Here is a 140,140-nt window from a genome sequence, read left to right on the forward strand (position 1 = left end):
GGAGATCGAGACCATCCTGGCTAATCCGGTGAAACCCCGTCTCTACTAAAAAATACAAAAAACTAGCCGGGCGAGGTGGCGGGCGCCTGTAGTCCCAGCTACTCCGGAGGCTGAGGCAGGAGAATGGCGTGAACCCGGGAGGCGGAGCTTGCAGTGAGCTGAAATCCGGCCACTGCACTCCAGCCTGGGTGACAGAGCGAGACTCCGTCTCAAAAAAAAAAAAAAAAAAAAAAGAAGCTGTTAAAATAAAATCCTTAGGCCAGACTCGGTGGCTCATGCCTGTAATTCCAGTAACTTGGGAGGCCAAGGTGGTTGGATCATTTGTGGTCCAGAGTTCAAGACCAGCACAGCCAACATGGTGAAACTCTGTCTCTACTAAAAATACAAGAAAAAGAAAAAAAAATGGCCAGGCGCAGTGACTCACACCTGAAATCCCAGCACTTTGAGAGGCCAAGGCAGGTGGATCACCTGAGGTCGGGAGTTTGAGACCAGTTTGGCCAACATGGAGAAGCCCTGTCTCTACTAAGAAATACAAAATTAGCTGGGCATGGTGGTGCATGCCTGTAACCCCAACTACTCGGAGGGCTGAGGCAGGAGAATCACTTGAACCCAGGAGGCAGGAGTTGCGGTCAGCCGAGATTGCGCCATTCACTCCAGCCTGGGCAAAAAGACTGAAATTCTGTCGCCAAAAAAAAAAAAAAAAAGAGGGGGCGTGGTGGCATACGCTTGTAGTCCCAGCTACTTGGGAGGCTGATATAGAAGAATCAGTTGAACCTGGGGGCAGATGTTGCAGTGAGCTGAGATCGCGCCACTGCACTCCAGCCTGGGTGACAGAGTGAGACCCTGTCTCAAAAAAAAAAAAAAAAAAAAAGTTAAATGTAACAGAATTTAGTTTGAGTTAAGAATTGGGGGCACCCAGAACTGGACATGTTCAGAGTGACTCCAGGGCTGCCGTGTGGTCAGGCAAGATTTGTGGACGAGAGAAGGAAAGTGGAAGGAAAGTGGCACACAGGAAACAGAAGTGAGGCACAGAACCAGCCAGTAGGCCAGGCGCGGTGGCTCATGCCTGGAATCCCAACACTATGGGAGGCTGAGCCTGGACAACACAGTGAGACCCCCACCTCTTAGAAAAAAAAAAAAAGAGAGGCTGGGCGCGGTGGCTCAAGCCTGTAATCCCAGCACTTTGGGAGGCCGAGACGGGCGGATCACAAGGTCAGGAGATCGAGACCATCCTGACTAACATGGTGAAACCCCGTCTCTACTAAAAATACAAAAAACTAGCCGGGCGAGGTGGCGGGCGCCTGTAGTCCCAGCTACTCGGGAGGCTGAGGCAGGAGAATGGCGTAAACCCGGGAGGCGGAGCTTGCAGTGAGCTGAGATCCGGCCACTGCACTCCAGCCTGGGCGACAGAGCGAGACTCCGTCTCAAAAAAAAAAAAAAAAAAAAAAAAAGAAAAAAAAAAAGAGCCAAATTGGTTACAGCTACAACTGGCATCTGCCTTATTGAAATACGGTTTGAACAGCTGAGGGCTGAGGGCTGAACAGCTGAGGGCTGAGGGCTGAGGCTTGGTAATCAGGGCAAGAGTAGGTTGTAGTCTGCACACTCATCAGGTAGGTAACGGTTCACTGTGTGTGGAGAAACCTTTAGTTAGAACTAAAAATATGTAGCTGGGCATGGTGGCTCATGCCTGTAATCCCAGGACTTTGCAAGGCTGAGGCAGGCGGATCAGGAGGTCAAGAGTTCAAGACCAGCCTGACCAACATAGTGAAACCACATCTCTATTAAAAATACAAACATTAGGCCGGGCGCGGTGGCTCAAGCCTGTAATCCCAGCACTTTGGGAGGCTGAGACGGGCGGATCACGAGGTCAGGAGATCGAGACCATCCTGGGTAACACAGTGAAACCCCGTCTCTACTAAAAATACAAAAACTTAGCCGGGCGAGGTGGCAGGCGCCTGTAGTCCCAGCTACTCGGGAGGCTGAGGCAGGAGAATGGCGTGAACCCGGGAGGCGGAGCTTGCAGTGAGCTGAGATCCGGCCACTGCACTCCAGCCTGGGTGACAGAGCGAGACTCCGTCTCAAAAAAAAAAAAAAAAAAAAAAAAAATACAAACATTAGCTGGGTGTGGTGGCAGGCGCCTGTAATCCCAGCTACTTGGGAGGCTGGGGCAGGAGCATCACTTGAACCTGGGAGGCGGAGGTTGCAGTCAGCCGAGATCACACCACTGCATTTCAGCCTGGGTGACAGGGCGAGACTCCATCTCAAAAAAAAAAAAAAAAAAGAAAGAAAGAGAATTTAAAATATGTAAGAACGCAGCTGGCTGGACGTGGTGGCTAATGCCTGTAATGCCAGCACTTTCGGAGGCTGAGGCAGGTGGATTATCAGCCTGACCAACATGGAGAAATCCCATCTCTACTAAAAATACAAAATTAGACTGGGCGCCATGGCTCAAAAAAATTAGCCAGGTGTGGTGGCACATGCCTGTAATCCCAGCTGCTCTGGAGGCTGAGGCAGGAGAATCGCTTGAACCTGGGAGGTGGAGGTTGCAGTGAGCCGAGATTGCACCATTGCACTCCAGCCTGGGCAACAAGAGCAAAACTCAGTCTCAAAAAAAAAAAAAAAAAAAAAAAAAGAATGCAGCATTAGGTTAAACCTAATTTAACAAAGCAAATAAAGAAAAAACAAAGAAGCAGCCGGGAATGGTGGATCATGTCTATAAACCCAGCACTTTGGGAGGCCAAGGCAGGTGGATCACCTGAGGTCAGGAGTTCGAGACCAGCCTGGCCAATATGGTGAAACCCCATCTCTACTAAAAATACAAAAAAATTAGCCAGGTGTGGTGATACATGCTTGTAATCCCAGCTACTCAGGAGGCTGAGGCAGGAGAACTGCTTGAACCCGGAGGCAGATGTTGCGGTGAGCTGAGAATACACCACTGCACTCCAGCCTGGGCAACAGAGTGAGACTCCCTCTCAAAAAAAAAAACACACACACAAAAAAACAGAGAAGCTAATAAATGAAAATACCCTTAGTGTCCTCAGAGGCAACACAACAGCTGCCCCTAGAAAGGGGGTGCAGTCCACTCTCTTTTTTTTAAGATGGAGTCTCACTCAGTCATGCAGGCTGGAGTGAAGTAGCATGATCTTGGCTCACTGCAACCTCTGCCTCCCAGTTCAAGTGATTCTCCTGCCTCAGCATCCCAAGTAGCTGGAACTACAGACATGTGTCACCACACCCAGCTAATTTTTCTGTATTTTTAATAGAGACAGGTTTTGCCATGTTGGTCAGGCAGGTCTTGAACTCCCGACCTCAAATGATCCGCCTGCCTCAGCCTCCCAAAGTTTGAGATTACAAGTATGAGCCACCGCACCTGCCTCTGCCCACTTCTTAGAGGAGAGCCCCCTGTTTTGTGGAGGAGTTCACAGAGCTGTCCTGGTTCCCAGAGAAGCTGAAGCAATGCCGGTGCTTTCTATGTCTGCCTCCCCCTCCTGCCTCCTGGCGGAGGCTCCCAGGAAAGTGAGGCCAGGGATTTATGCTGGGCCTACCTGGGTGCAGCTCCCTCCATTCACCTACCATCCTGGGTTGGGGTAACTGCTCCCCCGGTCCTGCATTTTGTGGGCTCCCAGCTGCTGCTAACCCCAGGCACCCGGCAGATCCCTTGGCCCTGGCTTGGAGACAGTGCCTTGCTAAAGTGCCCTCCGAGGGACCGGTCTGCAGGTACATTCAGTATCCCATTGGCCCCTCAACCCACAGTAATGGGGAGGGGGCAGGAGGCAGCCCCACCCCTGCCCAGCATTGACACTTGTCACAGAGATGACTAATGCCAGGTGGATGGGGACAGGGCGAGTGGAAGTCTCCTAGGAGAGAAGGCAGAGGCGAGGTTCCCTTGGCCAGGCAGGCCATCTGCGCCATGGGCCCTTGGCATGACGTACATCCTGGGGAACACAGAGGCCCGAGGTCTCCAAAGTTTAAAAATCAATCTTGCCAGGCATGATGGCTCACGCCTGTAATCCCAGCACTTTTGGGAGGCCCAGGCAGGTGGATCACCTGAGGTCAGGTGTTCGAGACCAGCCTGACCAACATGGAGAACCCCTATCTCTACTAAAAATGCAAAACTTACCCAGGTGTGGTGGCACAAGCCTGTAATCCCAGCTACTCAGGAGGCTGAGGCAGGAAAATCGCTTGAACTTGGGAGGTGGAGATTGCAATGAGCCGAGATCGCGCCACTGCACTCCAGCCTGGGCAACAAGAGCGAAACTCTGTCTCAAAAAAAAAAAAATATATATATATATATATCTCAACCTTATACCCAAAGGATTATACATAAATCATTTTACTATAAAGACACATGAACACATATGTTTATTGCAACACTAGTCACAATAGCAAAGACTTGGAACCAACCCAAATGCCCATCAATGATAGACTGGATAAAGAAAATGTGGCAATGGGCCGGGCGCGGTGGCTCAAGCCTGTAATCCCAGCACTTTGGGAGGCCGAGACGGGCGGATCACGAGGTCAGGAGATCGAGACCATCCTGGCTAACACGGTGAAACCCCGTCTCTACTAAAAAATACAAAAAACTAGCCGGGCGAGGTGGCGGGCGCCTGTAGTCCCAGCTACTCGGGAGGCTGAGGCAGGAGAATGGCGTAAACCCGGGAGGTGGGGCTTGCGGTGAGCTGAGATCCGGCCACTGTACTCCAGCCTGGGTGACAGAGCCAGACTCCGTCTCAAGAAAAAAAAAAAAAAAAAAAAAAGAAAATGTGGCATACATACACCGTAGAATACTATGCAGCCATAAAAAACAATGAGTTCATGTCCTTTGCAGGGACATGGATGAAGCTGGAAACCATCATTCTCAGCAAACTAACACAGGAACAGAAAACCAAACACCGCATGTTCTCACTCATAAGTGGGAGCTGAACAACGAGAACATATGGGCACAGGCAGGGGAACATCATACACTGGGTCCTATCAGGGTTGGGGGGCAAGAAGAGGGATAGCATTAGGAGAAATATCTAATTTTTGGTGGGTGCAGCGGACCACCATGGCACGTGTATACCTATGTAACAAACCTGCACGTTCTGCACATGTAGCCCAGAACTTAAAGTATAATAATAATAATAATAATAATAATAATGATAATAAATCAAACTCCTGAACCATGTGCGGTGGCTCATGCCTGTAACGAGAGCACTTTGGGAGGCTGAGGTGGGCAGATTGTGTGAGTCCAGGAGTTCAAGACCAGCCTGGGCAACATAGCGAAACCCTGTCTCTAGAAAAAATAAAAAATAGGCTGGGTGCGGTGGCTCAAGCCTGTTATCCCAGCACTTTGGGAGGCCGAGACGGGTGGATCACGAGGTCAGGAGATTGAGACCATCCTGGCTAACATGGTGAAACCCTGTCTCTACTAAAAATACAAAAAAAAAAAAAAAAAACTAGCCGGGCGAGGTGGTGGGCGCCTGTAGTCCCAGCTGCTCGGGAGGCTGAGGCAGAAGAATGGTGTAAACCCGGGAGGCGGAGCTTGCAGTGAGCTGAGATCCGGCCGCCGCACTCCAGGCTGGGCGACAGAGCAAGACTCCGTCTCAAAAAATAAATAAATAAAAATAAAAATAAAAAAATAGAAAAATAAAAAAAATTAGCCGGGCGTAATGGCGCATGCCTGTGGTCCCAGCTACTCTGGAGGCTGATGTGGGCAGATCATTTGAGCCCAGGAGGCAGAGGTTGCAGTGAGTCATGATCTTGCCACTGCACCGCAGCCCGGGCAACAGAATGAGACCTTGTCTTAAAAAAAAAAAAAAAAGAAAAAATCACCTTTGTGATGGGACATCATGGCAAGCATTGGAGAGAAGCCAGGCGGTTCCCTATTTCCTGACCTGGCCTGAAGATAACCTGAAGATAACGGGGTTTCACCGTGTTAGCCAGGATGGTCTCGATCTCCTGACCTCGTGATCCGCTCGCCTTGGCCTCCCAAAGTGCTGGGATTACAGGCGTCAGCCACCGCGCCCGGCAGCATCGTTCTCTCACACTCTCAGCACCCTGAGGGTTTCCACTTCTCTTCTGTCCCTTCAGTGAATGCTCTATTGATGATTCTTCTTGTAAAACTGAACACCTTGGGTGGCTCTTCCACTCAGTCCAGCTTGAGCCACACTGCCTAGAGGTCAGGGTGATCCTGGGACGCCACAAGGGTGGTGAAGGGACCCTTATATTACAGGAAAGGGGTCCAGATCCAGACCCCAAGAAAGGGTTCTTAGATCTCGCGCAAAAAATTCAGGGCCAGTCAGTAAAGTGAAACCAAGTTTATTAAGAAAGTGAAGGAATAAGGGAATGAATGGCTACTCCAAAGATGGAATAGGAATAGGACTAGGAGCCGGGCGTGGTGGCTCAAGCCTGTAATCCCAGCACTTTGGGAGGCCGAGACGGGCGGATCACGAGGTCAGGAGATCGAGACCATCCTGGCTAACACGGTGAAACCCCGTCTCTACTAAAAAATACAAAAAAAAACTAGCCGGGCGAGATGGCGGGCGCCTGTAGTCCCGGCTACTCGGGAGGCTGAGGCAGGAGAATGGCGGGAACTTGCAGTGAGCTGAGATCCGGCCACAGCACTCCAGCCTGGGTGACAGAGCGAGACTCCGTCTCAAAAAAAAAAAAAAAAAAAAAAGGAATAGGACTAGGAAATGGCACGTAGTGCTACTAGATAGTCAAAGTTTCAGATTTTTGAATTTATTGTTGGAGTTGGGGTATCATTAGAAAAAAATACCAAAAGAGACGGTTAGCAGTGCAGTTGCAGACATGTTAGGTTAATATATAATGTATGAGTCTGTGTAATGGATAGTTTTTATTCATCATAAAATTTTCAAATGACTCGCAGATGTGCGGCCCTTGCAGCTGTTCTTCCCTCGCTAACGGCGTTAGGCTCTGACTCAGAGAGGAGTTTTGTGCCAAGGAATTCTGGCAGCGTCTACAGTCCTTGTGATATTCCCAGTGAGGAAATCGTTCATTGTGAGCAGGGGCGATGGTGACAAGAGGATCCAGGCGGATTGGGAAGGAGTCCAGGAAGAAAGAAGACTGGGCCCTGGGCACGTGAAATCTATCGGCCTCAAAATTCTTACCTTTCTTTAAATCTTTCTATTTACAAAGTCTTGTTTTTGTTTTTGTTTGAGATGGAGTTTCATTCTGTCGCCCAGGCTGGAGTGCAATGGCACCATCTTGGCTCACCACAACCTCCGCCTCCCGGCTTCAAGTGATTCTCCTGCCTCAGGCTCCCGAGTAGCTGAGATTACAGGCGTGCGCCACTACACCTGGCTAATTTTGTATTTTTAGTAGAGATGGGGTTTCTCCATGTTGGTCAGGCTGGTCTCGAACTCCCGACCTCAGGCGATCTGCCAGCCTTGGCCTCCCAAAGTGCTGGGATTACGGGCGTGAGCTGCCACGCCCAACCCTGTTTTTGTTTTTTGACACGGAGTCTCCCTCTGTCACCCAGGCTGGAGTACAGTGGCATGATCCCTGCTCACTGCAGCTTCCACCTCCCAGGTTCAAGGGATTCTCCTGCCTCAGCCTCCCGAGTAGCTGGGATTACAGGTGCCCACTACAACCTTTAGTAGAGATAGGATTTCACCATGTTGGCCAGGCTGGTCTCAGGCTCCTGACCTGAGATGATCCACCTGCCTTGGCCTCCCAAGGTGCTGATATGACATGTGTGAGCCACCGCACCCAGCCCAAAGTCTGTTTTCCTTGGTGGGGGTTGGGGGTCGGGGAGCAAATCAGAGTGGCCTATGCACAAAAGGCTGAGAACAGAACTGTGATTTGGAGAGGGAATTCTCCAGCCAGGGTGTCATAAAGCCGCTCACCTGCTCGTGTGAGAGTGTTTGAGTGTCAGAGGCGTGTGAACCAGAGCACCTCAATCTTGAACAGGGGCTGGGTAAAGTGAGGCTGAGACTTCCCGGGGCTGCATTCCCAGACGGTTAAGGCATTCTAAGTCACAAGATAAGATAGGAGGCTGGCACAAGATATAGGTCATAAAGACCTTGCTGATAAAACAGGTTGCAGTAAAGAAGCCAGCTAAGGCTGGGCGCGGTGGCTCATGCCTGTAATCCCAGCACTTTGGGAGGCCAAGGCAGGCGGATCATCTGAGGTCAGGAGTTCGAGACCAGCCTGACCAACATGGAGAAACCCCATCTGTACTAAAAAATACAAAATTAGCCGAATGTGGTGGCACATGCCTGTAGTCCCAGCTACTCGGGAGACTGAAGCAGGAGAATCACTTGACCCCAGGAGGTGGAGGTTGTGGTGGGCCGAGGTCCCACCATTGCACTCTAGCCTGGGCATCAAGAGCGAAACTCCATCACACACAGACACACACACACACAGAGTTATAGGTAGGACAATTTCCAGGTATGGTTATTTTGCAATCAGGGCATCTCAGCGGGTCTGCCAAACAGGAGGTTTATCTCTGTGCCTGGATGGTTTCACTACTCATTCATGAGACAAAGAGCAAGAAGGTAGAGGGTCTGGGTGTGGCTTTGTCACAGGCAAACACTGGCACCGGACAGGCACAGGCATGGTGGCTCATGCTTATAATCCTAGCACTGTGGAAGGTCGAGGCAGGAGGATCCGTTGAGCCCAGGCATTTGAGACCAGCCTGTACAACATGGTGAGACCCCATCTCTACAAAAATTTAAAAATTAACCAGGCATGGTGGTGCCTGCCTGTAATTCCAGCTACTCTGGAGGCTGAGGTGGGAGAATCGACCGAGTCCAGGAGGCGGAACTTGCAGTGAGCCATGATTGCACTACTGCACTCCAGCCTGGGCAACAGGGCAAGACCTTGTCTCAAAAACAAAAACAAAACATAGTATATAATGAATTCCTCTTCAAAGGTGTTAGCCTGTAAGTTGTTAAGTACAATGAGTTCTGAGACCCTCTCTAAAGAACCATTGTGGCCGGGCACGGTGGCTCAAGCCTGTAATCCCAGCACTTTGGGAGGCCGAGACGGGCGGATCACGAGGTCAGGAGATCGAGACCAGCCTGGCTAACACGGTGAAACCCCGTCTCTACTAAAAATACAAAAAACTAGCCGGGCGAGGTGGCGGGCGCCTGTAGTCCCAGCTATTTGGGAGGCTGACGCAGGAGAATGGCGTAAACCTGGGAGGCAGAGCTTGTAGTGAGCTGAGATCCGGCCACTGTACTCCAGCCTGGGTGATAGAGCGAGACTCTGTCTCAAAAAAAAAAAAAAAAAAAAAAAGAACCATTGTATCAGTATGTTCAGCTCCCCCATTCTTTGTTCTTCATTTTAAAATTTAACTTCATCTTTCCCTTCCTCTCCTTGCCCCTACTTTCAGTAAACAATCCCCTCCTATCCTCTATCACCTGCTCCGTCCTGAGTCACCCCTGGTCACCAGCTCTGACCTGAGTCATCCTAAGTCACCTGTTTTGCAACCGTCCCTCCCGCCAAACTACTCACCCCCCCACTCCAGCTAGTACCCCTGCTCTCTTTAAAAGAGCCAATTGGAATTCGCTTAGACGGTGAGGTCCAACCCTAGCCAACAGGGGAACGACACAGCAGTAGGGGCTGCCTGCTTCAGGGATAAGAACCTCTTCCCAGGCTGGGCTCAGTGGCTCACGCCTGTAATCCCAGCACTTTGGGAGGCCGAGGCGGGCGGATTAGGAAATCAGGAGATCCAGACCATGGTGAAATCTCATCTCTACTAAAAAAAAAAATACAAAAAATTAGCCAGGTGCGGTGGCAGGGGCCTGTAGTCCCAGCTACTCAGGAGGCTGAGGCAGGAGAATGGCGTGAACCCGGGAGGCGGAACTTGCAGTGAGGCGAGATCGCGGCATTGCACTCCAGCCTGGGAGATGGAGCGAGACCCCGTCTCAAAAAAAAAAAAAAGAAAAAAGAGAATGATGCACTTAACTAACTGAAAGATTGAAGAAAGTATGAAGAGCATCAAAAGATGCTGCAAAATACACCTTAAAAATACTTCGACCGGGCACGGTGATCACGCCTGCAATCCCAGTACTTTGGGAGGCCGAGGTGGGTGGATCACCTGAGGTTGGGAGTTCGACACCAGCCTGATGAACATGGAGAAATCCCGTCTCTACTAAAAATACTAAAACAATTAGCTGGGCGTGGTGGCACATACCTGTAATCCCAGCTACTCGGGAGGCTGAGGCAGGAGAATTGATTGAACTCGGGAGGCAGAGGTTGCAGTGAGCGCCATTGTACTCCAACCTGGGCAACAAGAGCAAAATTTCGTCTCAAAAAACAAAAAACAAAAAGCAAAAAAACTTCAAGCCCCATGAGCTGGCTTAGGCTGACCTCTGCAAGTAGATGCCTTAGTTTGCAACTCTGGTGACACAATCAGGATTTTTAAAGTGCTCGGTGGCACAAGGAAAAGGGAGGAAGGGTGGAAACTAAAGCCATGAGAAAGACAAGGGCCTTGGCCGGGCGCGGTGGCTCACGCCTGAAATCTCAGCACTTTGGGAAGCTGAGTTGGGAAGATCACTTGTGGTCAAGAGTTTGTGACCAGTCTGGCCAACATGGTGAAACCCCGTCTCTACCAACAAATACAAAAATGAGCTGGGCGTGGTGGTGCACGCCTGTGGTCCCATCTACTTGGGAGGCTGAGGTGGGAGAATCGCTTGAACCTGGGAGGTGGAGGTTGCAGTGAGCCAAGGTCATGCCACTGTACTCCAGCCTGGGGGACAGAGTGAGACCCTGTCTCAAAAAAAAAAAAAAAAAAGAAAGACAAGGGCCTGCTTCTAAGTACCACTCAGGCCAAGGAAGGGCTCCTCCATGCAGAGGAGCCTCGCTGAGAGCAGCAGGTTAACATTGCACTTGTGTCCTGCAGAGGCCCCTGGACTCCCCCTTCCCTTTCCTCAGATGGGAACGTTCAGATTCCCAGGGCTTAGGTCAGTTTGCAGAAACGTTTTTTCCCCCTTTCTTTTTTCCATAAACTCCATAAAGATTTTCTTCCTGGAAAATAGCTGTTGGTGCCATGAAACTTTGCCTGCTGCACTAGAACGTCCTTTCCAGAATTTCTCCCTTACTCTGGCAGCAGCGACTTTCCGTATGTCCCAGAGAAGACAGTGTTTTACCTTGGGTTCCTCTCATTGGCTCAGAGCCGAGGATGATATATTTTAAGCCGTACGTTTAAAAATAAACGTCTTGGCAAGGGTTCTGATGAACCCAAACCATCAAGACATACTTGTGAGCCTAGGCTCCCATCCGTTTGGATTTCATAAGATTTCAAAGCCAGTGCTGGAAAGAGAAAAAGAAGGCCGGGCGTGGTGGCTGGTGATTGTAATCCCAGCACTTCGGGAGGCAGAGGCGGGAAGATCGCTTGAGCCCAGCAGTTGGAGACCAGCCTGGGCAATATAGCTAGACTCTGTCTCAGCAACAACAAAATGAGTCGGGCATGATGGCACGGGCCTATGGTCCCAGTTACTCGGGAGGCTAAGGCATGTGAACCCTGAAAATTTGAGGCAGGTTTCAGTTAATTTAGAAAGTGTATTTTTCCAAGGTTGAGGACTCACCCGCGACACAGCTTCAGGAGGTCCTGACGGCACGTGCCCAGGGTGGTCGGGGCACAGTTTGGTTTTAGACATTTTGGGGGGCCATGAGACATCAATCAATATAGGTAAGAAGTACACTGGTTTGGTCTGGAAGGCAGGACAACTTGAAGCAAAGGCAGGAAGACTGGAAGCGGGAGGGGGCTTGCAGGTCGCAGGTAGGTGAGACGGGGAGGCTGCATTCCTCTGAGTTTCTGATTAGCCTTTCCAAAGGAGGCCATCAGATACGCATCTATCTCAGTGAGCAGAGGGGTGACTTTGAATAGAATGGGAGGCAGATTGGCCCTAAGCAGTTCCCAGCTTGACTTTTCCTTTTAGCTTAGTGCTTTGGGGTGGGGGGAGGGGCAAGCTGTATCTTCCCTTCACAGGCAGGAGGATCCCTGGAGCTCAGGAGTCTGAGACTGTAAGTGAGCTGTGATCCTGCGACTGTACTCCAGCCGGGACGACACGGTGAGACCTCATTTCTAAAAACATAGAAGAAAAAGACTAGTGGGAGCCAGTGTGGAGCAGTAGGCCCTCATCCCTCAGAGCAGTGGGCCTGCTCCCCGCTGGGCTGGCATCATGGGAACAGACAACCCGGTGGCACAGGAAGCTGCTCTGTGACCCTGGGGAGCCTCCAGAAGGATCCCGCCATGCGGATCTGCGGGTCAGGCCTTGGCTGACTCAGAAGTACAAAGACGCTTCCCTCTGGTCAGCCACTCTCCCCACGTTTCCAGCAAGACTATGATCCCCTGATGTGTTCTTCCTGCCTGCCGCATAGATAACATCAGGTCACTGAGACTGACTGTGGTATTGCAGTAAGGAAAGAGTTTAACTAACGTGAGGCCAGCCCCATGGGAGGTGGAGTTCCTACTCAAAGCAGTCTCCCCAAAGGCTTGCAGGTTAGCGTTTTTATGGACAATCTGGTAGGCATGGAGCTAGGGAATGGGTGCAGATAAATGGTTGGAGATGAAATGACAGAGGTATCACCTGGGCACCGTGGCTCATGCCTGCAATCCCAGCTCTTTGGGAGGCTGAGGTGGGAGGATCATTTGAGACCAGGCGTTGGAGACCAGTCTGGGCAACATAGTGAAATCCTTGTCTACAAAAATTAGCCAGGATGGTGGCTCATGCCTGTAACCCCAGCACTTTGGGAGGCTGAAGTGGGTGGATCAACTGAGGTCAAGAGTTTGAGACCAGCCTGGCCAACATGGTGAAACCCCATCTCTACTAAAAATATAAAAATTAGCGGGGCATGTTGGTGCATGCCTGTAAATCCCAGCTACTGGGGGTGCTGAGGCACAAGAATCGCATGAACCCAGGAGGCAGAGGTTGCAGTGAGCCGAGATCATGCCAGTGCACTCCAACCTGGGCAACAGAGCGAGACTCAATCTCAAAAACAACAACAACAACAACAAAAACACAGCAACAGCCGAGCACAGTGGCTCACACCTGTAATTCCAGCAGTTTGGGAGGCCGGGGTGGATCACCTGAGGTTGGGAGTTCTAGACCAGGCTGACCAACATAGAGAAACCCTGTCTCTACTTAAAATACAAAATTAGCCGGGTGTGGTGGCACATGCCTGTAATCCCAGCTATTTGGGAGGCTGAGGCAGGAGAATTGCTTGAACCCGGGAGGTGGAGGTTGCAGTGAGCCGAGATCACGCCACTGCACTCCAACCTGGGCAACAAGAGTGAAACTCCGTCTCAAAAACAACCACCACCACCACAACAACAAAGCAATTAGCCAGGCGTGGTGGCACATGCCTGTAGTTCTAGCTACTTGGGAGGCTGAGGTGGAAGGATCACTTGAACCGCAGAGCTGGAGGCTGCTATGAACTGTGATAGTGCCACTGCACTCCAGCACTCCAGCCTGGGGAACAGAGCCAGCCCCTGTCTCAAAAAAAAAAAAAAAAAAGAGAGAAAAAGAAAAATGTCAGGCCTCTGAGCCCAAGCCAAGCCATCGCATCCCCTGACTGCAACGTATACAACCAGATAGCCTGAAGTAACTGAATAATCACAAAAGAAGTGAAAATGCCCTGCCCCGCCTTAACCGATGACATTCCACCACAAAAGAAGTGAAAACGGCCGGCCCTTGCCTTAAGCGATGGCATTATCTTGTGCCTGGCTCATCCTGGCTCAAAAAGCTCCCCCACTGAGCACCTTGTGACCCCCACTCCTGCCCGCCAGAGAACAACCCCCCTTTGACTGTAATTTTCCTTTACCTACCCAAATACTATAAAATGGCCCCACCCTTATCTCCCTTCGCTGACTGTCTTTGCTGACTCTCTTTCCGGACTCAGCCCACTTGCACCCAGGTGATTAAAAAGCTTTATTGCTCACACAAAGCCTGTTTGGTGGTCTCTTCACACGGACGTGCGTGACATTAGGTTCTACAACAGTGATGTTATCTATTGGAGCAACTGAGGAAGTCACAAATCCAGCCGCCTCTGGTTCCTGGGCAACAAAGCATTACAGGCCCAGTGTAGTGGCTCACGCCTGCAATCCCAACATTTTGGGAGGCCAAGGTGGGAGGATCCTTTGAGCCTAGGAGTTCCAGACCAGCCTGAGCAACACGACGAAATCCCCATCCTATAAAAAATACAAAAACTTAGCTGGGCGTGGTGGCACACGCCTGTGGTCCCAGCTACTTAGGAGGCTGAGGCAGGAGGATCGCCTGAGCTCAGGCGATGGAGGTTGCAAGTGAGCTAAGTTTATACCACTGCACTCCAGCCTAAGCAACAGAGTGAGACGCTGTCTGAAAAAAATTTAAAAAAAAGAAAAGAAAAGGAAAGAAACTACATTCCTGGGCACAGTGGCTCACGTCTGTAATTCCAGTACTTTGGGAGGCAGAGACGGGCAAGTCACGACGTCCGGAGTTCAAGACCAGCCTGGCCAACATAATGAAACCCCGTTACTACTAAAAATACAAAAATTAGCCGGGCACGGTGGCATGCGCCTGTAGTCCCAGCTACTTGGGAGGCTGAGGCAGGAGAATAGCTTGCCTCAGGAGGCGGAGATTGTGGTGAACCAAGATAGTGCCACTGTGCTCCAGCCTGGGTGACAGAGCGAGACTTTGTCTCAAAAGGAAAAAAAGAAAGAAAGAAAGAAAGAAATTACACCTACATTTATTCAGGCCTGTCCCATAATATTATTCTTGTGGCCTTTCATTAGTCTTTGAAAGGCAACTTTTGGTCCCTGAGCAAGGAGGGTGTTAGTGTCAGGAAGGGACTATTAACATCCTTGATTTCAAGTTGAATTACAAATGAAATTCCTCCATGGTTAGCTTGGCCTACACCCAGGAATGAGCAAGAACCGCTAGAGATTCAGAAGCAAGGTGGAGTCTACTCTGTCAGATTTCTCCAACTGTCACCATTTTTCAAAGGCAGTTTCAAGACACCTGTGAAAGGAAAATAAATCTCGGGACCCCCAAATCACTAAGCCAAGGGAAGAGTCAAGCTGGGAACCATGTTAGGAAAACTGCCTTCCATTCTACTCCTAAATAAAATAGGTACAAAGATAAGAAAATATGTATCTCCTTCACAATTTGCTCATAAGGAAATTCCTGTGGACAACCGACAGACAACTCAGTCATCCCTCTGAGGTTCCCCTGAGACAAATGCACATCTGATGGCTTCCTCTGCCCTATTGTTTATGTAAAAATGCAGATTCACTGAACCAGACTCAATTGTGTATTCAGTGGAAGGCTGATCAAGGACTCAAAAGAATGCAACCTTTTGTCTTTTTTTTTTTTTTTTTTTGAGATGGAGTCTCATTCTGTTGTCCAGGCTGGAGTGCAGTGGCGCCATCTCGGCTCACCGCAACCTCCACCTCCCGGGTTCAAGCGATTCTCCTGCCTTGGCCTCCCAAGTAGCTGGGACTACAGGCAGCCGACACCACACCTGGCTAATTTTTTATTTTTAGTAGAGATGGGGTTTCACTATGTTGGCCAGGCTGGTCTCAAACTCCTGACCTCAGGTGATCCGCCTACCTCGGCCTCCGAAAGTGCTGGGATTACAGGCGTGAGCCACCATGGCTGGCCTCACACATATTAATTGATGTCTCATGTCTCCCTAACATGTATGAAAGCAAGTGTACCCGACCACCTTGGGCACATGTCCTCAGGTCCTCCTGAGGCTGTCACAGGTTCATCTGTAAACTTGGCAAAATAAACTTTCCACATTGGCTGAGAGGTGTCTGGGATGCTTTGGGCTCACACACTGGCTGCCTGTGTCAGTCACTCGATGAGGTGCAGCCGTCCCCAGCTTGTCTATGCCCCTAGATTTGTCCTGCCCCCTGTATTCCCTGGGTGAAAAGATAGCCCAGAACGTTCTGTGCTCTGCTAGGCTTGCACAGAGAGACCTCATCTGGGGACTTCACTCGTGCCCTCCACCCATGCCTAGCGCAATTGTTTAGTCATTTAGTCCCTGAATACCTGCTTCACTCATTACAATCATGTTTCTAAATTTGTAGACTTTGTGATACAAAGAACAAGCCAATAAATCGCTTTTGTATTTTAATGTAAATTGTTGGCGAGCAATTTAGTAAGTGCCTCTTTTTTCCTTTACAAACCCACTTGTGGGCGGGCGGGCGTGGTGGCTCATGCCTATAATCCCAGCACTTTGGGAGGCCAAGGCAGGCCGGATCATTTGAGGTCATTTGAGGTCAGGAGTTTGAGACCAGCCTGGCCAACATGGCGAAACCCCATCTCTACAAAAAAAAAAAAATAATAATAATTAGCTAGGCGTAATGGTGTGCACATGTAGTCCCAGGTACTTCGGAGGCCCAGGTACTTGAACCCGGGAGATGGAGGTTGCACTGAGCCAAGATTTCACCACTGCACTCCAGCCTGGGCAATAGAGTTAGACTCTCTCTCAGAATTTAAAAAAAAAAAAAAAAAATCCCACTTGAGGCCAGGCACAATGGCCCACACCTGTAATCCCAGCACTTTGGGAGGCCAAGGCAGATAGATTACTTGAGGCCAGAAGTTTGAGATCATTTTGGGAGTGAACCTGGAAAATCTGAGACAGGTCTCTGTTACATTTAGAAAGTTTATTTTGCCAAGGTTGGGCACGCACCCGTGACAAGTTTATTTTGCCAAGGTCGGCACGCTCCCGGAACACCGCCTCAGGAAGTCCTGATTGAAAGATTCTCCCTGGGGCCTGAAAGCTTGAGGGAATGAATAATTGCTCCTCCTCAGGCCAGTCCTAAGGCACAAACCTGCGCCAGTAGCAAGATAGCAGAGGCAGGAAGAGAGCTGGCTGGAAGACGCACACACTCTGAAGATCAAGAGGGAGGCTGTCCCGGTACTACATAGCAGTCACGTCAGGTTGGGACAATTCCTGTTTACATAGGACTATAAAACCCCTGCTGCGTCCTCACTTGGGGCTGATGCCATTTTTGGCCTCAGGCTGTCTGCACCCAGGCGCTCATTAAAACAGGGTGTTGCCGGGCGCGGTGGCTCACGCCTGTAATCCCTGCACTTTGGGAGGCTGAGGCGGGCGGATCACGAGGTCAGGAGATGGAGACCATCCTGGCTAACACGGTGAAACCCCGTCTCTACTAAAAATACAAAATATTAGCCGGGCGCGGTGGCAGGCGTCTGTAGTCCCAGCTACTCAGGAGGCTGAGGCAGGAGAATGACGTAAACCCGGGAAGCGGAGCTTGCAGTGAGCCGAGATTGCGCCACTGCACTCCAGCCTGGGCCACAGAGTGAGAGACTCCGTCTCAAAAAAACAAAAAAGACAAAAACAAAAAAACAAAACAAAAAAAAAAACAGCGTGTTGAGGCCGGGCGCGGTGGCTCAAGCCTGTAATCCCAGCACTTTGGGAGGCCCAGACGGGCGGATCACGAGGTCAGGAGATCGAGACCATCCTGGCTAACATGGTGAAACCCCATCTCTACTAAAAAATACAAAAACTCTAGCCCGGCGAGGTGGCAGGCGCCTGTAGTCCCAGCTACTCAGGAGGCTGAGGCAGGAGAATGGCGTGAACCTGGGAGGCGGAGCTTGCAGTGAGCTGAGATCCAGCCACTGCACTCCAGCCTGGGCAACAGAGGGAGACTTGCTCTCAAAAAAAAAAAAAAAAGGCCGGGCGTGGTGGCTCAAGCCTGTAATCCCAGCACTTTGGGAGGCTGAGACGGGCGGATCACGAGGTCAGGAGATCGAGACCATCCTGGCTAACACATTGAAACCCCGTCTCTACTAAAAAATACAAAAAACTAGCCGGGCGAGGTGGCGGGCGCCTGTAGTCCCAGCTATTCGGGAGGCTGAGGCAGGAGAATGGCGTGAACCCAGGAGGCGGAGCTTGCAGTGAGCTGAGATCCAGCCACTGCACTCCAGCCTGGGCGACAGAGCGAGACTCCGACTCAAAAAAAAAAAAAAAAAAAAAAAAAAAACAGCGTGTTGCTCCACACCGCCTCGTGTTGTCTGTTGGCGCCTTCTCGGGGTTCCAACCAATGCAAGAGCCTTGCATCCAGTGCTGAGACCCGCGAGGGGCTTCGGTCCACGTCCGCCATGGACCTACCACCCCTCCATCCCGGAGAGCAGGCCACAGCAGCCGGACACAGGAAGCTCCTCAGCCTCTAGTTGCCTCTCTGGGCCTGCACATCGGTCACTGATCTCGCCTACTAGTAAGTTTCCTGGGAGCCCAGTTAACAGGGAAAAATCCGCACGGCCTCTCTTGGTTTCTTCGGCCCCAAAATCCAATGTTGGTCCAAGAAGGCTACAGCATGACCGTGCGTGGTGGCTCACGCCTGTAATCCCAGCACTTTGGGAGGCTGAGGCTGTTGGATCACAGGTCAGGAATTCGAGACCAGCCTGGCCAAGATGGTGAAATCTCGTCTCTACTAAAAATACAAAAACTAGCTGGGCGCAGTGGCAGGCCCCTGTAATCCCAGCTACTTGGGAGGCTGAGGCAGGAGAACAGCTTGAACCCAGGAGGTGGAGGTTGCAGTGAGCCAAGATCGCGCCACTGCACCCTAGCCTGGGTGACAGAGTAAGACTCTGTCTCAAAAAAAAAAAAAAAAGCTACAGCATGTGCCAGGCACTCGCTGATCATCTGGTCTTAGGGGGACGCCTCTAAGCCATTTGATCCCGTTCTGGGAATTAAAAAGGCAGTGGTGACAATTGCCCCTTTTATCGTCTCCCTCCGGCTGTCCAGGAAGGTCTGCTTTTCCCTGTTCTCTTTTTTTTTTTTTTTTTTTGAGACGGAGTCTCGCTCTGTCACCCAGGCTGGAGTGCAGTGGCCGGATCTCAGCTCACTGCAAGCTCCGCCTCCCGGGTTCACGCCATTCTCCTGCCTCAGCCTCCCGAGTAGCTGGGACTACAGGCGCCTGCCACCTCGCCCGGCTAAGTTTTTGTATTTTTAGTAGAGACGGGGTTTCACTGTGTTACCCAGGATGGTCTCGATCTCCTGACCTCGTGATCCGCCCGTCTCGGCCTCCCAAAGTGCTGGGATTACAGGCTTGAGCCACCGCGCCCGGCCCCCTGTTCTCGAGCCTACCCTCCGTTATGGGAAATTCCTAGTCTTGCATTCCAAAGGACAGCCCTTTAGGTTGCCTCATGAAAAACCTGCAAACCTTAGGCCTCAGATAAGATACTCCTCTCAGCACCTTGTTCTTTTTTTGCAATTCAGTCTGGCCACAGTACGAATTGAAAAATGGGTTCAAATGGGTCGCAAATAGAACATACGACTTTACAATTTTGACTGACTTAAGGACTTATTGCTGACGGTTGGAAAAATGGGGAGAAATTTCTTATATCCAGGCCTTTTTCGCACTCAGATTACAACCCGACCTCTCCAATTCTTGCTCACCTGTTCAAATCCTCCTCCTCCATTCTCGCTGCCCTGATCACCTTTCTCCTCCCAACCCTACCTCTTTTTCCCTGTTACATCCAGCAGACTGCTGTCCACCCGTCCCTGCTCCTACCTCTTCCTCTCAACCGTCTTCTTTAACCCCCCAAGCCTCCTCTTTGTCTTCCCAGCCAGCACCGTCTCCAAGAGTATCCACTTCTTTTCCTACACACATCCTCTCCTCAGGACAATTCTAGCACTGCCTGTACCCATTCTCCTCCCTCGCCGCCCTCTCCTGAGGCCTGCAAACCCACCCCGGCACCTTAGGCTCCCATCTGTCCTCTGCTGCCTATTAACTCAACCCCCCTTCCCCCTTCAAACCCTCAGCAGGAACCACTTCCGGTTTTTCTTTCTCTCCCGCCCTTACTGGTTCAGGCATCATTTTTGGCCCAAGCCCCACCCTTACTTCAGCGTCTGTGCTAGCATGCCCCCTTGGGGAAGTCGCAGGAACTGAAAGTATTGTTAGAGTTCGTGTTCCCTTCTCCCTCACTGATCTCTCTGGAATTCACAAAAGACTTGGTTCATTTCCAGAAGACCCTGCCATAAAATTTTTTGCCATAAAATTTTTATAATATAAAAATTATAGAGTTTCAGTACCTCACCCAGGCTTATGAACTAACTTGGCATGACCTCTATGTTATCCTCTCTTCCACCCTCACCCCGGAAGACTGGGACGTATCTGGACCCTAGCTCAGACACAGGCTGATACAATTATCACCAAGCTCCTGCCCAGCCTACTGGTGCAGAGGTAGTCCCCAGCCAGGACCCCCACTGGGATTATCAAGGTGGGGCCTTTGGACGCTGCCACCGAGACCACGATTGTCTCCTTGCAGGACTCAAAAAGGGTGCCCACAAAGCGGTAAACTATGAAAAACTTTCAGAAATCACCCAGGGTCCTGAAAAACACCCAGCCCTTTTTCCTCTCTTGTTTTACTGAAGCCACGAGAAAATATACCAACCTAGACCCAGCTAGCCCAGAAGGAACCACTCTCTTAAATGTTCGGTTCATCTCCCAACCCATCCCTGATATCCGGCACAAGCTTCAGAAGCTTGACATGACCCTCAATTGAATCCCACAATGAGGCCTTCTAAATTTAGCCTTCAAAGTCTTTAACAGTCATTATCAGGAAAGTAAAAGGCAAAAACAGGCAGAGTTTCAAATGGTTGCCTCCGCCATCGGGGCCCTGCAGGCCCGTGGGGCCGCAGCTCCACACGGGAGCTTCCTAGCAATCCACCTCCACCTGGCGCCTGTTTCAAGTGCGGCAATGAAGGCCACTGGTCCAGACAATGCCCAAACCCAGGTAAGCCCACCAGGCTGTGCCCCCTCTGCGGAGGACACCACTGGAAGTTGGACTGTGAGCGGCCCCTGCAAGGACCGCCCCCATTCCTTCCTGAGCTGGCCAACACCTACTCAAGCTCATCAGCCTTGCTGCTGAAGACTGACGGTGCCCTGGAACGGACACCCCGGCAACTACCATCGCTTCATCTGAGCCAAGGGTAACCCTGATGGTGGCAGGAAGCCCAGTTTGTTTTTAAAATTAATATCAAATCAACCTACTCTGCTTTACCTAATTTTTCAGGACCCACTGAGTCCTCCCAGGTCTCTGTTGTGAGAATTGAAGGACAAGTCTCCAAACCCCGAGCACCGCCTCCACTTTTCTTCTCCCTTCACACCTTTCCCTTCACTCACTCTTAGTCCTGCCCTCATGCCCAACTCCGCTTCTAGGCAGAGACAGCCTTTCAAAACTCTACACCACTTTCCACTTCCATGTTCCCCATAGTACCCAACACATCCACCCAGACCCCTCCAGGCCATCTAACTTTCTTCTACTCCTCCAACCTCCCACCTTAAAACATGTCACCTTTCCTAATCCCCCATCGGTAGTTAACCCCGCTGTTTGAGATACTTCCACACCCTCAGTCGCAAAACACCATACCCCCTTCTGCATTACCCTCAAAAACCCCACCCAGTTCCTATCACAGAAGCAGTATCTGATCCCCCATGCAGCTCTTACAGGCCTAAAGCCTATCATTTCTCGCCTCCTCGCCTGTCAACTACGCTGCCCAACAAACTCCCCTTTTAACACACCAATTCTACCTGTTAAAAAGCCAGATGGAACTTACTGCTTAGTCCAGGACCTCAGGCTCATTAACCAAGCTGTACTCCCAGTATGTCCAGTATTTCCTAACCCATACACTTTACTTTCTGCAATTCCCTCCAATATCACCCATTTTTCTGTCCCAGACCTAAAGGATGCTTTTTTCCCACAATTTCTTTGCACCCTGATTCTCAAGACCTCTTTGCTGTTATGTGGGAAGACCCCAACACCCACCTTTCACATCAGCTCACCTGGTGCATATACTATCTCAAGGTTTTAGAGATGGCACCCACATTTTTGGACAGGCCCTTGCTCGTGACCTCTGTGCCTTAGCCCTAAAACTGTCCACTCTCCTTGATGATGGGCTCCTGTGTAGCCCCTCTCAGAGACTGCAGCGCCCACACTCTCTATCTTTTAAACGTACTGGCAGAGCGGGGGTATCGGGTCTCCTCTAAAAAAGCACAAGTATGTACCCCCTCAGTCACCTATCTAGGCCTAGCTCTTACCCCATGAACCTGAGGCCTCACAACTGACCACATATCCCTCCTCCAGTCCCTCCCGCCTCCGCAAACTAAGGAAGAAATTCTCTTTTCTAGGACTAGCGGGATATTTTAGGCTCTGGGTTCCCTCCTTCGCTCTACTTGCCGAACTGTTATACCAAGCTGCTAAAGGCCCTCTCCATGAGCCTTCAAACCCTGCACAGCCTATTACCCAGCCTTTCTGTCTACTCCAGAAGGCTCTCACCTCAGCCCCCGTCCTCACCTTCCCAGACCTCACCAAACCTTTCTTCCTCTATACCGATGAACGGCGTGGAGTTGTGCTACATGTTCTAACCCAGTCTAAGGGATCCACCCTCCAGGTTGTTGTCTACCTCTCTAAACAGCTGGAAACCACAGTTCTCGGATGGCCTGCCTGCGTCCAAGCACTGGTGGCAGCTGCTGCCCTCACCCGTGAGAGCCTAAAACTATCTCTCCATGCCAACCTAACAGTTTATTCAACCCATAACACCAAAGACTCGCTAGCTCACCACAGTGTACTAAGTCTTATCTCTGCCCCACGGCTCCTCCAACTGTACGCTTTATTCACAGAAACCCCCCAAATCATCGTGCTAACCAGCTCCCATCTAAATCCGGCCACGCTCTTACCTGAAGCAACTACCTTCCAAGACCCTGCACATTTGTGTGTGGACACTATTCAAACCTTTCTTATACCTTTTCCAAACCTAACAGACCAGCCCCTTCCAGATGCCTCCTGTACTTGGTTTGTAGTTGGCAGCTCCTTCCTACATCAAGGACGCCGACATGCTGGCTATGCTATAGTGTCACCCGCCCACACTGTTGAAATCAATCCGCTCCCCTAGGCGCCACCTCCCAAAAGGCTGAACTCATCGTCCTCACTCGAGCTCTCACTTGAGCAGCCGGACAACAGATCAATGTATATTCAGATTCTCATTATGCGTCCACGTAGCGCACTCACACTGGTCCATCTGGAAAGAACGGGGTTTCCTAACTGCAAACACCACCCGTGTCATACATGGCTCTGTCATCAGCAAGCTCCTTCGGGCTGCCAGGCCCCCGCAGAAACATGCCATCATTCACTGCAGGGGCCACCAAACTCCAGACAATCCTACATTGGCCGGAAATGCTTTAGCAGATAGAGTAGCCAAACAAATAGCCCTACAACCCGTGCAAAGCCAGTTTCTGTCTCTGCCCTCCTTCTCTCCTCTTTACTCCCCAGAAGAAAAGGAGGACTACCAAGCCCAAAACCTTCAAAAACAAGGACCACGGTGTGTCAAGGAAGGGCACTTCGCTCTTCCTCACTCTCAAACAATCCCTGTCCTCCAAAGCCTCCACGACTCTTTCCATGTCGGACACACACCTCTCCTGCAACTTCTCCGCCCTGTCCTCACTTGTCCTCATCTTTCTAGCCGTGTTCGAGAGATTACCCAGTCCTGCTCTATCTGCTGCTCAGTGTCACCCCAGGTTCCCTCTGGCAGCTGCCTTTTCCTACCCGCCAAGCCCAGGGCCAGGTACCTGGGCAAGATTGGCAGGTAGACTTCGCTCACATGCCGCCTGATAAACGGCTCCGCTACCTTCTGGTCTTTGTACTTTCTCCGGGTGGGCAGAAGAATTCCCAACAACTTCAGAAGGTGCAAATGTCATCACACAAACTCTCATCATGCATATAATTCCCCGTTTTGGACTCCCAATATCCATCCAGTCCGATAACAGGCCTGCCTTTATCAGCCAAATTACCCAAGGCGTCTCTACATCCTTGGGAATAAAATGGGTTCTCCACACACCCTACAGGCCTCAATCTTCAGGCAAAGTTGAAAAGGTCAACTCTGTCCTTAAAACCCAACTCACCAAGCTCACTCTAGAAACCTGCCAGTCGTGGCCGAGAAATCTCCCTTTCGCCCTCATGAGACGCTGGCAACACCAAAGGCAGCCTCTTTTTATAGTCCCTTTGAGATCGTGTATGGCTGAACTTTTGTCTTAGGGCCTCCACCCTTACCAGACTCTGAGCCACTTGGGAATTACCTCCCCTCCTTAATCCAGCCACGGTCTTTCATTCGTGAAGCAGTGAATGAGGCCATGCCTCTCCCTGCCGACACCTTGTTCTCTCGACATAACTGTCTTGCAGGCACTGACGTGTTTATTGGCCAACCGGACCCTCACAAAAGCTACAACCGAAGTGGACAGGCCCCTACACTGTGGTACTTGGCATGCCAACTGCAGTGAGAGTCCAAGGACTCCCCCACTGGATCCATCGTACCAGGGTCAAGCTCACCCCCAAGGCTGCTTCTTCCTCCAAAACATTAACAGCTAAGTGTTGCCTAGGTCAATTTCTCCTACCAAGCTTAAATTAACCAACATTTTTTTTCCTAAAAATCAAAACACAAGGAATATTAACCACCTGCTTCCAGGAATGGCCTGTACCTACCCAACCGCTTGCTATACCTCTCTTCCACCCAAAAGTCTTAATACAGGAATATCCCTCACCCCGATCCTAATACTGTCAGTAGCTGTCCTGCTGTCTGCAGCAGCCCCTCCCAGCTGCCGTGAGTGTTATCAGTCTTTCCACTACAGAGGAAAGATTCAACAATCCTTTACTTACCATACTCACATAGAAAGATCCTGTTATGGAACCTTAATTGAAGAATGTGCTGAATCAGGAAAGAGTTATTATAAAGTAAAGAATCTAGGAGTATCTGGCAGTCGTAATGGGGCTATATGCCCCCAAGGGAAGCAGTGGCTTTGCTTCACCAAAATTGGACAATGGGGAGTAAACACTCAAGTACTTGAGGACATAAAGAGAGAACAGATTATAGCCAAAGCCAAAGCCTCAAAACCAACAACTCCCCCTGAAAATCACCTGCGGTATTTCCATTCCTTTATACGAAAACTACAAGCAGATGCATCCCTTCCCAAGCAAGGAAAATACCTGTTTGTAGATCTAGGAGAACCATCGCGCTTACCATGAATGTGTCCAATTGCTGGGTATGCCAGGAAGCTCGTGTGAGGGAACAGGGGCTGTGGGACGGGCTAGACATTTCCCCTTACTTACCAGCATCCCAAAACCCCAGCCTCGCTTTCACTCCTCAGGAACGCCCGCAGTCCTGGACACTTACCAACCCAGTAAGAATATCCTGCAAGTGGACCAATAAAACCTATCGCTCTGTAGGTGAAAGCCCGTCACCAACCCCTAACAGTCAACACCTCCACAGCTGAGTGGTGGCCAAGCTTATCCCCTGGAGCCTGGTCTCCTTCTAACTTAAGCTCCCTCAATTGTGTCTTGTCCACAAAGGCCTAGTACTGTACAAACACCACTAACCCTTCGGCCGCACACCCCTGCCTAGGTGCACTATACGGCAGTCCCATGAACACCAGCCTACAATGGACTGCCCCTGATGGATTCCTTTGGATATGTGGAACCCAGGCTTACTCATGGCTACCTATCACTAGCAAGGTACTTGCTTCCTAGGCACAATTAAACCTGGATTCTTTTTACTTCCAAAGCAGGCGGGCAACACCCTCAGAATCCCTGTGTATGATTAACCAGAGGAAAACGATCCTTGGAGGTAGGAGGGAGCCAAAGATGGTGAGAGGACGAGAAACAGGCCTTACAGTCCTGCCACTTGGGCGGAGGATGGTTCGTGGGGTTATCGCACTTTCATATATACGCCAAATAGAACAATTAGACTACAGGCTATTCTAGAGATAATCACCAACCAAACCACCTGAGCCCTAGAAATGCTCGCACAACAACAAACCCAAATGTGCGCGGCAATTTATCAAAACAGGCTGGCACTAGGCTACTTAGTAGCAGAAGAGGGTGGGGCCTGTGGTAGGTTTAATATCTCCAATTGCTGTCTTAACATAGGCGATAATGGAAAAGCGGTTCTAAAAATCACTTCAGGGCCGGGCGCGGTGGCTCAAGCCTGTAATCCCAGCACTTTGGGAGGCCGAGACGGGTGGATCACGAGGTCAGGAGATCGAGACCATCCTGGCTAACCCGGTGAAACCCCGTCTCTACTAAAAAACACAAAAAATTAGCCGGGCGAGGTGGTGGGCGCCTGTAGTCCCAGCTACTCAGGAGGCTGAGGCAGGAGAATGGCATGAACCTGGGAGGCGGAGCTTGCAGTGAGCTGAGATCCAGCCACTGCACTCCAGCCTGGGCGACAGAGCGAGACTCCGTCTCAAAAAAAAAAAAAAAAAAAAATCACTTCAAACATCAGAAAAGTAGCCCATGGACCAGGCCAAACCTGAAGGGAGGGGACCCAACAAAACTTCTAGGAGGTGGTTCTCTAATTTAGGAGGATTGAAAATGCTGTAGGGACGGTCATCTTCATCGTTGGGTTCCTCCTGTGTCTCCCCTGTTATCCCACTGATAATGAAAGCCATTAAAACTCTTGTTGAAACTACAGTTAGCCGCCAGACAGTCCAGACGATGCTCCTGCTACAATGGCACGATGGATGCCCACCCGTCTCTCAAGAATCCCCCAAAATTAAGTTTTTCTTTTTCCAAGGTGCCCACGCCACCCCTATGTCACACCTGAAGTAGTTATTGAGAAAGTCGTCCCTTCTCCCTCTTTTATAACCAAATAGACAGGAATGAAAGATTCTCTCCGGGGCGTGAAAGCTTGAGGAATGAATAAGTCCTCCTCCTCCTCAGGCCCAGTCCTAACTTGCGCCAGCAGCCTGCATCAGCAAGACAGCAGAGGCAGGAAGAGAGCTGGCTGGAAGACACACACCCTCCGCAGATCAAGAGGGAGGCCGTCCCAGTGCTACAGAGCAGTCGCGTCAGGCTGGGACAATTCCTGTTTACAGAGGACTATAAAACCCCTGCTCTGTCCTCACTTGGGGCTGATGCCATTTTCAGTCTCAGGCTGTCTGCACTCAGGCACTCCTTAACACAGCGTGTTGCTCCACACCGCCTCGTGTTGTCTGTTGGCGCGTTCTCTGGATTCCAACCAATGCAAGAGCCTTGCATCCGGTGCTGAGACCCGCGAGGGGCTTCGGTCCACGTCCGCCGTGCACCTACCACCCCTCCATCCTGGAGAGCAGGCCACAGCAGCCGGACATAGGAAGCTTCTCAGCCTCTAGTCGCCTCTCTGGGCCTGCACATTGGTCACTGATCTCGCCTACTGGTAAGTTTCCTGGAAGCCCAGTTAACAGGGAAAAATCCACACGGCCTCTCTTGGTTTCTCCAGCCCCAAAATCCAACATTGGTCCAAGAAGGCTATGGCATGGCTGGGTGTGGTGGTTCACGCCTGTAATCCCAGCACTTTGGGAGGCCGAGGCTGTTAGATCACGAGGTCGGGAATTTGAGACCAGCCTGGCTGGTGCACTCTCAGGGTTCCAACCAATGCAAGAGCCTTGCACTGATGACATGTCCCCAGGGTGGTTGGGGCACAGCTTGGTTTTATACATTTTAGGGAGACATGAGACACCAATCAATACATGTAAGAAGTACCCTGGTTCTTCTGGAAAGGTGGGACAACTTGAAGCAAGGCAGGAACACTCCAAACAGGGAGGGAGCTTGCTGGGCACAGATAGGTAAGAGACTGGAGGCTGCATTCTTTTGAGTTTCTGATTAGCCTTTCCAAAGGAGGCAATGAGATACACATTTATGGCAGTGAGCAGAGGGATGACTTTGAATAGAATGGGAGGCAGATTTCCCTTAAGCAGTTTCCAGCTTGACTTTTCCTTAGTGATTTTGGGGCCCAAAATATTTTTCTTTCACACGGGCAGCATGGGAGGATCACTTAAGCTCAGGAGCCACAGGTTGCAGTGAGCAGAGATCACACCACTGCATTCCAGTCTGGGTGACAGAGTGAGATGCTGTCTCAAGAAACCAAAACTAGGCTGGGCACGGTGGCTCACGCCTGTAATCCCAGTACTTTGGGAGGCTAAGGTGGGTGGATCACAAGGTCAGGAGTTTGAGACCAGCCTGACCAACATGGTGAAACCCTGTCTCTACTAAAAATACAAAACTTAGCCAGGGAGGCGGAGGTTGCAGTGAGCCAAGATCGAGCCACTGCACTCCAGCCTGTGCGACAGAGCGAGACTCTGTTTCAAAAAACAAACAAAATAAACTAAACCCACCTGTAGGCCTGGAGTAATCATGCTTGTAATCTCAGCACTTTGGGAGTCTGAGGCAGGCGGATTGCTTGAGTCCAGGAGTTCGAGACCAGCCTGAGTAGCATGGTGAAACCCCATGTCTACAAACATTTTTTTTTTAAAGCTGGGCATGGTGGTGCAGACCTGAAGTCCTAGCTACTCTGGAGGCTGAGGTGCGAGAATCCCCTGAACCCAGGAGGCGGAGCTTGCAATGAGAGGAGATTGAGCCACTGCACTCCGGCCTGGGCGACAAAGTGAAACCACTTCTCAAAAAAATAAAAACAACAAAATACCACTGAACTCCCGCCTGGGTGACAGAGTGAGACCCCTTCTCAAAACAAAAACAAAAACAAAACAACAAAATAGCACTTGTAACTGCAGCTAATCAGAGCATGGATATTCGGGGCCACTTGAGTCAGTGCTCCTGGCTTGCAATCTCTAAACTTGGCCCAGAGAAGCTCTTCTCACGTGAGTTTTGCCCCTGCTTCTTTCTTTAGGTCGACACCTGCTAGGCTTAGGACACTGTGGGCGGGGACAACAGAAGGGATATTTTCAACCTTTTTTGGTAACAAGAGTTGTTTCTTTTTTCTTTTTTTTCCTCTGCCCTGTCTTATAATGATAAAAGAGTTGCCTCTTTATTTTTATTTTTTTATTTTATTATTATTTTTTTGAGACGGAGTCTTGCTCTGTCGCCCAGGCTGGAGTGCAATAGCGCGATCCCGGCTCACTGCAAGCTCTGCCTCCCAGGTTCACGCCATTCTCCTGCCTCAGCCTCCCAAGTGGCTGGGACTACAGGCGCCCGCCACATGCCCGGCTAATTTTTTGTATTTTTAGTAGAGATGGGGTTTCACCGTGTTAGCCAGGATGGTCTCGATCTCCTGACCTCGTGATCTGCCCACCTCGGCCTCCCAAAGTGCTGAGATTACAGGCATGAGCCCCCCCACCCGGCCTATGTTTATTTTTTATCTATTTTTTTGAGACAGGGTCTCACTATGTTGCCCAGGTGGGTCTCGAACATCTGAGCTCAAGTGACCCTCCCATGTCAGCCTCCCAGAGTGCTGTGATTCCAGGCATGAGCCAATATGCCTGGCCAAGAGTTGCTTTTTATTTTATTTATTTATTTATTCAGAGACGGCGTCTCACTCTGTTGCCCAGGCTGGAGTACAGTGGCGTGATCTCGGCTCACTGCAACCTCCGCCTCTCAGGTTCCAGCAATTCTCCTGCCACAGTCTCCCGAGTAACTGAGATTATAGGCCAGCGCTATGATGCTCGGCTAATTTTTGGGTTTTTAGTAGAGACGGGGTTTCGCCATGTTCGCCAGGCTGGTCTCGAACGTCTGACCGCAGGTGATCTGCCCACCTGGGCCTCCCACAGTGCTGGGATTACCAGTGTGAGCCACCACGTCCGGCCTCCAAGTTTCTATTTCACATTTCTCATCTCCATCCTGCCAAGTGTCTATTCTGCACAGTATCGACTCATTTGCTCTGAAGGATGAGCTGAGTTCTCCTGGGCTACCTCCCAAGCTCCTGTTTGTGTCCTCCAGGTTCCTGGTTTATCTTTTGCTTACTTGTTAGGGTTTATAACACTCTCATTCTGTCTTGCAATCTCCATAGTTGTTTAGCTTTAATTCACAGGCAAATAGGTTCTAAGGTCTCCTCCAGTACTACTGTAGCCTTCAATTCTTGATTTTTTTTTTTTTTTGAGATGGACTTTCGCTTTTGTTGCCCAGGCTGGAGTGCAATGGTGTGGTCTTGGCTCACCGCAGCTTCTGCATCCCAGGTTCAAGCGATTTTACTGCCACAGCCTCCCAAGTAGCTGGGATTACAAAAGCCCGCCATCATGACCAGCTAATTTTTGTATTTTTAGTAGAGACGGGGTTTTGCCATGTTGGCCAGGCTGGTCTCAAACAATTTCACCATGTTGGCCAGGCTGGTCTCAAACTCCTGACCTCAGGTGATCCGCCCATCGCGGCTTCCTGAAGTGCTGGAATTACAAACGTAAGCCACCGAGCCTGGCCGAGTTTTGAATATTGAATGTTAGTTCATCTCTTGTTTGGCTGGATTTCATTGTCTAGTTTTCCTCCCACAAAGGGCTTGGGGAGGTGACAGTCTCTGAATACAGGCAGTTGAAAGATGGCATCTATGGGCCAGCACAGCGGCTCCTGCCCTGATCCCTGCACTTAGGGAGGTGGAGGCGGGGAGATAGCTTGAGGCCAGGAGTTTGAGACCAGCCTGGCCAAAGTGGTGAAATCCTGACTCTAGTATAAATACAAAAATTAGCTGGGCCTGGTGGCCTTTCCTAAAGGATTGGCCTCAGCCACTCAGCCCGAGGCTGCTCTGAGACCGCAGTGGAGAGCCAGTGGGCTGTGGCTTCCTCACACCCAGATGCTGCTTCAGCCCCAGTGCCTCTCACAGCCCCATCCAGAGGCCTTGAGGACTGCCCTCCAGGGCTCCCTCCACCAATGCCCTGTGCTCCTGGCAAAATCCCTTTCAACATCCGGATGAGGCATGATGTCCTTCAAAGCCTTCTCTGATGAATCCCCATCTTTGCCCCTCCCCAGGCAGCTCCCCTGCCTCGTCTTCCACGTCTGTTATTATCCGGCACAGCGCCATGCATCTCTCAGCTGCCCCCCTCCCAGGCTGTGCACTCACAGAAGGCAGGCTGTCTCCATCACGTCTGAACCCATGGCTGAGGCATAGTGCCTAGCATATAGTAGGCATTTCAAATAATGTTTATTACAGACAGGTCTGTCAGAGTGAAAATTACACTAGAAGGAACACTGTTTTAGCAGTTGTGAATTTTTTATATTCTATTGCTTCAGATCCCTTCTAGAATAAAGGCCAACCAAGGTCAGGGGGAAGGGGAAGGAGGGTCAGGGAGAGAAGGTGGTAGAACCAAGGAAGCTGAGCACCTAAAACACTCACTTATTTTAATCCTATCTCTGGCCAGCCCTTTTATTAAATTAAAATTACCCCTTTAATACTGGATCAACAAACTATAGTCCAAGAGAAAAACCCTGCTTCCTGCCCCTTTCTGTAAGCTAAATGTTTTTCTTTTTGTGACGGAGTCTCGCTCTGTCGCCCAGGCTGGAGTGCAGTGGGGCGAACTCGGCTCACTGCAAGCTCCGCCTCCCAGGTTCACGCCATTCTCCTGCCTCAGCCTCCCGAGTAGCCGGGACCACAGGCGCCCGCCACCACACCTGGCTAATTTTTTGTATTTATTTTAGAAGAGATGGGGTTTCACCGTGTTAGCCAGGATGGTCTCCTGACCTCGTGACCACCCACCTCCGCCTTTCAAATTGCTGGGATTACAGGCGTGAGCCGTGCCTGGCCTCTGACAGCACTCTTCAAAGACAGAATGTGGGAAATCACATAGACCCAAACAATAGCCCCGTGGGTGCCCACCGTATTGCCACCAGATGGACTGTCAAGAAGTCATCTGCAATGCTAGCTACAAAATGCAGAACTGTGCTTGGTGCTGGCTATTGGGTTTTAAGCCCTTTCAATGGGTGGAGGAGCGTAAACCAAAATCCCAGAAAGACTAGCCCAACAGGACTAGTTCTAAGGGAAGAACTTTATATATTTTTTGAGATGGAGTTTTGCTCTTGTTGCCCAGGCTGGAGTGCAATGGTGCGATCTCCGCTCACTGCAACCTCCGCCTCCCGGGTTCAAGTGATTTTCCTGCCTCAGCCTCCCGAGTAGCTGGGATTACAGGCCCACGCCAACACACCTGGATAATTCTGTATTGTTAGTAGAGATGGGGTTTCACCATGCTGGTCAGGCTGGTCTCAAATTCCCGCCTCAGCCTCCTAAAGTGCAGGGATTACAGGCATAAGCCACCGCGCCCGGCCAGGGAAGAACTTTATACAAGTCTCATGCTTCATCCTAAAAATATATGCAAATCAAAATATATTCATGTTCATTTTAATATTAAAGGAATTTCCATTTCCAAAGCATCACCACCCATCACAGTAGTTCCATGGATTCCAGCTTGAGAAGCTATTAAATGAAAAACCAAAAAAAAAGCAAATAGCAGGATAGAAAAGTTGTATGTACATTCAAATGGTTACATCACTTTAACCACCACTAGGGAATCCTGTAAGATGTTAATGGCTGGGCATGGGGGATCATGCCTGCAATCCCAGCACTTTTGGGGGCTGAGGCAGGCTCCGCCTCTACAAAAAATACAAAAATTAGGTGGGCATGGTGGCCAGTGCCTGCAGTCCCAGCTACAAAGTGAGCTGAGATGGGAGGATTGCTTGGGCCTGGGAGGACGAGGCTGCAGTAGGCTGAGATTGCACCACTGCTCCGGGCAAGAGTGAGGCTGTCTCAAAAAAAAAAAAAAAAAAATGCCTGGATTAGCTTAGTGGATTTTAGGTAAGCTTACTATTTTCTTTTTGGCAATATAGTTTTACCACTTTTATTATAAAAAATGTGTTTAGAAGAATCTGGCTGAGTTGCTAAGTCTCCTGTGTGGTAACACAATCTGAGGCAGATGACAATACTAGTTTTCAATTTTAATATTTAAAAAAAACTTTTTTTTTTTGAGATGGAGTCTCACGCTGTCACCCAGACCGGAGTGCAATGGCATGATCTCGGCTTACTGCAAACTCTGCCTCCCAGATTCAAGCGATTCTCCTGCCTCAGCCTCCTGAGTAGCTGGGATTACAGGCGTGTACCATCACAGTCAGCTAATTTTTGTATTTTTAGTAGACACAGGGTTTCACCACGTTGGCCAGGCTGGTCTCAAAACTCCTGACCTCAAGTGATCCACCCGCCTTGGCCTCCCAAAGTGCTGGGATCACAGGCGTGAGCCACCGTGCCCTGGCCCTCACCTACATTGGTTACTTTCTCTAAGTCAGACTGGGCTGTCTCTGCACAGCGCTGGGGGAGTGTGCTCCATGTGATGCACCGGAGCCCTCCCGCCCCCACTGCCCCCGAAGGTGTGCCTTCAAGTTATCACAAGGGATGGAAGGTTACTTGGCCAACCCCCGAAGGTGTGCCTTAAAGTTATCACAAGGGATGGAAGGTTACTTGGCCAATCCAGAAACCCTCAATAGGTAAAATAGCTCACTGAGTGCCTATGGCCAGCTAGGATCAACTTTGTCATTGTACTGCACAAAACTTCACTTCTTCCTAATGTCACCAATGAAAATGTCCCCAAGTTTACACAAAATACCTAACAGAGGCAAACAAAACAATTCTCTTCCTTTTCTGATAGTAAAAGACTGCAATACAATTTGTTTGCAATGCAGCAGTTAAAATTAGTAACATTCCTGTTTTTTTTTTTTTTTTTTGATGGAGTTTCGCTCCTGTCACCCAGGCTGGAGAGCAATGGCGTGATCTCGGCTCACTGCAACCTCCGCCTCCCAGGCTCAAATGATTCTCCTGCCTCAGCCTCCCGAGTAGCTGGGATTACAGGTGCCCACTAGCCTGCCTGGTTAATTTTTGTATTTTTAGTAGAGATGGGGTTTTACTATGTTGGCCAGGCTGGTCCCAAACTCCTGACCTAAGGTGATCCACCTGCCTCGCCCTCCCAAAACGCTGGGATTACAGGCATTATCCACTGCACCTAGCCAAAATTCCCGTTTCTAATAATAAAAAACCAGGGCTATAGGATTAGAAGTCACTATTACTGGCTGGGTGCAGTGGCTCATGCCTGTAATCCCAGCATGTTGGGAGGCCGAGGCAGGTGGATCATGAAGTCAGGGGTTCAAGACCAGCCTGAACAAGATGGTGAAACCCTCTCTCTACTAAAAATACAAAAAAAAAATTAGCCGGGCATGGTGGTGCAAGCCTGTAGTCCTAGCTACTTGGGAGGCTGAGGCAGGAGAATCGCTTGAACCCAGGAGGCGGAGGTTGCAGTAAGTCAAGATTGTGCCACTGCACTCCAACCTGGGCGAGAGTGAGACTCTGTCTCAAAGAAAAAAAAAAAAAAAGTCACTATTACATTATTGATACTCAGCTGATAATCAGTTTAATGCTAAATTGACTGGGCTCAGTACAGTAGAATCATACGGCTGTAAAGCGCTTAAAATTCTCTAATTATATGGATTTGTCCAGTGATCCATAACCTTAAAGAAGAATTCCTTGCACACAGTAGATATTCCAAAATATATGTTGGATAATCAGCATTACTGTTGCTAATTCACCACTTACTGTAAAAAGCATGAAAGTGGACGGGTGCAGTGGCTCACGCCTGTAATCCCAGCACTTTGGGAGGCCGAGGTGGGCAGATCATCTGAGGTCAGGAGTTCGAGACCAGCCTGGCCAATATGGTGAAACCCTATCTCTACTAAAAATACAAAAATTAGCTGGGCCTGGTGGTGAGTACTTGTAGTCCCAGCTACTCAGGAGGCTAAGGTAGGAGAATCACTTGAACCCAGGAGGCGGAGGTTGTAGTGAGCCGAGATCGCACCACTGCACTCCGGCCTGGGTGACAGAGTGAGACCTGTCTCAAAAAAACAAGTAAAAGTGAAACTGACGATGCACACTGGGCTTTGTTACTCGAGTGGATTTTATTTTTGCACTCCAGGATGCGGCGAAGACAGTGGAAGGTTCATCTTCACAGCGAGGGCCCTCAGTGTCGAGGTGACTCCCGGCCTGAGGAGGGCTGAGGCATCCTGAATTTGGAGAGATCGAGGTTTAGGTCTAAGAAGGTGTACGTGGTGTAGTCATGATGCTGGAGGTTCTTGTAGGTAGTGTTGTCAAATGGCTCAGCAGGCATTGGGGCCGGCTCTGTGGAGGAAACACGATGCCCGTGAGACCAACACAAGGACAGCTCTTTATGAATGACTTGGCTCACACACAGGCCCTTATTATCTACCAAGCATTCTTCCTCAACCCTATCTGTGAGGAACAAATTGTCTAATTAAAAAAGACTACAAAAGCCACAGTAAAGAAAAAGAAAGATATTACTTAGAAGTTTATTCTAAAACATACAGCCTTACCAATTTAAGAAATGGAATAGTTATTACAATGTGTGTCTTTTTTTTGAGATGGAGTCTCGCTCTGTCGCCCAGGCTGGAGGGCAATGGTGCGATCTCAGCTCACTGCAACCTCCACCTCCCGGGTTCAAGTGATTCTCCTGCCTCAGACTCCCCAGTGGCTGGGATTATAGGCGTCTGCCACCATGCCTGGCTAATTTTTGTATTTTCAGTAGAGATGGGGCTTCACCATGTTGGCCAGGGTGGTTTCGATCTCCTGACCTCAAGTGATCTGCCCGCCTTGGCCTCTTAAAGTGCTGGGATTACAGGCGTGAGCCACCGTGACAGGCCATACAACGTGTCTTAACGTCTTAGTTTGTATACTTCTAGGCTTCTCAAAAGTTTGAAAATGCCTAGAACAATTATGGCAGGACTTTCAGGTAACTTAGAGATGCATGATAAAATCTACCTCTATTAGAAATCTGGGCTGGGCATGGTGGCTCATGCCCATAATCCCAGCACTTTAGGAGGCCGAGTTGGGAGGATTGCTTGAGCTCAGGATTTCTAGATCATTCTGGGCAAAATAGTGAGACTCTGTCTCTACAAATAATCAAAAAGCAGGGGCCAGGCACAGTGGCTCGCACCTGTAATCCCAGCACTTTGAGAGCCGAGGTGGGCAGATTGCTTGAAGCCAGGAGTTTGAGAGCATCCTGGCCAACAAGGTGAAACCCCGTCTCCACTAAAGTTACAAAAGTTAGCAAGTCCACCTGGTGGCACACGCCTGTAATCCCAGCTATGTCGGGAGGCTGAGGCACAAGAATTGTTTGAACCCAGGAGGCAGAGGTTGCAATGACCTGAGATTGCATCACTGCAGCCTGTGTGACAAAGTAAGACTGTCTCAAAAAAAAGAAAAAAAAAAAATTTAGCAAGGCATGGTGATGCACCCATAGTCTCCAGCTACTCAGAAGGCTGAGGTGGGAGGATCACTTGAGACTGGGAGGTGGAGGTTGCAGTAAGCCGAGATCACATCACTGCACTCCAGCCTGTGGGACAGAGCAAGACTCTGTGTCCAAAAAAAGAAAAAAATTGAAAAGCTTAAAGTAAAGGAGCCTTCTGAATCTCTGATACAAGAAAATTAGATAAATTCTAATAACAACACAGCATTTAAACATTTGGTAATTCTAAACTACAAGTAGGGGTTGAGGCAAAAGAAGTACTGGTTTCCTGCAGTAGGACATAAAATATAACATAATGGCAAAATCAAAACCAGCACGGGAACAAGGCTGACGTTTAGGTTAAGATTTGTACTGACTCAATTTCTGGAAATCAGGTCATTAGGTCTGTCTTAACTTCCATTCATGCTCCACAAAAAAAAAAAACCCCTAAATACATGTATTTTCTCACTATTTCAATTAATATCAAAAGCTCTGATTTTCAGTTTTAAGTTATGTTAAACAAAAACGATGTCTTATTTGAAGAGCTGGCATCATTCCAATCTCCACAAGCTGAGTGTCTTCGGTGTGGTGCAGATACACCTTCAAAGCAGAACATATTATTTTAGTTACTATAGGAGGGTGATAACTGACCAAGATGTGGGTTATAAAACTCTGATCTAAAACCACGCTACCTGGAAGGCAAGTACTGGGGCACGGACTGCCTAGCGAGACCGTGGCCCCACACAGACACAGCTCTGCAAGGTGGGTTGCACGCATGGGCACAGAAGATATTTAAGAAACAACACATCCATGAAATGTTAGAATTTTCTCTTCAGACAGGTTTGCAATCTGAAAACTCTCAATTCTGTTTTTATCCTGCGAGTTGTGTTATTCGTCTCCATTTTAGAGCAGGAGGAGTGAAAGCAGCAGCATCAGGAAATGCAGTTCCTGAGGCCTGGGAAGTCTGGCAAGCCCTGCACTTGGCGTACTGATGAAAGAGCAGATGGAGAGGGGAGAAAACACATAAATCCCGCCGCACAAGGAACCAGGAACAAGAAGGCGTCAGGTAAGGCACATAAGGCAAGGGGCGGCGGTAGAGGATGGAGAGCAGACACAGGACGGAGCCGCGCTTGTTCGGGACCATGCATTTTAGAGAAGTCTTCAAGAAGAGCCATGGATTCTAAAACGGAAGCTGGCCTTTTCATGTTTGCCACGACCCACCTAAAGCACATTGCATTTTATCAAGTTTAGTGCTCAAGAAAATGGTAACATAGCCGGACGCACTGGCTCACGCCTGTAATCCTACCACTTTGGGAGGCAGAGGCGGGTGGATCACCTGAGGTCAGGAGTTCGAGACCAGCCTGACCAATATGGCAAAACGCTGTCTCTACTAAAAATACAAAAATTAGCCAGGCGTGGTGGCAGGCACCTGTAGTGGCAGCTACTCAGGGGGCTGAGGCAGGAGAATCGCTGGTACCTGGGAGGTGAGGCCAGCAGTGAGCTGAGATCGTGTTGCTGTACTGCAGCCTGGGTGACAGAGTGAGACTACATCTCCAAAAAAAAAAAAAAAAAAAAAAAAAAAAAGGAAATGGTAACATAATAGGAATAAATGCTGTTGCCCTTTAAAAGCCTTCATACGCTAGGCATGGTGGGTCATGCCTGTAATCCCAGCACTTTGAGAGGCCAAGGTGGGTGGATCACCTGGGGTCAGGAGTTCGAGACTAGCCTGGCCGACGTGGTAAAACCCCGTCGCTACTAAAAATACAAAAATTAGCCAGGGGTGGTGCCACACGCCTGTAATCCCAGCTACTCTGGAGGCGAGGCATGAGAATCACTTGAACCCAGGAGGCGGAGGTTGCAGTGAGCCGAGATTGCGCCATTGTACTCCAGCCTGGACAACAAGAGCAAAACCCATGTCAAAAAAAAAAAAGCCCTTCATAAACTTTCTTCTAGAATACTAAAGCAGCCCATATGTGTTTTCAGTTAACCGGAGAAAGAAATGCTGTCCAGGGGAAAGGATGTGTATGCAGCGGCTGCCCTGTACAACACACTGCTTTAATTCCTGAACTGTGAATCTGCCCTGTGCACAGGATGCTAAAAGTAATCATCTAATTTACCCAAAGACTCTCATGCCAACTGACTAGCTACTGCTCTTCACCTAAGCAAGTTAAACCGGACGCTCCCCTTTTCACTTAGTGAGATGCCCCACAAGGTCATCAATGAACACTTAGACACCTTCAAAAGTCAGCGGTGACAATGTTAAGCTGCCAGTTTTCAAAAATTATACTGGTTAAGAAACGGTCAAGAGTGCCAAGGACATACTCTTTAAGATGAAGGCTCGCCGGGCGCGGTGGCTCAAGCCTGTAATCCCAGCACTTTGGGAGGCCGAGGCGGGCGGATCACGAGGTCAGGAGATCGAGACCATCCTGGCTGACACGGTGAAACCCCGTCTCTACTAAAAAATACAAAAAACTAGCCGGGCGAGGTGGTGGGCGCCTGTAGTCCCAGCTACTGGGGAGGCTGAGGCAGGAGAATTGCGTGAACCCGGGAGGCGGAGCCTGCAGTGAGCTGAGATCCGGCCACTGCACTCCAGCCTGGGCGGCAGAGCGAGACTCCGTCTCAAAAAAAAAAAAAAAAAGATGAAGGCTGGGGGCTGGGCGCGGTGGCTCATGCCTGTAATCCCAGCCCTTTGGGAGGCCAAGGTAGGTGGATCACGAGGTCAGGAGACCAAGACCATCCTGGCCAATGTGGTGAAACCCCGTCTCTACTAAACATACAAAAATTAAGGCCGGGCGCGGTGGCTCAAGCCTGTAATCCCAGCACTTTGGGAGGCTGAGACGGGCGGATCACGAGGTCAGGAGATCGAGACCATCCTGGCTAACACGGTGAAACCCCGTCTCTACTAAAAAATACAAAAAACTAGCCGGGCGAGGTGGCGGGCGCCTGTAGTCCCAGCTACTCGGGAGGCTGAGGCAGGAGAATGGTCTAAACCCGGGAGGCGGAGCTTGCAGTGAGCTGAGATCCGGCCACTGCACCCCAGCCTGGGCGACAGAGCAAGACTCTGTCTCAAAAAAAAAAAAAAAAAAAAAAAAAAAAAAGAATGTTACATATTATATTTTAGGGATTCTGAATATAAAGATGTGGATTGTCCATAATGAAGACATACTTTTCTGCCTGGCTGAGACAGCATTACAGGCCATGTTTCTAGTACAGAATTTGATTGACTGTAACACTGCTCTACAAGCATATGGAAACTAGTTCTTTGGCCTCACTACCCTAAGGGACAGGGTGCACTTGGGAGCGCGAGTCAAGATATACCCTGTGTGCCGCCTCGGTCATCCCCTGGCGCGGCCGCATCTTCCATGGCCTCGCCCTCGGCCTCAAGCTTCGATGCTGCTGTCTTCTCATGGAAACCTTGGTGATGCTCAACAGGAGCTGTCTCCAAATTGCTTGGTGGTATCTGATCTTCCACAGTTGCCTCTCCAGCCTTCAGGTGTCCTTCTATTCCCTGTGTCCCCGAGGTTTCCTTTCTGGGTAGGGGAGGGGCCGCCTTGCGCTGGGGCTCTCGCACGGGTTTTTCCAGATGCCCCTCTGCTGCCCCAGGAGGAGTGGCTGGCAGCTGCCCCCCTGCTGTGGCCTCTTCTGCCAGCACAGTAGGCGCTGGGCTGCCCTTCGGTGGTGCAGACGACCCTGATTTTGTGTGGACAGGTAACGGTCCTTTAACTTCGAATGGCTTTTGGCTTTCTTTATCTATTTCATTTAATCTAAATGTTTCCTGCAATTGTTTTTCCTTTAAACTTTGCTTCAAAAACTCTTCATCTGCTTGAGATCTGGGCACTGTGGTTTTTGGTCTCGCATCTTCCCTGCCTTCTGATGGCTTAGCAGGGGGCCCTTTCTTCTTTGGCTGGTGGGGCTTCTCTGGACCGGTGACGTCCGCATGCGGCTTCTGCAGCAAGGTTTTCTCTTTTGCTGATACTGTAACTCGGGGGGCTCTGCTTTCAGAGGAACGAGAGGCCTCTGGTTTTCGAAGCCCCCCTCTGCCTTTGCTCACCACTCGAGGAGTGACCTCTGAAACGTCAGCCTCGTCATCAGATTCAGAATCAGAGGAGCTGGACGAGGATGAAGACGAAGGCGACGTCACTTTCCGACCCACCCGAAGAGCTTCTGAGTCGGAGCCCTGTTTTCTGAATGGAGACACAACTTTCTGTGGAAACTCTACCAAAGTCTTTCTTGACATAAATTTCGGAACCCCTTCATCTGTGAACAGCACGCTGCCACTGGGACTGGGACTAGCTACCATCCCGCCCTTATTCGCAGCTGGTGGGTAAGGACCGGGTGAAGATAAGTTTTTAGACAATTCAGCTGCTTCCTGGGTGGCTAGGAGCTTGCCCCTCTCCTTTGGTTCCACTACATCTAGGAAATGGCATAAAGAGGAATATCATTTAACAAAACAACCTAAAACTCAGTCAAAATCACAGACATTTCATGACACATTACTCGTCACTGATGGTATCTTCAATACACTCATCCTAAGACAGGTCCCATAGAAACCCACCAAGCAACCAACTGAGGATGGAAAATGTTCAGAAAATCATCTGCTTTGACAAGCTTTTTTCCTTGACATTATTCCCTAAACAGCACAACAACTATTTACATGGTATTTACATTGTATTAGGTATTGTAAGTAATCTAGAGACGATTTAAAGTATACAGGAGGATGTACTTAGGTGATATGCAAATACTGCATCACTGTATATCAGCGACTTGAGCATCTGCAAACTTTGGAATCCTGGTGGGAGGGGTGGCCTGGAACCCATTCCCCGCAGATACTGAAGGATGACTGTATAATAGAACACAAAACTACCGACCTAAGACTAGCTGCGTAGGCCTATCTCACAGCCTAAGATGGGGACTTTCAGAGACTGTTTCTCTTCCCTGAGAGACCATAACAAACTATGTAACATAAAGGTCTACAAATACTGTACTGGTAATTAGTAAAGGCAGGAGTTCACCTTGTTGCTTCCCTATCTCCTCTCAATATAGAACTCAAATTTCCTGAATCTCCTTTCTGCTTTGTTGAAAAGTGAGGGCACGGCCTTCAAGTTTTTAGTGATCCCCCTATCAAAAGTAAAAAGGGTTAGGGTGTGAGACATGGATTAGCAACCTTAAAATACTTCCGTATCTTGTCAAAAGGTCACAAAACTAACTTTGGAAACAAGGCACATTCAGAAACAGAGGTGCATTTAAACATTACATTAGAGAATAACGTTACTCAAATTTTACATGGTAATGAAAACTTCTACAGATGTTTCACTATAAAAAGGTTTTTTTTTTTTACTTATTTATTTCGAAATGCAATTTCGCTCTTGTTGCCCAGGCTGGAGTGCAATGGTGCGATCTCAAGTCACCACCACCTCTGCCTCCCGGGTTCAAGCAATTCTCCTACCTCAGCCTCCTGAGTAGTTGGGATAACAGGCATGTGCCACCACACCCAGCAAATTTTGTATTTTTAGTAGAGACAGGGTTTCTCCATGTTGGTCAGGCTGGTCTCGAACTTCCAACCTAAGGTGATCCGCCTGCCTTGGCCTCCCAAAGTGCTGAGATTACAGGCGTGAGCCACTGTGCCTAGCATTTTATTTTTAAATAAACACATGAGAATTGAGAATTTTCAGAAGGAAGACAGCACAGTGATTAAAATCACACAGTGATTAAAACTGCACTGCCAGAATGCCTGGGTTCAAATCCAAGCTTCTCCGCTGACACCTGTGTGGATACCGCATGACTCGGGCAGCTCAGTCCCACACCTCGACTTCCTTGTCTTATGACATGGGGATAACAGTAGCATCTACTCCCTGGGTTGTTGAGGACTGGGGAAGATGAAAAAAGTGCTCAGAACAGTGCCTGGCACTGCTTGTTATAACTGGACATATATTTCGTTTTCTTTTTGTTTCTTTCTTGAGATGGAGTCTAGCTCAGTCACCCAGGCTGGAGTGCAGTGGCGCAATCTCGGCTCAGTGAAACCTCCGCCTCCTGGGCTCAAGTTATCTTCCTGCCTCAGCCTCCCGAGTAGCTGGTACTACAGTTGTGTGCCACCATGCCTGGGTAATTTTTTTTTGTTTTTTGAGATGGAGTTTCACTCTTTTTGCCCAGGCTAGAGTGCAGTGGCGTAATCTTGGCTCACTGCAACCTCCACCTCCTAGGTTCAAGCGATTCTCCTGCCTCAGTCTCCTGAGTAGCTGGGATAACAGTCATGCACTACCATGCCAGGCTAAATTTTTTGTGTATTTTTAGTAGATACGGGCTTTCACAATATTGGTCAGACTGGTCTCAAACTCCTGACCTCAGGTGATCCACTCCCCTCAGCCTCTCAAAGTGCTGGGATTACAGGCGTGAGCCACTGTGCCTGGCTGGATACATTAAATTTCTATTTCCAGATATTCCTCACTTTTAAAACTGAAACAAGGACTTCAAATGGATAATTAACTTTGGCTTCTGGACATACTCTTCAAAAAGCGACACAGAAATTACTCAGTCAACAATTTATTACTGACTGTTGCAAAATTAGGCCTGGTTACTGGATTCAAGGAAAGCAGCAAGCTGGAGAGCCCGGCGGTTCCCCAAGGTGCACCTCCAAGAACACCCAGCCCTGACATCTGTGCCGGCAGCCTTCATCAGGGAGAACGCATGTGCTGGGCAAAGCTGGACACCTCTGATGAAATAAGGCACAGCATGTCCCATCGCCCCAGGGTCTTGTCCCGTGGCAGACACACTGACTAGAGATTTGATTCCAACGATAAGAGCTTTGGGTACCCTTACTTGCATGTAGGAAACTTCCATTAGAGCTTCCAAAGCCACTTCTGGCTGAGAAAGGTTTGATCTGGCAATATGCCATGGAGGGCGAAAAGTTCCTCTGTATCTTACACTTACCAACTACCAACACTTCCGGGGAAAATATGGGCCTGCACGTGTCCATTTACAAGGATTATTTATTTTTCTTTGTACAGGGATTTTTTGTTTGTTTTGAGATGGAGTCTCGCTGCGACGCCCAGGCTGGAATGTAATGGCACAATCCCAGCTCATCGCAGCCTCCGCCTCCTGGGTTCAAGCGATTCTCCTGCCTCAGCCTCCTGAGCGGCTGGGATTACAGGCGCCCGCCACCACGCCCAGCTAATTTTTGTATTTTTTTTTTTTTTTTTGAGACGGAGTCTCGCTCTGTCACCCAGGCTGGAGTGCAGTGGCCGGATCTCAGCTCACTGCAAGCTCCGCCTCCCGGGTTCACGCCATTCTCCTGCCTCAGCCTCCGGAGTAGCTGGGACTACAGGCGCCTGCCACCTCGCCCGGCTAGTTTTTTTGTATTTTTAGTAGAGACGGGGTTTCACCTCATTGGCCAGGCTGTTCTCGAACTCCTGTCCTCAAGTGATCAGCCTGCTTCGGCCTGCAAAAGTGCTGGGATTACAGGCGTTAGCCACCACGCCTGAACTCAGTATTTATTTTTGTCGAGACAGGGTCTTACTCTGTCACCCAGGATGGAGTGCAGTGGTGCAATCATAAATCACGGCAACTTCGACCTCCTGGGCTCACATGATCCTCTTGCTTTAGCCTCCTGAGTAACTAGGACCACAGGTGCACGCTACCATACCCAGATACTTTTTAAAATTTTTTCTTTTTTTTTTTTTTTTAATTTTTTCTAGAGATGGGGTCTCACTATGTTGCTCAGGCTGGTCTTAAACTCCTGAACTCAACTGATCCTCCTGCCTCAGCTTCCCAAAGTTCTGGGATTACAGGCATGAACCCCCATGCCCAGCATGTGCAGGAATTCTTTTAAAAATTATGAGATATGTGGCCCGGTGCAGTGGCTCATGCCTGTAATCCCAGCAAATTTGGGAGGTCGAGGCGGGAGGATTACCTGAGGTCGGGAGTTCAAAACCAGCCTGGCCAACATGCAGAAACTCTGTCTCTACTAAAAAATACAAAAAATTAGGCGTGGTGGCACACGCCTATAATCCCAGCTACTTGGGAGGCTGAGGCAGGAGAATAGATTGAACCAGGGAGGAGGAGGTTGTGGTGAGCCAAGATTGAGCCACTGCACTCCAGCCTGGGCAAAAAGAGCGAAACTCTGTCTCAAAAAAAAAAAAAGGTTACGAGATACAACTGTTCTGTGTATTGATGAGCTTAGTTCTGAAAACTCTCCTCCCACCTCAAAGCTATCCTACCGCAGCCAGTCTCACAACCACCCAGCGAGGCTGGCATGCTCATCCTGCTTAAGCACAAAGGAACCGAGGCTCAGAGGCCTGCAGGGCCCGTCAAGGCCAGAGGCAGGAGCTCCATGAGAGCCCAAGGCCCACTCCCAGGTCAGCGTTCCCCTCCCCAAACCACACCCCAGATGGCCACAGAATGAAGCATTCCGTTTCCACTCACACACACACGCATGTATCTAAAAAGGGGGCTCTTTGGCTCTGCCATGATATTTTAAAATCCATTTAATCCAAATTCATAAGTCTATGATGTAGGATTGCAGACACAGACTAAAATTCACCAAAGGAGAGGATAATGTTAGTAATGAAATTCAACTAATTGTTCATCAGTAAACATTTAGAGAAATGTCAAAAACATGCCAGGTAGGCTGGGCACAGTGGCTCATGCCCATAATCCGAATACTATGGGAGTATGAGGTGGGGAGATTGCTTGAGCCCAGAAATTCAAGACCAGTCTAGGCAATATAGTGAGACTTCGTCTCTATGGAAAATTACAATATTAGCCAGGGTATGATGGTGTGCACCTATAGTCCTAGCTACTCCAGAGGCTGAGATGGGAGGATCACTCGAGCTTGGAAGGTCGAGGCTGCAGTGAGTTATGATCGTGCCACAGTACTCCAGCCTGGGTGACAAAGCAAGCGTCTGTTTCAAAAAATAACAACAACAACAACAACAAAACAGGCCAGGGATACGCCAGGCGTGGTGGTATGTGCCTGTAGTCTCAGCTACTCAGGAGGCTGAGGTGGGAGGATTGCTTGAGCTCAGGAGTTTAAGGCTGTAGTGAGCTATGACGGTGCCACTGCACTCCAGCCTGGGAGAGAGAGCCAGAGCCCCTCTCTTAAACTATGTAGCTAGTAAAACTCATTGTTGTGCTTGGAAGGCTGACTAATCTATTTTCTTTTTGCATTCTCTTTCCCTTATGACTACCATCAAAATCTTACTTTTTGGTGGACTCTGCTTCTTGGGATTCTGTGGCTGACCCTTTTCATTCTTCCCTGATTCCGCAGACAAAGAAACCGTAGAAGCAAGTCCTCGAAACACCTGGGCTTCCTGGAGTACAGCCTGACAAAAGAATTAATGAATATGGATGTTTAGAGTTATGCCATTATAATAGCTAGTACTGTATACAAATACTTTCTTTTTTTTTTTTTTTTTGAGTCTGGGTCTCCCTCAGTTGCCCAAGCTGGAGTGCAGTGGCACAATCAATCGTGGCTCACTACAGCCTCCAACTCCGGGGTCCAAGCGATTCCCTGACACAGCTAGGACTACAGGCACGCACCACCACGCCTGGCTAATATTTTTTATTTTTTTATAGAGACGAGATTTGGCTATGTTGTCCAGGTTGGTCTCAAAGTCCTGGCGTCCTCAAACTCCTGACCTCAACTGATCCTGAAGCCCCAGCCTCCCGAAGTGCTGGGATTGGCCAGGTGCGGGGGCTCACATCTATAATCCCAGGACTTTGGGAGGGTGAGATGGGCAGATCACTTGAGGTCAGGAGTTCCGAGACCAGCCTGGCCAACCCCGTCTCTACTAAAAATACAAAAAAAATTAGCCGGGCATGGTAGTGTGTGCCTGTAGTTCCAGGTACTCCAGAGGCTAAGGCAGGAGAATTGCTTAGACTCAGGAGGTGGAGGTTGCAGTGAGCTGAGATCATGCCATTGCACTCCAGCCTGGACAACAGAGTGAGACTCTGTCTCAGAAAAAAAAAAACAAACCATCCAAAGTGCTGGGATTGTATGCATGTAGGTACTGCGCATATGAATATTATATATCACCACTACATATAAGTGCAAAATATTCACATGGTATACTTCTAATGGTTATTACAGTTTTCATAGTGTATGTATATCATGGACATTTTGTAAAATACAAAAAGGCTGCAAGAAGAAAACACCTGAGTTCAAGGACAATCACTATTAATATTTGGTTTAATAAAGATTATTTATTAACTTACAAAATACTATGTTCCCTTTTATTTTATTTATTTAGTTTTTTGGAGACAGGGTCTCACTCTGTCTCCCAGGCTGGAGTGCAGTGGCGCAATCTCGGCTCACTACAACCTCTGCCTCCTGGGTTCCAGTGATTCTTGTGCCTTAGCCTCCCAAGTAGCTGGGATTACAGGTGTGCACTGCCGCGCCTGGCTAATGTTTTTGTATTTTTTTTTGTTTTTTGAGATGGAGTCTCGCTCTGTCACTCAGGCTGGAATGCAGTGGGGTGCAATCTTGGCTCATTATAACCTCCGCCTCCTGGGTTCAAGCGATTCTCCTGCCTCAGCCACCCAAGTAGCTAGGATTACAGGCATGTGCCACCATGCCCAGCCAAGTTTTTGTATTTAGTAGAGACAGGGTTTCACCATGTTGATCAGGCTGGTCTTGAACTCCTGGCCTCAGGTGATCCACCCACCTTGGCCTCTCAAAGTGCTGGGATAACAGGTGTGAGCCACTGCGCCCGGCTCTTTTTTTATTTTTAGTAGAAATGGGGCTTTACCATGTTGGCCAGGCTGGTCTCGAACGCCTGACCTCAAATGATCCGCCTGTCTTAGCCTCCCAAAGTGCTGGGATTACAGGTGTGAGCCACCCACCAGGCCCTGTGTTTCTTTCTGTAAAATGTTTTCTTATCCTTAGAAAATAGAGTAGAAGAAATATTATCTGGCCATTAAAATGATGTAGATATATAATAACTGCTTCAAAAATGTCTACAATATAAGTATTTACATCTTACATTATGCCAACTCACTCAGCATATATTCACTAAGGCCTACTAAGTGCTAGACAGTACAATGTTCTAGATGCTGGATACAGAACAGAGGTGCCTGTATGTGCGCATATAAACATGAAACATTTATGTTCATGATTGTAAGCATGAGTACATGTGCTTTTGTGAACATATAAAAGCTGATAAAAATCGTTAGGAACTAGATGCTTGAAGGAGTAATAGTGGACTGTCAATGGATTTCCCTATCTGTACTTTTAAATTATTCTGTAGGCTGAGGCACGAAAGTCGCTTAATCCGGGAAGGTGGAGGTTGCAGGGAGTTGAGATGGTGCCATTGCGCTCCGGCCTGGGCCTGGGCGAGAGAGTGAGGCTCTGTCTCAAAAAAAAAAAAAAAATATATATATATATATATACATACACACACACACACACACACACACACACCCCCACGACCCCCCCCACATATATACATATTCTGCAGGGAATAGTTACTGTTTTTGTAATAACAGCCATTTTTAAATTTGTAAGATACCGAAGTGGCCTTAGTCTTATTTTACTTATTTATTTATTCTGTTCCCCAGGCTGGAGTGCAGTGGTATGATCTCGGCTCACTGCAACCTCCGCGTCCTGGGTTCATGGGATTCTCCACCTCAGCCTCCCAAGTACCTGGGATTACAGGAATGCACCACCACGCCAGGCTAATTTTTCGTATTTTTAGAGACGGGGTTTCGACATGTTGGCCAGGCTGGTCTCGAACTCCTGAACTCAAGCGATCCGCCTGGCTCGGCCTTCCAAAGTACTGGGATTACTGGCAGAATCCCAAAGTGCCCGCGGCCGGCCTTGGCCTTGGCTTTCTATTTGCAGAAAAGAAAGCCCTTCTTCCCCTTTCCACAGGTCGGGTCATGTCAGCTGGCTTCTCAACGGCTGTCAGTAAGTTACCGGGTTAACCAGGTCCCTGAAAGTTCCCTCATTTCCTCTCTTGGCTAAATGGAGAAGTCATTGTCCTTCAAAGAAGCCGTGCGGGAGGCCACGCTGCGGCTGACCCCAGCGGCGCGGCAGCATCACCTGGGAAGGTCCGACCCAGTCTGCCGCCCAGGCATGCAGCCCCCAGGAGCGCCCGTCGGCACGGGGCACGCCAGCCTCGGCCTGCGCCTCGGGCAGCGGGCTTGGGGGAACCTCGGGACGCTCGCCGGCCACACCTGGCCTGGCCCCCGGCTGTCAGTCCTGGGCCCAGGGAGCGGGGTCAGCGGCCCAACCAGGACGGCTAAAGGTCGCGGACAGGCCCGGGCTTGACCAGCACCGCGCCCCCTCACCCCATCCCCTACGTGGGCTCTGGGCCGCGCAGCCAGCCCAGGGAGGCTCCTCCTTTTACCTTCAGGGCCCCAGCTCGTCCTTGCCGCAGCAAACACGGGACAGCCATGGCGGTGACACTGGCGCACCAGGAAGAGCCGCGGCAGCTGTGCGGGCACCCGCGCCTGAACACCCGCCCCTTGGGCCGAGTGAGCCAATCACAGGCCAGGTGGGGGCGGAGCCGAAGCCGTAGGCCTGCGCGCGCATCCCCAGTAGGGTTACGTGCCGCCCTTGGGGCCACGCCCCGGACCAGTCACCAATCACAGGGAGCAGCGTGAAGGGCCCGTCCCCAGCAGGTGCCGAGCCCTGTTCCCGGCGGGCGCCTGGCGCTGTGGCGGGGGCGCGGCAGAGACCTGTAGGGGCTGCTGGGTACCCCTCCCAGGCGTCTGCGCTGGGCCTGCCTGAATGTCCACCCGACCGCTTCGCACTTCTTTGCCCTTGTCCTCGCAACCTTAAATCTGCGACCTTCCCCAGGGGCACAGTTCCTACTTGATTGATAGTTCTGTGCTTTGAGAGGTTTTAAAGCTCCTCAGCTCGCGACCTCGGCGCCCGCACCACGCGCCCAGCTCCCTCACCCTCTGTCGGCAATGCGGCCACCACTGCACACCGCCCCTCCTGCACGGCCCCTGCCAACGCTAATACCAGAGTTAGGCCGACTGGAAATGGAAGCTTTGTTTCACCTAAGTGTCTATGACTTTCAGAGCAAAGAGTTTGCCCCCAACGTTAGTCTTAATTGTGGAGTTGGTGTAATTAGTTATTAGCTTCCTTCTCTGCCTCTTGAGTTCTCTGCCTTCCCCCGCGTGCCCAGCGCCCATTCGCATTTCATCGGAGATGGACGTGCCCACACCTTCAGCTTCCACAGGGTCTGAAGAGGCCCTGCCACAGTCATTTAAATGGATTGTGTAGGGATTCCTGACTCACAGCTAGCGATTCATTGAGGTGGCAAGATAAACTGGCAGAATGAGGTGCCCCCAAGCCCTTATCAAAGAGGAGTCTGGAAGCAAGTAACTGCAAGGGCATCTGCCACCATCCACCCTGGGAGGCAAAGAGATCTTAGGATAATCTTAGATCTTAGGATAATCATGAGAAGGGAATCCTTTGTCTCTAAAGGGAGAAGGAAAAAAAAATGCCAACAGATTTTTTTTGTTTAAATTTTTTTTTTTTTTTTTTTTTTTTTAAGACGGAGTCTCGCTCTGTCGCCCAGGCTGGAGTGCAGTGGCACAATCTTGGCTCACTGCAAGCTCCGCCTCCCAGGTTCGTACCATTCTCCTGCCTCAGCCTCCCGAGTAGCTGGGACTACAGGCGCCCGCCACCACGCCCAGCTAATTTTTTGTAATTTTTAGTAGAGATGGGGTTTCACTGTGTTAGCCAGGACGGTCTCAAACTCCTGACCTCAAATGATCGCCCGCCTTGGCCTCCCAAAGTGCTGGGGTTACAGGCGTGAGCCGCTACACCTGGCCAGATTTTTTTGTTTTTTCTTCGCCACCAGGCTAATTCTGTTGTGTCCAGGGAAAAGGTCACATTTGCCTTTGTGAGGTGTGCTTAATTCACGGTTTAGTAACACATTTGGGGATCCTGATCTGGAATTGGAAGATCCATGTCACCGTCCTTCATGGACCTGCAGCCCCCCACTTCCACACCACCACCAGCGGGCACATGCAGCCAGATGTTGACATCTTGCTGGAGTTACAACACTCAAGAAGAAACAAAAAGAAAAGACTTCCTCCGGCGTGATCACCGGCCAGGTTGGTAAGGGTGGGGTACATATGGTTGAGGGTGCATGAACCATCTTGATTTTTTTTTTTTTTTGAGACGGGGTCTCACTCTGTTGCCCAGGCTAGAGTGCAGTGGCGCAGAGGCAATCTCGGCTCTCTGCAACCTCTGCCTCCCAGGTTCAAGTGATTCTCTTGCCTCAACCTCCCCAGTAGCTGGGATTACAGGGGCCGCCACCATGCCCATCTAATTTTTGTATTTTTAGTAAAGACAGGGTTTCACCATGTTGGCCAGGCTGGTTTATAACTCTTGACCTCAAGTGATCCTCCTACCTTGGCCTCCCAAAGTGCTGGGATTATAGGCGTAAGCCACCGTGCCTGGCCTTTTTGCCCATTTTTCCATTGTGCTAATGGAAGGATTCTCAGGTTCCTAATACCTTTTACTCAGGACAGGACCAGAAATATAACACAACAATCCATAACTTTTTTTTTTTTTCATTTTTCTGAGATGGAGTTTCACTCTTGTTGCCCAGGCTGGAGTGCAATGGGTGATCTCGGCTCACTGTAACCTCTGCCTCCCGGGTTCTAGTGATTCTCCTGCCTCAGCCTCCCAAGTAGCTGGGATTACAGGTGTGTGCCACCAAGCCCAGCTAATTTTTGTATTTTTAGTAGAGATGGGGTTTTGCCGTGTTGGCCAGGCTGGTCTCGAACTCCTGACCTCAGATGATCCACTTGCCCTGGCCTCCCAAAGTGTTGGGATTACAGGTGTGAGCCACTGCACCTGGCCAATCCATAAATTTCTTAATTGAAAAAGAAAGCCCACACTCACTCTAGGCTAATGTAATCGATGAATTATAAAAATGGCCATAGTTGGGCCAGGCGCAGTGGCTCATGCCTGTAATCTCAACACTTTGGGAGACGAGGCAGGCAGATCACCTGAGGTCAGGAGTTCGAGACCAGCCTGACTAACATGGAGAAACCCTGTTTCTACTAAAAATATAAAATTAGCTGGGCATGGTGGCACATGCCTGTAATTCCAGTTACGTGGGAGGCTGATGCAGGAGAATCGCTTGAACCCGGGAGGTGGAGGTTTTGGTGAGCGGAGATCATGCCATTGCACTCCAGCCTGGGCAACAAGAGCGAAACTCCATCTCAAAAAAAAAAAAAGTGATAGTTTTCATGAGCTTGTTGATCTGTATCTAGGACTACAAGGAAGATAGGCATGCTACAGACATTTGTATCTAGCAGTGGGTGCTACTGTAACATGTGGCATTAGCTTTGGACTAGATGCCTGGAAAAGCAGTGGGGAAATTGGTAGTGAACACTGGAACAATGGTGAGAAAAACTACTGGAGGTGGACAAATGGTGAACGACTCTGTGTCATGGTGAAGGATTTGTAAAATTGTTTCCCTTCAGTAAGATGGGCAGAGAAAAAGGCAACTACTGAATTCTGGGACTTGAAAAAAATCATCTCAGTATAATGTTGAGATTAACCTGTTTTTCTTTTGCTTGAATATGTTGAGACACTTATAGAAAAGAGTGTGGTTAAAAACAAACAAATTCGCTAGCAGAATTTAGAACATACATTGGGTTGGAGCTGGGGAAAGTATTATTAGACTCTATAGTTGGTAACAAGGTCTCAAAGTAAGTCATAACCTGGGCCAAAGATCAAATTCAGAGTGGTGCTAGTAAAATATGGCCTTAAGAATAATGCTGAAGTCAAGGTGATCTCAATGATTTAAATGTTAACTAGTATACCCTTTCAGCAATATACAAATATTTATTAAAAATCTTAGAGCGAGGCTTGTTTCAACAAGATTAGTGGTAGTGTTGGCCAGGCGTGGTGGCTCACACCTGTAATCCCAGCACTTTGGGAGGCCGAGGCAGGCGGATCACAAGGTCAAGAGACCCAGACCATCCTGGCTAACACCGTGAAACCCCGTCTCTACTAAAAAATACAAAAAGTTAGCCAGGAGTGGTGGCAGGTGCCTGTAGTCCCAACTACTAGGGAGGCTGAGGCAGGAGCATGGCATGAACCCGGGAGGCGGAGCTTGCAGTGAGCCGAGATCGCACCACTGCACTCCAGCCTGGGAGAGAAAGTGAGACTCTGTCTCAAAAAAAAAAAAAAAAAAAAAAAAAAGACTAGTGAGAGTGGCTTCTGGGGCATGGAGAGCACCTGAATCGGATGCTTGAGAAGCCCACAAAGTTTTTAAGGGACTTGTAGTGAACAAAGCACCACCAGCTGCAAAAATGTGGAGAGAACAGTTTAGAGTGAAAAAAGATCTGTGGGTCCACAATTTGCTAATGACAGGAAGTAGGTTGAGAAAGTGTCTCAAAAGCCTTTTTCTTCAAAATGGCCAAGAAGGTGCTGGAAAAGGAGGGACACCCAAGAGGGCAGAGGCAAGAGTTGTGCGGAGATACAGCCTGGGGAGGCACTCCCAGGAAGCAGAACTCGGGCCTGGTTAAGGAGAACTTCTTATTCTTGTAGGGCCTGAAAACAGCTTCCAATAGGATTTGAGAATTGCTCTGGCCCCGTGATTGCTCTGTCTCCTCCTCTTCTCATTTTCACATGCAAGTATTTATTGTGGTTATCTGGTCCTGGTTCACCATCATATGTTGGGTGCATGGGAGAGAAAATTCATCTTCTTAGTTTGTAAGTCTCTGAATCAAGAGAAGCTGCACTGGACAAGCCAATCTAAGACAGACCATGAGATCCTAGATTTTGTGCCTGATGCTGGGATTGTAAGAGGCTTTGGGGGATCTTGGGATGAACACTGGAAACTAACCATAGTTTGGGTTGGAAATATCACTCTAGTTTGGAGATTTTAAGGCATCTTTGGCTTTTCTAAGTGCAAAGATTAAGTAGGCTTACCTTTAGCGACCTCAGACTTAACGCCACCCGAGACACCCACACCCATGACCACATTTTGGACTTTCTTTTTTTTTGAGAGAGAGGGTCTCGCTCTGTCGCCCCGGCTGGAGTGCAGTGGGGCAATCTTGATTCACTGCAACCTCCACCTCCCGGGTTCAGGCAATTCTTCTGTCTCAGCCTCCCAAGTAGCTGGGGCTACAGTCGCACGCCACCACGCCCAGCAAATTTTTATATTTTTAGTAGAAACGGGGTTTCACCATATTGGTCAGGCTAGTTTCGAACTGCTGACTTCATGTGAGGCACGCATCAAGTAGCTATCAGGTCTCTCCAGTTACAGCGGAAAAAGATCCAGAACCAGCCCTACCCCGTCTAGAGGAAAGGACGAACATTAGGCAAGCACTTGGAATCGTGCGAAGTGCACGCCATCAGATCACCTTGGTGAGTGAACCGCCAAGCCCGAAACACCGAAGGCCACGAATCCCAACCGGGAGGACGGTCACAGCGCCTGCCGCGCATGCTCAAGGCAGGCTCGCCTGGAGCATGCGCAGTAGGTGAGGGCTACGTCATCTGTCGGCGTCCGCGCCTGGCGTCAGCGACCGGTGCAGACAGGAAGAGGCTCTAGGCGGGCACATGTGTATGGCGGCGAGGCGGGCGGGTACATGGCGGGCTCTGTGGGACTGGCGTTGTGCGGGCAGACGCTGGTGGTGCGGGGCGGCAGCCGATTCCTGGCCACCTCCACAGCAAGCAGGTGAGGGGGCCTTGGTCTTGGAACAGGGTGCCCAGGCTGCGGGCGCGCGTCGGGTCCTGGCGGCCCCGCTTCTCCGGCACCGCTTGGTCGCACCTGCTCTGGAGTGACCTCGGGGAACCCCGCTCCATCCTGCGAGCCCTCCGCCGCAGTCTCCGCCTGGCCGCGTGTCTGCGCCTGGAGGGTGCGTTTTCGGCGCTCCCTCCCCGGCCGCTGGCGCGCTCCTTGCCGTAGATGGCTGGTCTGCGGTGTTCTTGCCCGGTTAGCGCTGGGTCACTTCCGGTCTCCGCGGCGCCGGCGGGGACCGGGTGGGCAGAGCACGTGGGACGTTGCTGACCAGTCAGCAAGGCCCGGCCGAACACGCTCTGGAGAACTGGGAAGAAGTGGGTCTCGGGTCTCCCTGGTGAGAAGGGAGGGGCTAATGGCGAGCTCACTGACCTCCGAGCGCGCTCCCTCTCCTTGCAGGGGTTGCCCGTTCCCTCTTCCCGGTCTGCATCCACTCACCCGGCCTTAATTGCTCCTTAACGCTCCAGGTCATCTCCGACACTTACTTACTCGACCCAAGGGTGCACGCAGAGCTCGCAGCGCGCACCTCCTAGTGGCCCTTCACACGGCTCGGGTTTTGCTTTCCGTAATTTTATTCTCCTTCGTTAGTGTATCGCCAGTGCTAGGACGACGCCGGGGATTTTTAAATTAGTTAATGTTTGTTGATGGAATAGTCTTAACTCAGGACTCTGGGAGCAATTAGTAGTGCTGTCAGTTTCAGCCCCTCGTTTTCTTTCCCAGGTTATTTGTGATTTCATACTTGAAACGGACGACGCGTCTGTCACATGCACTGTATATTCTTCGTTTGGTTTCAGAAAGCCAATTCGATGTTAAATTAGGTCTCACAAAAATTGTACTCGGAAACTTGTCACGTATCCCAGATGATTTTGTTTTATACTCCCGGTCTAATACCTGCCAGAGTGAGCTGTGGATGTATTAGACATGATCTGCTTACCTTCAGTCTATGCATTTTGAGGAAATTCTAGTGGTTGGTGGAGTTTCTGACTTGGAAGACAAGTCTACGGTTCCATATGGAAAGTTTTTTGGTGCACTCACTTTAAAGGCTATAAATATGTACAGGATACGTGCTGAGGGATGGGATGGGATAAACTGAAGAGAGTTTAGCGTTTAGGTTCGGTGTGGAAGATGGGTAATTCTTACGTTGGTACGTGCTTGGGGTCATGGGAACATTTTCAGGTAGGTGAGATATGTTTCTAAATAGGTAATGGCTCTTTGAAATTTGTATACAGAATCCCACTGAAAACTCAACAGTATCAGAACATGATTTCTGTTTTTTTTTTTTTTTTTGAAACGGAGTCTCACTCTGTAGCCCAGGCTGGAGTGCAGTGGCCAGATCTCAGCTCACTGCAAGCTCCGCCTCCCGGGTTCACGCCATTCTCCTGTCTCAGCCTCCCGAGTAGCTGGGACTACAAGCGCCCGCCACCTCGCCCGGCTAGTTTTTTGTATTTTTTAGTAGAGACGGGGTTTCACCATGTTAGCCAGGATGGTCTCGATCTCCTGACCTCGTGATCCGCCCGTCTCGGCCTCCCAAAGTGCTAGGATTACAGGCTTGAGCCACCACGCCCGGCCAGAACATGATTTCTTATAACCATGCCGCATAGATTTTCTGGTGCCTGAGAGAATAGCATAGTAATTCCTGTTGAGTATTTATCCCTCATTTGTTTTACTGAACTTTTTTTTTTCCCACAGAACTGTGCAGGTAGTGTATGACATATTCCAATAAGAGATTAAGCAAATAAAGTTTGTTAACTGTTCTCTGAAATATTGTATCTAGACAGTTTTCTTGTCAAGGAAAGACTTTTAATGAGTATGCAAATATTTTTTGTTCCACAGAGAAAAAAAAATCAACATTTTTTTGTTTTGTTTTATTTTAATAAAGTGCTCCTTTACAAATCATTGTTAGGCAGGCGGAGCATGGTGGCTCACGCCTGTAATCCCAGCACTTTCGGAGGCCGAGGCAGGCGGATCACCTGAGGTCAGGAGTTCGAGACCAGCCTGACCAACATGGAGAAACCCATCTCTACTAAAAATACAAAATTAGCCGGGTGTGGTGGTGCATGCCTGTAATCCCAGCTACTTGGTAGGCTGAGACAGGAGGATGGCTTGAACCTGGGAGGCCAAGGTTGCAGTGAGCCAGGATTGCACCATTGCACTCTAGCCTGGACAAGAGTGAAACTCCGTCTCAAAAAATAAAAATAAAAATCATTGTTAGGCTGGGTGCAGTGGTTCTACCTATAATCCCAGCACTTTGGGAGGCTGAGGTGGGCGGATCACCTGAGGTCAGGAGTTTGAGACCAGCCTGGCTAACATGGCGAAACCCCGTCTCTACTAAAAATGCGAAATTAGCCGGGCATGGTGGCATATGCCTGTAATCCCAGCTACTCGGGAAGCTGAGACAGGAGAATCACTTGAACCCAGGAGGCAGAAGTTGTGGTGAGCCGAGATCGTGCCATTGCACGCCAGCCTAGGCAATGGGAGTGAAACTCCGTCTCAAAAAAAAAAAAAAGAAAAAAAATATTTAAAAAGTTGCTATTTCTGTCTAATGGTAACTCCTTTTAAAATCATTCTGTTATTTCTCTTTAGTGACGATGACAGCCTCTTCATCTATGACTGCAGTGCTGCGGAAAAGAAGTCACAAGAAAATAAAGGGTGAGATGTGGGGAAGCTTTTCAGGGCCTGATTTAATGTTCGATAATGGGACCAGAGGGTCTAAGAAGCGATTATTGTCTTGCTGAATTCTTAGCTTCTGTCCCACAGTGGTGCGGGTAAGTACCACCTCAGCAGAGACATGTAAAAGTAACTTTCAAGTTAGGCATTAAGAGTACATTGTTGGCCAGGCGTGGTGGTTTATGCCTGTAATCCCAGCACTTTGGGAGGCCAAGGAGGATGAATCACCTGAGGTCAGAAGTTCCAGACCATCCTGGCCAACATGGCGAAACCCTGTCTCTACTAAAAATAAGTTAGCTGGACGTGGTGGCAGGCACCTGTAATCCCATCTACTTGGGAGGCTGAGGCACGAGAATCTCTTGAACCTGGAAGGTGGAGGTTGCAGTGAGCCAAGATTGCGCCATTGCATTCCAGCTTGGGGAATAGAGCAAGACTCCGTCTCCAACAACAACAACAACAACAAAAAAGAGTACAGTGTTAGTGCCAGGTGCGGTGACTCATGCCTATAACCTCAGCACTGTGGGAGGCCAAGGTGGGAGGATCACTGAGTTCAGAAGTTCGAAGCCAGCCTGGCCAATGTGGTGAAACTCCATCTCAACTAAAAATAAAAAGATTAGCCAGGCATGGTGGCAGGCACCTGTAGTTCCAGCTACTGAGGAGGAGACTGAGACAGGAGAATCACTTGAACCTGGGAGACAGGTTGCAGTCAGCCGAGATCACGCCACTGCACTCCAACCTGGGTGACACAGCGAGACTCCGTCTCAAAAAAACAAAAACAAAAACACAGTGTTAGGACTTTTCTGAATACTTTTAGTTTCTGTCAGTAATCACATACCTTTTTTTTGTTTTTTTTAGACAGAGTCTTGCTCTGTCGCCCAGGCTGGAGTGCAGTGGCGCGATCTCAGCTCACTGCAAGCTCTGCCTCCTGGGTTCACGCCATTCTCCTGCTTCAGCCTCTGGAGTAGCTGGGACTACAAGCACCTGCCACCACACCTGGCTAGTTTTTTTTGTTTTTTTGTTTTTTTTTTTTTGAGATAGAGTCTTGCTCTGTGCCCCAGGCTGGAGTGCAGTGGCGCGATCTCGGCTCACTGCAAGCTCCACCCCACCCGGGTTCATGCCATTCTCCTGCCTCAGCCTCCGGAGTAGCTGGGACTACAGGCGCCCGCCACCTCGCCCGGCTAATTTTCTTGTATTTTTAGTAGAGACGGGGTTTCACCGTGTTAGCCAGGATGGTCTCGATCTCCTGACCTCGTGATCCGCCCGTCTCGGCCTCCCAAAGTGCTGGGATTACAGGCTTGAGCCACCGCGCCCGGCTTTTTTGTATTTTTAGTAGAGATGGGGTTTCACTGTGTTAGCCAGGATGGTCTCCATCTCCTGACCTCGTGATCCACCCTCCTCGGCCTCCCAAAGTGCTGGGATTACAGGCGTGAGGCACTGCGCCCAGGCTGCCTAATTTTGGTAGTTTTTTGTAGAGACGTGGTTTCGCCATGTTGCCCAGGCTGGGCTTGAGCTCCTGAGCTTAAGCGATCCTCTCGCCTTGTCCTCCCATAGTGCTGAGATTATAGGTGTGAGCTACCACACCGGGCCTGTTACTAGTATTTTTAGTGTGAGTTTATCCCTGCCTCTAGCCTTGGGTTAGTCCTTGCCCGTGAGGAAGAGGGTCATGTGTCTTTGAGAGTTCTTCCAGCTTAGCTCTCTGGGTTCTGGCACGTATGCTGGGAGATTTTCTCTTTAGTTAGTCTTCACGCTGATAAAATTAGAGCTGTTTGGAACTTCCCCATGTCCTTTTAGTATGTCTGTAATTTGGCTACATGAACCCCTTAACAGTTTCTACCTCCTCCCGTGTTAGAAATTACCATGCTGGCCATGGGGGAATGCATTCTTATTTCCTTAGCAGAAGCTTAACTGTCTTCCTCTCTTCCTCAGGGAGGACGCGCCCTTGGACCAGGGGAGCGGTGTGATTCTGGCGTCCACCTTCTCCAAGTCTGGCAGCTATTTTGCTTTAACTGATGACAGTAAGCGTCTGATTCTTTTCCGTACAAAACCATGGCAATGTCTGAGTGTCAGGTATGAGATGCTAACGCTGGATTCTTAAGCTGTCGAATGCACACCTTGTCCTTGCATGCCTGTAGCAATAGTGACCATAACATGGTGATAAGTGATTGACATGGAGCTGCAGTTCGGTGCCAGGCACCGCTCAGTGCCGTATGTGTGTTGGCTGATCTGATCCTCACAGCAGCTCTGGGAGGGTGCAGGGGTGCTGTTCTGTTCCCCGTTGGGTGGTGAAGAGTTAGGTAGCAGACCTCTGGTGAGTGGGCTTGGAAGACAGAGCCGGGCCCTGTGGCTGGTCCCTCCGGCTGCAGTGTTGGTGCCGGTGCCCCTGCCTTCCAGGGCGGTCCACTGTCGTTGTGATTAGCGGGAAGGAGGCTGTGGGCCTGCACTGGAGAGTGGTAGGGATTTGGGGTCTGTTGAGGGTGGGTTTAGTGCACATATGTCTGAGTGTCTGAAGAGTGGATGGGGAGTGCATCCGTGTGGATGAGGAGGCCAGTAACTCTGGCAAGAACGGAGATATCGCTATGCCTTGCCCTCTTACCAAGCAAAGTCCAGGAAGGTTCTTCTGCCTTCCCTATTCCTCTTTTTTTATTTTTTTGAGATGGAGTTTCACTCTTGTTGCCCAGGCTGGAGTGCAGTGGTGCGGCGATCTTCGCTCACCGCAACCTTGACCTCTCAGGTTCAAACGATTCTCCTGCCTCAGCTTCCTGAGTAGCTGGGATTACAGGCCCTCGCCACTATGCCTGGCTAATTTTTTGTATTTTTACTAGAGACGAGGTTTCACCATGTTAGCCAGACCAGTCTTGAGCTCCTGACCTCAGGGTGATCTGCCGGCTTCGGCCTCCCAGACTGCTGGGATTACAGGTGTGAACCACTATACCCGGCCTGTCTTTAAGATTTTTATTTCATCTTCTTTTTTTTTTCTTTTTGAGAAGGGTCTCATTCTGTCACCCAGGCCGGAGTGCGGCGGTGCGATCTTGGCTCACTGCAGCTTCCGCCTGCTGGGTTCAAGCAATTCTCCCACCTCAGCCTCTCGAGTAGCTGGGACTATAGGTGCATGCCACCATGCCCAAGAATTTTTGTTTTTTGCTAGAGACAGAGTTTGACCACATTGGCCAGGCTGGTCTCGAACTTCTGATCTCAGGTGATCCACCCGGCTCAGCCTCCCAAAGTGCTGGGATTACAGGCTTGACCCACCGCTCCCAGCTTCATCTCATTTTCAAAGAGAAGAGTAAAAATCCAAATTCAGCTGGGCGCAGTGGCTCCCACCTGTAATCCAGCACTTTGGGAGGCCGAGGCAGGTGGAGTGGATCACCTGAGGTCAGGAGTTCGAGACTAGCCTGTCCCACATGGCAAAACCCCGTTTCTACTAAAAATGCAAAATTAGCCGGGCATGGTGGTACATGCCTGTAGTTCCAGCTACTCGGGAGGCTGAGGCAGGAGAATCTCCTGAACCCAGGAGGCGGAGGTTGCAGTGAGCCAAGATCATGCCATTACACTCCAGCCTGGGTAACGAGCAAAACTCCAAAACTCCATTTCAAAAAAAAAAAACCAAATTCTAGGTGGCATCAAAAGCAATGAATGCCTGTTCTGTCCTCTCTTCCAGTCAGGTTAAAAAGAAAGCCCTGAAACGCTGCATCATTTCTACTTTATGTGTTTTTGTGTATATGGGTTTTACTATACATGTTTTTATGTGTATGTGATTCACAATATGTTTTTGTGTATCAGGTAGGTAATAGATGCGCATGGTTTAAAAACCTAAAACACAACAAAATTAAACCAAAGCATATGCAACAGCCTCCCTTCTCACCTGCCTTCCGGCTCCTTTCCCATAGGCAGTGATGGTTTCCCAGTAGGAAAATGACTTTTAACTGCATGTCCCCACATGTCCGAGTCATAACTGATAATAAATGGCTGCTTCCACCTGACTGCTGTGGATTGCATCATCTTTATCTTGAAAGACCTGTGAACGGCAGCCTCTTGCTAAGATAGCTGCAACACGAGTAAGTCATTTAGGACCTAGAATAGAGAAGATGGGAAGTATTTTCAGGATTCAGGGTGAATGCCTCAAGGTGGCCTTGAGGTGTCCTGCCCTGCACCCTCCACAGGGATCTCTGCAGGTGGCAGGGGCTTTCTAGTAGGTTGGCCTTGACTTTGGATTTCTCAGACAGCCTGTGGGAAGGAGGGATGGATAGGTTTTCACCCTCTCAGTGTTGAAAGAAGATGGTAGTTGTCCTAGTCTGCTTGGGCTGCCTAACAAGATACCACAGACTAGGGGTCTTAACAATTTTCTCACAGTTGTAGAGGTTGGAAGACCAAGATCAAGGGGCTGGCAGGGCAGGGCTGGTTCCTCAGAGGACTCTCTCCCTGGCTTGCCGATGGTGTCTTCTCCCTGTGTCTTCACAGAGTCGTCCTTTTGTGTCTATGTCCTCATTTCCTATTCCTGAAAGGAGACCGGTCAGATGGGGTCAGGACTGCCCCATTGGCCTCTGTTTCACCTCCGTAAAGGTCCCATCCAAATACAGTCACATTCTGAGGTCGTAGGTAGGTCAGGGCTTCCACACAGGAGTTGTGGGTTGGGGGATTCAGTTAAGCACATAACAGTTCGTCTTGCCTTTTGGACCCTGGCTGCTGTGGAGAGCTTTCATAATTCACATGAGATTCTCAAAGGGGGCTTTGACTCCCAAAAGGTAAAAATGAAATGATCTAAAAGAATCTGATGGTCATTAAAAAAAATTTTTTTTCAGGGGGCGGAGTTTCACTCTTGTTGCCTAGGCTGGAGTGCAATGGTGCGATCTCAGCTCACTGCAACCTCTGCCTCCCAGGTTCAAGCAATTCTCCTGCCTCAGCCTCCCAAGTAGCTGGGATTACAAGCATGTGCCACCATGCCTGGCTAATTTTTTATATTTTTAGTAGAGAAGGGGTTTCATCATGTTGGTCAGGCTGGTTTAGAATTCCTGATCTCAAGGTGACCCACCCGTCTCAGCCCCGCAAAGTGGTAGGATTATAGGAGTGAGCCACCGCACCCGGCCTGGTAATTATTTTCCTAAAGTAAAGGACCTGGCTGAGCTCTGACAGGCATGTGCACAAGAGCCACCTGGGTGTCTTGTGAAAGCGCAGACTTTGTCATTTATTTCATCTGGGCTAGGCCATATGCTCTGCAATTTATTTATTTGTTCATTTGTTTTGAGACAGAGTCTTGCTCTGTCACCCAGGCTGGAATGCAGTGGCCCAATCCCGGCTCACTGCAGCCTCCACCTCCTGGGTTCAAGCGATTCTTCTGCCTCAGCCTCCCGCGCAGCTGAGATTATAGGCGCTTACCACAATGCCCAGTTAATTTTTGTCTTTTTAGTAGAGATGGGGTTTTGCCTTTTGGCCAGGCTGGTCTTGAATTCCTGACCTCAGGTGATCCACTCATCTCGGCCTCCCAAAATGCTGGGATTACAGGCGTGAGCCACTGAGTCCAGCTACAGCAATTTTGACTGTCCGTCTACTGGTGGTCAGCATTTTTGTTTTGTTTTGTTTTTTGTTTTTGAGATGGAGTTTCGCTCTTGTTGCCCAGGCTGGAGGGCACTGGCATGATCTCGGCTCACTGCAACCTCCACCTCCCAGGTTCAAGTGATTCTCCTGCCTCAGCCTTCTGAGTAGCTGGGATTACAGGCATGCATCACCATGACTGCCTAATTTTTTCAATTTTTTTAGTAGAGACAGGGTTTCATAATGTTGGCCAGGGTGGTCTTGAACTCCTGACCTCAGGTGATCCACCCGCCTCAGCCTCCCAAGGTGCCAGGATTGCAGGTGTGAGCCACTGGTGCCCAGCTGGAAGAGCAACTTTTTATGTACTTAAGAATCATTTGTGTTTTGTAAGCTGTTTTTTTTTTTTCATATCCTATGTTTTTCCATTGGGGTATTGTTTATTGGTTTGTAGGAGCTCTTTATATTAGGACACTTTATTTTTACAGAATAAGCCCATCTACCAAAGTATCGCTCTCACATGGCCTTTCTGTGGCACAGGTGTGTAAGGTGAGCTGCACCGGTAACCACTGAGACCGGATTAGCATTTTCCAGTACCCTTGCCTTAACTTCAAAGCCCTGGGGTCGAGAACAGGTGCAGAGCTGAGATCCATGTGCTGATGTGTACGTGGATCTCAGACTTGATCCAGTTACTTAGACGACAGTGGAATGTGTGGGTTCCCGTTCAGCTATGGTGAGTGGGGTCGTAGAAGTTGAGAGCAAATTCTCACTTGTCTGCTTCCCCTAGAGTACAGTTCGGTGTCCTCCCGTGCTACCTTTTGCCTTTTTTATCCTTTGGTTTTGGTCTGTACAGAAAATTGGAAACCACTGAGAAGTACAAATGAGAACAGTAACAAAAACCACCCTGAATCTCACCACCCAGAGTCAGAGTATGTGATGAGCACTGGGGCCAGGCCCTCCTCGTCTCTGCAGATGGATTACAGTATTTGCATGTGTTACATTGTTGCGGTGGCATGTGCTAGCCTGTAGCCTGTTTCCCCACCCAGGGCAGTGTTGACAACACTGTGTCATTCCCTGTAGCTGGGCCATTGGATTGTTTGCACTGTTCCACTGTTCAAATGCTACTGTTTCCTTGTACTTCTTCCTGCCTTTAAACTCTGGGAAGTTTGAGTGAGAGCAAGTGGGACTGCAGAGGTGCAGACAGCGTGGGTTTACTGGCACTGATGTGTGACAACGCACACAGCGAAGCCTCCCAAGCCTTGGTGTCCGGCAGTTTTCTTGGGGTTGATCACATGCTGTCGGTGGCTGACCTTTAGTTCCCAGCCCCTCCAGAGGTGGAGTGGACACCTTGTGGCCGCAGGCCCCTGCCCTAAATCACATACTGAGGCTGCCTGTGGGGCCCAAGGCCCCTACTCTTAGAGATGAGGCCAAAGGCAAGGTTAATTCTTCACTGTGCAGAGGGTGTACCCTGTGCCAAGGCTTTTGATGTCTGGTACCAGACACCATTTGAGAAGTAGCCACTGCCTGCAGAGGGTAGAGGAGGCAGGATCTGGCCGTGTGTGCTGCAGGCCTGGCGGGGGGTAGGGGTGAGGGGCAGGGAGCTTGCTCGTGGCTTGAACACGCTAACTCTTTCAAGTACGGACAGTGCTGTGGCTGTGAAGTTCTGAGGTCACCAGAAAGATGGAGACGTGGGTGGAATGTCACTTTACTTCAATGTGGGCTCGCTGTCCAGAGGTCGTGTCTCACTTTGAACTTGGGAGAAAGGGTATGTCCAGTCCGCCTGCCCGCTGTGTCCTGGTTCCTAACCGTGGAGCTTCTTCACCTTGATGGAAGCGCGGAGGCCCAGGGCTCCTCCAGGGGTTCTGACTCCTGCAGAGGGACGGGGCCTCTGCTCCTGGCATCGTGCATGGCCCGGAGCAGGGAGGAATCTAGAATTCTCTCCCCTCAATGTGGTTGCCTGTGCAGTCGGCTTCTCGGAGGAGGTTGTTTGAGGTTCTCGGAGGAGGTTTGAGGTTCTCGGAGGAGGTTTGAGGTTCTCGGAGGAGGTTTGAGGTTCTCGGAGGAGGTTTGAGGTTCTCGGAGGAGGTTTGAGGTTCTCGGAGGAGGCGGTTTGAGGTTGGGAGCTCCGTGATTCGGGACTCACGGTGGGTGCAGACACCGCTGCCACCTGGTGGGGGGCGGGGCCTCTTCATCTTGGTTGCAGGTGCTTTGCCGAGAGGGAGATGTCTTGCTGTGTTGACTCCCCTTTTTGAAGGTCGTGTGCTGGTGTGATTCTCTTTATGTAAACAGCTGGTAAAACTCTGGGAGGCTGGCATGGTAGCTCACGCCTATAGTCCCAGCATTTTGAGAGGCCAAGGCGAGAAGATTGCTTGAGGCCAGCAGTTCGAGGCCAGTCTGGCCTCAACATAGTGAGATCTTATCTCTACAAAAAAAAAAAAAAAACAAAAAGCACAAGTCCAAGAGTGGGCAGTGCACTCAGTACCCCTAATCTGAAATTCAGAATCCTCCAAAATCTGAAATTTTTTGAGCACAGGCAAGATGCTCAAAGGAAATGCTCACCGGAATGTTTTGGATTTTGGATTTTTAGGTTAGGGATACTGAGCCAGTAAGTATTTGCAAATATTCCAAAACCTGAACAAATCTGAAGTGCAAAGCACTTTTGGTCCCACGCATTTGGGATGAGGGATGGGCAGCCTGCGGCGTGTGAGCAAGGAGCAGAGGCTGGCTCCTGGCAGTGACCCTTTACCTGTGAGTTCACTGTTTGTTTTTGTTTTTTTTTTTTTTTTGTGGAGTGGAGCGTCTCTCTGTCACCCAGGCTGGAGTGCAGTGGCGTGGTCTTGGCTCACTGCAACCTCCGCCTCCTGGGTTCAAGTGATTCTCCTGCCTCAGCTTCATGAGTAGCTGGGATTATAGGAATGAACGAGCATGCCTGACTAATTTTTTGTATTTTTAGTAGAGATGGGGTTTTGCCACGTTGGCCAGGCTGGTCTTGAACTCCTGACCTCAGGTGATCTGCCCACCTTGGCTTCCCAAACCTCTAGGATTATAGGCGTGAGCCACTGCTCCCAGCCTACTCTTGGTTTTGAAAGTGATGTCAGCGGTATAACTTCGTGTAGGAAATGTTTGCCTTAGGTGGTATGGAAGACGGACCCTGTGATTTGATGCAGTCCAGGCAGCAAATTACAAACTCCGGCCTCGATGGTGTGCTTGGGATTTCTCCTGACCTTGGTGTAGGGCACGCGTCGCCGCCTCCCCTTTCTCTAGTTGAACTGCAGGACAGTGGGCACAGGTGTGAAGTTACTGCCACTTTCAACATCCCTTGGCAAATTCCTCAATAATCTTTTTAAAATTCCTTTAGAATTGTGGGTTTGTAAACTTTTCAGCATCAGGTGGAGTGAAATCTTTACCCTTTCTCTCAGTGAGAAATTGGAGGGGATTATTGTGGCAGGAGGAGTATATTTGGGGGATGAGAGTGGGGCAGGGAGAAGAGCATAGGGTGAGTTTTATCAGGAGCTGCTTTCAAGGAGAGGACGGGGGTGAGTGGAACCATGCTGAGCTGGCAGGCAGCACCCTGTGGCTGGTCCGCAAACATGGGGCTGCTCCCCACACCTGGAGGCTTTTTACGCAGACTCTTAGATCAGATGCACCCTCTCCCCAGAAAACCACCTACGCTTTGCACATCCACCTCCATTCAGTTTTAGAGGTTCCATGTACTCGTGGCCTATGTGCATTTCACTGAGGCCCTGCACCGCTGCAGGATGCCCCTGAGCTGGGCGAGACGCCAGGCTCTGTCCAGTGGTGGCTTAGTTACTGTGCTGCTGCTGGTAGGCTTCCTGTTGAAGGGTTTTGAGGCACAGCCAAGATGGAAGTTGTGGGCAGCAACGATTCTTGCCCAGGTAGCGGTTTAGAACCGCAAGGGCCAGAGGGCCTGCCACCTGGGCAGTCAGGAGACTCCTGGCCCGAGAGACTGAGGCCAGGTTTTCCAAACCGAAGATGAGGACACAGGGTGACGAGTGATACATTGATTTTGACATGTGCGTTTATGAGGGAGAAATCCTTCCAGTGGAGTCAGTGTTTCTGAAAATGCCTGTGAGGGCCACGGCAGCACGTGGGAAAGGCCGAGCCGGGAAACTATCCGATTCGCTCTGCCCGTCGGATGGAGAGAGAGTGCCTGGCTGCTGGAGTGTGGGTGTGGATGGCGCCTGGCGTCCTCAGTGCCCTGTTGGGGCTGCCCAGGCGGCTCTCTGGAGGGGGGCTCGGGGCAGCGCCAACTCAGTCTGGGGGTTCAGGGCTCAACCACTCGACTTCCGGCAGAGGACAGAGGGCCTGGCCCCCCTGGGGGGCCTGTGGAGATGGGCGAATACTTGCTGAGTTCTGCTGGTCTCTGGGTCCTGAACCCAGTGACTGTGGAGGGAGTGCTGAGACCCGAGACCCTGCACAGGCTGGTGGTCTGAGGGTGGGGTTGTGCCTCAGCTAGGGTGACAGGCCGGCTTGCCATTGGTCCAGTGACCTGCCCCATTCTGTGACCTCCCTCGGATCCTGGCACCCAAGCCCGTGAGTACGGCTCAGCTGCGTCCTAGAATCGGTGCCAGGATAAGCCCAGCTGGAGAGGCTGGGAGCCTCCGGCTGGGGCAGGACAAAGGGACGAGGAGCAGTGCCCTCTGCTGAGCTGGGCAGGAGGCGCGGTGTTGGGGGCCATCTGTGCCACGCGCCTTCCAGCCTGACTGTGGGGATGAGCGCCCCGTGAGTCCAAGTCCATCTCCTCTCCCCGTGGCGTCCTCTTGGGCTGCTCCTCTGTGCCACCATGGTCGTGTTCGTGGCAGCTGCTTAATGAGCCCATCGGACATTGGGGGCTGTGTTGCTGGTGCAGTGCAGGGCTGTTTGTTTAAATTACAGTGCACCCTGAGAATTCTGATTAATCTTGCCCTAGAGCGTAATGATCTTTCTTTGTCCTTGTTTTCTCGGTGTTTACCCTGTTATGCTTCCCTTCTGCCTCCTTTCTGCAGCTGCGCGGCACAGCTGCGGGGGAGGAGGAGGGGCGCTGCTTCCAGGCTGGGGTGTGACCCAAAGGTCCTGCCTGCCCTTTTCTGTCCTTTTGTCCCTCTGCCCCTGAGAGAAACAGGGACCTTGCTGAGGACAGCATTCCTGAAGCTTCCATCTGCATTTCCAGCCGCAGGGGGCCGGGCACGCTGTACTTGTCTGCCTGGTGTTGGCTGTGTATTGGGCAGTGTGCACCGCCACAGCCCTGGGGGTGGTGAAGCAGGGCTGGCCGCTGTTCTACGGTGAGGCCCTGTGGCTAACTGCGTGTGTGGGAAGCAGTGTTACAACTCATATCTATGTAAAATAGAACACAGGGTCCCTGCCTTGTGGAAAGGACACAAATACAGGATGATTCCAGTAGAAATGGTGTGGAAATGAGAGCCCCAGGAAGTAGTGTAGCCCTGAGCCCTGGTGAAGGAGAGGGAGCGAACTGAGACTTTGGTTCTTACAGAACGAGTGTGCAGACGTGCTGCATCTGGAACTCTGGCGCATCCGTGGCTCTGGGTCAGGGTTAGATTCGTGGATGTGCTGATCTGGATGTGGACTGTGGGGAGCGCAGGCCTCTCACGCGCTGGGTAGCGGCGCTTCCTCCCAAGGAGGGTAAGGTGATGCCTCACTGCCGCCCTGGGCTGGGTCCTGCGCCGAGGGTGGCCGGGCCCCTCCATCCCTCTGCAGGGCACGGGGCATGGCTGTCTGTCTGAGGCTCCTGGTCCGACGCAGCAGAATGATAGCAGGGGTCAGTGCAGGTCAGGGGAGCAGCAAGGCTTGGGGGGCCCTGGAGGCTGGTGCCTGCCTTTGTCCTTGACAGTGGCCCCCAGCACACTCGGCATTTATGGAGAGGGCCGTTGTCTCCCTCAATGTACGATGAAGACTGTGGGGTCAAGGAACCATTCCCCCATTTCTTGATGACAGTTTTCAAACACACAGGAAAGTTGAGGATTTTGTCACCCTTTTATCCACCTCCTAGATCCCACCATCAGGAACAATTTTCTTTTCTTTTCTTTTTTTTTTTTTGAGACGAAGTCTCGCTCCGTCACCCAGGCTGGAGTGCAGTGGCGCCATCTCGGATCACTGCAAGCTCCGCCTCCCAGGTTCATGCCATTCTCCTGCCTCAGCCTCCTGAGTAGCTGGGACTACAGGCACCCGCCACCTCGCCCAGCTAATTTTTTGTATTTTTAGTAGAGATGGGGTTTCACCGTGTTAGCCAGGATGGTCTCAATCTCCTGACCTCATGATCCTCCCGCCTCGGCCTCCCAAAGTGCTGGGATTACAGGCGTGAGCCACCGTGCTCGGCTAGGAGCAATTTTCTTTCTTTTTTTTTTTTTTTTTTGAGACGGAGTCTCGCTCTGTCCCCCAGGCTGGAGCGCAGTGGCCGGATCTCAGCTCACTGCAAGCTCCGCCTCCCGGGTACACGCCATTCTCCTGCCTCAGCCTCCCGAGTAGCTGGGACTACAGGCGCCCGCCGCCTCACCCGGCTAGTTTTTTGTATTTTTTAGTAGAGACAGGGTTTCACCGTTTTAGCCAGGATGGTCTCGATCTCCTGACCTCGTGATCCGCCCGTCTTGGCCTCCCAAAGTGCTAGGATTACAGGCTTGAGCCACCGCGCCCGGCCGCAATTTTCTTAAAGAAAAATGTTGTGAAAGTAAATTTGTCAAAGGCACTGGCTTTGTTCCAGTTGTTAGCATTGCTTAATTTTTTTGGCACCATCTTCAGCAGCTGGAAAATAGAGCATATGGTCAGGTACCGGTGCCTACCACTGCCCACAGGGCCTGCAGGGCTGTCAAGGACCTTGCGCTGCTTCTGGAAGCTAATGGGGGTGTCTCTGGCCTTCTAGGACTGTGGCGAGGAGGTGTACAGCCCTGACCTTCATAGCCTCTGAGGAGAAGGTCTTGGTGGCCGACAAGTCTGGAGACGTCTACTCCTTTTCGGTGCTGGAGCCACACGGGTGTGGCCATCTAGAGCTGGGGCACCTGTCCATGCTGTTAGATGTGGTAGGTGGGGGACATGGTAGGTGCAGGACGCGGTACATGGGGGACGCGGTGCGTGGGGCATGCGCTGAGTCAATGTCTGCCCTGTCAAGGCTCAGGCAGGTGGGGCACCTGTCCATGCTGTTAGACGCAGTACTTGGGGGGCATGGTATGTGGGGTACAGGCTGAGTCAGTATCTGCCCGGTCTGCGCCCCAGCATCTGGTGGGGAGAGTGGGGCTCCCCCATAGCAGGGATAGCCTTCTGCAGATTTGGGAGCAGGGGAGTGGTGGGAACAGGATTTAGGAAGATGAAGCAGGCAGCAGGGAGAACGAAGAAGGCAGGTGAGGCAGGAGGTGGCCAGTGGGGTGGCCCCAGATGGGAAGTGAAGGTGTGGGAGGAGCAGGTGCAGCCACGAGCCTCTGGCTTCGCCTCCTTGGCCCGGAGCTGTGCCAGGTGCTGTAGGAACATCACCTCAGCACTGCTCCCAGCAGCCCCTGTCACCCCATTCTGCCTGCCCCATGTGTCCAGACAAACATGTGGAGCTCCAGAGGGCCCAGGCCCACAGCCTGGGTGGTAGAGCTGGGATTGGACGCATGCAGGGACAGTCAGGAACAGTGGCGAGTGCGGGGTATCAAGGGAACCTCACTGGGACTTGGTGACAGCTGGGTGTGGGGACATGTGTGACAGGAAGGCAACCCAGTGTTGGGCATGAGGGTGCAGCAGGCCTGGGGTGGGTGGAAATGGGAGTGGGGCCTGGATTTGCCGAGATGCGGGAGACGGGCAGACGGGGTGGCCCAGCCCTACCCCAGAAGCCTGCTCTAGCACTGAGGAGTGAGGACTGGAGGTGGTCGGGGACCTTCTGGGGAGGGAGAAGGAGGGCCAGCGATTAGACGCAGGGACAGGAGGAGGGGAGGAGCCAAGCTGGTCTGTCCTCGAAGGCCGCGTCCTCTTGGCAGCCAGGCTGCAGCCTCCCTGCCTGCTTCCATGAGGGACTGGATTCAGGACGACTCAGGTGAGCATCTTTTTCTTTTCTGGCCCCTGGTGATGCAGGCTGTGAGTCCTGATGACCGCTTCATCCTCACTGCCGACCGAGACGAGAAGATCCGAGTCAGCTGGGCCGCGGCGCCCCACAGCATCGAGTCCTTCTGCTTGGGGCACACAGAGTGAGTGCCCCTTCCTGCCCCTCCAGCAGAAAGAAGCTCTTTTTGAAAACAGCATCCGCTTGCAGCTCAGCAGGTGCCACTGTAGCTGGCGAGGCCCCACACAGGTGACAGCAGCCCTGGTGCTTGGTCACCGCAGGCGCCGTGGGTGCTGCCTGCAGAAGCCCTGAAAGGGTGGGGTTCACTCTGCGCTGTTACCTGTAGTCTGTGTGGTGACTTCCCATTGGTTCTGACCGAACGGGAGGGCTTGTTTCTGGGAAACCCCTGTCTCAGTGTGGAGACCCCTGCGCCATGCCCGGCCGTTGTTGGCTGGTGGGCGGTGGGTGTGTTGGGGGCGAGGATGAACTTCCATGATTTCAGCTATCCAAGAATTAAGCAGCCTCTGCGGCCCCGCGGCGGCCTCTCGTGGCAGCGAGTTCTGCCAGGACCCACGTGGAGGTGTTCCTGAGTGCCCGCTTCTCTCTCACAAAACAAGTTCTGCCAGGACCCGCGTGGAGGTGTTCCTGAATGCCCACTTCTCTCTCTCTCACAAAAGGCTCATTAGAATTTACAGAGGAAAAGTGCTTAGTGTAATTGGCTGAAATGTTTTAAAATACATTATTTGAGGCAGTGGAAGAAATTGGAGGGAGGGAATTCAATGCCGAGGTTGCCTACGTTTTCCTGGTTTTGAACGGATGCAAACATTTCCCTGTTTAAGAAGGCCAGTCACTGATGTGTGCCTCAGGATAGCTTATTCTGACTTGCATTTACTTCCCTAGTGATCCAGCTCCGGAGTTCTCTGGACTGCCGCCCCTGGGCCCCTCCCCTTCGCCATCTCTAGCTGGGGTGTCTGCAGCTCCCTTGCCTCGCCAGGCACGTGAGGGAGGCTTCTGCTGACAGGAACACACTTCCCACCCCTCTAGGGAAATGCCTCATCATTTGGATATATTGAGTAAAAACATAGTATTAAAATTAACTTCAACAGCTCTTTTCCTTCCTCACTCCCCTCCTCTCCCCTCCCCTCCCCTCCCTCCCTCCCTCCCCTCCCCTCCCCTCCCCTCCCCTCCCCTCCCCTCCCCACCACTCCCTCCCTCCCCTCCCCTCCCCACCCCACCACCCCCTCCCTCCCCTCCCCTCCCTCCCTCCCCTCCCCTTCCCACCACTCCCTCCCTCCCCTCCCCACCACTCCCTCCCTCCCCTCCCCACCACTCCCTCCCTCCCTTCCCCTCCCCACCACTCCCTCCCTCCCTTCCCCTCCCCTCCCCTCCCCATGACTCCCTCCCTCCCCTCCCCTCCCCACCACTCCCTCCCTCCCCTCCCCTCCCCTTCCCACCACTCCCTCCCTCACCTCCCCTCCCCTTCCCACCACTCCCTCCCTCCCCTCCCCTCCCCTTCCCACCACTCCCCCCTCCCCTCCCCTCCCCTCCCCACCACTCCCTCCCTCCCCTCCCCTCCCCACCACTCCCTCCCTCCCCTCCCCTCCCCACCCCACCACTCCCTCCCTCCCCTCCCCTCCCCACCACTCCCTCCCCTCCCTTCCCCTCCCCACCACTCCCTCCCTCCCCTCCCCTCCCCACGACCCCTCCCTCCCTTCCCCACCACTCCCTCCCTCCCCTCCCCACCACTCCCTCCCTCCCTTCCCCTCCCCACCACTCCCTCCCTCCCTTCCCCTCCCCACCACTCCCTCCCTCCCCTCCCCACCACTCCCTCCCTCCCCTCCCCTCCCCTTCCCACCACTCCCTCCCTCCCCTCCCCTTCCCACCACTCCCTCCCTCCCCTCCCCTCCCCTTCCCACCACTCCCTCCCTCCCCTCCCCACCACTCCCTCCCTCCCCTCCCCTCCTCACTACTCCCTCCCTCCCCTCCCCTTCCCACCACTCCCTCCCTCCCCTCCCCACCACTCCCTCCCTCCCCTCCCCACCACTCCCTCCCTCCCCTCTCCACCACTCCCTCCCTCCCCTCCCCTCCCCTCCCCACCACTCCCTCCCTCCCCTCCCCTCCCTACCACTCCCTCCCTCCCCTCCCCTCCCCACCACTCCCTCCCTCCCCTCCCTTCCTTTCTTTTCTCCTTCCCTCTGTTGCCCAGGCTGGAGTGCAGTGGTGCGATATTGGCTCCCTGCAATCTCCGCCTTCCAGGTTCAAGCAATTCTTCTGCCTCAGCCTCCCAAGTAGCTGGGACTGCAGGCTCCTGCCACCACACTTGATTACTTTTTTTTGTATTTTTAGTAGAGATGGAGTTTTACTATGTTGGCCAGGCTGGTCTTGCTCTCCTGACCTCGTGATTTCCCTGCCTTGGCCTCCCAAAGTGTTGGGATTACAGGCGTGAGCCACTGCGCCCGGCCTGCTCGTTTACTTTTCAACACAGTGGCTGGCAAGTTGAAAACAAACCCCCGTGGCCCCTGTGTGTGGCTGGAGCTGCGTTTCTGCTGGATGGCGCTGTTCCGTACCCTTTGCTGACACTGCAGTATCGGTTGGTTCACTGGCCGACTCCCGCTGCGTCTGAGTGGTTCTGGGGGTCGGTTGGGCCTGTTGCTGTGTGCAGCCCTCAGCGTGGTGCCTGGCATGAGTAGGCACTCAGTAGATACTGCAGTGATTAGAAGAAGAATTTTTTGAGATTTTTGTTTCAAACCCATGGTGAAACCCCTTTCAAACTGTTGAGAACTGTGAGGCCACTCGTACCCTCTGCATGGGGCGTCCTGTGCCCTATCTGTCCTGGGCTGTGGGCTGCTGTCACTGCTGTGGTGCCGTGCAGGGCGGTGGCTGCAGGACTGGGCCCAGCTCATGCCATGGCTAGCTCAAGGTAGCAGAGGCCATGACTGGTGGAGATGGAGTGAGGCTCACGAGCCACCCCATTCCAGGGTCCCTGGGAACCCCGTGCATGAGGGATTGCTTGAGGTCACTGTTAGAGCGGGAAGAAAAGGAGCCTTGTCACCCTTGTAGGTGCCCGAGCCAGATGGGTTTCCGGGCGAGCTGGGCTGCTCGGGTCACTCTTCGTGGCTGTGCTGATGGGAGGGTGCCTATGACTGGCTCCTGTGCAGCTGCAGGCCAAGCCCTCACAGGAGGACTGGGCCGGGCTCAGCAGAGACAGCTCTCTGGCCAGGTCACTCAGAGTTGCTGAGGGGCTGTCGGACCCTGATAGGAATCTGTCTGGGGGCTTGGCTGCTTCTCCTCCCTCCTCCCTGCTCCCTCCTCCCTGTGTGCTGTGTCTTTGGGTCTCCCCCAAGGCTCCTTTCATCACAGTGCAGGTGCCTTGGGCCAGGGTGGGTGCTGGGGGCCTATGGAGGTGCCGCTGAGCAGAGCTGCTGCAGAGGGGGCTGCAGAGGGGCACGGGGGTGCTTGGGTCTCTGGCAGGCATGGCTGAGGAGCAGCCTGGGTTAGAGCTTGCTGTGCTGTTGGGGACCCAGGAATGACCTCACTCACCTCCCCGATCGTGTCCAGGGGCCCTAACCAGGTTAGGGTCAGCAGATACTTCCCATGTTGGCTGTTTTTATTGGGTCAGGGGGTCTGGGGCAGAGGCTTCTCTTCCTTAGATGAACAGGCGGCTTCCCCAGGCCTTCCCGTCCCCGCGGGTGCCGGGCTAGCTGGCTCTGCTTCTCTCTCTCGCCCCCACAGGTTTGTGAGCCGCATCTCCGTGGTGCCCACTCAGCCCGGACTGCTTCTGTCCTCCTCTGGGGTAAGTGTTCTGCCCAGCGTCACTCCCCTCTGGATTCTTGAGCCTGCGGGGGGCGGCGGGGTGGGCGCCTCCTGGAACCGGCCCCTCTGGATCGCTGGCCCCTGGATGTCCGTGGCTGTCCACTAGATGGTGCTTGTTTTCGAATCTTAGAGCTGCCTGCGGCTCGCTCCCCGCTCATGCTGCTCATTCAGGACTGTGTGTGGGGCGTGTGCAGGTGCATGTGTTCACACGTGGGATGAACTAGAACAGGTGTGTGGAAGGCTCCCTTCTGAGAGGGCGGCTGCTCCATCTGCAATAGTATCGGCGATCAGGATCTCAGGTAGACACCGTAGATGGGGGCCTCTCTGACTCCTGGAGGGGTCTCAGTCCATCCCATTACGGGCTGCATTGTTTTTTTCTTTTTGAGATGGGGTCTTGCTACATTTTTTCAGGCTGGTTTCAAACTCCTGGGCCCGAGCGATCTGCCTCCTCGGCCTCCCAAGTAGCTGGGACCACAGGTTCAAGCCCCTGCACCCGGGTTACCACAGTGCGTGTTTACTTGCTGGCTGCAACTTCTGCGTCCCAGCGGCTGGGTCCTGGCAGCCTTACAGTCCAGTGATGAGAGACGTGTTTCCCCTGAGGAATACAGTAGAAGGACTGTTAGTGATTTTGCCAAAGTGAGGGCCTCGGATTCCGCACAGGGTCTGATTCTGTCCTCTCGCGGAATTGTTGCCCGCGTCCCACCACCTTCCTCTCTGCTGCCCTTCCCTGTGTTGTCTGTGTTGGTCCCTTGTGTGGTGTGGCAGGACGGCTGATGGACCTTCCGGCCGCTCCTACATTTCTTCCCTGATTGGGCTTCGTTCGAAGCCTCCTGTTCCTGCTCTTTAAATTAACGCACAGCCATGTGCCCTGAGAGAAGAAGAACAGTGTGGCCACAGTCCCCAGAGGGTCAGGGTCAGGGTCAGGCTTCGTCAGCGTTTTTTTGTGCACCTTCCGGTCTTTTTCATGATAGTGAGGAGAATCCTCCACGGGCAGAGAGGCCTCCCCAGGCCGCATCTGTCCCTCAGGGCTTTCTGCTTTGTTTGAGTGGAATGTGTCATCTGGTCGCTGCCAGAAGGCAGGAGGAAGCTGTTTTCTGACTTTGCCTTTCTGGAAACACCTTTAATCTCCTTTTGAGGCCTGGTTGTTAGTTTGGCGGACAAGTCCTGGTTGAAACGGTTTACCTCGGAGCTTGAGAGGCCTTGCCCGCTCTGCTCTCCCGCTGGTTGCTCCTGTGGGCTTCCCTGCGCTCTTCCCGTAGAAGCCTGCAGCCGTCTGCTGTGGGTCCGTGGGGTGACAGCGGGGCTGTCCTGCCTGGAGGACCTTCTCTGCCCCAGTGTGCAATGTCGAAGCCACTGAGGTGACTTGGTGGACCCCGGAGAGGAATTGGCTGTGCAGCCAGTGATCTCCAGTGTCCTCCGACCTGGGGCATTTTCTTACGTAATTGCTTTCTGTTCTCTATCCCCGCTTCCTGCTGGCTTTTTCTAAAGCTTGTGTTAGTTGAACCGCTTTAATTCTCTGATTCTTATTTTTTTTGAGATAGGGTCTTGCTCTGTCACCCAGTCTGGAGTGCAGTGGCGTGATCTCGGTTCAGTGTAACCTCTGCCTCCCAGGCTCGCGCAATCCTCCCACCTCAGCCCTCCCGAGTCTCTGGGATTACAGGCAACACACCACCACGCCCCGCTCAGTTTTTATACTTTTGTAGTGATGGGGTTTTGCCAGGTTGGCCAGGCTGGTCTCAAACTCTTGACCTCAAGCGATCCACCCACTTCCACCTACTGGGATTATAGGCGAGAGCCACCATGCCTGGCCATAATTCTCTGATTTCTTTTCTTTCCTGTTCAATCTCGTGTTTCTACTCCTTTAGGAATAGTCTTACTTGGGAGATTGCCTCAGCTTTACTTCCAGCCTTCTGTGGAGACTTGAGTTTTATTAGGATTATTTTGAATCTTCAGTTCTTTCTTGCCCTCGGCACGTTCTTTTTTGCAGCCACCCATTCTCGGATAGCGCACGTGTCTCTTATCTCCTGAGATGAGCATAGGCTTGTCTTTCTTCGATTTGTTCCTGGCGTTGTGTTTGATTCCCTTCTCTGGAGTGTGTTGCCGCCTTTCTCATTGGAGGTTTTCGTCGGATGTCTGGTGATCCCATCTGCCTGTGTGTGGTGGGAATCAGCACCAGCTGGCCTCAGAGGCTGGATGCGTGCGCCCAGGATGGGGCCCAAGGGGCTTCAGAGCAGGTGTCTGAGTGTGGGCAGCAGCCCCTTGCCTGTGGACCCCGTAGAACATGTGGGTCAGTCGGTCTCTTCTGGGTAGTCAGTGTCCCGGCCTTCACTCTTGCCCAGGTCTGTCCCCTGGGGCTCTGGGAGGTGAGCGCGAAGGGGCTAGGTGGCCCTCTCCTCAGTGGGTATTTGGCATCCCCGAGACAGGGCCTCTCGGCTCCGTTTCCCCAGAGCCTTCTGCTGGCCTGGAGTTTGGGGCTGAGGATGCATCGGGGAGGTCCTGCTTCTCTTTGGAAAGACATTTGACAGCTCCCCTCACCACCTTGGCCTTCAGCTGCCTGGCCCAGTTTGGTCTTTGGAAGGTCCTGGCACCTCTCGGGCTTCTCTGTGGCTGGCGTGTTTGTTCCCCGTCCTCTAGTCCCCAGGTTTCCTTGTCGTCTCTCCGCGGCTGCTTTCTCTACTTACCTGTTGTCTTTGTCTTAGTGGGTTCATGGTTATTAAATATCTTTTTCTTGTCATCATAGAGAGGTTTGGAGGTGAGTGAAATGCCTGTAGATGTGTGTGTTAGTCTCCATGTTTATCTGCCACATTTGTGGCAAGGTGTGTGTGCGTGTGTGTGTGTGTGCGCCTGTGTGTGTGTGTGCATTCATACATCCACTCTTACCTTGGCACCCAGAGGATATGCATCTACTGTTAGCTGTTTGGGGTATTTACTTTTCATCTTTTTCATTTAGTCTTTTAAAAATACTCACAGGTAGTGCACAGACACTCTCTCATTAGATTTAGTGAGTATTGATTTATTTCTCTCCACTTCATTAGTGCTGTAATGAATTTTTTTAAGCCAGGTGTGGTGGCTCCTACCGTAGTCCCAGCCACTCGGAGGCTGAGGCAGTAGGATTGCCTGGACCTGGGAGTCAGAGGCTGCAGTGAGCCGGGAGCAAGCCTGTGAATAGCCACTGCACTGCAGTGGGCCGCGTGGCATAGACCCCATTTCAATTAAACAAAAAAATAGCAACAGATAAAACCAAGAAAAAAAGAGAAACCCTTTTTTCCATTTATGGTGGTTTTAGAGCGTGGAGGCTCTTGGTTCCCGTGTTGGCTTCCCGAAGGGTTGTACCAGTCGCCATGGAATGGTTGCCGATGACCATGTCCTTCCTGTCATTCTTAGTGAAATGGAACAGTGGCCACGCGCTCGTGAGGCCACGCGTGTCTCCCTGTGGGAAGTGAAGTGTCTGCACCAGTGTGCATTCCCTTGTCTACGCCTGGCCCGGGCACAGCAGATGTGGTCTGGCCTCCTGGCAGATGACAACCTGGCCGTCTGGTGGCCTTGGCTCATTTTGCTGGGTTCTGCCTCATTGCCTTTGTCATCTGCCTGGGCATATTGGCACTCAAGAAACAGGCAGTCGGTCACCTTCCTTTCCCCACTCTTGTTCTTGATGATTTGCATGAGTGATTTACGCAGTCCGAGCAGAGAGCCTTTAATTCCTGAAGGTGGGTGGCATGGCTGTCACTAGTGGACCCCTGACCACATGCAGCTGTCCTCTCTGTCACCTTGCCTGACGGAAGCCCTGCGACCGTGTGCTAACCTGTGTGTTTGGTGTGTGCAGGACGGCACCCTGAGGCTCTGGGAGTACAGGAGCGGCCGCCAGCTGCACTGCTGTCACCTGGCCAATCTACAGGAGCTGGTGGACCCCCAGGCCCCCCAGGTAGTTGCTTCTGTTCACTCCTGGGCGACTGAGTGCTTGTAGGCACCTGCAGTCGCTTGGCTTGAGTGAAAAGGCACTTCGCCATTGGAAACGTTTGCTCTCAATGCCAGACTTCTTCCTGTGTGAGGGAAATCTCATATTTCAAATTCTGAAGGTGGCTAGTCACGTCAGTGGTTTTGTCTCACCGTTGCATGCAAACAGTTAACATACAGGAAGACCTCTAATCCTTTTCTGAAGTGGAAGGAGTAGAAGTGCTTGAGCATGCACCTTTGTGGGTCTGCCAGCCAGGTGGGGTAGGGGTGGGACCAGGCCCACCCCAGCATTCTCCGGCCAGCTTGGAGCAATCTCATGATGCCCTGAAAGCCCAGGCCTTGGCGAAGTTTCCCACCAAATGGTCTGTTCTGTTTCCTAGAGAACTGTGTGGTGTGGCCTCTGCCCCCTGCCAGGCAGCCGTGTAAGAGAGGACCAGGCCTTTTCCTCCATGCTTCACATGGACTCAGGTTCCTGGAAGTTTCCTTCATTTAAAAAAAAATTTTTTTTTTTTGAGATGGAGTCTCACTCTTGCCCAGACTGGAGTCCAGTGGTGCTATCTCGACTCACAGCAACCTCCCCCTCAGGCTCCTGAGTAGCTGGGATTAAAGGCGTGAGCCACTGTGCCCGGCCTCTTCTTCATTTTTACTATTTCCTCTGCCAGGAAGTATGGGAGCTCCCAGGGCAGTGGTGTGTGTAGCTCTCGTCTCTTCCTTTCCCTGTGTCCTCCGCTCCCTCCTCTCCTCACTGACCCATTTTGTTGGCTTTGGAGGCTGTCACAGGCCCTGTAGGGAGTGCCAGAGCCACTGGGGGGCTTTTGTCATCTGCATGGGAAACAGGGAATCAGCTACCCTCCTTTCTCTGCTGATTCCAGCGCTATTTCCTCTTCCTTGGTATGTGGGGGCGTGAGCGTCCTTCGGTTTTGCTCTTGTTGGATCAGAGCGCCCAGCGTCGGGCCCCTGCAGCTGGCGTGAAATTAATGGGCTGCTTCTTTCAGAGGTTTGCTGCATCCAGGATTGCGTTCTGGTGCCAGGAGAACTGCGTGGCGCTTCTGTGTGACGGGTAAGCTGTGGCGGCACCTCTATGGCCTCCGGTTCTGCAGACCTGCAGGGGGAAGAGTTAGGGAGTTGGCCACTGGCCCACGTCCTTAATGAAGATGTCCTGGACAGTGGTGGTGTTGGTCCAGCACCTCCCCCTGAGAATGTCACTTTTGATGACTGCTGCTGCGTGAGGGTGGGGGCTCCTCTCAGCCAGCGCTCTGCAGCCTGACGTTGAACTCCCCTGGCGTAAAGAGCATCAGCAGCCTCTGCCTGGCCTTCTGAGATGACAGACTTTCCCCTGGGCCAGTCGCGGTGGCATCACCTCATTCCCTGCTCGGGGCTGGTTGGATGGGACCTCCCTGGGGTTGGCGGTGCTGACAAGGTGGGTTTAGGGGTGGAGTGCAGTTCTGCTGCTTATTCCCGAGCAGCCTGTGTGTGTCAGGAAAGGTATTCTATTTGGTGCTTTCGGCACTTTGCATCTTGTCCTTATGACAACTTGGGGAGGTCTCTTAGCTTGTTCTAGAAGTACGCAGATGTGAGAGGAGAGCCTGTGTCTGAGCCCAGGGCAGGCATCCTCCCGCCCTGCCCGCCTGTACCGTGTGGTTATCTGTTGCTGCACCATGAGCCTCCCCAGAGCTTAGGACTTAAACCACGAGCGTGCATCACCCCATGGTTTCCCCGGCGCTGGCACTTGGGAGTGGCGCAGCTGGAGCTTTTAGCGCAGGCTCTCCTGAGGTGGCCCCAGTGAGGGCTGCGCCGTCTGGGGTGCTGGCTGCAGAGCGGTGACTGTGGGCCTGCAGTCCTAGTAATCGTGCTCTCTTTCTTCATGGCAAGCACTCCTGTGGTCTACATCTTCCAGCTGGACGCCCGCAGACAGCAGTTGGTGTACAGGCAGCAGCTGGCGCTCCAGCACCAAGTGTGGGACATGGCTTTCGAGGAGACTCAGGGCCTGTGGGTGCTCCAGGACTGCCAGGAAGCACCCCTGGTGCTCTACAGGCCTGTGGACGGCCAGTGGCAGGTGAGACTCGGGCACCTTCTTCATGTCCTGTGCTCTGCTGTTCCATAAGCCTGTGGGCGACCAGTGGCAGGTGAGCCTCGGCACCTTCCTGATGTCCTGTGCCCTCCTGTTCCACGAGCCTCGGGGTGTGGGGCGGCAGCTGTGGTTTTTGGGTCCAAACATGAGCCTTTTTCAACTCAGCCACTTCTGTGCCCAGGGTCTGTGTCCTGAGGGGCAGTGGTTGGGGCTTCCACTGTGGGTGAAGGGAGCGGGTTCCTGGCTGGCTTATCCCGTGTGGTGATGTCTGTAGCAATTCTTTTTTCAGGAGAGTGTGTGCCCCCCACACCACACTTAGTGATGAAGTTGGCACTCAGTGTGGCTAGGGTGTGTGAGACTTAACACTTGCAGGCTGGGTTAGCAAAGCCTCGGGCCTGGGGCACGGGCTGAGCATTCAGGAGCACGTAGAGCCCCAGGTAGAGGAGGGGGCAAGGGCGGTGGGCTGAGCTGCTTCCTTGCTGGGGGATGGGGCGAGCCCTGTACCTTGTCTGTGTCGCTCCTGGTAACGTGGGAGCAATGCCCCTGCCCGCCGTGTCTCACGGGGTTGCTGTGTAGTTGAGTGGAGTAGGTGCCCATTTACTAAAGCTCATTTGAGCACTTTGGAAGCACTTTCTTTTTCTTTTTTTTTTTTGAGACTGAGTTTGACTCTTGTTGCCCAGGCTGGAGTGCAGTGGTACGATCTTGGCTCACCACAACCTCCGTCTTCTGGGTTCAAGTGATTCTCCTGCCTCAGCCTCCCGAGTAGCTGGGACTACAGGCATGCGCCACCACACCCGGCTAATTTTGTATTTTTAGTAGAGACGGGCTTCTCCATGTTGGTCAGGCTGGTCTCGAATTCCCAACCTCAGGTGATCCACCCACCTTGGCCTTCCAAAGTGCTGGGATTACAGGCGTGAGCCACCGCACCTGGCCTGGAAGCACTTTTAAGCCATCTAGCTTTTTTCACCTGAGAAGCGGCGGGCCACATGATGTCCCCAGTGGGTGCCTGTCGCACCTGCTGGAACCCTGAGGTTGATGAGCTGGGTGTGAAGAGCTCACCCTGGCATCATGGGCCAGCTGTGGGAGCTGCCTCCCCGGGTCTCCATGGAAGGCGAATGGGGGTCACCAGGCACCAGGCGGGGACCTCCCCTGCAAGCCTCTGTGGCCAGTGTGTGTTGCGTCCTGGTGCTGGGTTTCCAGGCCTGCCTCTTTCTGGTGAAGGTTTTCTGTTTGTCACCTGCAGTCTGTTCCTGAGAGCGCCGTGTTAAAGAAAGTCTCTGGTGTTCTTCGTGGGAACTGGGCCATGCTGGAAGGTGAGAGCACAGGTACAGGCTGCCCTTGGGGGTCACACCCAGCGCGGTCCCCAGAGAAAGCAGAAGCACACACTGTGACCCGCCCGAGGGACCCGGTGTGCAGATAAAGAGGGAGGGTCAGCATATGTACCCATCCAGAAGGCGGGCCGGGGCAGGAGGAGGGTGGCGCACAGGAGAAGGAGGACCCCCCCCATGGGAGTCAGGCTGACGAGAGCCACGCAGGAACCGGGGGCTCAGGGTCTGAGCAGCATCCCCCGCTCCCCACCTGCCTTCAGAGTTGGGCATTGAAGGTCCCCAGGGCAGAGCTGGCATCTGGTGGCTCCCAGAGGGAGCGGGTGCTGTGCTGCCTCGGGCCTGGTCCATGGTGTTGAGGGAATTGATCCCACTACAGCGTGCGTCAGCAAGTGCAGGACCCCACTGGGAGGTCAGGTGGGGGTCCAGCCAGAGGCGTGGGGGTCTTCAGGAGGCTGAGCAGGGGCTGGATGGTCACTGTCCTGACGGGAACATTCAGCTGAGGGGAGGGAATCTGGTCAGCAACTTGTGTGGCTGCGGCTGCAGGAAGGAGAGCAGCCGGGCTGAGGGAGGAGCTGGACGAACATTTTCGGGGGACACGGCGCATTGTTCTGGGTGCGCCGTTGCGCCAGCACCGCGCTGTCTTGGAGGCGATGGTGTCTGCAGGATGGGTTAGCCCAGCACGGAATCCTAGTACCTCATTCACGACAAGAAGTTGCTGCTCTGAGGAAGTCTTGCAAAGCCAGACCCGCTGCAGTGAGCACTGAGGTTCCTTGGAGCTCTGGAGGGAATCAAACGCAGGTCGGAGGAATTTCCGCTGACGGTGGCCCGATCGCCTTCTGCCAAGCTTCCTGAGTGGTGGTGGCGCACTGGCTCTGCCTCTGAGGCTTCTCTCCCTCCTGCTTTGCTTAGGATGTTGAGGGTTGAGACAGGCAGGGTTGGGCCCCCCCAGTGTGGTTGGGATCTGCTTTAGGAACACTCCGAGTGGGCCTGTCACCGGCTGTGTCAGGGACTGCAGGCGGCAGTGCTCATGGCTGGGCATCTGCAGTGCTCATGGCCCCCGTGCTCTAGGCCACAGGTAGCCTGGACCTGTTGAGTGTCATCTTGCACAACATTCTCAGGCCAAAGCCTGGGCTCGCTCTCCTGAGACGTTTCATAGATAGGGTGGCACGTTCCCGACGCAGACTTGGGGGCCTTGTTGGGAGAGGGATGGGGGAGGGCTGCTTCTTGAGTGTCCCACAAGCAGCAGAGTCACTGGAGGGGCGGGGAGGCTGCGCCACCTGCCGGATGAACGGGCTTCAGGCCATCGCTGGTGCGTGAGTTACCGGCTAGGCCTGTGGTTTCCTGGCCAGGCTGAGGCCGTCTCTGTGCCTGTGGTCAGTCATTGCCCCCCAGTCCTTGGCAGTTAGATAAAGTAGATGAAATCCATGTCCATTCCCTGTGGCTGCAGAACATGTTATCCCACACTCGATGCCTTAAGGCACCCCACCCTGAGCGTCTCACTGTTGCTGTGGGTCAGGGGTCTGGACTCCGCTGAGCTGTGTCTCTGCAGGTGGCCACCTCAACTTCACCAGGCAGGGCCCGACCTCGCTCAGTCCGGGTTGTCGGCAGGACAGGGGGCCTCTCTGGCTGTTGGCCAGAGGCCGCTGCTCCCAATCCCTGGCCACCTGGGCTGCTTCAGTGGGCGGCGCATGGTGCAGTAGTGGCTTTCTCTGGGCGCGTGAACAGAGAGTGCTGGCAGGGTGGAGGCCCAGCCTTGGTGCCCTGGTTTCCGATACATTCTTTCGTCTTTGCCCCATTCTGTTAGGAGGCAGTCCTCAGGTCCAGCCAGGGTGTGGGTGCCAGGAGGTGGGTACCGTGGGGAACCATCCCAGAAGATGCCCTCCACGCTCCACCGAGGACTCCGGGTGTCACAAAGTAACTCCCTGCTGCAGGGGGCCCGCTGTGGCGGCCGAGTCCCATGTTCTTGCCCCACCTGGCACCTGTCCTTGTTCCCCCGTCACAGGCTCTGCTGGTGCGGACGCCAACTTCAGCAGTCTCTACAAGGCCACGTTCGACAACATGACCTCCTACCTGAAGAAGAAAGAGGAGAGACTGCAGCAGCAGCTGGAGAAGAAGCAGCGGCGCCGGAGTCCCCCGCCCGGGCCCAACGGACAGGCCAAGAAGATGAGGCCCGGGGAGGCGACCTTGAGTTGCTGATTGTGGCGGTCAGTGGTGCCTCTCACCTCAAATTAGGAAAAGCTTTTTCACTTGTTCCCCTGCATCCTGGCATCTCCCTTCAAGAAGGAAAAGGTGAGGTCAGTTGTGACCAGCTCAGAGGACGGGACTGTCCCCCGGGCTCTAGAAAGAACATGCTGTGTCACCAGCACAGGCTCTTGCTGGGTGCCTGTGCCCCCTTTCTGGTTGAAGGGAAGCCAGACCGGTAGAGTGGAAACTCTCGAAGCACTTCCTTTTCACGTTGGAGGCCGCGTGCGAGCCTGTGGTGGCAGCAGCTGTGTTTCTGCTGTTCTCATCTGCCCTTCACGTCTGCTGCGTCTGCCTCTAGGAGCATCTGTGGGCCGATGTTTCTGGCACAGTGGACTTTTTCATGTTGTTCCCGCCATCTCAGCGTCCAGGTGATGCGCTGCCCCGCAGTAGCTGCTCGCCGCACAGGCTGTTGAAACGCAGCATGAACGCTTCAGCCCGCCCCAGCCCCAGCCCCAGCCATACCCCTGTGCTCAGGAGCTGCTCCTGGAGAGTGGCTCCCCTGTGGGAAGTGAGAAATGTGTTTCAGAGTCACAGGGAGCTCTGTCTGGCAGCGCTGGGGCACACGGTGAACTTGTTTCAGGAAGTGTGAGCACACGGGCCCGGCTGGCACCCAGTTTACAGGGAGGTGATTGAGGACGTCGTGGTGATTTGATTTGACCTTGGCGCACACTGCAGAGCCGCAGGGATGTTGCTGAATTTCAGTCACCAGTCAGCAAGGATGAACCTTTGCCACCTCCTGGAATGTTTAGCAGCAACATAATGTACCAAGCGAAACGCCTGGGTGCCTGCACCGTGTGCGAGTGAGGCGCGCACTGTGAGGACTGGGAAGAGGCTTCTGCAATGGGCAGGCTTTTGGGCGCGCCACGTGATCCGTTCAGGCCGGCTCCTGCCTGCTCTGCAGTGATGAAGCCTCCGCACAGGAACAGGCTCACGCTGGCGATGACTCTGACGTGGGGTGTCGCTGGGGACTGAGAATCCTTTTGTGTATCAAAAGCTGGAATGCTTCAAATTTTTCATAAGTGCCTTGTTTTCCTTTTAACACTGATCTGGAAACAGTGCTGTCTGCAAAGCTGAGGCCCACTCCTCTCTGCTGGGGATCAGGGGTTTTAGAAGGCAGGGGCCACGCTGGACCACCGTCCTGTCCGAGCAGCCTGGTCTCCTTCACGCTGCTGGGGCATCTGGCGCAGGGCACGCTCTCTCGTTCATAGTCTGCTTTGAAAGTCTTAGTTTTAGGAGAGGTTCAGGTTTGCCTTGCTGGCATCTTCACCTAAGATAGGGGCTGGCAGACAGGCCCATGCGCTGCCTCCCGCCCGCAGCCTGATAGATGGCCTGGGAATGGCTTTTTTACGTTTTAAAAATGGTTGAAAACAAATTAAAAATATATTTCGTGACATGAAAATCATGAAATTCACATTTCATTGCCTGAGAATAAACTTTTATGGACGCAGCCATGCCTGCCTGTCCACGTCTCATCTGTGGCTGCTTTGTGCTACTGCCGCAGAGCGGAGGGGCCTGGACTGAGACCGAATGGCCTCCCCACAGGGCCGCGTCTTTCCACGAGGACTGCAGGGCTTCTCCGAGGCTCTGCTTCCTCCCCAGCGGTGCCGGCTTCCTGCTATTCCTCAGCATCCTGCCTTGGTCCTGAGTTGGTCCCTCTGCCGGTAGCCGTTTGTGTGTCTCAGTGGATGGTGCAGCCGCCTTCTTGCTGGTACCTTGACTGATAGACTGGTTCCTGTTCACCTGCCCGAAGTCTCCCGGAAATACCTCGTACAGTTGTGTGGGTGGAACCCAGCTCCGCATGTGTTTAGGGTTCTGTCTCTTGCCCCTTCACCCAGAACAGCAGTACCCACCGCCTTTCTGTCCGCTGTGACTGCCTCGCAGCTGGGTCTGTTCTGTGAGACGTCGCCACCCTGATTGCCGTCTGCGAGGATCTCACGCCTTCAATTTCATCTGCTCCCTTCCGTTATTTTTTAGTTTCTGTGTATTCTACTTTTGGGACATTCATTCCTTGGACTTTGTTCTACCTCTTTAATTAAGAAAATGTGGTCATTGTATTTTTTTTTTTTTTTTGAGACAGAGTCTCGCTCTGTTGCCCAGGCTGGAGTGCAGTGGCGTGATCTCGGCTCACCGCAACCTCCGCCTCCTGGGTTCAAGCCATTATTCTACCTCAGCCTCCCAAGTAGCTGGAATTACAGGCACCCACCACCATGCCTGGCTAATTTTTGTATTTTCGGTAGAGATGGGGTTTTGCCATGTTTGCCAGGCTGGTCTCCAACTCCTGACCTCAGGTGATCCTCCCGCCTCGCCCTCCCAAAGTGCTAGGATTATAGGTGTCAGCCACTGCACCCAACCTGTTGTATTTAATTCTAAGCACTTTCTTCGAGACTGTCTCACGCTGTCACCCAGGCTGAATTGCAGTGGTGTGATCTCAGCTCGCTGCAGCCTCAACCTCCCAGGCTCAAGCAGTCCCCCCACCTTGGCCTCCCAGAGTGCTGGGATTACAGGCGTGAGTCACTATGCCCAGCCCCTCTTTCTCCACTTTGCTTACAGTATGCGTACTGTACATCTGAAAAGTGCATGTGAAATGCTAGAACTGGGATTTCAGCAACTGAATGCACGTGTGTGACTACCCACGAGAAGCAGGACACTTAGCACCTGCTGAGAAGCCCCCATGCCCATGTTCCCTTCTAGGCACTGCACACGCGTGCTGGCCGGCCTGACCTCAGTTTCCCTCTGTTGCTCTGGCTGCTTCTGCTTCACCCTCTGAGGCTCATCCCCCTTGTTGCTTGTGGTTGTGGATTGTTCATTCTCAGTGCTATGCCAAGTACTCCATTATGTGAAAATTCACAGCGCGTTCATTTTATTATTGATGGGCGTTTGGGTAGTTTCCACAGTTCGGCTGTTAGGAATAGTGCAGTGATGAACATGCTGGCACCTGTCTTCTGTTTTTTTTTTTTAATTTTTAGAGACAGTCTCGCTCTGTTGCCCAGGCTGGAGTGCAGTGGTATGACCTTGGCTCACTGCAACCTTAGCCTCCTGGGCTCAGGCGATCCTCCCACCTCAGCCTCCTGAGTAGCTGGGACTGCAGGTGTGTGCCAGCATGCTGGCTAATTTTTGTAGTTTTTGTAGAGATGGTGTCTTGCTCTGCTGCCCAGGCTGGTCTCGAACTTCTGGCCTCAAGCAGTCCTCCTGCCCTGGTTTCCCAAATCGCTGGGATTACAGGCATGAGCCACCGCCCCCAGCTAGCATCTGTCTTCTGGAACATATGTAAGCAATTTCTGTTGGGCGTGTACTTGCACGTGGAATTGCTGGCTCTCAGTTAATGCATGTTTCTCTTAGAAGATCCTGCCAGTCCTTCATCCCAGACCCCGACTCCAGCGTGGAAAACGCAGTGCATCCTCATGCCTCGTGTTCGCGACTGTGGTGGCTTATGATCGACTCGGAAGGCCCACAGTGTGTTTTGCAGGGGGCCGACCTGCGGTTCCTACAGACTGGTGTAGGAGCCAGTGATGCTGCCCACCTACGATCCAGACCTAACCTTGATCCTGTTCTCTGAGGCCACCTTACCAAAAGCTTGGCTCACCCAGTCTTAGATCACTCACCCTGGGGGAAACCTGCCGCAAGGTCACGAGGGCACTCAGCCAGCCTACAAAGGATACCATGGCAGAGAACTGAGGCCTCCTGCCAGCAGCCAGTAGCAGCTGACCAGCCACGAGGGCCCCTCCGGGACAGGAGAGCTTTCTATTCCTGCACCCCGTATATGTTGACGTGATACGTTTTTCTTTCTGATTTCCCTTGTGATTTCTTTGGTCCATGGGTTATTTGGAAGTATGGTTTAATTTCCAAACATTTAGGGTTTTCCTCCAGAATTGGTTGTTTCTGGTTTCTGGTTTTAATTCCATTGTGGTCTCAGAATTTACTTTGCTGACTTCCCTCTGTTTAGATTTGTTGAGCCCTGTTTTGTGCTTCATGGTTGGGGGATGACGATTGCATGTGCACGTGCAGAGGTGTGTGGCCCCACACGGCGTCTCCAGCTATCCCTGTCTTGCCTCTCCGTGCCCAGCGCACCCTTCTCAGCCCTGCTGTGTGACCCTGGAGCTGGGCCCTCCCTGTGCCCTCCTTTGCAGGTTGGCACAGTGTTTGGCTCTCACTGGAAGGAACTGGAGGGACTCCACAGGAGGGAGGGCCTGCCCTCCTGGTGCCAGTGTGCTTGCTTTTCCTGGCTTCCATGGTGCGTGCCTGCTAAACCTCACAGTGGGGGCGGGGGGGGGGCGGGGGCTCTCAGTGACAGTCTCCAGGAGTTTAGCGACACCCAGGTTCATTCATCATGGTGGGAAGGATTCCTGCTAAGCTTCCTTGTCTTTGTCCAGCTCCCAGGGGGTCTGCCTCCCTCCTGCCCCAGGGAGAGCTTCTGGGTGAGTCTCACTGGCACGCCTGCCCCGGGTTTCCTGCTCTCAGGCCTTGGCCTGCTGCACCTCGGCCAACTGCACCACCTGGCACATCATAGCCCCACTCAGGTCAGAGCTGCGTCTCAGCCGACGTGGGGTTCCGAGGTTCTCACGGGGATCCAGACTCAATGCTTGTAGGTTTGTTGTCTCAGTCCTGGAGGTGGAGGTTCTCCCGAGGTCTCAGCGCCCCTGTTCTTGGAAGTCTCTTTACATGTTAGTGGAACCCTCTGTTCCTTTTGAATCATTCTTCATGTTAAATGTTTCTGTCTCTTGACTGATACATGATGTGTCAGTCATCATGTAAGTATTCTGCGGCTGGTTTTGATTTTTTTGTCTTTATCCCTGGATTTCTGTAATTTGATAAGCTTTAGGGTATGTGTGTGTGTTCTGGGGTTTGTCAAGATTAGTAGGATTTGTCATTTTTATGCAATTTGGAAATATTCCAGCTATTCACAGACTCCTGCCCTGCCTCCTACAGTCCCAGGCACTCGAATGGGCTGCTTGCTCTGGACTCATGGGTCCGTGAGTCTCTGCTCACATTTTTCAGTTTGCGTTTCATTTTCGGTAGATTCTGTTTTCACGTCTTCAAGCTCACTGATCTTTCTTTTAAGCTGCTGTTACGCCATGGCCGTTTTCCGTATGAGCCATTGTATTTTCTCATCTCTATAAATTTGGTTTTGGTATTTTAAAAAATGTCTTCCAGGTAGGCTGGTGCTCACACTGGTGATCCCAATACTTTGGGAGGTTGAGGCAGGGGGATTGCTTGAGCCCAGGAGTTTGAGACTAGCCTGGGCAACACAGTGAGACTTCATCTTTAAAACAAATTTAAAAAGCTAGATGCTGTGGCTCACGCCTATAATCCCAGCACTTTGGGAGGCTGAGGCCAGTGGATCACGAGGTTAGGAGTTCAAGACCAGCTTGGCCAATATGGTGAAACCCTGTCTCTACTAAAAATATAAAAAATTAGCTGGCCACAGTGGTGCACTTCTGTTGTCTCAGTTATTTGGGAGGCTGAAGCAGAAGAATCGCTTGAACCTGGGAGGCAGAGGTTGCAGTGAGCCAAGTTTGCGCCACTGTACTCCAGCCTGGGCGACAGAGCAAGACTCCGTATAAAAAAATTAAAAAAAAAATTAGCCAGGTGTGATGGCACATGCCTGTAGTCCCCAGCTGCTCGGCAGGCTGAGGCGGGAGGATCACTTGAGCCTGGGAGTTTGAGGCTGCAGTGAGCCATGATCGCACCACTGCATTCCAGCCTGGGTGACAGAGTGACTATCTCAAAAAAAAAGCACACCAGTGTCTTCCATTTCTCTTCTAATCATAATCATGGCTTTAAAAAATACCCTTGGAAAAAAAAATACCCTTGAGCATATGGAGCAAATTTAAGATAATTGTTCCTTTTCTGCTAATTCATTGTCACTGTCATATCTAGGTCTGTTTCTGTTGACTGTGGACCACTTATGTGCAATCTGTCGGCCAAAGATGAGCTTACTGGGATGTAGCTCCATCGTAAGTCAAGGAGCATCTGCGATTTGTCCTCTGCTTGTGGGATATGTTTTTCTGCTACTGAGTCTGTCTAGTAAATTTTTGATAATGAACATGTGGAGATTTACATTGTTGAGTGCGAAGTTTTGTTACGTTCCTTTAAAGAATGTTACACTTTCTGGCAGGCTGTTAAGCCCCATGAAGATTAATTTGGTCTTTTTCAGGTTTGTTTTAAGCTCACTAGAGTGAGGCTGGAGTGGCCTTTCCTTGGGATGATTTAGTCCTTCCAAGGTGTGACCCTAGAATCCTGTGTATTCAGAAGTGTCTGCACACTGGCTGGAGGGACGAGGGTGATTTCTGTGCAAGGCGCAGGAATTGTTTGTCTTACCGTCGGGGGATTGTTCTTTCCTCAAAAGCTACTCTTTGGCCTCCTGGGGTTTTACAGAACGTGTAGGTCGGTGTTCATTCAAAGACCCTGATGGGACCCTGGTGCGTGTTTCTCTCCGTCTGTGCAGCTCCCCTCCCCTCTGCGGGTATTCTGTCCCAAATTCTAGCTGCCTTCGCCTTACCTACACCAGGGAGGCCAAGGGGCCTGCCCAACCCACTCCCCTTCCAGACAGGGGCCCTCCCATCTCCTGGACGGCTGCGGCCCCTGTGCAGAACTTCTGCAAGGGCACCTCGCAGTCTGGGGGCCTCTTCCCCAAGGAGTCCCCCGGTGGTGACTGTATTGCCTCAGGCTCACTGTGTACTAGGCAGGTCACATTGATGCTGCCCGAGGGGCAGGGGTTACCACCCGGTGGTTCAGGTGAGAAGCCCGAGGTCCAGGTGAGGAGTGTCTGGCTGCCCATGCGGTGTTTGGACAGTATGCCAGCCCCTGCCAGGAGGCCCAGCTTCTCCAGCCCAGCCCGCGCCCCCCAGGAAATGGCCCAGTTTACTTCCCTGGGGTGAAGGCCCTTGGCTGGCTGAGCGTCCCCTCTCCCAGCACTCGGAGGCACCTACAGTTGCTCGTTCATTTACTGCTGGGAGTGGAAACTCATACGCTGAGCGGCAGTGATGCTGCGGAGCTGACACCAAACCCCACACCTGCCTGGTCACCTGCTTCACCGAGGGCCTCAGCCCTCTGGGGTCAGGCGGCCATAGGGGTCCTGCCTATGTGGGACATCCGTTCTGTGGCCCTGCTCAGGATGGCACACATGGCGGGGACTGGCCCTGGGGTCGAGGCATGGGCTCAGCTACCACTCTGCAGGGATGCAGCCTGGGACCTCTTCCCGGCTGAACCATTTGGACCAGAATCGCACAGCAGCACCCGCTCCCCTACAGCAAGACCTCACCCAGGGGTCCCCACGGAGGAGGCAGGGAAGCTTGAGAGTCCCAGAGGAGTGTGGAGTATGCACCATGCTACACACACGTGCATCATACATGTACGTATGCATGTGCCACACCACCACACCATACATGCACACACACACACCACACCATACTACACTACACACACTCGTGCACCATACATGCACACCCACACACCACACGTGCACATTCCACACCATACATGCACACAACCACCACACCATGCTACACTACACTATACACATGCACCATACATGTACTTACACATGTACCACACCACATCACTTGTGCACACTCCACACCATACACGCACATACCATACCACACACTATACACATGCACCTTACATGTACATACACAGGTACCACATCATGCATTCGCATACCACACATCCACATACACATGTGCCACTAAACTCACGCACCATACATGCACATTCATGTGCTGCACCACACCACACTACACACACGCACCATACATGCACATACACTCATACATGGCACACATACACCATACAGGCACACACCACATATGCCACACAACACACACATGCACGCACCATAAATGCACACACGCACAACCACACACACATCACATACGCACATTCCTGCACCATATATGCATATATTCATACACCACACATATTCATACAGCACACATCACATCACAGTACACCACACCATGTATGCACTTATGCACCATATGTGCACATACACTCACATACATACACTCACACCACACATACCCTCACTACATACATGAACACAAACATCACATACGCACACTTGCACCATATGTGCATTGTGCACATACACACACCACATTACACTGTACACACGCCACACCACATGCGTACACATGTCCACTCGTGCACAGACACCATACAGATAAAGTACACACCACATATACCACACACATTATACCACTTACTACACCACACACAAACCATACATGCACATGCATACACACAAATACCATACCATCCCACTCACACCATACATGTACATACACACCCTACACATGCATACATGCACACAGCATCAAATACACAGACACACCACACATGTACATGTGGTACACAAACATGTACCACACTGCATACAGCTATGCACACACAAACACACCAGACCACTTACACATGCACACACACATTACACTATATAGACACCATACACACACCACACCACATACACGCCACATAGATATGCACATACACAAATACCACATCATACTATTTACACACACCATATATGCACGCACACCATACAGACACACCACACGCTCATACACATGCAGAGTTGGTCTGGAGATGGAGTCACTGCAGCCAGCAGGGGTGGCATGCAGACAGGAGGGCCTAACTCAGGCAGGCACGGCAGGTACACAGAGGTGGCCCCGGGAACCCTCCTCCTGCCCAGCCCCTCCCATCTACCCACCCACCACGTTTGGGGGTTGGGGACCTCCAGAGTAGATAGGGGCTTGCTTCCAACAGATATGGGAGAGGGCACCCATTAGGGAGAAGAACACAGAGGCCTTGGGAGTGAAAACTGACCATGGAAAGCAACAGGAACACATTCTGCTAAGGAGTGGAATGAAAATCCCTGGAGAACAAATTCCTGAGCAGGAGAACGGAACGGAAGAGTCAGCCGAGGAGAGTAAAGAGATGGGAACAGGAAAGAAAACCTGTGGGACGAGATGTTGCTGTGTTGCTCAGGCTGGCCTCCAACTCTTGGGCTCAAGTTATCCTCGTATCTCAGCCTCCCGAAGTACTGGGATGATAGGCATGAGCCATCACACCCAGCCAGAAAGCAGAGGTTTTTTTTTGTTGTTGTTTTTTGAGACAGAGTTTCGCTCTTGTTGCCCAGGCTGGAGTGCAGTGGTGTGATAATGGCTCACTGCAACCTCAACCTCCCACGTTTAAGAGATTCAACCTCCCAGGTTCAAGAGAACCTCCTGAGTAACTAGAATTACAGGTGTCCACCATGCCTAGCTATTTTTTTGAATTTTTAGTAGAGACGGGGTTTCACCATGTTGGCCAGGCTAGTCTCGAACTCCTGACAAGTGATCCGCCTGCCGCGGCCTCCCAAAGTGTTGGGATTACAGGCGTGAGCCACTGTGCCTGGCCTTCATTTTGCCTTTAAAAATCTCTGCTTGGCTGGGCGCGGTGGCTCACACCTGTAATCCTAGCAGTCTCGGAGGCCGAGGTGGGTGGATCACCTGAGGTCTGGCCAACATGGTGAAACCCCATCTCTACTAAAATTACAAAACTGAGCCAGTTGTGGTGGTGTGTGTAGTCCCAGCTACTTGGGAAGCTGAGGCAGGAGGATTGCTTGAACCCGGAGGTGGAGGCTGTAGTGAGCCAAGATCGTGCCATTGCACTGCAGCCTGGGTGACAGAGACTCCGTTTCAAAAACAAACAAACAAATTTGACAGGAAACAGTCACACAGTTCAGAAAGGATTATGCAAACCAGAATCAATAGTGACCTGATGATTCCGGGTTCCTGACGGTTCTAAACCACGGAGGCTGAAGGTCCCAGCTAAACAATGACAGCACCTCGGGGAAGTGGGGGAGACGTGCAGTGGGCTGTGGAAGGAGGCCAGAAGGATGCAGGCCCTAGTCCAGGCTGCTGGTGATGAGAACTAAACAGGGTACAGGGCGACGAGCAAGTTCTGGAGCCCGAGGAGCAGCCGCCGGCGCCAGCGCTGTGGGTGGAAGTCGCCGTCCCTCCTAAGGCGCAGCCAATGCGTTTGGGACCTGGGAGCAGAGCCCGCGCCTCCCCAGCGGCCTCCCCGGGGTCTCTCGGGATCACCTGGCCGGGGAGGAGGCCTCGGCTCCTCCGCAGAAACCCGGGGCGGCCGCAGGGAAGCAGCGCCCTCAGGTGACTCGAGGATGAGTCAGAGGAGCCCCGAGAAGGACCTCGCCCATCCCCGCCGGACTCCATCCTCCTGGATTAGGCGCGGAACGGCCCAGGCCACCAGGACCCGCACGTGCAGCTCAGTCCGCGGGCGCTACCTTAAGGCCGGCAGCAGAGGACGGGGCCGAGGCCGGGGCGGGGCTGGGGCTGGGGCTGGGGCTGGGGCTGGGGCTGGGGCTGGCAGAGGGCGGAGGGCGGAGGGCAGAGGGCGGGGAGGGCTCTCCGGGGAGGTCAAGGCCAGGGCTAGGCTTTCAGGGTCAGCCCTTTTTTCAGCCCTTTTCAGAGGGCTCCCCGGGGAGATGGGGAGGGGGGCGCTGTGAGCAGAGGGGCCCCGGGTGGAGAAGGTGCTGCAGGCCAGGGGTGGGGAGGGCAGCGCGGGCGGGGCAGAAACCCAGGTGGGGACTTGAGGTGGCCGAAGGGACCCTCGGGCTGCAGGGACAGGGGAGGGGAGCAAGGGGTATGGCTTGGGCAGGTGCCGGAAGACGGTGGGTGCCCTTTATTCTGAAGGGGGATGTGCTGCCCAGGGCAGTGGGACCTGGAATTACATTTTGAGATTTCCAGGAAAGTTTCAGGTGGAGGCAGAGGCTGGGCACAGAGGAAAATGTGGCAGTGGCAGAGTGTGGGGTGAGAGCTGCGAAGAGAGGAGGTCACTGAGGTGGACAGTGGGTCAGAGAGAGGGACAGAGAGAGGAAGAGGGACAGAGAGACAAGGAGAGGGATAGGAGTTTCATAAACATCCTGGACGGGTTTGGCAGCCATCAGCATTGCCTTCCATTCATGGACGAAGCGCGGGTGCCCAGAAGAAGTCAGAAGCCAGCATGGAAGCCCAGGCCTCCCTGCCGCCACCCGGTGCTGGCTGAGCTGCAAATGGCTGTGCAGAACCCCCTCCACGCCCCACCCTGGTCTGGCCCGGACCACAGGGCCCTTTGGTTCTTTTTTTTTTTTTTTTTTGAGACAGAGTCTCGCGCTGTCACCCAGGCTGGAGTGCAGTGGCGCGATCTCGGCTCACTGCAAGCTCCGCCCCCCGGGTTCACGCCATTCTCCCCCCTCAGCCTCCTGAGTAGCTGGGACTACAGGCGCCCGCCACCACGCCCGGCTAACTTTTTTGTATTTTTTGGTAGAGACGGAGTTTCACCGTGTTAGCCAGGATGGTCTCCATCTCCTGACCTCGTGATGTGCCCGCCTCGGCCTCCCAAAGTGCTGGGATTACAGGCGTGAGCCACCGCACCCAACCCGGCCCTTTGGTTCTTTTCCCAGATCCTAAGTCTGAGAGTCCGACCCACACTCAGAAGCAGTGCTTGGTGGAGTCTGCCCTGAAGATGCACGTCCAACAAACACACACCCAAGGTTATTTGTTGTGCTTTGTTCACAAGGGAGCACTGTGCAGCTGTGACAGATGAGTGACAATGTGGGGTGGTTCCCACGACCCGCTGCTGAGCATGAAGGCAGGTGCAGATGTGTGTCTGCAGTGTGTGCCCTTCAGGTAAGAGAAATGGGGAGAGAAGCAGTTACTCGGGTGCCCTGGAGGAAGGAAGGATAAACCAGGACCTAAAGAGAGTGGTTGCCTGCAGGTGTGGATGGGAGTGGGGCAGAAAGAAGGGAACATGAATGGAGTAGCAGGGATGGGGCGGGGCAACATTTTTCCAAGGAGACTTTCTGTGAAGTGCCCCATTCTTCGAATCACAGTGACATATCACAGCCCCCAAAATAAACAGTGAATATCAACCAGGTTGTGGGAGGAATCCCAAATGGATAGAAACAGTAACAAGCAAACTTCACTGTTCAAAAATAAGTTCACCACCCTGAATTCAGGGTGAAGGAAAGACACGAGTAACTGTGGGCCCGGGACGGTGGCTTACACCTGTAATTCCAGCACTTTGGGAGGCTGAGGCAGGATCACCTGAGGTCAGGAGTTCAAGACCAGCCTGGCCATCATGGCGAAACCCTGTCTCTACTAAAAATACAAAAATTAGCTGGGCATGGTGATGCACACGCCTGTAGTCCCAGCTACTGGCAAGACTGAGGCAGGAGGATGGCCTGAACCCAGGATGCGGCGGTTGCAGTGAGCTGAGACCACACTCCAGCCTGGGCTACAGAGTGAGACTCTATCTCAAAAAAAAAAAAAAAAAAAAAAAAAGTAACTTTGGAAAACAGGATTGTGATGGATACCCTAAGTTTAAAGACAAAAAGAACTGGACAGAATACCGGAGATCAAGCTTGTCCAACTCGCAGCTTGTGGGCTGTATGCGGCTCAGGACAGCTTTGAATGCGGTCCAAAACAAATTTGTAAACTTTGGTAAGACATCCTGAGATTTTTTTGTGATTTTTTTTTTTTTTTTTTAGCTCATCAGTCATCATTAATGTTAGTGTATTTTATGTGTGGTACGATACAATTGTTTCATGGTGGCCCAAGGAAGCCAAAAGATTGGACACCCCTGCTGTAGATCGTGAATGTTTTTCACACAGGGGTCCAGGCTAGCAGTTCTGAAATGTCTGTACACATGAGGATTGACCACACAGGGAAATCTAATCTAATCTACAGTGGACAGTGAGAGCCGGGGGAGGCCAAGGAAATTCACCCTTGGTGTTGGGTTGGCATCCGAGGTATCTGTGTAAACCCATGGTTTTTACCATGTATGTATGCAGGTGGATACAGGAATAAATGCAGAAGTGTGCCTATGCTTGGGCTATTATGTATGCACATCTTTTCTAAGTCTTTAAGCTCGAAGGGCCTAGAAACGATGATGTCCCAGCCACAGTGAGCTCACCTTGCACTCAGATCTTCGTTTTCCAGCACTATTCTCTCTTTCTTTCTTTCTTTCTTTTTCTTTCTTTCTTTCTTTCTTTCTTTCTTTCTTTCTTTCTTTCTTTCTTTCTTTTCTTTCTTTCTTTCTTTTTCTTTCTTTCTTTCTTTCTTTTTCTTTCTTTCTTTCCTTCCTTCCTTCCTTCCTTCCTTCCTTCCCTTTCTTTCTTCCTTTCTTTCTTTCTTTCTTTCTTTCTTTCTTTCTTTCTTTCTTTCTTTCTTTCTTTTCTTTCCTTCCTTCCTTCCTTCCTTCCTTCCTTCCTTCCTTCCTTCCCTTTCTTTCTTTCTCTCTCTTTCTTTCTTTCTTTCTTTCTTTCTTTCTTTCTTTCTTTCTTTCTTTCTTTCTTTCTTTTTCTTTTTCTTTCTTTTCTCTCTCTTTCTTTCTTTCTCTCTCTCTCTCTCTCTCTCTCTTTCTCTCTCTCTCTTTCTTTCTTTTTTTTTTTTTTCCTTTCGGAGTCTTGCACAGTCACCTGGGCTGGAATGCAATGGTGTGATCTCGGCCTACTGCAACCTCTGCCTCCCGGGTTCAGGAGATCCTCCTGCCTCAGCCTCCCGAGTAGTTGGGATTACAGGCTTCCACCATCATGCCTGGCTAATTTTTTTGTGTTTTTAGTAGAGATGGGGTTTCACTGTTGACCAGGCTGCTCTCAAACTCCTGACCTCATGATCCACCCGCCTTGGCCTCCCACAGTGCTTGGATTACAGGCTGCGCCTGGCCTCCCAGGCTGGGATTAAACTGCACCTGGCCTCTTTTTTTTCTTTTTTTTTTTTTTTAATGTAGTCCCTATGGCTATAAACTTCCCTATTAGTACTGCTTTTGCTTTTTCCCATAGTTTTGATGTATTGTGTTTCTATTATCACTTGTTTCAAGAAAACTTTCAATTTTCTTCTTAATGTCATCATTGACCCACTGGTCACTCAGGAGTATATTGTTTTTGTTTTTTTTAATTTTTTTTTTTAGATGGAGTCTTGCTCTGTCGTCCAGTCTGGAGTACAGTGGTGCAATCTTGGCTTACTGCAACCTCCACCTCCTGGGTTCAAGCGATTCTAGCATATTGTTTTATCTCCATGTATTTGTATAGTTTTCAAAATTCCCCTTGGTACTGATTTCTGGTTTTATTCCATTGTGGGCAGAGAAGATGCTTGATATTATTTCGGTGTTTTGAATGTCTTAAGACTTGTTTTGTGACCTAACACATGATTTCTCCTTGAGAGTAATCCATGTGCTGAGGAGAAGAATGTATATGCTAGAGCTGTTGGATGAAATGTTCTGTAAATATCTGTGAGGTCCATTTGGCCTGTAGCAGAGATTATGTCTGATTATTTTTGTTGGTTTTCTGTCTGAAAGATCTGTTGAATACTGACAGTGGGGTGTTGAAGTCTCCAGTTACTGGTGTATTGGGGTCTGTCTCTCTCTTTAGCTCTGATTATATTTGCTTTGCGTATCTGGGTGCTCCAGTGCTGGGTGCATATATATTTACAATTGTTATATCCTCTTGCTGAATTGACCCCTTTATTATTTATGTAATGGCATTCTTTGCCTCTTCTTTAGTTTTTGTCTTGAAATCTGTTCTGTCTTACAGAACTCTAGCTACTCCTGCTGCCTTTGGGTTTCCATATTCATGGGATATCTTTTTCCATCTGTTTATTTTCAGTCTATGTGTGTCTTTGTAGATGAAGTGTGTTTCTTGTGGGCAGCAGATCATTGGGTCTTTTTTTGGTTTTTGTTTGTTTGTTTTTAAATCCTTTCAGCCACTCTATGTCTTTTCTGGAGAGTTTAGTCAATTCTCCGTCAGTGTTATTGCTGATAAGAAAGTACTTACTCCTGCGGTTTTGTTATTTGTTTTCTGGTTGTTTTGTGGTCTTCCTTCTTTCCTTCCTGTCTTCTTTTCAGTGAAGGTGATTTTCTCTGGTGGTATGATTTAATTTCTTGCTTTTTGTTATTTGCATATTAATTGCATTTTTTTTTTTTTGATTTGAGGTTAACATGAGGCTTGCAAATACTATCTTATAATACATTATCTTAAACTGATGACAGCTTAACATTGATTGCATAAACAAACAAGCAAAAAGAAAACTAATGAAAACTCTACACTTTAACTTCATCCCTCTGCTATTTAACCTTTTGTTGTTTCTATCTATACCTTATTGTACTGTCTATGTCTTAAAAAGTTGTGGTAGTTATTTTTGATTGGTTCGTCTTTTAGTCTTTCTACTTAAAAGTAGTTTACACACCATAATTACAGTGTTATAATATTCTATGTTTTTATGTTTTTCTGTGTACTCTTTTTTTTTTTTTGAGATGGAGTCTCGCTCTGTGGCCCAGGCTGGAGTGCAGTGGCCAGATCTCAGCTCACTGCAAGCTCCGCCTCCCGGGTTCACACCATTCTCCTGCCTCAGCCTCCCGAGTAGCTGGGACTACAGGCACCCGCCACCACACCCGGCTAGTTTTTTGTATGTTTTAGTAGAGACGGGGTTTCACCGTGTTAGCCAGGATGGTCTCGATCTCCTGACCTCGTGATCCACCCGTCTCGGCCTCCCAAAGTGCTGGGATTACAGGCTTGAGCCACTGCGCCCGGCTCTGTGTACTTATTATTACCAGTGACTTTCATACCTTCAGAAGATTTCTCACTTCTCATTAATGTCCTTTTCTTTCTTTAGCGTTTCTTGTAGGACAAGTCTGGTGAGGAGTGTTCTGTAACCTTCTTATACTTGAATATTGATCTCTTTCTCTAGGTTTGGAAAGTTCTTTGTTGTTATCTTTTTGAATAAACTTCTACCCCTGTTTCTTTCTCTGCCTCCTCTTAGATTCACCCCTTTGAGGCTATTTTCTAGTTTTTATAGGCATGCTTCATTATTTAATAATGCCCCTAGGCATTTAATAATGTGTTAAACATGTGTTAAATATGGTACATTCATTTTACGGGTTACTATACAGCATTTAAAAGAATGTGAAATCCCTCAGCTTTTGTTTGTCTGGGAAAGTCTTTATTTAAGGATATTTTCTCACCAGATGTACTATTCTAGGGTAAAAGATTTTTTTTTTTTTTTTCCTTCAGCACTTTAAATACATCATGCCACTCTCTCTGGGCCTGTAAGGTTTCCACTGAGAAGTCTGCTGCCGGTCATATTGTAGCTGTACTGTATGTTATTTGTTTCTTTTCTCTTGCTACTCCTAGGATCCTTTCTTTGTCCTATGGAAGCTTGCTTATTAAATGCCTTGAGGTACTCTTCTCTGGGTTAAATCTGCTTGATGTTCTATACCCTTCTTGTGCTTGAATATTAATGTCTTTCTCTAGGTTTAGAAAGTTCTTATTATTATCCCTTTGAATAAACTTCTACTCCCATCTCTTTCTCTTCCTCCTCTTTAAGGTCAGTAACTCTAGTTTTGCCCGTTTGAGGCTATTTTTTAGGTCTTGTAGGCATGTTTCATTATTTTTATTCTTTTTTCATCTCCTCTGATTGTGTGTTTTCAAATAGCCTATCTTCAAGCTCACTGATGTTTTCTTCTGTTTGATCAGTTCTGCTATTAAGAGACTCTAATATGTTCTTCATTATGTCAATTGTGTGTATCAATTTCAGAATTTCTGCTTGACGCTCTTGAATTATTTCAACCTATTTGTTAAATTTATCTGATAGAATTCTGAATTCTGTCTCTGTAATTATGTTGAATTTCTGTGAGTTTCCTCAAAATAGTTCTTTTGAATTCTCTGTCTGAAAGATCTCATATCTCTGTTTCTCCAGGATTGGCCCCTGCTGCCTTATTTAGTTCATTCACATTGTCCTGGGTGGTCCTGATGCTTGTGGATATTCATTGGTGTCTGGGCCTTGAAGAGTTAGGTATTTATTTTAGTCTTTACAGTCTGGGCTTATTTGTATCCATTTGTATCCATTCTTCTTGGGAAGGCTTTCTAGGTGTTTGAAGGGACTTAGGTGTTTTGATCTAAGCTGTATCTGCGCTGGGCAGGGAGGCGGCGGGGAGCACCTGAAGCCCAGTAACAGTGTGGTTGTTGCAGACTCATTGAGGTATTTATTGCCTTGGTGGTCTTGGATAGGATCCAGAAGAATTCTCTGGCTCACCTTGCAGAGATTTTGTTCTCTTCTCTTACTTTCTCCCAAACAAATGGAGTCTGTCTCTCTCTGCTGAACTGCCTGGAGCTGAGGGTAGAGTGATACAAGCACCCTCGTGGCCACCACCACTGGGACTGTGCTGGGTGAGATCTGTAGCCAGCACAGCACTGGATCTCACCCAAGGCCCACCGTAATTACTACCTTGCTGCTGCCTATGTTTACTCAAGGCCACAGGGCTCTACGATCAGCAGGTGGTGAAGCCAGCCAGGCTTATATTCTTCCTTTCAGGGCAGTGAGTTCCCCCAGGCCCCAAGTGGGTCCAGGGTTGCCATCTGGAAGCCAGAAACTGGAGTCAAAAACCGTAGAAATCTAGCTGGTGTTCTATTCTATTGCAGTTAAGCTGGCACTCAAACCACAAGACAAATTTCTTCCCACTCTTTCCTCCCACTTCCATAAGCAGAGGAGCCTCCCCCGTGGCAACCACCATTACAGGCCCATGGAGAGTATTACCTGATTACCGTCAGTGTTCACTTAGGGCCCAGTAGGCACCCCCTTGCCCAAGGCAGGTCCAGAATTGCTGTTCAAGAGACAAGGCCTTGCATCAGGGACCCCAAGAGCCCACTTGGTGCTCTACCCCATTGTGGCTGAGAGAGAACCTGAAACCAGCACATCTCAGTCTCACTCAAGGCCCATGGTGCACTACCTGGTATCGTTACTAGTTATTCAGCGTCCAAGGGCCCTTTCGTCAGTGAGTGATGCATCCTGCCAAGACTGAGTCCTTCCCTTCAATGCAGTAGGTTTCTCTCTGGCCCAGGGTGTGTCTGGAAGTATCATGCAGGATCTAGGGCTTGGAACGGGTGTCTCACAACTCTGCCCAGTGCCCTGTCCTGCTGTGGCTGAGCTGGTATGCAAGATGCAAGACAAAGTCCTCTTTATTTTTCCCTCTCCTCTCCTCTCCTCAGGCAGAAGGAAGGAGTCACTTTCGTTGCCGTGAGCTGTGCTGCCTGGAGTTGGAGGAGGGATGGTGCAAGCACTCCCTTAGCCACCAAGCTGGTGTCTAACTAGGTCACATGTCCCCCAAGCCCACTGGGTCTGAGCCTAGCACAGCACTAGGTCTTGCCAAGGAGTTGCAGTCCTTGTGGCCTAGACTGCCTTTAAAGCTTATTTAGGCCCCCAGAGAACTTTAGCCTGTGGTGGCAAAGCTTGCTGAAGTTCCAGTCACTGGGATGGGCAGTTTCCCTCTGACTAGGGCTGGTCTAAGTGTTCCCTCCATGGGTGGGCGCTGGCTGAGTTCAGCCCAGTATTGCTTTCTGTTGTGACAAAGCAGCAGCACTGAGTTCAATGCAAAGTCCCACAATCACTGCACCTTGCCTCCCACAAGCACGCAGATGGTTGCTCTGTGCCATGCAACAGCTGCCAGGGGGTGGCAGAGGGATGGTGTCAGCAATTAAAGAGTGCCTTTCCTACCCCTCTTTGGTGCCTCTTTCAGTAATATGAAGTTAAAACTGATTGCTCACCTGATTTTTTTTTTTTTTTTTTTTGAGACGGAGTTTCACCTTATCACCCAGGCTGGAGTGCTGTAGCGTGATCTTGGCTCACTCTAACCTCCACCTTCTGGGTTCAAGCGATTCTCCTACCTCAGCCTCCTGAGTAGCTGGGATTACAGGCACCCGCCACCATGCCTGACTAGTTTTCGTATGTTTAGTAGAGATAGGGTTTCACCATGTTGGCCAGGCTGGTCTTGAATTCCTGACCTCAGGTGATCACCTGCCTCGGCCTCCCAAAGTGTTGGGATTACAGGCGTGAGCCACTGCGCCCAGCCTGATTTTTAGTTCTTAATGCAGGTGCTTTTTTGTGTAGATTGTTGTTAAATTTGGGAGGACAATTGGTGGAGGATTCCATTTGGCCATCTTGTTCCACCTCTTTTCCCCTGTGTTGTTTGTTTGACACGTCCCATCATTCTTTGAGCACTGCCTTCCTTCTATAAAAAAAAAGATTTCAGGCTTATTTTGCACCTTTCCTGCCCAAGCTCTAGACTCAGTCATTTCTCCAGGAGCCCTGATTTCATATATTGGAGAATGGTGTTTAGAAACCAAGATCTGGGCTCTAGGTGTGTTTATTGCTGTTGAGGTCTAACGCCCTCTCAGTGGACAGAGCAAGGAAACAAGCACATTAATACACACATTTCTATGCAGATCTATTTTGCATTCACTCATATATATTGAAGACCATGAGTGCACACCAGTTCCTCCAGCCCAACCCCATGGAGCGCGTTCTCGTTTTCTCCCTCTCCAGATTTGTGACTCCCTTTTCCAACAGTGAGAAACCTGGCTCCCATTATCATCAATGTATTTACTATTGTATCAATCCCCAGTGTCTAACCAATCTCCAGGGGATGACCCCACCTCCTAACGTGGATGCCCTGACCACTCTTCTTGGGCCCTGGCACCCTGTGGGCCACTGATGTCCCCATAAATAAACCCTCCTCACCCCTTTTGGGATCTGGAACTCTGCACCAGGACAGTGCTGGGGCCAGGTCCCGTGGATGCCTCCTCATCACACTGGGGCTTCTGGAGGCAAGAAGTCTGAGATCAAGGTGCTGGCCTGGTCAGGTTCCCAGTAAGGGCTCCCTTCCTGGCTTGTGGACAGCTACCTTCATGCTGTATTCTCACACAGACTTTCTCCTCTCCTAGAGGGGTACCAATCCTATCAGATAAGGTCCCACCCTTAGGACCTCATGGAACCTTCCTTATTTACCTCCTAATAGCCCTATATCCAATGCAGTCACATAGGGATTCAATATTTGTTGGGGGATACAACTTGGTCCATAGTGCCCAGATGGGCCCTGCCACCCTGCCGTCCTATGCTGGTCTGCCATCTTGGCCCCTCCACCACCTGGACTCTGATACCTACTCCAGGCCTGTGATGCTGCCCCTCCTCCTGCTGCTGCCCTTCACACCACTGGGGCTCCACCATCATCTTGCTCAGTCTAATGGATATTAGACTAAATTATTAAGGAAGGGAGAGAAGGAGAGAGTGAGGAAGGAAAAGGAAGAGGAATGGATGAAGTTGAAAATTTATTAACTTTTTGAATTTAGGTTTTACGTATTTTAAAACATTTACTTAGTGGCTCATAGGTTCAAAGTTTGTTTGTCTTTCCTAAAAAATTCTTCCTTTTACTACTAAGCCAGGACCCTCATTATCCCTCATAATGCTATTTGTCTCAAAGTCACTTTTGTGTGATATCAAAATTGTGACAACAGCTTTCTTTTGATTTAGTATTTTCTTGGTATATTTTCCCCAACTCTTTTCTTAGTCCTTCTTTTTTCATTATATTTTAGGTATGTCTCTTGTAAACAGCAGATGGCTGGATTTTTTTCTTTTACTTTAAGAAATCTGTCTTTTAACTGACAAGATTATATATTTATATGAAATAGAATTCTCGTATATTTTGACTCAGTTTTCCCAACTTATTTTGTATTTTCTTTTTACTGCATCCACTTTTTAACTGTCGTCAACCCCCTTCTTTTGGGTTGGTTGTGTTTTATCCACCCCCTCCTCTTTTCCTCACTCCACTGGTTTGCAAGTTATACATTTGATTTATCTTCTTTCAGTGCCATGCTCTGATAAAATAAAGGACATTTATTACAGAAAAAAACCCGATAGTGTAACAGCTACCACTCCCTGGTGATGAGTAAGCACCCAGTGACATGGAGCATGGATTTGCTCTTAGATAAGGAGGAACAGAGACCCTCTGGAAGGGCTGTGGGGATGCAGTGGTGGGGTGGCTAGGCTCAGCATTGAGGAGCCCCCATAACTCATGCTCATTCCCTGCACACAGTGAGGACTGTGGAAGCGTTTCTTCTGCTTCTCCTAAAGTGGGCCCTGGAAACTGAGCTGTGGCTGATGGATTGGCCTCTTGGGGGTATCCAGGGAGTATGTGGGAGATGTGGACCAACAGACTTGATGATTGTTCCGCAAGCACAATCTTCCTGGGGAAAAGAACAAACAGCTCAGGCAGTGAGATCCCAATAAAATGAAGATGGGAATTTATTGTTGAGGAAAAATACATGCTATGTTTGAATGCTTGTCCTTTCCAAAACCCATGTAGAACTGAATCCCCAATGTAGAGATTAAGTTTAAGAAGTGATTGGGGCTGGGCATGGTGGCTCACGCCTGTCATCCCAGCACTTTGGGAGGCCAAGCCTGGTAGATCACCTGAGGTCAGGAGTTTGAGACCAGCCTGGCCAACATGGTGAAACCCCGTCTCTGCTAAAAATACAAAAATTAGCTGGGTGTGGTGGCGGGTGCCTGTAATCCCAGCTACTCAGGAGGCTGAAGCAGGATAATTGCTTGAACCCAGGAGGGGGAGGAAAAAAAGGTTTAAGACACTTGATATCACAAAGTAGGATCACAGATCATTGTAAAATAAGTCGTTCATGCTGGGCACGGTAGCTCATGCCTATAATCCCAGCACTTTAGGAGGCTGAGGTGGGCAGATCACCCAGGTCAGGAGTTCAAGACCAGCCTGGCCAACATGGCAAAACCTCATCTCTACCAAAAATACAGAAAGTAGCAGGGTGTGGTGATGGGTGCCTGTAGTCCCAGCTACTCAGAGGTTGAGACAGGAGAATCACTTGAACCCAGGAAGCAGAGGTTGCAGTGGGCCGAGATTGCACCACTGCACTCCAGCCTGGTGACAGAGCGAGACTCCATCGAAAATAAAATAAAATAAGTCATTCACTTAAGTGAATTAAATGATAAATTATGTCTTTTTCTGACCTAATTAATCCTTTAAGATATTAGGTTCCCTAAAGTCCAAACAATGACATAATTCGGCTTATTTAGTACAAAAATTAAATAGGAAGCATTGTCCAATATGAAATGGTGTTAGATTTTCTTTGGGCTGTATTTGTATAAATATGTTATTGGTATGTGTTCCAAAATTTTGGGAAACTCCTGTAATTCTGATATAACAGTGTACATTATCAGAAATGATCATGATTGTTATGTTAAAATTATTGTGTGCCATAGAGGTAACAAATTTCCTTGTCAATTGTGGCTTTGACTATGGCTGCCCTAAAACTTTCTGTCATTCGCGAACAATTGTCTTATTTTGGTCCTATTTAGAGGATGATTTTATAATCAGCTATAAAACTCTACCAGGTGCTCTTGAATGCAGGTTTCTGGGAACTTTGGAGATTGTGACATCAGAATAGAGGAAAAGCTTTCAGGGCTCAGGGAGAGTTAAAATGTTCACGAGTGTCAGGCAGAACAGGAGTTAACTGCATGGACTGAACTGATCTTTTTGACTTTTTGCTTAAAATGCTTGCTGATCCTTTGTTTTGTTTTTCAGAGTCTCAAGACTTTTCTTTTAAATGATCGACAGTGTTTAACAATTTAGTGTACTTTTAACAATTTGGTATACTTATTATAGAAAATAATGTTTTCAAATTGTTTTCCTTCTTTCTTTCAATTTTTTTTTTCTAATTTGGAGTCCCTGAAAACTAAGCTGTGCTTTCTTAAAGCCCTGTGAACTGAAACCACACAACTTAAACTTCAGAAGAAAATAACAGCAACATATTTACATACATAAGCCACTTTCATACCTGCCTACTGATGTATAGACTTCAGAGTCGTGTGGCCTATATCACATTTTCAGGATTGTTCTTTTGGTTGTTGTTGTTTTTCTCCCTTTCTCCCCCTATTTTCTCTTCACAGGACATGAGACTTCACAACCTGCTAAAAAGGAGCTTTGGGGACCTACCCATCTAGGAATAAACTGTCCTAACCATAAGAAATCATATAAAACCTAAGATCAGAGACTCATTTTCTTCTAAACTGCTTTCTCCAAAAGATTTTAAAGAAGGAAAGGGGGGACATGTGAAAGGAAAATATCTTGGGCCCCCCAAATCCCTAAAAACTAAAAGGAAAATTCAAGCTGGAAACTACTCAGGGCAAACCTACCTTTCATTCTATTCAAAGTCACCCCTCTGCTCACTGAGATACATGCATATCTGATTGTCTTCTTTGGAAAGGCTGGATACTCAAAACAGTGCAACCATTTGTCTCTCACCTACCTGTGACATGGAAGTGTTTGAAATGTGTGCTCCCCATGCCATAAATAGCACTTGAACATAAATTAATTTATTTAGTAAGGCCATTTTTACTTCCTGCAGAAAGGGGACACTCGCCGGCAGTTTTGCCAGGAGAGTACACCCAACAAAGGAGACAGGCTCATTTATAACCTGACAAATCCACCCTACTGCTGTGTCCAGTTTCCATTGTCTGGAACGGGACCTCACATTCTGTATTCGTCCCGATTGGCTAGCAACTTAGAACTTTCTTTTTTTTTTTTTTTGAGATGGAGTCTCGCTCTGTCGCCCAGGCTGGAGTGCAGTGGCCGGATCTCAGCTCACTGCAAGCTCTGCCTCCCGGGTTTACGCCATTCTCCTGCCTCAGCCTCCCGAGTAGCTGGGACTACAGGTGCCCACCACCGCGCCCGGCTAGTTTTTTGTATTGTTTTTTTTAGTAGAGACGGGGTTTCACCGTGTTAGCCAGGATGGTCTCGATCTCCTGACCTCGTGATCCGCCCGTCTCGGCCTCCCAAAGTGCTGGGATTACAGGCTTGAGCCACCGCGTCCGGCCACAACTTAGAACTTTCTAAAAGAGGCAAAGGTAGAGGGGAACAAAGGAAGGAGGAAGTAACTTGTGGAATGCGGAGAAAGGTAAACACTTTTAAATAAGGAAGAAGAACAGGCTATGACCTAATGCTTGCTTGGACCAGTATAAGCATGCCAGGACAAATATTTAGGGGTACGGGTCTTTGAATAAATTTTGCTTCCAAGAGAAGTTACTATTTATTCCTAATTAATTAGATGGAGAGGAAAGTCTTTGAAGAGGAACCTCTACTTTTGCTTTTTACAGAAGCCTTTGCCTTTCTGGATGGAACCAATGTACTTCTTATATATATTGATTAATGTCTTATGTCTCCCTAAAATGTATGAAACCAGGCTGCACACTGACCACCCTGGGTACGTGTTGTCTGGACCTCCTGAGGCTGTGTCACGGGCATGTGTCCTTAACTTTGGCAAATAAATCTCCTAAAATGATTGAGACGTGTCTGGTCATTTTTCTCAATTGACAACTATACACCTGAATGTCAGGTTAGTCGACAGAAAGGACAAGAGAGGGACACAAGGCCAGGTGTGGTGACTCACACTAAAAATAGTTAAAATCATAAAATTTATGTTACACAGTATGTATTTTACCACACACACACACAGACATTGTGCAAGACCAAACACCTGACCTGTGGATGTCCATACCAGGAGGGGGTGTGGTCAGCACAGAGGCAGTCCTGGAGGTAGACATCACCTGGTCTAGAATAATACAATGCCTGGGCGCAGTGGCTCGCACCTGTAGTCCCAGCACTTTGGAAAGCCGAGGAGGGTGGATTGCTTGAGCCCAGGAGTTCAAGACCAGCCTGGGCAACAGTGAGACCCCATTGCTACAAAAAATACAAAAATTAGCCAGGTGTGGTACGCACCTGTCATCCCAGCTACTCAGGAGGCTGAGATGGGAGAATCCCTTGAGCCCCGGAGGTGGAGGCTGTAGCGAGCCAAGATAGCACCACTGCACTCCAGCCTAGGTGACAGAGACTGTCTCAAAAAAAATAAATAAATAAAAATAACTAAAAAACTCAAAAACCAAACATTTTCCTCCCATGATGGGAGGACAGTAAGAGCTTTTTCGTGGGTGCCTGTGTCTGCACAGCCCTGCATGGGTGCACCACATTCGCGATTTCATTTAATCTTCACAACGGGTGATGTGACTCTTACCCCTTTTAATGAAGGCAGTGGAGGCCCAGGAGGTTAAGTAAAGAATTGATTTTTTGCCAGCGCGGTGGCTCACGCCTGTACTCCCAGCACTTTGGGAGGCCGAGGAGGGCGGATCACAAGGTCAGGAGATCGAGACCACGGTGAAACCCCGTCTCTACTAAAAATACAAAAAATGAGCTGGGCGCAGTGGCGGGCGCCTGTAGTCCCAGCTACTTGGGAGGCTGAGGCAGGAGAATGGCGTGAACCCAGGAGGCAGAGCTTGCAGTGAGCCGAGATCACGCCACTGCACTCCAGCCTAGGGGACAGAGTGAGACTCCGTCTCAAAAAAAAAAAAAAAAAAAAAAAGAATTGATTTTTTTTTTTAATTGAATCGGAGTCTCACTCTGTCACCCAGGCTGGAGTGCAGTGGCATGATCTTGGCTCACTGCAAACCCCACTGCCTGGGTTCAAGTGATTCTTGTGCCTCAGCCTCCCAAGTAGTTGGAACTACAGGTGCATGCCACCATGCCCGGCTAATTTTTTTTTTTTTTTTTTTTGGTATTGAACTCTTGACCTCAGGTGATCCGCCCGCCTCAGCTTCCCAAAGTACTGGGATTACAAGCATGAGCCACTGTGCCCGGCCAAAGAATAGATTTTGAATGTAAACCCGGCTATCTGGCTGCAGAGGCAGAGTCCCTGCTGGCCCAGGGGAGATCACCAGGGCGGCAGGCCCCGCTGCTGGAAAGACCCAAGCTGGGGCCTGGGAGCCTCCTTTGCAGCCTCCACCCAAGTAAGTGTTTCCTCCTCACCCCGGGCGGTCCCTGCCCACTCCAGTCAGCAGCTCCAGAACAGAATCACCCAGGGTTCCACCCTTGCAAAACACCTGCTTTCTTCTGCATCAAAACCCTTTCTTGTCAGTTGCAATTAGAAATAATTAGAGGAGCTAATTCCCATTAAATTGTCAATGACTCATCAAGGCATCCATGCTTGCTTTTTGTTTTTTTAAAAGCTTCCAACTCAATATTTTTCTATTCTTCCTTTGAACTATTCTTGCTCCGATTGAATCAAAGCAGGACCCGGCACCACCTCCCTTTCCCTCCCTGGGGTTTCCCATTTCCCAGTCTTCCAGGAGGGTTAGGAGGCACTCTCCATCCTTTTGTCAACTGGCAGTCACCACCTTGCATTTTAATAATGGACAGTTCCCTAATGGAGAAAAGTGAATCTCTGGTGGAGGAATGACAATTTCATTTTTCCTGTGGGGAGAGGCAGGAGGACAATGTGTGTGTCCTCTGCCAGGGGTACTGACCGCTCGCTCAGGGGAGGGCAACTGTGCCCACGGCTGCTTCCCCAGGACGTCGCAGCTCCAGAGCAAGAGAAGTGAGGAGCAAATCTCAGCGCAAACGGAGAGAAAGCATCTCCTGATCCACTGCTAGCAGCAGGGGAAATGGAAAACCGCAGGGAGGGAAAGGCAGTGGAGTGTGTGCATGTGTATGTGCATGCCTGTGCGTGTATGTGCATGTGTATGTGCATGCCTGTGGGTGTGTGCATGTGCATGTGTGTGCGTGCCTGTGTGTGCCTGTGCATGTGTGTACGTACGCGTGTGTGCGTGCCTGTGCATGTATGTGCCTGTGCGTACGTGTACCTGTGCATGTGTATGTGCGTGTGTGCGTGCCTGTGTGTGCCTGTAGGTGTGCATGTGTGTGTGCGTGCGTGTACTTGTGCATGTGTATGTGCATGTGCGTGCCTGTAGGTGTGCATGTGTGTGCCTGTGCATGTATGTGCATGTGTGTGCATGCCTGTGTGTGCCTGTAGGTGTGCATGTGTCTGTGCGTGCATGTCCGTGTGTATGTGTTGTGCCTATGCATGTGCCTGTGCATGTGTCTGCATGCCTGTGCATGCATGTGCCTCTGTGTGCGTGTACCTGTGCATGTGTATGTACGTGTGTGCGTGCCTGTGTCTGTAGGTGTGCATGTGTGTGCCCGTCCGTGTGTGTACCTGTGCATGTGCATGTGCGTGTGTGCGTGCCTGTGTGTGTCTGTAGGTGTGCATGTGTGTGCCCGTCCGTGCGTGTACCTGTGCATGTGTATGTGCGTGTGTGCGTGCCTGTGTGTGCCTGTAGGTGTGCATGTGCGTGCCTGTGCGTGCATGTGTGTGTGTACTTGCAGCATTTGGGTCCTTCACATAATGGTTGCTCTCATTTCCGGAGAATTTTTGATGCATTGGATTAAAAGCTGCCCAGCTCGGAGAGCTGTGAAAGGCTTTTTAAGGCCCTTATTCTTCCCTTTCCCTCCTGTCATGTGGTTCCCCAGCGAGGTGCCCCTGCTTCCCAGGCTGCTGGAGCACACTCCAGCCTCAAACATGCGAAGGACCTGTTCCCCTGTGTGTCTTTAGGACACAGTCTCTCCTGAACTCAGTAATTTTCAGCTTTTGCTTCATTTCATCATTTCCATTGGCTACAGATGATAGAGTTTAAAGGGAACCATTACTCTGCGGTAGACTCAAGGCTCCAGTCCCTGGGACCTCACCGAAGCTCGGAAGAGGACCTCTGGCCCCCCAGGAAGGTCCCGTGCAGTCTTTAGGGAAGATCTTCCTTCCCATCCCATGGGGCCTTTGCTTTTCTCACTCACTTGCTCTAGGGCAATTTTAAAAAGCCAATTCTTGGAAGAGCCAATTTGCCAAATGACCAGCTTCCCAATGTATTGCTTCTTTGAACTAAGTCGTTTTCCTTGGGCGTTGTCAATTTGTGTTTCTATCAGCACACTGACCCTTCATTCTGTCTCTGCCTCAGTGCCCCGGTGATGGGGTGTGTGGGGAGCAAAGACAGGGGGGATTTGATAAGGCATCAGAAGAATATATTTGGAGCACATAATCGTGACTGTGAAGAATTCTTATCAATCAATCCTTTATTAAAGTAATTGTCTTAAAACAATTATTTCATATTGAAGAATAAATTCAAGACGCTATTCGGTGATGCATTCTTCGTAAATCTATTTATTAAATGTATTTGATTGATGTCTCACGTCTCCCTAAAATACATAAAAACCAAGCTGCGCCCCGACCACCTTGGGGACATGTTCCCAGGAACTCCTGAGGGCTGCGTCACAGGCCATGGCCGCTCATATTTGGCTCAGAAGAGATCTCTTACAATATTTTACAGAGTTTGACTCTTTTTGTCAACATCGTTACTTTTTCAATCTTTATATTCTGTGTTACAGCACTGGCCTCTGCTTTACGTGTAATCCTTATGTCAAATATTTTATGTCAATGAATCATAATAACTAAGTCTAACATTTTTATTTGCTTTAAAAGATTCTCCTTTAAAAATGATAACTTCTTTCATGGTTCATGGATGCTATTTTTTAAATCTCTATGTTATCTAAAAGAAACTCATTCGTTTTAAGTATAAAGACATAGTTAGTGTGAACCTGGACAATCTGAGACAAGTCTTAGTTAATTTAGAAAGTTTATTTTGTCAAGTTTGAGGACCTGTACCCATGACACAGACTCACGAGGTCCCGATGACAGGCGCCCAAGGCGATCGGGGCACAGTTTGGTTTTATACATTCTAGGGAGACAGGAGACATCAATCAACATACGCAAGATGACCATTGGTTCAGCCTGGAAAGGCGGGACTACTCAAAGCAAAAGCAGGAAGACTGGAAGCCGGGAAGGGGCTTCCAGGCCACAGATAGATAACAGACAAATGGCTGCATTCTTTCCAGATTCTGATTAGCCTCTGGGAAGGAGGCCATCAGATACGCATCTATGTCAGTGAGCAGAGGGGTGACTTTGAATAGAATGGGAGGCAGATTGGCCCTAAGCAGTTCCCAGCTTGACTTTTCTCTTTAGCTTAGTGATGTGCGGGCCCCAAGATTTATTTTCTTTTTACAATAGGTTAAAAATAAAAGGATGAGAAAAGATATGTTGTGCACACAGACACTATGAAATCAGCTGGAGTGCAATATTCATATTAAACAAAGCTCAGTACAAGAAATGTTACCAGTGTGAAAGTTGTAGGAATCAAAATGGAATCTCTTGTGTTAAAACAAAACAAAACAAAAAAGACAAACAAAACAAAACAAAACAAAACAAAACAAAACAAACACCTTGTGGGTGGGCGCGGTGGCTCACACTTGTAATTCCAGCACTTTGGGAGGCCAAGGCGCCTGAGGTCAGGAGTTCAAGACCAGCCTGACCAACATGGAGAAACTCTCGCTACTAAAAATACAAAATTAGCCGGGTGTGGTGGCGCATTCCTATAATCTCAGCTACTCGGGAGCCTGAGGCAGGAGAATTGCTTGAATCCGAAGGTTGAGCTTGCAACGAGCCGAGATTGCAACATTGCACTCCAGCCTGGGCAACAAGAGTGAAACTCTGTCACAAAGAAGAAAACAAACAAACCTTGACAGAGAAGACCAGGAAGAGAGGGTTCTCGAGCATGAATGTCTGACAGCAAAGCTATCCCAGAAGAATGCAAAACCCACAGCCTTGCAAAAAGGCCATTGCAAACTCACATCAAAGGTCCTTCTGCGAGGACACCTGCCCAACCTTGGCTTGGTGCCACCTGTGTTATTGGTCTTCGTAGCCAAGGATAATGATCCCAAAACAATGATGTGATCCTCCTCATTTTCCCGTCATCTTCCTTTACCTCCCTGGGTAACACAGAGTGTATGATGGTGCATGGATTTCCACGGCAGTGCTCCAATCCCAAGTAGACTTCATCTTCTTTCAGAAAGCCTCTCTCTGTTTAGGTTGACACCATGGATAAAGAGGGATATTGCATAAAGATCAAGGGGTCAAGTCTGTGGAGTCCTGATAAGGTAAGTAAGCAACAATGAGGAAGAGGTCCCAGGTGAGGGAGAACAATTGCTCTGAGAGATGGCTAATCACAGGCAACCTGCTGGCAAACTATGTGGCTCAGCATGTAGCCCCTGCGGCACGACCCTAGAGAATCTCCCTCCAGCCCCTGCCTCTTTGCAGACAGCTCCTTCTCTGCTGTGCTCCCTGTTGCATCCTTGCAACGCATCTTTGTACTTTCTTTAATAAATCTGCCTTTCTTTTTTTTTTTAATTCTGAAATGGAGTCTCACTGTTGCCCAGGCTGGACTGCAGTGGCGCCATCTCAGTTCAAGGCAACCTCCACCTCCCAGGTTCAAGGGATTCTCCTGCCTCCTCCTCCTGAGTAGATGGGATTACAGGTACGTGCCACCATACCTGGCTAATTTTTGTATTTTTAGTAGAGACAGGGTTTCACCATGTTGGCCAGGGCCAGGCTGGTCTCGAACTCCTGACCTCAGGTGATCTGCCCACCTCGGCCTCCCAAAGTGCTGGGATTGCAGGCATGAGCCACTGTGCCTGGCCGGTAATCCCAGCACTTTGGGAGGCCGAGGCAGGCTGATCACATCACCTGAGGTCAGGAGTTCGAGACCAGCCTAGCCAACATGGTGAAACCCTGTCTTTACCAAAAATACAAAAATTAGCCGGGCGTGGTGGCACATGCCTGTAGTCCCAGATACTTGGGAGGCTGAGGCAGGGTGAATTGCTTGAATCTGGGAGGGAGAAGTTGCAGTGAACCAAGATCGTGCCACTGCGCTACAGCCTGGGCAACAGAGCGAGACTTGGTCGCAAAAATAACTAACTAATTGGCCGGGCACAGTGGCTCACGCCTGTAATCCCAGCACTTTGGGAGGCCAAGGCGGGTGGAGCATGAGGTCAGGAGATCGAGACCATCCTGGCTAACACGGTGAAAACCCGTCTCTACTAAAAATACAAAAAATTAGCCAGGCGTGGTGGTGGGCACCTGTAGTACCAGCTACTTGGGAGACTGAGGCAGGAGAATGGCATGAACCCGGGAGGCGGAGCTTGTAGTGAGCCGAGATCGTGCCACTGCACTCCAGCCTGGGCGACAGAGCGAGACTCCGTCTCAAAAAAAAACAAAAACCAAAAACAAACAAACAAAACACAAAAAACTAAATAACTAACTAAATAAATAAATAAAGGGAAAAGTCAATCTGGGATCTGCTTAGGGCCAACCTGCCTCCCATGCTACTCAATGTCACTCCCCGCTCCCCCACTGAGATAGTTGCATATGTAATGGCCTTGGTTGGAAAGGCTAGTCAGAAACTCAAAAGAATGCAACTCTCTCACCTACCTGTGACCTGCAAGCCCCCTCCCAGCTTCGAGTCTTTCTGCCTTTGCTTCGAGTTGTCCCGCCTTTCCAGACCGAACCAATGTACTTCTCACATACGTTGATTGATGTCTCCTGTCTCCCCAAAATGTATAAAACCAAGCTGTGCCCTAACCACCTTGGGCGCATGTCATCAGGACCTCCTGAGGCTGTACCACAGGCCCGTCCTCAACCTTCAACCTTCGCAAGATAAACTTTCTAAATTAACTGAGGACGGATGGGGATTTCCCTTTCTTCTGCCCTGGAATCAAGAGAGCTTTGCTTATGTCCTGGGAGCAAGATGGTTTAATGCGTCTTCCTCAGCAGCTCAAGTCTTCTGCTTGTAAGAGTGTCCAGGGAGCAGGTGGGGCTCCTACCTGCCCCAGCACCGTCCCCTCCCACACACACGTGTCACCCACAAGGGTTCTCTGTCATCACCTGCCCTGTCCCTCCTCTTTCCTTTTTTTTTTTTTTTTTTTTTTAGACAGAGTCCTGCTCTGTCGCCCAGGCTGGAGTGCAGTGGCAAGACCTCTGCTCACTGCAAGCTCTGCCTCCTGGGTTCAAGCAATTCTCCTGCCTCAGCCTCCCGAGGAGCTGGGATTACAGGCGCCCACCACACCCGGTTAATTTTTGTAATTTTAGTAGAGATGGGGTTTCACCATATTGGCCAGGCTGGTCTCAAACTCCTGACCTCGTGATCCACCTGCCTCCGCCTCCTAAAGTGCTGAGATTACAGGCATGAGCCACCGTGCCTGGCCAGTTCCTGCTCTGTCTTAAAGACCCGTGGTGGAGAGTTTAAAAATGAGTGCAAGATTCCCTCTGTATGGGACCTCCATATCTGTCACACAAATTGGCCTTTAAGAATTTTACTGAATCTTTCTTGTCCACCCGTATGGTGGCCACTGTTTTTTCTATACACTGTGATAAGATTCTCTGCTTGATCAAAATTTAGTCAAGCTTCTGAACCTTCTCTTGGACCATCTGTGCACTTCCTTGTAAAGTCCAGCTTTAGCAAAGAATCCTGCTAAGTCAGTTTATTTATTTATTTTTATTTTGTGAGATGAAGTCTCCCTCTGTTGCCCAGGCTGGAGGGCAGTGACACGATCTTGGCTCACTGCAACCTCCACCTCCTGGGTTCAAGCGATTTTCCTGCCTCAGCCTCTCAAGTAGCTGAGACTACAGGCGTGTACCCCTACGCCCAGCTAATTTTTGTATTTTCAGTAGAGGCGGAGTTGTACCATATTGGCCAGGCTGGTCTTGAACTCCTGACCTCACCTGATCCGCCCACCTTGGCCTCCCAAAGTGCTGGGATTACAGGTGTGAGCCACCCTGCCTGGCCCTAAGTCAGTTTAGGAAGAGCCTTTCCATCCTCGATATCTGGGTAATTTCTTCATCCCCAGGTAATGTCTGATTGCCCCGTGCTCTCCTTGTCAAGAATCCTGTTAAGTCAGTTTAGCGAGAATCTCCTAACCGCTGATGTTTTCCTCTGTGCAATTTTCCATCCACTGACCCCCACGTCCCTCGCTCCTTGGCGAGCAATTCCCACTTGCCTGAGCCAGATTTTTTTTTTTTTTTTTTTTGAGACGGAGTCTCACGCTGTTGCCCAGGCTGGAGTGCAGTGGCGAGATCTCGGCTCACTGCAAGCTCCGCCTCCCGAGTTCCCGCCATTCTCCTGCCTCAGCCTCCTGAGTAGCTGGGACTACAGGCGCCCGCCACCGCGCCCGGCTAATTTTTTGTATTTTTAGTAGAGACGGGGTTTCACTGTGGTCTCGATCTCCTGACCTTGTGATCCGCCCGCCTCGGCCTCCCAAAGTGCTGGGATTACAGGCTTGAGCCACCGCGCCCGGCCTCAGATTTTTTTATTCTTATTTTTATTTTTTATTTTTGAGACAGAGCCTCCAGCCCAGGCTGGAGTGCAGTGGCGCGATCTCGGCTCACTGGAGGCTCTGCATCCCGGGTTCAGCCTCCGCCTCCCGAGTAACTGGGATTACAGGCCTGCACCATCGTGCCTGGCTCACTTTTGTATTTTTAGTAGAGACGGGGTTTTGCCATGTTGGCCAGACTGGTCTCCAGCTCCTGGTCTCAGTGATCTGCCCATCTCAGCCTCCCAAACTGCTGGGATTACAGCCGTAATCCACCACACCTGGCCGGCCTGAGCCAGATTTGAAGTTGAGTTTAATTTCTTAAATCCCTGCAAATCCCTTGGCTGTGGTCCCTACACCTACCTTGATGGTCCTGAATAGAGTCTGCCTTACTGTGTTTTAACAAGTATCATTCAGCCTGGGCAACACAGCCAGACCCCATCTCTCTAAAAAAAATGATTAGCTGGGCTGGTGGCACACGCCTGTGGTCCCAGCTCCTCGGGAGGCTGAGGTGGGAGGACCGCTTGAGGCCGGGAGGTTGAGGCTGCAGTGAGGTATGACTGTGCCACTGCACTCCAGCCTGGGTGACAGAGTGAGACCCTGTCTCAAAACAAAACAAAACAAAACACCCCCAAACCAAAAAAGACACAAGTGTTATTGAATATGTTTTTCTTTGACACCTGTCAAAGCAGTTCATGTGCTCTCTCTCTGCTCGAAGGGCCCCTCATTTCTGGAATTCAGTTCACTCTGTTCCGCTGTGATTCCCCTCCCCAGTGGTGTTGAGGACTGTCTGACTCTTCTCATTGTTAGTGTGAGAACAATGCTCTTTGCAGTTTTCTACATTCTAAGAGGAAATGGGAGTCTCTGTTATGCATCTTATTACAGCCAGAGCCTAATGGACTCACTCTGTGAGCTCATTTTCAGTGGGAATTTCTTCCATAGGAGTCCTAGGTAATGGCAGTAGCCCCCTGGGATATCTGTCGTAAGATAAGGCCACAGCGGGCCACAGATATCACAGAAAACTGGGTCACTGAGGAAAGTTTAGTAATGAGACTATTTACAAAGCTATGGGCAGCGGGGGCAGAGAACTCAGTATTTCAAGGCTAAGGAAAGAAGGCAGCTGTGCCTTTCCTGCCTTCCCTTAGGTCTGAAACGGCAGAGAGGAGACTCACCTGGATGCGGCGCAGATGGCTGCATGGAGAGGACTGTCTGGCAGGGGCTGCAGCCCTCAGTGAAAGACCGTTGCCATTGTTGCTGGACATAAAACAAACAAGGATGTAGAAGTACTCAGCACACTATCGATCTGTGTGACCTTCCCAACATTCACAGAACTCTACCCAACAACAGCAACGTACGCAGTCTTTTAGTCCTTCTCCTCCACCTCCTCCGCCTCCTCCTCCTCCTCCTCCTCCTCCTCCTCCTCCTCCTTTCCTTTTCTGTCTTTTTGTTGTTGTTGTTGTTGAGACAGGTCTCACTCTGTTGCCCAGGCTGAAGCGCAGTCGTGCAATCTCACTTCACGGCAACCTCTGCGTCCCAGGCTCAGGCAATCCTCCCTTAGCCTCCCACGGGGACTACAGGCACGCGCCACCATGCCTGGCTAATTTTTGTACTTTTTGTAGGGATAGGGGTCTCGCCATGTTGCCTAGGCTTGTCTCAAACCCTTGGGCTCAAGCAATCTACCTACCTCGGCCTCCCAAACCGCTGGGGTTACAGGCATGAGCCACTGTGCCTGGCTGTACGCATTTGTTTCAAACATTCATGGAACATGTACCAAGATGGATTGCATGATAAGCCATAAATTAAACCCCAATAAGTGTAAAAGAATTGAGATCATACAGAATGTGTTCTTTGACCACAGGGGAATCAAACTGGATGTCAGTAACAAAAAGATAACCCATTTGTGCATTGCTGGTGGGAATGTAAAAGGTAAAGCCGTTCTGGAAAACGGTTTGGCAGTTTCTTACAAAACTCCATGTGCAATTACCATACGACCTCAGGATTGCTCTCCTGGGCATGCCCCAGGCAGGCGAAGACTCATGTTCATAAAAACCAGTGGATCAATGTTCATAGCAGATTTACCTGTAAAAGTCAAACAGTGGAATAGCCTGGATGTCCTCAATGGTTATACAAACTGGTCTTTTTTTTTTTTTTTTTTTTTTTTTTTGAGGCAGAGTCTCACTCCATCTACCCAGGCAGGGGTGCAGTGGTGCAATCTTGGCTCACTGCAGTCTCCACCTCCCAGGTGCAAGCGATTCTCCTGGCTCAGCCTCCTGAGTAGCTGGGATTATAGGCACCTGCCACTATACCCGGCTAATTTTTGTATGTTTAGTAGAGACGGGGTTTCGACATGCTGGGCAGGCTGGTCTCGAACTCCTTACCTCAGGCGATCCACCTGCTTCGGCCTCCCAAGTAGCTGGGATTACAGGCGCCTGCCACCATGCCCAGCTATTTTGTTTTTGTTTTTGTATTTTTAGTAGAGATGGGGTTTCACTCTACAGGGATCCTGTGGATCCCTGGAGGGATGTCTGTGATTTGGGAGGTGACTGGGGAAGGTTCTGGATCTTGTGTGTGTCACTGTCAATACTTGCCTGTGACATCATGATATGTTAGAGAAGATGTGAGCATTGAGGAGACCTGGGGCCTTTTATTACAGACGGGGAGGAAGTATTTCCAAGCCCTATATCTGACAGAGGATGAGTATGTAGAATAAAGGCACATGGGATCGTTCTCTATTATTTCTTTATATTTTATTTTGAAATTTTGTTTTATCGTGTTTTGTGTAACCAATGTAGTGAACAAAAAGTCTTATGTGAATTAGATATTCATGTATAACATGCGTTAACACACAGATGTGATCATGAAAATCAATCTTAGCATTTACAGCCATTTATCAACAGTGTTGCTTACTCTTGCCATAATTAATTTAACTTAATTTAAATTTTTTTTTTTTTTTTTTTTGAGATGGAGTTTTGCTCTTGTTGCCCAGGCTGGAGTGCAGTGGCATGATCTCGGCTCAACCTTCGCCTTCCGGGTTCAAGTGATTCTCCTGCCTCAGCCTCTCAAGTAGCTGGGATTACAGGCACCTGCTACCACGCGCAGCTAACTTTTTTGTATTTTTAGTAGAGATGGGTTTCACCATGTTAGCCAGGTTCCTGACCTCAGGTGATTCGTCCACCTTGGCCTCCCAAGGTGCTGGGATTATAGGAGTGAGCCACTGTGCCTGGCCCACAATTAATTTTTTGATTCACGTTATTTTAGGATTCGTGAGGGAAAGAATCCTATCCTTCTTCATTTGCCATTATATGTATTGAAAATACTATGCCTAGAATAAAATAAGTTCTTTTTTTAAAAAAAATTCAATTTTTATCTTAGATTCAAGGGTACATGTGCAGGTTTGTTACCTGGGTACATTGCGTGATGCTGATGTTTGGGGTATGACTGATCCCGTCACTCAGGTACTGAGGATAGTACCCAACAGGTGTTTATCAGCCCTGGCCCCTCCCTCCCATGTCTAACAGTCTCCAGTGTCTCTTGCTGCCCTCTTTACGTCCTGTGCACCCAACGTTCCGCTCCCACTTGGGAGTGAGCACATGCGGTAGGTGACTTCCCTTCCTACGTTAATCCGCTTTGGACAGTGGCCTCCAGCTGCACCCATGTTACTACAAAGGACATGATTTCCTTTTTCTCTATGGCTGTGCAGGTGATCCTTCTGCCTCAGCCTCCCAAGTAGCTGGGATTACAGGCATGTGTCACCACGCCTGGCTAATTTTGTATTTTTAGTAGAGACGGGGTTTTGCCATGTTGGCCAGGCTGGTCTTGAACTCCTGACCTCAAGTAATCCATCCGCCTCGGCCTCCTAAAGTGCTGGGATTACAGGTGTGAGCTATCTCACCCGGCCTGTTTTATTTATTTATTATTATTTTTACTTTTTGTAAGGACGTTTATTCTGTAAATTTTCTTTTCTTTCTTTTGTTCTTTTTTTTTTTTTTTTTTCCTGATAGAGTCTCTCTCTGTTGCCCAGGCTGGAGTGTAATGGTGCAACCTCTGCCTCCTGGGTTCAAGCGATTCTCCCACCTCAGCCTCCCAAAGTGCGGGATTACAGGTGTGAGCCACTGCACCTGGCTGTGCTTTGTTTAATTTGAAGTTTTTTCTACTTGTAAAACACTGTTATCTGCCTTCCTTAGAGTTGCCTGAAAGCTTCGAATCTCCCCTAAACTTGGCAGAAATTGAGTGACTCTGCTCTCCCACCAGATGGAAGGCCAAATGTGACAATTTCAGTGAGCACGGGGCACTCAGAATAAAACCTTGCACTCACTTTTGAGAATCCCTTAATTACAGATTTGCACTGCAAGGAGAATGTGTAAGAATTCTTTACATTTTAAAGTTTCCTTTGATGGCTTGCGAAAATAAACACCTATGTATAAAAACTGGTGAAGCAAAATAACACCAGATGTCAGACACTCATTCTTCACACACTCCTGAGTCTTGGAAGTTAGACGCTGACTCCCTCCTTGACTGGCACTGTTTATAACCAACACCCCCATCGGTGCCGGGGTAGCATGAGGCAGATCAGCAGCAGGTCTCCGGCAGTCTCTCAGCACCACATCGAGGGTTTCAACAGTCTTAGAAGGTGGAATCCTTCAGTGTGAGTTCAAGGAGAATAGCATCGGATGCCAAGTTAACGTTTCAGCTATTCTTTCTTTTTTTTTTTGAGACGAAATCTCGCTGTCTGTTGCCCAGGCGATCTCGGCTCACTGTAACCTTCACGTCCCAGGTTCAAATGATTCTCCTGCCTCCGCCTCCTGAGTAGCTGGAATTACAGATGTGCGCCACCACGCCCAGTTAATTTTTTTATTTTTTATTTTTGTATTTTTAGTAGAAATGGGGTTTTGCCATGTTGGCCAGGCTGATCTTGAACTCCTAACCTCAGGTGATCCACCTGCCTCGGCCTCCCAAAGTGCTGGGATTACAGGCGTGAGCCACAGCACCTGGCCTCAGCCGTTTTTTGTAATAAGGGGTCGTGGTGTGCCCTGACCCTGGAGTCAAGTAGCTCTTGGAAGTGTTAGAAAAAGCAGCAGGGCTTGGTGATAGAGGAGGCTGAAAAGGGCATGTAAAGACAGATGCTTGAAGAGTGACTCACAATCTTGTTTTTAGCCATCTTCCTCAGTCTGGTAGATTGCAAAAAAATAAAATAAATAAATAAATAAATAAAATTTTAAAAAATGCCATACATTCTCTGCAGCTCCTTCTGTCATGAAGTGAGTTTTTTCTTTTCTTTCTTTCTTTTTTCCTCGCTATTGCTGTTGCCCAGGCTGGAGTGCACGATCTCAGCTCACAGCAACCTCCACCTCCCAGGTTCACCTGCCTCACCCCCACTAGTAGCTGGGATTACAGGCACATGCCAACTATGCCAGGTTAATTTTTATATTTTTAGTAGAGACAGTGTTTCGCCATGTTGGCCAGGCTGGTCTGGAACGTATTGCTCATGATTTGTTCTCCTGAGTTCTTACCTCCCTGTCAACCTTTTCCTTCTTGCCCCTTTCCATCAGTTTCCCCCTCCCATGTCACACTGTACCCAGTTTGTAGAGCCCCCGAGCTATCCAAGGCCTCTCAAGGAGACCCCGCTGGCAGTCCCTGGATCTCACACACACTCTGAGTCTCCAGTTCCCTTTTGGTCGTGGATTCCTCAGATCCTGACTTGTTTGGGGAAAAGACGTTCCCAACTAACATCTCCACCCGTGCTTGCTTGGATTAGGAGTAACGATGCCTCCAAACACAGGCGAGACCGAGGCAGGCCCCGAAGGGTACCCAAGGAGCGCCAGACACTGTGCAAAGAAAGCCCGGTGTTATTTCGTGTTATTAAACTTCACAACAACTGAAGAGGTAGAAGTTGACAGATGGGAAAGCTGAGACTATAAGGGTGTCGTGAGTTGAATTGTGTCTCCAAAATGATACATGCAGGTCCTAATCTCCAGTTCCTGTGACTGCGACTCTATTTGGAAATGGGGTCCTTGTAGATGTGATCAAATTAAGATGGAGTCGGCGAACAGGAGTAGGGTGGGCCTAATCCCAGCATGACTGGTGTCCTTATAAGAGGAGGGACATTTGGACACAGAGAGACACACGGGGAGAAGGCCACATGAGGACAGACGCAGGGACTGGAGTGACGCAGACACAAACCACGCAATCTCCCAAAGTGCTGGGAACCACTTGGGAGATAAAAGAAGCAAGGAAGGACCCTGCTGATCTGCTGACCTCCAACTTCTGCCCAAGGACTCTTTGTTTTAAGCCACCAAGCTTAAATGACTCCCTGCTGTTTTAAGCCACCAAGCTGTGGGCAGTTTGTTACGGCAGCTCCTGGAAAGGAGCACGGAGGCTGAGTGGTCTCCACAATCCCGGGGCAGAGGAATGCGGAAAGCCTCAAACCCTGTCCTGCCGGGCTGTCTGCAGAGCAGGTGGCTTCTGTGTGGGCCACGTCCTGATGGCAGAGGTATCCCAACACAGCTGCAGCGATGGGCCATGCCTGAGGTTGGCAGGGGTGTCAGAGGGGCCAGCGTGGGCCGCGGGAGCCTCTGGTGGGTCCATCCAATGGTGGGCAATCCGAGGTGGGCAGGTGATGTGCAGAGGGAGCACCCGTGTGGATCCTTCCCCTGAGAGCTGTGCAGTGTGCCCCGCCTGTCTCGCCTTGGCCTGCAGGGAGACAGCAGCGATGGAGGCAGCAGCGACGGAGGCAGGGCCGGTGGCCACACATGGGGAACTCTGCGAGTCCTGCTGCAGCCGCTTCCTCCAGGCTCTATGGCACAGGTGGGACATGCTCACGGCAGCTGAGGGGAGAAGCAGCCAGGCGGTGTAGCATTTCCTTCTGTTACATTCTGATTGGCACATCCAATGCATTTTGAATTTCTGGATAAAATTACTTTCAATCAAAACGACAGAAAGTCAGTCCAGAATTCTCCTTGCCATAAGTAGCTGTCGGATGCTGCATGAGGCCTTGGCGCCCGATGGTGCTGCTCCAGGAGGGACCGGCTCTCTGCCCGCCTCCCCCCTCCGCACTTGCCTCTTTGCTCCTTCGTGAAGCCCAGTGTTGCTAGCTTTTACTCTGTTCCCTGCCAGGTCTGGAAAACTGTGGCCAGGGTGCTTGCTTGGCATCTTTGCATGTTTTTGGCTTCCTTTCTCTTAGCTGGAAGCAGGGCTATGTCTGCACATAATGTACACACATGCCCAGGCACACACATCACAGGAATACACATGCCTACCAGAGGACCCCCTCTTCCCCCAGTACAGTCTGCACTGTGGGTTTTTTCCTCTGAGCTTCTTTAGGTTGGCAACCACCACTCACATCCACCCGGTCATCCCACAAATGGTCACTGAACCCCTAGCATGTCCCAGCCACCGGGCTGCCCTGGGGCTTTCAGGCTCCTAGGAAGGGACGTTCTGCAGTGTGCCTATCTATACAGACACTTGGAACCACCCCAGTTCAGCATGCTAGCACCATTCTGGTGGTCAATGTCCAGTGATCCCATGACAAACGTGGCCCTGGCCAGGGGACGTGCTCTGCTGCCAGCCACGGGTGCCTGACTCCAGGAGCACCTGGGTCTTCGGCTGACCCCACCTGTCTGGGGTCCGGGTAGAAGGTTAGAGTACATCTCAAAAGGTGGAATGTGGAGGAGCCCACGTGTCCCTGCCCAGATGGCACTGCCAGGCTGGCTGGTCTCAGGCCATTGGAGTGGGACTTGGAATTTTGGGGAGCACCACAGGGCAGGGCCTGTGGCTGTCTGAGGGCAGCATCACAGGCATGCTGAGGTCTGGGGCTGGAGGAACCCTGGACAGAACAAGGAGTAGGGGAATGACAGACAGAGCAAGCCAGCCATGTGGAGCGCACGGGGCCAGGACATCAACCTCCTCCCGCCGTTAGCCTGGGTTTTTCTGGTTTTTGTACCCAAAGTGGGGAGTGGGGGTGGGGTGGAGTGGGGGTGGGGTTGGGTGAGATGAGGGTAAGGTAGGGGTGGGGTGAGGTAGGGGTGGGGTGGAGTGGGGGTGGGGTAAGGTGGGTTGGAGTGGAAGTAGGGTGAGGTGGGGTGAGGCACAGGTGAGGTGGAGTGGGAATGGAGTGAGGGTGGGGTTGGGTGGGGTGGGGTAGTGGTCGGGTGGGCTGAGGGTGGGGTGGGGTGAGGTGGGGTGGGGTGGGATAAAGGTGGGGTGAAGTAGCGGTGGGATAAGGTGGGTTGGAGTGGAAGTGGGGGAGGTAGGGTGAGGCAGGTGTGGGGTGGGGTGAGGATGGGGTAGGGTGGGTTGGAGTGGAGGTGGGGTGGGTGGAGTGGGGGTGTGGTGGGATGAGGGTGGGCTGCGATGAGGTAGCGGTGGGGTAAGGTAGGGGTGGGGTGGGATAAAATAGGGTGGAGTAGGGGTGGGGCAAGGTGGGTTGGAGTGGAAGTGGGGTGAGGTGGGGTGAAGTAAGGTTGGGGTGGGGTGAGGATAGGGTGGGGTGGGGTGAGGCAGGGGTGGGGTGAGGCAGGGGTGAGGTGGGATAAAGGTGGGGTGAAGTAGGGATGGGGTAGGTGGGTTGGAGTGGAAGTGGGTGAGATGGGGTGAGGTGGGGTGGGGTGGGGTGAGGATGGGGTGAAGTAGGAGTGGAGTGGAGTGGGTGGGAGTGGAGTGGGGATGGGCTGGAGTAGGGGTGGGGTTGGGTGGGGTGGGGTAGTAGTCAGGTGGGATGACGGTGTGGTGGGATGAGGTGGGGTGAGGCAGGGGTGGGGTGGGATAAAGGTGGGGTGAAGTAGGGATGGGGTAGGGTGGGTTGGAGTGGAAGTGGGTGAGATGGGGTGAGGCGGGGTGGGATGGGGTGAGGATGGGGTGAAGTAGGAGTGAAGTGGAGTGGGTGGGAGTGGAGTGGGGATGGGCTGGAGTGGGGGTGGGGTTGGTTGGGGTGGGGTAGCGGTCAGGTGGGATGACGGTGTGGTGGGATGAGGTGGGGTGAGGCAGGGGTGGGGTGGGATAAAGGTGTGGCGGAGTAGGGGTGGGGTAGGGTGGGTTGGAGTGGAAGTGGGTGAGGTGGGGTGAGGCAGGGGTGAGGTGGAATGTGGATGGGGTGGGGTGAGGCAGGGGTGAGGTGGAATGTGGATGGGGTGGGGTGAGGTGGGGTGAGGCAGGGGTGAGGTGGAATGTGGATGGGGTGGGGTGAGGCAGCGGTGGGGTGGGATAAAGGTGTGGCGGAGTAGGGGTGGGGTAGGGTGGGTTGGAGTGGAAGTGGGTGAGGTGGGGTGAGGCAGGGGTGAGGTGGAATGTGCATGGGGTGGGGTGAGGTGGGGTGAGGCAGGGGTGAGGTGGAATGTGGATGGGGTGGAGTGGGGTAGGGTGGTGCTGCAGTTTCTGACAGGGCAGTCAGGAAAGGCCCCCCAGCCAGGTGCAGGACAGAATCTGCCCCCACCCTCCCACCAGGATTTCCTGGTCCTAATTCCTGGAACGGTGAATGTTGGCTCCCACAGCCAAAGCGACTTTGTAGATGTGATTAAATCCCGGACTGCCCCATGGGCCTGGGTCGTCTGGGTCCTTTCAGGAGGGCAGCAGAGGAGGGCAGGGAGAGGCAGTGGAGAGGGAACGAAGGAGAGGGGAGGGGATGATAGGAGCAGAGGCTGAAATGATGGGCTTTGAACTGGAGGAAGAGGCCATGGGCAAGGCCACAGAAGAGGCTAGGGAACGAGCTTTCCTCCAGGCCGCTGGCAAGGAAGCAGTCCGGCTGGCACCTTGGCTTCAGTTCTGTGGCAGGGCCTGTGGGCTCCAGACGCCCAGGGCTGTCAGAGAGGGAATCTGTGGTGCTTGGTCGGCGATTGTTACAGCAACAACAGGAAACCAGGGCAAGCGGAGAGCTGAGCCGGAAGAGAGGGGGCAGAGGAAGGGCGGCAGCCTTAAGCAGCTCAGGCCGGGCTGGAGAGCAGGGCTTCTGCCCTGCGGCCTGGGCTGTCTCAGCTCTGGAGGTCCGAAGCCGCAGAGATGGTCGGGCTCTGGGGAGGGTGCTGCTCCAGGTTGCAGGCAGTGGTCTGCCTTTGTGTGCATCCTCACGTGGCCGAAAGAGAGCTTCCTGGGGATCCCTTTCGCAAGGAGACCAGTCTCACGCTCCCCTCATGACCTCATCACCTTCCCGAGGCCCCACCTCCTAATACCTCGGGGGTTGGGATTTCAACATAGGAATTTGTTCAGCCTGTTGTAGCCTCCTGGACCACCCATCCGGAGAAGATGTAATAGGACATAGAGTTAACTGCAAGGGATCAGAATCCAGAATTTAAAAAGAACTGTGATCTGATCGCCAGGTGAGATGGCTCACGCCTGTAATCCCAGCACTTCTGGGAGGCCGAGGCGGGCAGATCACCTGAGGTCAGGAGTTCGAGACCAGCCTGGCCAACACGGTGAAACCCCGTCTCTACTAAAAATACAAAAATTACCCGAGAATGATGGCGGGTGCCTGTAATCAGCTACTTGGGAGGCTGAGGCGGGAGAATCGCTTGAACACGGGAGGTGGAGGTTGCAGTGAGCTGAGATCGTGCCATTGCACTCCAGCCTGGGCGACAGAGCAAGACTCCGTCTAAAAAAAACAACAACAAAAAACTATGATCAACTTGGAAAAGACAAACTGCCCCAGCGGAATGTGGGCAGAGGCCGTGCATCACAGAGGAGGAGGCTGAATGGCCAGTGAGCAGCTCAAAAATCAAAGATCAGTCTCAGCCATCAGAGAAATGCCTGGGAGCCTCGGGTGGGGCCCGCACGCCCACTGCGGAGGTGTGACTGACGCTGGGGGTGACAGGGTGGTTGGTGACCATGGACCGACATAGAGGGTGGGGGCAGGGGTTTTACAGCTGGCTGGTAGCGTGGACAGGGACGAGGAGCAGGCATGGGTGGGCGACTTGGCGGTCCTGACAACCGAGGCAGTGCGAAGGTTGAAAGGGGCTTCACTGAGAGCTAATTAGACTCCCCTGGTGATGTTGAACAGGTTGTCACTATGGTGAGGTTGTGAATTCGATGGTCTAAGGTGCTCCTAATGCCAAGAAACAAATTACTAGAGCACAGCCGTAGCAGGCTGCAGTCCCCTGTGAGCCTCTCTAGTGACCCACACTAGGCATCCTGTCCCTCGTCTTTCTGATGCTGTGGGTGGACAGCACGAATTCATTTTCCAGCTCAGTTTCTCAGGTGCAGGGCGTGTGAGATGCCTGGATGCGGTAGTATGGGTAGCACGTCACAGTCCTTATGTCTGTGGAGGGAGAGAAGGAGCATGCAGGCTGGCTCTGTTCCTGCGCTCACTCCCCACCCAGCCATGCCCCCAGGCTGCCTTCTCCATTCTCCACCCGACCAGAGCCCCTGCAAGAATCCACTTCCAAGCCAGGACACTTCCCTGAAACAATTAGGGCCTCCCGCCCCAAACTCTTGCTTCCTTTCATGTCACCTCACATGCATCAGATGCAGATACAGATGGGCAGATGCCAGCACCCAGGAGACCATCAAGTGTGGCACCCTATGCCTTGCATCAGAGACACACAGCTTGGCAAAATGGACTTGGCAGCCAGAACAGACCTACAGAATCAGAATCTCAGGGCTGGAGCATGTCTCAGTGTCCACAGATGGCCTGACGACCGGCCAGGCTCAGAAATTCCTGACCCGGTGCAGCTGCTCCTGGGTCTTACAAGAGGAAAAGCTCAAGGTCATGGAGGCAGGGAAGGGAGAGGAGAGAGGGGAGGGAGGGGAGAGAGGGGACGGAGAGGAGTCAAGAGAAGGAAGGGAGGGAAGGGAGAGAGGGGAGGGAGGGGAGGCAGGGGAGGGGAGGGAGAGAGGGGAGGGAGGGGAGGCACAGGAGGAAAGGGAGGGAGGGGAGAGAGAGGAGAGAGGAGAGGGAGAGGAGGCAAGAGAGGCAAGGGAGAGAGGGGAGGGAGGGGAGGCAGGGGAGGGGAGGGAGAGAAGGAAGGGGAGGGATGGAATGGAGGGAAGGGGGGAGGGGAGGCAGGGGAGGGAGGGGAGGCAGGAGAGGGGAGGGAGAGAAGGAAGGGGAGGGAGGGGACGGAGGGAAGGGGGGAGGGGAAGCAGGGGAGGAAAGGGAGGGAGAGGAGGGAGGGGAAGCAGGGAAGGAAAGGGAGGGAGAGGAGGAAAGAGAGGGAGGGGAGAGAGGGGAGGGAGGGGAGGCAGGGAAGGGAAGGGAGAGAGGGGAGGGAGGGGAGGCACAGAAGGAAAGGGAGGGAGGGGAGAGAGGAGAGGGAGGGGAGAGAGGGGAGGGAGGGGAGGCAGGGAAGGGAAGGGAGAGAGGGGAGGGAGGGGAGGCACAGAAGGAAAGGGAGGGAGGGGAGGGAGGAGAGGGAGGGGAGAGAGGGGAGGGAGGGGAGGCAGGGAAGGGAAGGGAGAGAGGGGAGGGAGGGGAGGCACAGAAGGAAAGGGAGGGAGGGGAGAGAGGAGAGGGAGGGGAGAGAGGGGAGGGAGGGGAGGCAGGGAAGGGAAGGGAGAGAGGGGAGGGAGGGGAGGCACAGAAGGAAAGGGAGGGAGGGGAGAGAGGAGAGGGAGGGGAGAGAGGGGAGGGAGGGGAGGCACAGAAGGAAAGGGAGGGAGGGGAGAGAGGAGAGGGAGGGGAGAGAGGGGAGGAAGAGGAGGAAGGGGAGGGAGAAGACGGAGGGGAGGGCAGGCAGGCGAGGCAGGGCTGACAACAGAGAGCCTTGGCCTGTCTGGCCACCCGTGCTCCTGCCATGGGGAGCTGACTGCCAGGCACGGCTTCTTGGAGCTGGCCGAGTCCCCTGAATACGTCCCCCACTTTCTAGGGTTTAGCAGGAGTGGCCACAGGGGTATGAGGGTTCAAACCTGGCTGCCTCCAGCTCACAGAAGACAGTGTCTGCTGTCTGGAGAGCCTGTTCCTGGTGAGGACAGGGGGATAATGGGATGCGCTGTTCCATTGCCAACAGTGTTTTTCTTCGGAAAGGAGAAAGGACATGGTGCTGTTTGAGGAATTCTTGGAAGCTCGTGGTAGGTGAGCAGAGCGGGAGGAGTTGCTGGCAGGAGCGCGGGTTTCCCACCGGGCCAGGCGGCCCCAGACCTGGTGCTCGGTGCGGGTCCCCCGGGCTGCGTTCATCCTGCGCCAGCGAAGGCGGCCGGAGGCAGAGGCTGCATCGCCTTCGCAGCCTCGTGTGGGTGAGATTCAGGGTCTGGCTCCTGCAGAATTACACTGGCTGTGACCCCGGCTCATCGTGAGCTTCTGAGGCAACACTTGTGTTTAGAATTTTCCATGATATGATGTCTGCAAATACATTCTCATGAGAGGGAGCCTCGGACCGTGCCGTCCCCATGTCCAGCAGGAACGAACCAGAATTAAGAGGAGGGTGTCGAAGGCGGCAGCTCACCTTGTTTTCCAACTTCTCAGAAATCCTGAGAAACAACGAACATCTCTTTGCAGCAGATGGAAAATTTTATAGTCTTGCTGTCCCAAATTCTTTGGCTAAACCACCAGATTTTAAATATCTGCTAGCAAAATATATTAGAAAAGTTAGGATTAACTGGAAAAAAAACAGTACTCTATATATTTTCACTTGTAACCAGGCAGCTTAACTTCAAAATGCATTTTAACGTTTTTTTCCCCTTTCTCTTCGATTTTAAGATACAACCTTGAAGCGAACTGCAGAAGCCTTTTCTCTCAGCCTTAAAGTAGACTCCACGTTCCCGCCTTCCTCACTGTCTATACCCGCTTCACTGTTCTCTAACTGCCTGCGCGTGTCTAATTATGCACCTTCTTAGAAGTTGCGGGGGCTGATCTTGAGACAGACCAAACCTGGAGATCAAGCTGCAAAGTTGCACAGATGATGTCCAGGTGGCTAGTTGACCACCTGGTCACTGTTGAGGTGATGCCAGCCCGAGACCCAGGTAGACGGGGACCCAAGATAGCCGCCGGAAGAAGACACACAGACATTGTACTCCACCCAATTCTTGTATTTCTTCGTTATCAAATTCTCCTTTCTTTCTTTCTTTTTTTTTTGAGACGGAGTTTTGCTCTGTCGCCCAGGCTGGAGTGCAGAGGTGCGATCTCGGCTCTATGCAACCTCCGCCTCCCAGGCTCAAGAGATTCTCCCACCTCAGCCTCCCCAGTAGCTGGGATTACAGGCACCCGCCAACATGCCTGGCTAATTTTTGTATTTTTGTAGAGAGAGGGGGTCACCATGTCGGCCAGGGTGGTCTTGAACTCCTGACCTCAGGTGATCCACCCACCTCGGCCTCCCAAAGTGCTGGGATTACAGGCGTGAGCCATGGCACCTGGCAAAAATCACTTTCCTTCTATCAGACCTCACTCTTGTTAATTGTAGAGGCAGGGGTGAGCTTCGGGACCTGCACTGGGTGGCATACCTGTCCTTTTTGTTGGTTTGTTTATCTAATAAACATCATACACTTACACTTTCAATTCCTAATTTTGAATATTTTGTTTCTTATTAAAAATGCAAATTATATAAATACAATTATCTATATTATGAATAATTGAAAATCCTGTGTGAAGGCCCAGGTATGTCATACGAAGTGTGATTGGAAGCAAATCCTAGAGTAATGGTAGAAATTTGCATTAGGTTAAAACCACATGGGAAGACTCCCAGGTAAGCCTTTGAAAATATTTTCTTTTCTGTGCAAAATATGTTTAAAATTTTTGAAGTCAAATTAGGCCTGGGTCTTGTTTGGAAGCCTAAGCTCCGTAGTCTGGGGATCACCTCGGAGGCTCCTCGAAGTCCTGGGGTCCAGGCGTCTTCCCTTCCTCTGCAGCGCCTCGCATGGCCTCCCACTTAAGGCCGCTTCATCATCCAAGGTGGTGGCCTCGGTTGCAACTATCTCGCCCATACTCCAGCCTTTAGGAAGGAGGAAGGAACATAGATGAAAGGGGGCAAAAATCACACCCTGCTGGGTTTTTTTTTTTGTTTGTTTTGTTTTGTTTTTGAGGCAGGGTTTTGCTCTTGTTTCCCAGGCTGGAGTGCAGGGGCGCGATCTTGGCTCAGTGCAACCTCCACCTCCCAGGTTCAAGCGATTCTCCTGCCTCAGCCTCCCGAGTAGCTGGGATCACAGGCACACGCCACCACACCATGCTAGTTGTTTTTTTTTTTTTTTTTTTTTGTATTTTTAGTAGAGATGGGGTTTCACTATGTTGGCCAAGCTGGTCTCGAACTCCTGACCTCAGGTTATCAATCTGCCTCGGCCTCCCAAAGTGCTGGGATTACAGGCGTGAGCCACTGTGCTGGGCCTGCTCTGCTGTCTCTTGAGGATTTTTAAATGCTGCTATATGATGATCACAGTTCTTACCATTTGCCTGGATCCAGGCAACATCCTCGTTGCAGGAGAAGCAAGGGAAGTTAGCCTTGATGAAGGTGCTACCCTGGGCGCTCGTGTGTTCCGCTAAAGTTCTGTCGCTAGCGGGGAACCTCTTCTGGGGTGCAACTAACAGGACCTGCCACAAGGTCCTTTGATGAAATCCACAGAATGAAAGTGACAGATGGATAAACAAAACGCGGTCTATTCATACGGTGGAATATTATCCAGCCTTAAGAAGGAGGAAATCCTGGCCGGGCCCGGTGACTAATGCCTGTAATCCCAGCGCTTTGGGAGGCTGAGGTGGGCAGATCACGAGGTCGAGATGGAGACCATCCTGGCCAACACGGTGAAACCCCGTCTCTACTGAAAATACAAAAAATTAGCTGGGTGTGGTGGCGGGCGCCTGTAGTCCCAGCTACTTGAGAGGCTGAGGCAGGAGAATACCTTGAACCCAGGAGGCAGAGCTTGCAGTGAGCTGAGATCGCCCCATTGCCCTCCAGCCTGGGCGACAGAGCGAGACTCCGTCTCAAGAAAAAAAAAATAATAATAAAAATAAAAAAAAAATAAAGAAGAAGAAGGAAATCCTGACACATGCTATACATACAGCATGGATGAACTGTGAGGATATTATGCTCAGTGCAAGCAGCCAGTCACAAGAGGGCAGTACCATCAGATTCCACTTACATGATGTCCCTAGAGGAATCGGATTCCTAGAGGCAGGAAGTGGAATGGTGGTGCCAGGGGCTGGTGGAGGGAATGGGAAGTGAGTGTTTAACAGGGAAGAGTTTCAGTTGGGGTGATGAGAAGTTCTGGGATCGCCCCTGCCTCTGTGTTGGCAATCTCCTTGAGGCTGTTTGCAAACAGAGCCCAGCAGCCTCTGGCTCATGGACACCCTTGAGTCCCAAATGCCCCTCTGAGTGGGCACCTGGCGTCTGGGGTGCCAATGGGACCCTCCCCTTTGCTGTGGGGGATGGGGGAATCGAGAAGATTCTTCCCAGTTCTGTAGAGCCTGAGAAGTTCTTTTCCTCCCTGGGCCAAGGCCGCCTGAGCTGGGCATGGGGCAGAGCCGGCTCCCCACAGATGAGGTCGTGGGAGAGCTGAGGAGCTATGACTGCAATGCTGCTTACGTGTCTGGCTTCAAGCCTCATGTCAGACTTGGAGGCTGGTTCAGTTAACATCTTGACCTCACAGGTGAGTAAGGGGTGCAAGGAGAGCTTCAGTCATCATGCCTGAGGTCACATGGCCAAGGTGGCGGTGCTGGGATGGATGGATGCTGGAAGGAGGGCCACCCACATGGCTGGCGTTCTCAGTGCCCAGGTGCCCAGGCTGTGTGCGCTGGTGCCCTGTGCCTGCTTCCTGGGGTGGGGGGGTGCCCTGGGAGGATACCCTCTGTGCCCCTCAGGTGGGTGGGGCTGGGCTCCCAGTGACCACCTAATTGTATCATACATCACCCCCTGGACACAGGTCCAGCTTCCAAAGCCCAGGCAGGAATGCGCGCCTGAACAGTGTCTTTGCAGGGCATTGGAGAGGGAGCAGTCTGTGGATCCCCAAAGATGTGTCCACATGCTAATCCCCAGTAACTGTGAATGTGATCTTTTTTGGAAGCAGAGCCTTAGTGGATGTAATCAAGTGAAGAATCTCAGGAGGAGATCACCCTGGATTTTCAGTGAGCCCTAAACCTAATGACTGGGTGTCCGTTTAGGAAGAAGAGAGGACACAGAGAGATGCGTGCGGATGCACAGGAGGGAGCCATGTGCATCTCTGTGTGTGATGAATAAAGCCCAAGCTCTTTTAGGACTCACCACCCAACACAAGAAAGACAGACATCAACAACCACCACTGATGACCAGGTTTGGACTCAACAGCGTGGACTGAGGCAGAGATTGGGGTCAGGCAGCTACCGACCCAGGACTGAGTCAAGGACAGTGTCAAGGAAGAGTTTTGAATAGATTCTCCTTTAGAGCCTCCTGAGGGAACCAGCCCTGCTGACGCCTTGATTATGGATTTCTGGCCTCCAGAACCATGAGACAATAAATCATTCTGTTGTTTAAGTTGCCAAATTTGTGGTGGTTTGTAACACAGACACCCACTTGGCCTGATGTTGGGCTCTTCCCCTCTACACCTCACTCTAGAGGTGCCCTTGGTTCCTCACAATTGCACCGACCACCTAGGTCTCTTAAAAAAATCTGGTGAGCTTGTGGGGTCCACTCTATTGAGTCCGCACCTGGTCATCATGGTGGTTGTTGATGTCTGACTTGCCTGTGGTGGGTGGTGAGCCCTAAAAGGGCTTGGGCTTTATCCATCATAATTTCCTCCCATTCTTACAATAATGCCTGGAATATAGTAGGTGCTCCATTTGTCCATGTATCCATCTGTCCATCCATCCTTCCATCCATTCATCCATCCATCCATCTCCATCCACCCATCCATCTGCATCCACTGATCCATCAACCATCCATCCATCCATTTATTTATCCATTCATTAATCTATTCACTAATCCATCTATCCTTCCACCTACTCCATCATCCATATTGTATCTATTCATCTATCATCCCTCTATCCATTCATCCACCCACTTCATCAATTCATTCATTCATCTTTATCCATCCATCCATCCATCCATCCATCCATCCATCATCTTTATCCATTCATCCATCCATCCATCCATCCATCCATCCATCCATCCGTCCTCATCCATCTATTCATCCATCCATCCATCTCTATTCATTAATCTATCTATTCGCTCATCCATCTATCCCCCATGCACACCACTATCCATCTTTTCATCTATCTATTCATCCATCATCCCTCTATCTATCCACCTGTCCATTCATCCACCCATTCTATCCATCCACCCACCCACTCATCCATCCATCCATCCATCCATCCATCCATCCATCCATCCATCCATCCATCCATTCAACAGGTATTGGAGCACTTGTTAAGTTCTGAGGATACATCAGTGAGTAAACAAGCCAGACAAAAGTCTCTTCCCTGTGGAGCTATGTTTTAGTGGGAGGAGATAGAAAATAGACAATCACTACAATAAATAAGAACTGTAGAGTCTGTCAGAGGTCGTAAGTACCATGGGGACAAATGGAGCAGAGTGCTCAGTGGTTTGAGGGTAAACACAATGGTCAGGGTGGGGCTGGTGGAAATTAGTGATGGTGGGTGTTTAACAAGATCAGCCACACTATGGCTTAGACTCTTAAATCATCCGTTTAAACAATCTCAAAGAGCAAATGGTTCCTGGCTTCAAACACTTGTTCTCTGTGTGCAGCTTGAAACACAGCCTGTTCAAGGAGGGGCTGCCCGCAGACAGCACTGGGGGAGGGGAAGGGTTAATGAGGGTGCTTGTCCTGTCGGCCTCTGGACGGGAGGGGACAGCTGGGCTGGCAAGGGGGACCTGCCCTTTCAGAGGGTATGGTCTGAGGCTGTCTCATGCTGGGGACAAGCATGAGGGATCAAAACCAAACCGGAAACAGGAAGCTGGGGCACCCCAGCAATCTGCTTACATTTTAAAACTACATCATCTCTGATAAAAGACACAGAAAATTAAATTCTTCTTAAATTCTGTGCTAGGAAAAAGTTGGTTCCTCCTGAGTAATTGGTTTGCTTCTTTGTGTTAGAAAATTAGGACTGGGTAATTCATCATTTCTTTTTTCACCCTGGCTGCCGGGAAACTCAGAGCTGAGTTTTAACCTCTATTGTAATAATTTTCCTTAAGCCAGGTTTTCTGTCATAATTGACTCTGTGTCTTATTTATAAGCTCACATTTACTCCCCACTGTTGTAACTGATGCTCTCTTACTACTTACAATTTAGCCCATAACAAGGGGGCTCATGCCACACACTACATTAGTGGGCTTTATTTTTCCAGGTTGGTGTCACAGTTTAGGGCACAGGCTCTGGAGTGGGAAGGCCAGGGATCAGATCAGACGTAATGGTTAAGAAAGTGCTGCCATACCAGCCCCTGAGCACAGCAAGGGTGTGGTATCTGAGCTGTTTTGACCTGTTACATCTGTTTTAAAGTTTGCATATGTATCTTTTTTTGAGAGCTGTCTCAAATCCGTTTTGGAAGTAGGTGGGTGTATTCGGCTGCTAGGGCTGCCATAACAAAATACTGCAGACTGGGCGGCTTAAACAACAGGAATTTATTTCTGTGTTCTGGAGGCTGGAAGTCCAAGATCAAGGTGCCAGCTAAGTTGGTTCCTGGTGAGGGCTCTCTTCCTGGCTTGCAACCGGCTGCCTTCTTGCTGTGTCCCCATGTGGCCTTTGCTTGGTGCATGCATTCAGAGAGAGAAACACTGAGCTCTCCAGTGTCTCTGTTTTCATAAGGGACTGACCCACCAGGAGGGCCTTGCCCTTATGACTTCATCTAACCCTAATCATCTCCTAAAGGCTCACCTCCAAACCCCATCACATTGGAGGTTAAGGTTTCAACGTGTGAATTCTGGGGAGACACATTCATTCCATAGCAATGGGGAATAAATCAGAGATTATAATAAGAAAAATGAAAAAAAAAAAAAAGATAGGAAGGAGGAAGAAAAGAAAGAAAGAGACGACATTGCTGACTCTCTAGCTCTTCTTTTTTTTTTTTTTTTTTTTTTCCCCTTAGAGGTGTGGTCTTATTTTGTTACCTATGTTGGTCTCAAACTCTCAAACTCCTGTGCTCAAGTGATCCTCCCACCTCGGTCTCCTAAAGTGTTGGGATGACAGTTGTGAGCCTCCATACCCAGAGGCAATGGTTCTCTCGTCTGTTTTTCCAGTGCAGTAAAGGACTCAGTCCACCCCAGGCTGTGATCTTGAATGTCCCCCAGAGTCACTGGAGCTCGGGCTCGGGCTAGAGGGTGAGAGTTTGACAGCGCCGCCTCCTTCCTCCCTCTCCAGTTCACACGTGAGTGGGTGGAGGAGCCCGCCTTCCTCCCTTGGCAGCTGGAGGGGGAAAGTCGCATTTGGGGAGTGGGGAAAGGGAAAAGCATCGGCCCAGACAGTGCCTCTGATGGGCACCCCGGCCCCTCGTGGCCTCTATTGAGTCATTCAGGTCCCTGGCACCACATCAGGCCCTGTGCTGGCACTGGGAATACAGTGACAAAAGGCCCTGCTCTCATGGGGCTGCCTCTGACCAGAAAACTGGTGCCACAGCGGAGAGCTGGTGCTGTAACCCCAGCCAGAGCTCAGTCAACGAGGGCACTGAGACCAGGAGGTCAGGGGAGGCTTCCTGGAGGAAGATGCGTCCCAGTGGAGACCCAGCGGACACTCTCTGCCCCTTTCTTTTGAGTTCCTCAGGTGGAGTGCCTTCTGTGGCCTCGGTCACTGGGCCACACGCACTGGGACACCCCACCAAGGAGCTCTCCTGGTGGCCCCTGATACCAAGCCTGAGGACCAGCCCTTCTCCTCCCACACCCTCTCCTGTTCTTCCAGCATCTCAGGCCATGCCCTCCTTGTCCCCCTCTCTTGGTGCTGGGGGCCCTTCCAAAACATCCCTGGGGTGCACGAGGGAGGCCTGGTCCCGGCTGAGTCTCAGCCTCACTCCCCGCCTGGCTCTAGCCCAGCTCTCGGGGAGCCTGTGCTCTACTCACCAGGGCTCCCCAGAGAAGCAGCCGGACAGGATGTGTGCATGTGTGTATGCATGTGTCCATGTGTGTGCACTGTGTGTGTATGCTCGTGTGTGTGTAGTGTGTTTGTGTGTTTGTGTGTGTAATGTGTGTGTGTGTCGTATATGTAGTGTGTGTGTGGTATGCATGAGTGTGTGTGTGGTATGCATGAGTGTGTAGTGTGTGTGGTGTTTGTGTGTGTGTTAATGTGTAGTGTGTGTGAAGTGTGGGTAGTATGTGTAGTGTGTGAATCTAGCGTGTGTAGTGTGTGTGAATGTGTTTGTGTGTGTGTATTGTGTGTGTGATGTGTGTTTGTGTGTAGTGTGGGTGTGTTTGTGTGTAGTGTGTTCGTGTTTGTGTGTAGGGTTTGTGTAGTGCGGGTGTGTTTGTGTATAGTGTGTGTGCCGTGAGTGCGTGTGTAGTGTTTGTAGTGTGCGTAGTTGTGTGAGTGAATGTGTAGTGTGTGTGTAGTGTGCTTGTGTGTAGTGTTTGTGTGTACTGTGTGTGGTGTGTGTAGTGTATGTGTGTAGTGTGTGAATGTGTAGTGTTTCTGTGGTGTCTGTAGTGTGGTAGTGTGTATTTTGTAGTGTGTGTGAATGTGTAGTGTGTGTAATGTGTGTATGTTTTTGTGTGTAGTGTGCGTACTGTGTGTGAATGTGTGTGTAGTGCGTATGTTTGTGTGTGTAGTGTGTGTGTAGTGTATAAGTAGTGTGTGTGTGAATGTGTGTGTAGTGTGTGTGTGTGCGCGCGAGTGAGTGTGTAGAGAGAGATTTTAAGAATTGGTCCACGTGACTGCGGAGCCTGGCAGGTCTGAAATCTGGTGGGCGAGGCTGGCAGGATGCAGGCGAGGGGAGCGTGGCAGCTTGAGGCCAGGCCGTGTGCAGAGGCTCCCTTTTGCTGGGGAGTCAGCCTTGGTCTACCCAGACCCTCTCCAGAGTGGACGAGGCCCGCCCGCATTAGGAGGGCGGCCTGCTTTACTCAAAGTCTACCATTTAGAGGCTAATCTCATCCCCGCAGAGCACCCTCCTAGAAACACCCAGAATCACGTTTGGGCCAGGTCAAGGTGGTGCCTACGTTGACCATCGCCCACGCATCCACACGCCAGCTGCCCGTTCCGGTCTCTGGTTTGCGCCCCTGGCATGCGCGCTTGGCGAATGGCAGCCCCTGCTCTCTGCCAGCATCCACCCGGAGCCTGTCCGTGACTCAGACCTGACCTGCTGCAGCCACACTCATCATCCTCCCCGCTCCCTGTCTCCTTGTTCCCTGTGCCGGGCTCCGCAGCCTCCCCCAGCCACGTGGCTCCCAGGAACGCTGTCCAGGGATGAGCGGGAGGGCTCTCCTGGGAGGGCTGCTGTTGCGCCTGCTCTGGGGCTCTGCTACTCTGTGACCTGGGGCGTCACGCGCCTCTCTGTGCCTGTGGCCCTCTCTGCCCTAGGGGTTACTGATGACAAGGAAGCCGCTCAGGGCTTGCTGTGGGGAGGGGCTCCTGAACAGCCCCGGGCTGGGGGCGGGAGTGCTGCGGAAACGCAGGGTCAGAGCGAGCAGTTGTCAGGAGGACGATCATCACTCAGTGACCGCTTGTGTGTGCTTCCCCAGGCGGCCCAAACAAACGACCCCAGAGGGAGCCTTCAACAGCAGACGCTCATCTCTCACAGCTCTGGAGGCCAGAAGACTGAAGTCACGGGTCGGCAGGGCCGCGCTCCCTCGGAAGGCTGCAGGGGCTCCTTCCTGTCCTCCGAAGGCTGCGGGGTAGGGCTGGGGGTCCTTCCTGTCTCTCCCAGCTCCTGGTGGGCCGAACGTCTGTGATGTTGAAGCCAGACCTAGGTTGGTGGTGTTAGGAGTGGATCACTTGGCATGAGGGTGGTGCCCTTAGGAAAGAGATCCCCCCACTGAGAGCTGGTGGGCCCTTTCCCGCGCCGTCTGGGAACCCTCACCAGACACCGAGTCAGCCAGCTCAGAGCGGTGGGAAATCCCTGTTACCACAGCCACGGAACGGGCTGAGACGCCAGCAGGCGGTGGCCTTGCCACTTGTGGACACAGTCACCTTGGCTTCCTCTGCACATCTCAGGCCTTCTCCCTGCAGGTTACACGTTGCTATTTCCACACCCCAGCTCTAAAATAAAATAACGTTTATTTATTTTATTCATAAAAGGAAAGCCAGTTGTGGAAAAATTGGAAACTACAGTACAAATAATGAAAATAATTTCCCCCATCTGCCTCCTGTGGTCTCACTGTAATTCGGCTGGAATCCTAACTCGACCTTGGCGGTGAGGAACTGAGGTCAGAGGGCTTGGATTTGGGCTTGATGACCCCATCCCATGCTGGCTGTGGTGGCGGCTGGGTCCACGGGTCCTTAGACGGAAAGGCCCTGCAGGCGGCTGGCACGGACTCCGTGGCGGAGGCTTCCAGAGGGAGCAGCCTCTCCTTTTGAGGCCCCCTGTCCCCTCGCTGCGTCCTCACTGCCTGCGCCTCGTAAGGGGTGAACCACAGGCCGGGCCTTGCCTGAGGCGAGATAAGGGCTGGACGTTCCCTCAAGCTGCCTCTCCTGGCTCCCATGGCCTCAGTGCTGGAGAGAAACAGCATTCTGGGCAGCACTGGGGCAGGGAAATGATGATGGCTTTGCCTAAGGGAGGTTCTTTAAGGGAGCTTTGCAGGATTCAGCTGGCCCCAGAGCAACTGCGTTCCAGCGTGCGCACATGCAAGGAGAGAGAGATCATGCTACCAGCGTGCGCACATGCAGGGAGAGAGAGATCATGCTACCAGCGTGCGCACATGCAAGGAGAGAGAGATCATGCTACCAGCATCTGCACATGCAGGGAGAGAGAGATCATGCTGTGCTGGCCCAGTCAACCCAAGCTCAACCTGTCTCCAGCGCCCATTGTGAGCCGGGCCCACGTTGCTGCCCAGGGAGGCAGTGGTGAGGCGGCCCTAGCGAGGCACACAGGTGTGTGTGTGGGAGCTTGGCTGGGGGCTTAAACCACAGACACTTATCTCTCAAAGT

At 51.0% G+C, this 140,140-nt stretch overlaps 3 protein-coding genes, 3 long non-coding RNA genes and 1 pseudogene across 19 annotated transcripts; 5 read left to right on the forward strand and 2 right to left on the reverse strand.

Annotated features, from left to right (window-relative positions):
- The first annotated feature begins 16,300 nt into the window (after positions 1-16,300).
- Positions 16,301-21,039, forward strand: LOC144340121 (transcription factor NF-E4-like; annotated as a pseudogene).
- Positions 21,040-24,288: 3,249 nt separating this feature from the next.
- On the forward strand, positions 24,289-25,121 carry ERVH48-1 (endogenous retrovirus group 48 member 1, envelope). Its single transcript, XM_015132810.3, has one exon. It carries the CDS (start codon positions 24,432-24,434, stop codon positions 24,984-24,986), a length of 555 nt encoding a protein of 184 aa, XP_014988296.2. The 5' UTR covers positions 24,289-24,431; the 3' UTR covers positions 24,987-25,121.
- Positions 25,122-34,624: 9,503 nt separating this feature from the next.
- NDUFV3 (NADH:ubiquinone oxidoreductase subunit V3) lies at positions 34,625-48,397 on the reverse strand. 2 transcript variants are annotated; one of them, XM_015132811.3, is made up of 4 exons: positions 48,328-48,397; positions 45,183-45,303; positions 39,305-40,399; positions 34,625-34,863 (listed from the first exon to the last, which is right to left on the reverse strand). In XM_015132811.3, exons 1-4 carry the CDS (start codon positions 48,373-48,375, stop codon positions 34,706-34,708), a joined length of 1,422 nt encoding a protein of 473 aa, XP_014988297.3. In that variant the 5' UTR covers positions 48,376-48,397; the 3' UTR covers positions 34,625-34,705. The 2 variants fall into 2 exon arrangements, with proteins under 2 accessions (XP_014988297.3, XP_014988298.3); XM_015132812.3 differs by lacking the exon at positions 39,305-40,399.
- A 5,093-nt stretch (positions 48,398-53,490) lies between these two features.
- Positions 53,491-89,386, forward strand: WDR4 (WD repeat domain 4). 13 transcript variants are annotated; one of them, XR_013414812.1, is made up of 12 exons: positions 53,491-53,637; positions 56,284-56,349; positions 58,294-58,434; positions 68,768-68,924; positions 69,952-70,064; positions 73,652-73,712; positions 77,556-77,654; positions 78,682-78,746; positions 79,559-79,742; positions 81,001-81,883; positions 82,890-82,930; positions 83,088-84,728. XR_013414812.1 is itself a non-coding variant. In XM_077995601.1 (12 exons), the coding sequence occupies exons 1-11, from the start codon at positions 53,549-53,551 to the stop codon at positions 83,279-83,281; spliced, it is 1,239 nt and encodes a 412-aa protein (XP_077851727.1). In that variant the 5' UTR covers positions 53,491-53,548; the 3' UTR covers positions 83,282-83,289; positions 89,207-89,386. The 13 variants fall into 13 exon arrangements, 12 of the variants coding, with proteins under 12 accessions (XP_077851727.1, XP_077851725.1, XP_077851726.1 ...); XM_077995601.1 differs by lacking the exon at positions 82,890-82,930 and adding an exon at positions 89,207-89,386 and having other exon boundaries at positions 81,001-81,070; positions 83,088-83,289; XM_077995599.1 differs by lacking the exon at positions 82,890-82,930 and adding an exon at positions 72,898-72,975 and having other exon boundaries at positions 81,001-81,082.
- On the forward strand, positions 62,196-64,341 carry LOC144339611 (uncharacterized). The gene is made up of 2 exons (XR_013414855.1): positions 62,196-63,875; positions 63,959-64,341. It is a non-coding gene; the product is annotated as an uncharacterized LOC144339611 (long non-coding RNA).
- Positions 89,387-121,499: 32,113 nt separating the features above from the next.
- LOC144339613 (uncharacterized) lies at positions 121,500-129,371 on the reverse strand. The gene is made up of 3 exons (XR_013414857.1): positions 129,068-129,371; positions 126,789-127,481; positions 121,500-121,581 (listed from the first exon to the last, which is right to left on the reverse strand). It is a non-coding gene; the product is annotated as an uncharacterized LOC144339613 (long non-coding RNA).
- Positions 128,853-130,652, forward strand: LOC144339605 (uncharacterized). Its single transcript, XR_013414847.1, has 2 exons — positions 128,853-129,229; positions 129,858-130,652. It is a non-coding gene; the product is annotated as an uncharacterized LOC144339605 (long non-coding RNA).
- The last annotated feature ends 9,488 nt before the right edge of the window (positions 130,653-140,140 follow it).

The sequence above is a fragment of the Macaca mulatta genome, chromosome 3 (assembly GCF_049350105.2).
Source record: "Macaca mulatta isolate MMU2019108-1 chromosome 3, T2T-MMU8v2.0, whole genome shotgun sequence".
Lineage (NCBI taxonomy): Eukaryota > Metazoa > Chordata > Mammalia > Primates > Cercopithecidae > Macaca > Macaca mulatta.

Excerpts from the sequence above, each read along its gene's own strand:
- ERVH48-1 (XM_015132810.3), top strand. The coding sequence starts at position 24,432 with ATGGCCTGTACCTACCCAACCGCTTGCTATACCTCTCTTCCACCCAAA.
- NDUFV3 (XM_015132811.3), bottom strand. The coding sequence starts at position 48,375 with ATGGCTGTCCCGTGTTTGCTGCGGCAAGGACGAGCTGGGGCCCTGAAG. Across the intron at positions 40,400-45,182 it reads GAAGCAGAGTCCACCAAAAA|ATGTAGTGGAACCAAAGGAG; the intron begins GTAAGATTTTGA and ends GCCATTTCCTAG. Across the intron at positions 34,864-39,304 it reads TGACCGAGGCGGCACACAGG|AGCCGGCCCCAATGCCTGCT; the intron begins GTATATCTTGAC and ends TTTCCTCCACAG.
- WDR4 (XM_077995599.1), top strand. The coding sequence starts at position 53,549 with ATGGCGGGCTCTGTGGGACTGGCGTTGTGCGGGCAGACGCTGGTGGTG. Across the intron at positions 73,713-77,555 it reads TGCTTCTGTCCTCCTCTGGG|GACGGCACCCTGAGGCTCTG; the intron begins GTAAGTGTTCTG and ends TGGTGTGTGCAG. Across the intron at positions 81,083-83,087 it reads GCTGGAAGGTGAGAGCACAG|GCTCTGCTGGTGCGGACGCC; the intron begins GTACAGGCTGCC and ends CCCCCGTCACAG.